Below are 144,179 nucleotides of genomic sequence, written 5' to 3' on the forward strand. Positions count from 1 at the left end.
AGCGCAATTAAAACCCAGAAACTTGCAGTGCCATTTGCATACTTGTACAGTTTCATACAGCATCTGGAAATGCAGATAGAATTAACCAAGAATCAAAGACGAGTTTCAATTTGTGGGTACAGTACAAAAGTAAAGAGGTTTGGGTGATCAATTCTGAGGTCATGAGGTTCACTCTGGATAGATAGCAGAGGCAACTCAAAGGAGAACTAAGATAACAATGGAGAAGGGGAATTTTTGGAGCCAAGTCTGGTAGTTGTGGACTTCTAGAAAAGATTATTTCATTTGTGCCTGGCCTAATATTGAGAAATATGTTTGGCTTACATGATTCTAAGATGATGCATAGCGAAATTATTTTGCACATATTAAATTAGAAATATTCCTAATTTAAATTCTATCAATACAATTTCATAAAAATGATTTAGATAGAAAATTTTATATTGTAAAGTTCTAATCATATAACTAAAATAATTGGATAAAAGGGACATACATGCTTTACTTGAAACTTTATTATATAAATTTTCATTTCTTTTAAAGATTACAAAACCTGTTATGTGACAGGAATACAAGCAATATTGTTCCAGGATTATTCATGGATACATTGGAAAGAGCTTAGATTACACATTAATAGTATGATTTGCAAACTTCCCAGATTAGACTCTTAAGTAAAACAAATTAGTATTCAGTGAAATCTGATCCTCACAAGCACTTCATAACTATGGCCACAATGCCAAGCAACTGATTCGATTTACCCACCAATGAAAGGTACAGCACGTAAGAACCCTTGATATGGTACCTTGCTTGGGCTTCTGGCATGCCTTACAGAGATAAACTAGTATAAAGGAAGATCATATATAATAGTAGAAAAATATTTCTGATTTTTTTCTTTTTTAAAAACTGCTCAAGTAGATACCCACCCCATTCCCACCCATGGCCAAAAATGCAAAATAATTACATCTTTTAGGTGTACATCTTCCCTTTTATTTAGGGCAAAAAGTTAAGATAAACTAATACATGTATATGATTTCGAGTTACACGCTCATCACTCATAATCATTAAGGATGCTAATGAATGGCAATACTTTGAAACCTTTTTTTAAAATTAAGAAACAAAGCTTTCTACGGTAAACTACACTTACAGAAACACAACCCAAAGTCTTTATCCTCATGCCCTTGCTCTGTACTTAAAAGTTCTACTTTAAATACTTGTTTGAAAAACTCAGTATACACTTCATCCAGTACTATAGTAATATAGGAATAAAGATGTTCACTTTCATTGGACATTGAACTAATCTACTTAGAGAGAACTATCATAGTGACTCTCTGCTCAAATACATTTCCATATACTGTACTTAAATGGTATGTGTTTAGAAGACATTTTTTTGAGGTTCACACATCTGGACTTTTAAACCTCTAAATTTTCCTTCCCACTAATCTCTAGCCAAAATTGTCATACACCTTGCTAGTTGCTCTGGGAAAAGTCATGGATATTTCAACAGCTTATCATGCAGTTCAAGGTTATATGGCAAAACAATGAGGAAAGTGCCTTAAGAGGTAGGAAGTAGGCTCTCACTCCAACCTTTGCTATGCCCATTATGAACAATTAAAGACTGGAATAAAAGTGGTACTTGTGAGACCTATAGTGACACCAGATTTTACAAAAGTTTAAGTTGACTTAATTACTAGAATTTTTTTTAAAAGAATTGTCACTTTGGAACCAGTTACAAGTCACTTGGCAACACAAAATACAGCAGTGTCAAAAACACACAAAGCACACTGTAGATACAGATTCTTCTTGGCCATCCATATTTGGGTATTACTGTGTAGATTCTTCACTGGAAAAAGTGGTTAGGTGTGGCTCTGTAGAATACCACAGTCTCAAGAAATTGAATTCACTCCTTCATTAATTGGTTTCCACCAATGATCTCTTGGGGGAAATCAGCAAAATGTAAAGTAACCTGGGGTTGAAAGAGGACTGTTTTCATTAATTGAAGTAAAAACACTGAATTAAGTCAACTTCTCTGTGAATTAAATAAGGCTCAAAGTATACATCCAGGTTAGTCACAGGAGTTGGATCTTGCAGAGGAACAGATATAGAGTTACACTGGACCTTCCTGGTTTGAGCACCAAGATCAGCCATGAAATCCATTGTTTTTGTGAGTCACAGAAAAGAGAGCTGTTTTTGATCCTTTGCATTCTAGAGCTCTCTGTCTGAATATTTTCCCAAGTCTCAAATTTTCAACACCATAGTAAGATAGAACTTATTTTTATAAAATACAGCAAAACAACCTGAAACAGTGTAGGTAATTCATAAAGCCAGGGAATGGAGACTATCAAAGTCATGTTGAAATGTGTGTTACTGGCCCCCACAGTAATTAAGGACATCTTATACCAAGGAACCAAAGTCTAGAAAGCCTTTTGCAACTATCATCCCAGGATTAGCCTACCCTGGTCCTTTCCCTATCAAATACATGCCTTCTTTTGAAGCTTCTGCACCTATTCTCTGTTCAAATCCTTCCTAGGCTGAGGGTATGTGCACAGCTTAGAGAACAACCCCCACTTCTCTTGATGTCTTCTCATCCCAACAAAAGCCGCATCTAAAGAACAGATGGAAGATGGTTGACCCCGCCCCACCCTGTTCTTCGGAGTGCAATGCATGTGAAATGTGGAAACTACTGCATATACCCAACATCCTCACTCTAGACACTCAGAACTGACTCTTCCATATGTCAGCCTCGAAGCATCTTGACTTTGAGTCTTGCTAAAATTATTTTTAGATGTTTGGGGTGGCTTGTGAAAAAAAGATTTACTTCACAACTGTTAAATTTAAGGGAGTAATGCACTTAGAAGATACCTTGTTAAACAGAAGGAGCTGAAATGATTCATAAAACATAAAAAAAAAACTTACCTTAATTTAATATCGTCACTTGAAAGGGAAGATGCAAACCACACAGTATTGTAACTCATAGTTTCCAGTATATGCTCGACTATGATAAAATGCATTTCTATTGTCTGGGATATTATTTTGCATTGTAAACCAAGAGATGTCTGTAAAGAGGCCTATCAGTTTAGTTCCTTTCTTCAGTGAAACATAAAAGCTGGACCAACAACTCTGGGATAAGGCCTAGAAACTGGCAGGGATGGGTGAAAGGCGGAAGACTTCAGAAGCCTTGATAAGGTTAAGTACAGTGGCCTGTGAGAAATGGACTTTGTGAAGGGAATGGAAGGCTAACCCAACACAAGCACGACACTGTCAGCTGCATCTGCCCAAAGACAATGCGAACACTAAAGACACAGATGCAATCATTTATGCTCCTAACCTGCTTTGTCAGTAGGAACCCTTAAGTTTTATGAATCTATTGCTTTTCTTGGCAGTTTGACTAGATAAAGAAGGCAATTCTTCATAAAGGAAAGAAATTTATGCTATAGTAGAGGACTGCCATGAAGAAATATGAGGTCTTTGACTCTAGCTCCTGGTTGGGTGATAATACGAAGGAAAGGCAGCATGGTGTTATGAGGAAAAATTAAATGGGAGATGGGATAAATGGAAGAATTGGACACACTGACGAAAGGAGGGGGGAAGGCTTTCTTGCTAGGCGATGAAAAGCAACTTTGAATAGTTAGCATCCATATACTCAAGAACTTCAAGAGTTGGTATGTACAACTTCTTTTCAGTTAGAAGATAAGCATACATTTGATTTCTATGCAATCATCATTTTGTGTTGCTTGGGCAAAGTGGGTATTAAAGATTTTTCTCTTTCTTTTTAGTAGCAGAGAAAATAAGGAATGATATGTGTTTTTTTATGAACTACAAAAAGCAGTAAGGGACTCACATGTATTGGGGCACATGCCTGATGACGGAAGTTAATCACCTTCTCTTTGCTCATGTTCATCACATCACATATTAACGTACACTGGGTAGTGTGACAAAGATACAGGTAATGATGGATAGGGAAGATTTTGTTGTTGTTAAATGAAATCAGAAACTACCAAGTTAGATGTGAATAACTGAATACTGCACTTGAAGTGCAGCCCAGAGTCGTTTTGAAATCTTGTGACTACTGAAGTCAAAGGAAACATCATACGGCTATAAATCATCAGCAGGGATTCCGAAATCAGTCAGTGCTGATCAGTCATTTAGCCTGCTGCAGCTATGACTTTAGGTTAGAACAGATATTATTTGATGAAGAATATTTTATTCCCTAGAATAAAAAAGTTTAAATCCAATTTTATATGGAGGCCTGTGGCCTTTATTACATTCAAATTAGTGTTTAATATAGAATTACTATTTAAACATGAAATACCCAGTAAGGCTTTAATTACCAATTACTAAATTTCCTTTTCTAATTTCTTTACTATGATTCTTTTAAGGGCCTTTGATGTATACTGGCAAATTTTCAAATGATTTGCCAAATACTAAGTATGAGGGCTATGTAAGGTTAAAAGTGCAAGGAATACTATTTTAATTAAGGGAAAGAACACCTAAGAAATCACAAAGTCTATGGGCTGACTTCATAGGTGTATTCCTGATTCCATGCCACACACACACCAACTTCCTCTCCCATTAACAGCTCTCTAGTTAGTCTGACGGAGCACCTGACTTGAAGAACAAATGAACCAACCTGTGAAACGGATGGGGTGATATGTACAATTTGAAAGAATTACATTCAATAGCTGTTCAATCAATCTGGCCATCTGTAAGGTTTTCCAACAATACTGTTAATCCAGGTGAACTATTTATCCAGATTTAATAGTCAATTGATTAGTAGACTCCAAGTTAAACAAGGCATGTATACATTAAAGAAAGCAGTACAGAAATGTACTGTATATGAACTGTTTACAAAAACATACAAAATGTTGGATGGCACAAGGGATACAGTGCTAATATAAATGAATTGTTTAAGCTAAGTGCTTAACATAAACTGTCCATCCCTATAACTAACAAAGAATATTTAGGGGACATGAAATATTTCCTATAAAAATAATGCTATATGGTGTAGAGTACTTTTATTCAGTGTATTTTAGGTGGTATTCATGTGTTCATTATCTTTATTGATTCAGTGAATAGATCTTCATCATGTTTCCATTTTCATTTCGGAGCTCCAGGAAAATCTAACTTGCTAACAATCAATTAAAGCGAGAAGAGATGAAGCAGGAGCAGCAGGAGCAGCAGCATTATGGGTACCAGCTGGGACAGTGTGTGCTTGCAGGTGTCTCTCAGGTATGTGCTACCTGTTGCCAGAACTTGTGCTATCAGCTTATATCATGGTACCAAACATCTCACTGAAGTCACTTCACAGGGCTGTTGAGGTGATTTTTTTAATACCTCTCCGCTGAGCAAGAGTAGAGCGGCCTACTGGTTCCAAAACTGGTGACTGATTACGGTTTAGAGCAGAGTATGTAGCTGCCATGGCACCCTGAAACAAGTAAAGGAAGGTTACAACAAAACGCCATGTACACAAATATAAAATAAAAGTTTTTCCCTAGGAATTTTTCTTACGTAAATCAATATAGATCTTTAACCAGTCTCACAATGAGAATAACCTCTGGTGAATATTTCAGATTTAACTAAAACTGAGGCCAATGTGAGAGGTTGAAAATTTATGAGAAACAACAGAGAGGAGCTTAAATAGAGCAGTCTTCATTCTTCTTACTGTCATTTAATTTGTCTTTATAACCCTGTAATATGAGAGGCTATAAACCATGATTTTTCAGTTAGAAATATTCATAGATTCTGTCCTTACTGATTGTGAACACCTGTGTATACAGAATGACAGAAATGCAAACATTTCCCTTAAGTTAACTTAATTACTGACATTCTGGTATGCCTTGTGTCCCCACCCCAACATGTTAAGACACTTATGTATGAGGCTCTGAACTGGCTGGTTTTCTGTGTCAACTTGACACTAGCTGGAGTTATCAGAGAGAAATGAGGAAATGCCTCCATGAGATTCAGCTGTAAGGCATTTTATCGATTAGTGATCAAGGGTGGGAGGGTCTTGTCTATTGTGGGTGGTGCCATCCCTGGACTGGTAGTCTTGGGTTCTATAAGAATGTAAGCTGAGCAAGCCAGGGAAGCAAGCCAGTAAGTAACATCCCTCCATGGCCTCTGCATCAGCTCCTGCTTCCTGACCTGCTTGAGTTCCAGTCCTGACTTTCTTTGATGATGAACAGCAATGTGGAAGTGTAAGCAGAATAAACCCTTTCCTCCCCAATTTGTTTCTTGGTCATGATGTTTTTTTTGTGCAGGAATACAAACCCTGACTAAGACAGGCTCCCACACAAAATGAGAGAGAAAGTTGCTGGGGGCTGGAGAAAGGATTCTTGGAGGCTTAGCTGGCCTTGTCCACCCGGAAGTCACCCAGAAAGCAATGACTGGATGTATATAGGGCTGCTCACCTTTACAAGATGCGGTGCATCCTGTCTGTTTAGTTGGTATTGTGGCAGTTGGTCCCAGTGGACAATCCAAGGATGTCTGAGCACAAGAGCAGCAGTCAGTCTCTGATGAGGATCTACATGAAGCATCTTTGACACCAGGTCCTATCATGTGAAGGAGAAGAATAAGACAAGGTTAATTTTTCTTTTCTTCTTCCATATTTCTGACATCAGCACTCTTCTTCAGATTTTATAATGCTGTGTTTCCTGATAGCAGCACTTTGGTCATAAGGCAATTTTTACAATAAGTTTGTGAGAAAAACACTCCAATCTCTCCTCTCTCTTTCCTGAGTACCATGTTATGGTGCAAAGGATCCATTTACTCTGGTTTTTCTTAACTCTGCTTAATTTTAGAGGTTTATAACATTCAGAGAACTCTGGACTGAGGGAGTGTTCAGTGATGGAGAGACAAAGAATCAGTTAGAAAGCAAGGGACAAACAGGTGCCAATCGCAGCTAGAAGAACATAAACTAGGAGATGGCTTCAAAAATGTCTCTTTTGATTGTTACTTTTGTTTGAGATAGTTTTACCATGTACTTTCAAGTGGCCTGGTATTTTTAGCCTAGCCTCAAACTTGTGGCAATCATCCTGCCTCATCCTCCTGAATGCTGGTAAAAGTGACTCTTAAGAGGAAGGTGAAACCCGAAGACGAGGCAGGAGCTCTATTTAAGAAGGTATGAAAGAAGCAGAGCATCTCAGGTAGACAGAAGGCAGTGCATCTAGAAGAAAGCCCTAAGGTGTAAGAGAACATGTCTGTGGTACTTTCAATGAGAACAGCCCACATAAGCTCCTATGTTCAAATACTTGGTCCCCAGCTGGTCGAATGTTTGGGAAGGATTAGGAGGTGTGCTCTTGTTGGAGGAAGTCTGATACTTTGGGAGACAGGCTTTGAGGTTTAAAGTTAGCACCCTCTGCCTCCCCTGCTGCTCCTGCCACCATGCCTTCCCTCCATCATGGACTCTAAACTTCCAAAACTGTAAGCTCAATTAAACACCTTCTAAGTTGTCTTGGTCATAGGGTTTTGTCACAGTTGGGGAGCTGACTAGAGTACAATGTGGCTACAGTATAAATTTGTTTTCAGGAAGAGCATGGCAGTCACTAAAGTGAAAGAGTGAGAAGAGACACATGAGGAAGGTCTTTGCAAGCCATATTAACAAATATGGATTTATTCTAGAGCACAAAAGCACTAACACAAGATGGTAAGGTGGCCAAGTTTATAATTTAGATATTCCTTATGTATGGAGGAAAAATAATTTAACGGGGCAAAAGCCTGGAGATTTTACATTGCTTGTTTTAAAGACAAGATCTCATATACGGCAGGCTTCAAACTCAGTAAGTAGCCACAGATGACCTTGAACACTTAATCTTCCTGCTTCAGCTTTTCAAGTGCTAAGATTTAAAGAATGCACCACCCCTCGTAGGTAGGAAAAATGCCCTGCCAGCACCTGGTGGCTGACTAGCTACAGGGAGTTAGGGAGCTGCAGCTCTGGCCACTCAGCTTTTAGACACTTGCAGTCTCTTTTGTCTATTATTATTATTCTAAGAACAGAAATACCCCCAATGAACAGAATTGGAAATAATGAATGAACCAGGCATGTTAGCACATGTCTGTAGTCCTAGCCACCTGAGAAATTGAAGGAAAATTCATTAAACCCAGTAGTTTGCCTAGTCAACACTTTGTGACACTCTATCAAAAATAAATAAGTATAAATACAAATAGGTAAAAAAAATCAAAATATGAAAAAAGACTTTTTCTATCAAATTCTGAAAATGGGCCAAAGTACTTAAAGTAAATATAAAACTTCCAGGGTCAAAATAAAACTCAATTATAATTTTAATAACATCTCTGTGTTTGACTGGGCCAAATCACTTCAAACTTTTCTTTCATTTACTAATAACCCCTTCAATGGTTACCCACCTTGACTGCCCTCCCTCCCTTCCTTGTGGTTCTGGGAAAGGCCTTATACCTATTAGGCAAGAAGTCAACCACTAAGCTATATATCCCCACCCCAACCCAGTCCCAGCTTTCTATTTAAATGTCAGCATTTTGCTCATTTCCTTTCTTGGTTCTTTTCTCACCATGCTCTGATAATCTCATTCATAATCATTACTTTAGTTACTATATATGATACAACCCCTTTACACTCTAACAAAGACTTCTAAGACCAAGAGCCATATAGCTAGTTGCCTTAATAACCAAACACCTCTTAATTATATAAGTGTTTGTGAGGGTTTGTATATGCTTGGCCCAAGGAGTGGCATTATTTGGAGCTGTGGCCTTGTTAGAGTAGGTGTGTCACTATGGGCATAGGCTTTAAGACCCTCATCCTAGCTGCCTGGAAGCCAGTATTCTGCTAACAGCCTTCAGATGAAGATGTAGAACTCTCAGCTCCTCCTGCACCATGCCTGCCTGGATGCTGCCATGCTCCCACCTTGATGATACTGGACAGAACCTCTGAACCTGTAAGCCAGCCCCAATTAAATATTGTCCTTTATAAGATTTGCCTTGGTCATGGTGTCTGTTCACAGCAGTAAAACCCTAACTAAGAAGTTGGTACCAGGGACTGGGGTATTGCTGTGATAGGCCTGACCATGCTTTTGTTTGGAAGAATGTGGATTTTGGGACATTAGATTTGGAAAGTCATGGGATGTTTTAAGTGGAGTTTAATGAGGCATCCTAGTAAGAATATGAAAGACTTTGTTGCTAAGAGTGATTTAAACTATGAGGACCTGGCCCAAGAGGTTTCAGTGGAGAAGAATTTTAGTATATGGCATAGAAACTGTTTTGTGGTATTTTGGTGAAGAATGTGGCTGCTTTCTGCCCTCGTCTGAAGAGTCTGCCTGAGGCTAAGGTGAAGAAATTTATATTAATTGCTTTGAAAAAGGAAGCCTCAAAACAGCCTGGTATAAATTCTGTTGTGTGGTTACTAAAGTTCACTCTTATGAAGAACATTTTAATGAAAAAGAGCAAGCTGAGAAAGGAAAAATACAAAATATATGGTTCAAGTATTACAGGCACACCAGGAGGTACAATGGAGCTGCATCCTATGTTTTAGGAGTTAACAGATTAAGGGAGTGGGGGGGGGGGGGACTTTGGTGCAAGATCTCACCCAGTTAAATTTTGGTTCAGGCATGGTGTTACACACTTTTAATCCCAGGAGACAAAGCCAAGCATATCTCTTGAGTTCAAGGCCAGCCTGGGACAAAGCAGGTTCTAGGTGAAGAAAAGCTTAAGTCCAGGCATGGTGGTACACACTTTTAATCACAGGAGACAAAGTCGAGCAGATCTCCGAGTTCAAGGATAATCTACAGAGCAAGCTACAGAACAGACAAGCTTTGGCAGTGAGGGAGTTGGAAAACAGAAAGCTGATAATGTAATAGAACAAGGGGGGGGGCGCATGTTAGAACATGGCAAGCAGCAGAACTTGGCTTTGCTTTTGGCCACGTGGCTCTGGCTTTACAGTCAAGAATAGAAGGGACTACTGGGATTATTGGTGCTGGTTAGCTGGAGCTAAGAAATTAGTAGTGATTAAGAAGAAACCAGCATCACTGAGGCGAAATCTTTTGGGAAGTGTTTGTTGAGAGCACAAAGAAGCTGTGTTCCAGAGATAGCCAAGGTTGTACCTGGTGCTGCAGCTGGACTTGGTATTGTGTAAGAGTCACCCAGGTGGTACTGGTTTTGAAGGTATGAAGGGGTCATGGAGAGCAGCTGAGGCTTGGCACTGTGAGAGGAATGGAAGGCCATTGGTGAAGGTGCAGCCTCAGTTGCAGTTGATGGTCCAGGACTGAAGAGGTTATGCAAAGGAGTTGAGGCTTGGCACCATGAAGAGAGCCTATGAGGGGCTATTGGTGAAGCCTAGTTGCAGTGGAAGACACCAGAGTACTGGAGATGCCAGTACCATGGGATGACCACCCAAAACAGCAGCAGTGGAGTGGAGTCACCCAGAGCCTAGAGTGCTACGGTGGGCAGAGTGGGGAAGTGACCCAAGCCCTTTAGAGGAGCCCAGAAGATCATGTGTGGATCCCAGACATTGGAATAAGGAGCTATGAAGCCGAAGTTGACTTGGAGACCCCAAGATGTTACAGATATCAGAGTTGTGGGAAACCTGCTAATAGGGACTGGAAACAGCCCAGGAGAAAGAAGTTTGTTGTAGTCAACAAAGATGAAAAAGGAGTGGAGATCTGAAGACCGCTTTGATATCAGACACGGAGATGCAGAGTTTGGAGTTTTCCTAGCTGGTTTCCTGTCTTGCTTTGGGGATTACAGTTAAGTGAATGAATCTCAGAAGAGAGTTTGAACTTTGGACTTGTTGAGACTGCAATAGACTAGGGGACTTTTATGTTAGACTAAATGTATTTTACATTATGGTATGTTTAGGTATAGCCCCCATAAGCTCATGTGTTTGAAAAGCCTATGGGAGCCAGGGAGTAGAATTTGATGGTTTGTATATGTATATCTATTATAGATACTTACTTACTTACTCTCTCTCTCTCTCTCTCTCTCTCTCTCTCTCTCTCTCTCTCTCTCTCTCTCTCTCTCTCTCTCTCTGCCCAGGGAGTAGCACTATTTGGAGGTGTGACCTTGTTGGAGTGGGTGTGTCACTGTGGGTATAGGATATAAGACCTTCACCCTAGCTGTCTGGAAGTCAGTCTTCCACTAGCTGCCTTCAGATGAAGATGTAGAATTCTGAGCTCCTCCTGCACCATACCTGCCTGGATGCTGCCATGCTCCTGCCTTGAGGCTATTGGACTGAACCTCTGAACCTGTAAGCCAGCCCCAATTAAATGTTGTCCTTATAAGAGTTGCCTTGGTCATGGTATCTGTTTACAGCAGTAAAACCCTAACTAAGGCAGTATTTAAAACTCATTATGTCCAAACAAATATGTAGCTACTGCCAATCTCAAGGCTTCTTACATATCCAAATGCTTGGTGAAAGACACTCTTACATTTTCCGGAGGTAGCATGTGTACTGCATGCTTGATAGGTGCTTCGTACTCATTTATGTTCAATAAACTATAAATTATGTATTATGTTCTGCCTTCTTCTTTTTTTTTTTCCCTTTGGTTTTTCGAGACAGGGTTTTTCTGTATAGCCTTGGCTGTCCTGGAACTCACTCTGTAGACCAGGCTGGCCTCGAACTCAGAAATCCGCCTGCCTCTGCCTCCCAAGCGCTGGGATTAAAGGCTTGCGCCACCACCGCCCGGCTATGTTCTGCCTTCTAATTTCCCCTTTTTTGCCTCAGATTCCATTGCAGTTGCAATTATTTTGGTCTTCACCATTCATAATCTGAAGTGCATAAACCTTAAATAATAACCACAAGCTTTTATGTCAGTGAGCACTGAACAAAACACTGCAAGTTAAACAGGTATCAAAATCTTTTTAGAGGAAATATTCGGCAAAAGGCAGCTGTGGTCCCATTCTCTTCTCAAAGCCATTATGTAACCCAAACTACTGACAATGTCCCTATGGGCAACTTGTTCTTAAAGAGACACACCTGTATTGACATAATCTTTTTCCATTTTGTAGGTAATGATAGTGTTACATGAGTTTACAATCAGTAGTCTTAACTGTACATAGGCACTAAAACTATTGTAACTGCATATAATTTATATGATACACTATGAGTTAGATATAATTTTTGTGCCCTATATTTGTGTCTCCATCCTCATCTCTCACTATAAAAGCATTCTGGAGTGCAAATGAATGTAAAAGCATTGAGGTAACTTTAACTGACTAGAAGAAGCAAGTGATGCGTAAGTTATATATGGTTATAGGTAACTTCTTGACAATTTGTGGTGGACTCTGTGGATGAAAATGACTGTTCCATGGAGTGCAAAATGGAAAATCTGATTACTTCACACACAGCTTATTAATTTTCGATTCTTTCTTTTTTTCTGAGATGGTGTGTCTGTACAATCCTGGCTGGTCTGAAATTCTCTCTGTACACAAGGCTGGCCCCTACCTCAGAGATCTGCCTGTCTCTTTAGTGCTGGGATTAAAGGCAATTGTACCACCATGCTTGGCTAGCTTAACAGTTTTTTTCTCTTTTAAACTTTTCCACAACACCCAACATAAATTAATAATCCTAAGTATGAGCCACAAAGTTATTTACAACTCAGGCTCATCAGCTCTCTTTGCTTGTGAATGCTGTAGAAACTACAGCAAATGACCAGTCTGGGGCACTTTATTGTCCTCATCAGTCTAATCATTGAGCTTCCCTGTCCCTTTCTTATCCAGGTTATTTGTAATCTTTAGCACAAATGTTGTGCTAAGTTACAGTGCAGGTCATCTAATACTGTGCATTTTGGGTTGTCTCTCTGCCATTCTGTGCATTCTCTGAGATCAAGAATTTTATAATTGCCACCAATGTTCTTTTCAAACCTTTTATTTATTAAGCATATTCTAAGCACTCAATAAAGAGAATTAGGAAAAAAATAGGTACCCAGAAAAATAAAGTATCAGCCTTGAGAAATCTTAATATTAGAAAAACATAAAGTCTAGCATTCTTTATTTTTTTGGGAAATCTCACCCAGAGAATCATGTATGCTAAGCACATGCTGTACTGCTGAGCTACACCCTTAGTCTAACATGATGATTTTAAGCACAGTTAAAGACATGTATCTAAACATCAATTCAACTGGGTAACAGAACTTCCTGCTCTACATCAAAAGAACCTATGAACTTCCTGGATGTGTTTTATTTACAACCTCAACTCAAACTTCCATTTCCAAGGGAATTCAGTGAATATTTTTTACCAATGCTTCTTCAGTATTTTCCTTATTGTGATGTGGAAATGTTTACTCCTTTTTTTTTAAAGAAAAGAATTGTTCTATGAATTAAGTAAAAGTAGAAGCGTTGCCAGTGTTAGTCTAAGAATGGCAGCTCTAGAGCCAAGGGTTTCTGAATGATTTCCAGCAACCAGGCTAAAAACCAGGCTATTGTTAATTGTGCTATTTATCCCCGTTCTTCATAAGAAATCAAAATAGGGATATACTGCAATTCTTTTAGGGGCATGTACTCTGCACTGACAGTTTCAAGTGCTCATATGTACTTGGTGACTAACTATGGACAAGTTTATACCAAATCTCAAGTCCTTGCTTTTGTTATATGAAATGAAGATACTACCATGTATTTTACAAGGTTCTTAGGAGGTAAAGTGCACTCTGAGGCATGCAGTAGACAGACAAGTCATACAAATTACCACCATTATTATTCATCATGCTTGTTAGTAATACAGCTTTAGAATGTATACAGATAATAAGGCCAAAGCAAAGTCCTTCAGGAGAGAAACAAAATGGTCCGTTTTGGGGTTCAAGATATTTTGTAATATCACTTCAACATACTACTTTACAAACAAAACTTTCGGTTAATGTTTCTTCTCATCATGAATTATGACAAATAATTTTTCTCAACAGCTTGTAAAAGGGGCTAGGGAGATAGTTCAGTCAGTATAGCACTTGCTGATTAGTATTTGTAAACTTGACACAAACTAAAGTCATCTGGAAAGACAGAATCCTAACTAAGGATTTACTTTCAATAGACTGGCCTGTGGGCATGTCCATGGAACATTTTTTTAAAAATTAATATTTTAGATTTACTTAATTATTGTCTATGAGTGTTTGGCCTACATACATGTATGTATACCACTGTGTGCCTGGTATGCCAGAGCTCAGAATTTAGTTGGGTCCCTTGTAACTGGAGTTACAGATGTTTTTGAACCACCATGTGGTTGTCAGGAACTGAACCCAGGTCCTTAACAAGAACAGCAAAGTACTCTCAAAAGCCCCCACATCTTCTTGCTTAATAATTGGTGTGGGAGGCCCCAGCCTACTGTTGTCAGTGCCATCTATATAAGAAATCAAATTGACTTCTGCTCAGGTGCAGGCCACACCAGCCAGAAGAACAGATCGGTACTTAGCCCAATTGTCATTAGAGAGCTTTCATCTAGCAACTGATGGGACCAGATAAGAGCATTAGGCAGAGTTTGGGGAACCCCACAGAAGTGGGGAAGGAAATAGAAGTACAGAAAAATTCTGTAGAAGCCAGAGGGCTCAAGAATACCAGGAGATTTAACTTAGGTACGTGGCATCTGTCTAAAAAGTTGTCTATTTCATCTATATTTTCCAGTTTTGTTAAGTAAAGGCTTTTGTAGTAGGATCTGATGACTGTTTGATTTTCCTCAGTTTCTGTTGTTATGTCTCCCTTTTCAGTTCTGATTCTGTTAATTTGGATACTGCCTCTGGGCCTATTAGTTAGTCTGGCTAAGGGTTTATCTATCTTGTTGATTTTCTCCAAGAACCAGCTCCTGGTTTTGTTGATTATTTGGATTGTTCTCCTTATTTCTAATTAGTTGATTTCGACTTTGAGTCCTCTTGGGTGTGTCTTTTTGTTCTAGAGCTTTCAGGTGTGCAGTTAAGTTGCTAGTATATGATCTCTCCAGTTACTTTATCAGGGAATTTAGTGCTTTGAATTTTCCTCTTAGCACTGCTTTCATTGTGTCCCATAAGTTTGGATATGCTGTGTCTTCTAAATACTACTCAGCTATTAAAAACAACAACTTCATGAATTTTGCAGGCAAATGGATGGAACTAGAAAATATCATCCTGAGTGAGGTAACCCAGACCCAAAAGGACATACATGGTATGTACTCCCTAATTAAGTGGATATTAGCCAAAAAGTGCAAAATACCTAGGATATAACCCACAGAATTTAAGAAGTTTACCAAGCAGAAAGGCCAAATGAGGATGATTCAATTCTACTTAGAAGGGAGGAGAAAATAATCATGAGAGGAAGAGGGAGGGAGGGACTTGGATGGGTGAAGGGAAATGGGGAACATTTTTTTAAAATTTATTTTATGTAGGTGAGTACACAGTAACTGTCTTCAGACACACCAGAAGAGGGCATCAGACCCCAATATAGATGGTTGTGAGCCACCATGTGGTTTCTGGGAATTGAACTCAGGACCTTTGGAAGAGCAGTCAGTGCTCTTAGCCACTGAGCCATCTCTCCAGCCCCGGAAATGGGGAACATTAAGGGGTGGGTACATGGGGACAGTAGAGAAGCCCAGAGGGCCAGCAGAATGAATGGAAATATACAGCCTCAGAGGTGGGGGGGACCCTCTTCATAGATGATGTCCTGGGTCCAATTCCGACCTCTAATAATAAAACAAAAGGAGATAGCCATGTAATTGGAAGTCACACATACCTTTGCTGTGTCTGAAACAGAATTCCAGTAACCACCACTGAGTGAGAATTTTCCACTACCTATTCGTGCCAATATTTCCTCTGGAGTATCATCAGGACCATTTGCAAATGGAGTGTAACTAGATTATAATAAAGTTAAAATATCAATGAATAAAATTTCTCTTATGGTTGGTAATATTTATATTTTTTATAGTATTTCTGTGTAACTCAGTTAATGTAATACTTTACTGGAGTCTATCAAAATGAATAAAAGACAGTAAAATGAAGTTTCATAGACCAAATAATAGGTTATTTTAATTAGACTTAATATATAATAGTATATATGTTTTTTTTTTTTGTTTTGTTTTTTTTGTTTGTTTGTTTTTTGTTTTTCGAGACAGGGTTTCTCTGTGTAGCCCTGGCTGTCCTGGAACTCACTCTGTAGACCAGGCTGGCCTCGAACTCAGAAATCTGCCTGCTTCTGCCTTCCAAGTGCTGGGATTAAAGGTGTGTGCCACCACCGCCTGGCCAGTATATATGTTTTAAATTAAGACACAGTCTTGGATATTAAAGCAGCATATGCTTATTACATAATCAGAATAAAAGTTTGAAAAATTAATCTAAGACCATATGACATTAAGACACAGCTAAAGCCAACTGTGGTGGTATAACCTATAATCCCCTAGCACTGGGAGGCAGAAGCAAACAGAACTCTGTGGGTCTGAGGCCAACCTGATATACATAAGGAGTTCCAGGCCAGCCAGGACAACACAGTGAGACCTTGTCTCAAAAAAAAAAAAAAAGGCAAAAAAGGAAAGCTAATTTTAAAAAAGGGATACAGCTATAATTATTATAGGGCTATATACTATATATATCACATATATACATAACTTATACCATATACTACATATAACATACATATATAGTTAATAAAATATAGCATATATATTACATATATACATGCAGTATATATAACACACATGTATATATATTATATATACATATTGCATACATATAATATATACTATATATGTACTATATATGGTATATTAATATGAAAAACATGAAAAAATATTCCAATCTAGATATTAAAAAGCCTACATCATTTAAATAAAATACTGATGAATAAATGTTTATGGTACACACTTACCCAGTAAGCATTGTATAAAGGAGGACACCAAGACTCCATATATCACAGGCAGCATCATAGCCTTGTCGTTTTAAAACCTAGAAAAAGTAAAAGATGAGTATTACCATCTTTTTATTTATATATTTGTATATGAATGCCAGTTTGTCTGTATATACACACCACAAAGGCCAGGAGAGGGTAACTGATCCCATGGAATTATAAATTCCAGTTAGCTGCTGGTCCTTTGCAAGAGCAACAAATGCTCTTAACTGAAATCATCTCTCCATCTTCAACACACTGTTTTTTTTTTTGGGGGGGGGAGATGCATTTGGACAGTAAATAGAATTACATTTTCCAAATCAATACACATAAGAAAAACTTCCACAAAATGTGCCCTTCCCCCACGCTGCCAACCTGTCTAGGTTGAGCAGCCCCTAGGTTGAGCAGGCTGGAACATGCTGTTTACCACTAGAGACCCGAATAACAAAGGACCTGGGAAGCTGCCTGCATTGGAGACCTGAAGTGGCCATAGGAGTTGAGTTGAATAGACTGCCTGCTGAGCTCGATTGCTACACCTCTGGCCTGTGATTAAGGATGCACACCCCTCACCCACGCTGCTGAGATGAAGTGCCAGAGAAGACTCTTCTCTGGGGAGTGGGGCTTCCCCTTTATATGTGAAAGCCAATTATTAAATTTCAAGCCTTGATCAGAGAACTTTGTCTTGGCTTTGTCTCTTCTCGCCCTCCGTCCCCTTTCATTCCCAGCCCCCCTTTCAGGTGAACCCAGTTGACTTGTGGCCACAGGCGGCTACAACAAAACATGATTAATAAGACCATATAGTAATCCAATATTAGAACATTCTGCTTCTGTTAAACACACACCATACACACACACACACACACACACACACACACACACACACACACTTAACATTGGTATTTGAATATTTATTGTGTACTACTGTGGGTAGAGAGAGGATACAGAATAAATCAATGATAATTATTTTCATTTATTTCTTTTTGAGACATAGTTTCACTATATAGTTCTGGCTGGCTTGGAACTCACTATGTAGACTAGGCTGGCCTAGAACTCAAAGATTTATCTACCTGCCTCTACCTTAGTGCTGTGATTAAAGGTGCCTCATAATCATTGATTATTATCAGTCATGAGCTATAATAAACTTTGAAAAAAAGATCAATTTCTTTAAAGATTCTGATATTGAGATGAATATTTATTCATTGTTGTGGAGCTAAGGATCAAATTCCGGGTTTCCTATAGGTTAAGAAAGTATTCGCGAATGGACGTATACTTTGAATTCCAATGTATTCTTGCTATGTGGAGAGAGTTAGCTAGCTTGTATTCTAGTAAGATGTATGTAGACAAAGAGAGGAGGCAGAAGACAGTCAAAAGTAGAAGCAAAACATTTGTAATCCCAGCACTTGGGAGGCTAAAGTGGATTACTGCAAATTCAAGTCCAGGCTGGGTACAGAATTAAGATCCTGTCTCAGAACAAAACAGGAGAACAGAACAGTCTTAATGACAGGCAAAGAAGTATGAAGTGACTAGAACTTCAGGTAGAGGTTACTAGAGAAACGGAAGACCTTTTGTAATATCTTATGAAATTTAGATTTTTTCCCTAGGCAATCTGATGTTGTTGAAGCATTAAACAGAAAAACAAAGGGCTAACATTTTATTTCAATGACCAGTTCAGTGATTTGTCAATTAAACAATAATTAACTATTCTATGCTAAAGATAACCAAAGAGTTCTTAAATGTACCCAAACACTGTATAAGCTCACTCTCTCACAATTACCTCTGGTGCAACAAAATTTGCAGTATAACAAGGAGTCATGAGAAGACCATTTTCTGCTCTCAGTTGTTTTGCAAAGCCAAAGTCACAAATCCGAATAGATTCTGGATTACCAGACTCATCCACATAAAGAATGTTGCTAGGTTTCAAGTCTCTGTGAACCACCTAGATGAAATAAAAATTAGAAATTTATGTTAATAATATATTTCCCCAGTGAAATTTCTTTATTCTCATACTGCCAAACAATACACCTAACAAGCTGATAAATACAGACCTTTAAATGATCCCAACATTATGAGATGCTATTAATATAAGCAGATCTTTCTAACACTGATCTGAGAGTATGAAGGTAGAAGAAACAATATTAGTTACGTATCCCCTGTTGCCCAGTTGCATAGCTGGGTAAAGGACAATTACAGGTAGTTCATTCATTTCATAATAGCTATTCAGTCCCTACCATGTGCCAGTGTATTACATAAAGAGCTGCAGAAACTGTGTAAGACCCATAAGATCTTGGCTGTTTTGTGGTAGCTGCTTGCAATGTAGTGGAAAGGATTATGACAGACAGGTTCAGATGATCCATTTTAAAGTATGGGGGGGTTTCAAGAGGAAATCACATCTTCTCTAAGACCTAGACACTTAAAATAAGCCATGAAAGCAGTAAGATAAAGCAATTCTAAAGTGAGGGAATAGTATTCACACACAGACATACACACAGACACACACACACCCCCCCACACACCAAGGTAGAAACACAATAAATATGTGAACTGGCATGTTGTTTGTAAGAGTAAAAGTAAAGACTCAAGTCCAAACCCAAATAAAATATCTTTTACTTGATATATCAAGATGTTACACACGTAAAAATATTCTTTTAAAAAAGAGTTTAAACTTGATTCCCTTTTCTATTTTAAAGATTTATTATATGTGTATGAGGACACTGTAGCTGTCTTCAGACTCACCAGAAGAGGGCACCAGATCTCCTTACAGATGGTTGTGAGCCACCATGTGCTTGCTGGAAATTGAACTCAGGACCTCTGGAAGAGCAGTCAGTGCTCATAACCTCTAGGCCATCTCCCCAACCTCCTGATTCCCTTTCCAATCACCAAATTTGGAGTCTATATTTTAATCACCTTAGTTTTAGTTCCTAACATCTGGAAAATTAATTATATTTTACGAAGTGATAGGCATGGGGAAAACAACACAAAAGACTTAAGATAACTGCAAAGCTATCAATTGTTCAGTAAATATTGTGTCTTCTACCAGTTTTAAATTACAGTTCTAGGCAAATCTTGACTAGCCTACAACCAGGGAGCTGTAGATCTAATTCATTTCATTTGTTAGGTTTTAAGAACAAAACAAATGAACAAACAAACAAACAACCCCCCCCCCATGAACAACCAAACAAGATGAGACCTCTGTACTGAAATAAACTCCTTAAGAAGTATTTTTTTTTAAATTCACAATAACAAAACCAAAAGGTCCTGGAGACTGGCTTAGTTGGTGAAGTGCTTGCCCTGAAAGCTCAAGGACCTGAGCTCAATTCCCAGAAACCATATAAACATGCCAGACATGGTGTCTGCCATCCTAGGGCTGTGAAGGCAGACAAGGGGGTTCCTGGGGCTCATCAGCAGTGAGTTTTGCATTAATTGGTGAGGTTCAGGCCAATGACAGACCCTGGTCCAAGAGAGATTAATGATAGTGTTCCTGAGGATGACACCAACATCCTCCATGATGCATATGCATGTATACATGCATTCAAGAACAGATATGCAAGTGCTTAAAAACTTTGATATGTACCACAAATGTATTTCCGTAACTAAAAAATAAGCAAAACTACCCCCTGATAGTCTTTCCTCTTACATCCTCCTTATTTTCTACTTTCCCCCTTTCTTCCACAGACCACATTCTTTTGAAAATATTAGTGTTTTTTCCACTTACTAAAATACGTATGCAGGAGGAAATAATGAGACCATTCACTGGTGACTACTTGGTTTTACTTGTGCACAAAGATACAAACCAGCATTCTCCCTTTCTGCTTCTAACTTGAAGTGGGCCTAGTTTCCTAGGATACAGAGAGCTATGTTTTACAGTTCTGAAGATCCCATTAACTTTTTCTTGGAAAGCATAACAGCTGAATATAAGCATGCTAAGATCTCAAAGTACTTCAGACTTAATGAAAAAGATTTGTGTAAAGGAAGAACAGTAGGATAATGAAGCTCATTACAGTTTTTCCATTATATTTTATTTCTAATTTTAGTTTGAGTAGTAATAAAAAGGATGTGCATACAAATGTATGTGCATAATTTATGTTGCAAACACTTACCCCTTGTGCGTGAAGATACTCAACAGTTTTGGTTATAGTAAACAGGACAGCACTGGCCTCTCGCTCTGAGAAAAACTTCTGCCTAAGAATTTTATCCAGCAGCTCACCACCTTTCATAAGTTCTGTTACTACATACACATATTTTCCATCATCATACACCTATAAAATTTAACATCAAAACAAAAAAATGAAGCTTTGTATGTCCCTAAATTACTAAAACATACTAAAGGTAAATGGATATATTAAAGGAAATAAAAATTGCACATTCAAGAAAACTTTACTTGTGAAAAAAACAATGCAGGATGTCTGGATATTGTGTTAAAGAGTCATTTACAACAGTTTCATATTTAATGTGACTAAGTCAGCATTCTTTTTTTGAAATTAATTTTTTATTGGATATTTTATTTACATTTCAGATGCCATCCCCTTTTCTGATTCCCCCCCACATCCAGGAACCCCCCTATCTCATTCCCCCTCCTCCTGCTTCTATAAGTATGTGCCCCCACTCACCCACCCACTCCCACCTCCTGGCCCTCAAATTCCCTCACACTGGGACATCCAGCCTTCATGGGACCAAGGACCTCCTCTCTCACTTATGACCAACAAGGCCATCCTCCCTTTCATATACACCTGAAGCCATGGATCCCTCCCTATGTGCTCCCAGGCTCCAGGTAGTTTAGACCCTGGGAGCTCTGGTTGGTTGGTATTGTTGCTCTCCCTATGGGGCCACAAACCTTTTCAGCTCCTTCAGTCTTCACTCTAACTCCTCCATTGGGAACCCAAAGATCAGTTCAATGGCTAGCTGTGAGCACTTGCCTCTGTATATGTCAGGCTCTGGCAGACCTCTAAAGAGACAGCTATACCAGGCTCCTGTCAGCATGCACTTCCTGACATCCACAACAGTGTCTGCCTTTGGTGACTGCACATGGGATGGATACCCAGGTGGAAAGTCTCCAGATGGCCCCTCCTTCAGTTTCTGTCCTACACTTTGTCTCCATATTTGCTCCCATGAGTATTTTGTTACTCCTTCTAAGAAGGACCGAAGCACCCACACTTTGGTCTTCTTTCTTCATGAGCTTCATGTGGTCTGTGAGTTTTATCTTAGGTATTGAGTGCTTCTGGGCTACTATCCACTTATCAGTGAGTGCATACCATGTGTGTTCTTTTGTGATTGGGTTACTTCACTCAGGATATTTTCTAGTTCCATCCATTTGCTTAAGAACTTCATGAATTCATTGTTTTTAATAGCTGAGTAGTACTCCATTGTGTAAAATGTATCACATTTTCTGTATCCATTCCTCTGTTGAAGGACATCTGGGTTCTTTCCAGCTTCTAGCTATTATAAATAAGGCTGCTATGAACATAGTGGGGCATGTGTCCTTCACAATAGTCTCAAATAATATAAAATACCTTGGTGTGAATCTAAACAAGCAAGTGAAAGATCTATATGACAAGAACTTCAAGTCTCTGAAGAAAGAAATTGAAGATCTCAGAAGATGGAAAGATCTTCCATGCTCGTGGATTGGCAGGACTAATATAGTAAAAATAGCCAACTTGCTGAAAGATCTACAGATTCAATGCAATCCCCAAGTCAATTCTTCATAGAGATAGAAAGAACAATTTGCAAATTCATTTGGAGTAACAAAAACCCAGGATAGCAAAAACTATTCTTAACAATAAAAGAACTTCTGGGGGAAATTACCATTTCTGACCTCAAACTGTACTACAGAGCAGTATTGATAAAAACTGCATGGTATTGGTACAGAGACAGACAGGAAGATCAAAGGAATAGAATTGAAGACTCAGAAATTAATGCATACACCTATGGTCACTTGATCTTTGACAAAGCAGCTAAAACCATCCAGTGGAAAAAGGATAGCATTTTCAACAAATGGTGCTGGTTCAACTGGAGGTCAACATGTAGAAGAATGCAAATTGATTCATTCTTATCCCCTTGTACAAAGCTCAAGTCCAAGTGGATCAAGAACCACCACATAAAACCAGATACACTGAATCTAATAGAAGAGAAGGTGGGGAAGAACCTTGAATACCCAGGCCCAGGGGAAAAGTTCCTGAACAGAACACTTATGCTCTAAGATCAAGAATTGACAAATGGGACCCCATAAAATTGTAAAGCTTCTGTAAAGCAAAGGACACTGTCAATAGGACAAAACGGCAACCAACAGATTGGGAAAAGTTCTTTACCAATCCTACATCTGCTAGAGGGCTAATATCCAATATATATAAAGAACTCAAGAAATTAGACTCCAGACAACTAAATAACCCTATTAAAAATGGGGTACAGAGCTAAACAAAGAATTCTCAACTGAGGAAACTCGAATGGCCGAGAAGCATCTAAAGAAATGCTCAACATCCTTAGTCATCAGGGAAATGCAAATCAAAACAACGCTGAGATTCCACCTCACACCAGTCAGAATGGCTAAGATCAAAAACTCAGGTGATAGTAGATGCTGGTGAGGATGTGGAAAAAGAGGAACACTCCTCCATTGCTGGTGGGATTGTAAGCTGATACAACCACTCAGTCTGGTGGTTCCTCAAAAAACTGGACATAGCATTACCTGAGGACCCAGCTATTCTACTCCTGGGCATATACCCAAAAGATGCTCCAACATATAACTAAGTAAGCATTCTTTATCTAAGACAAATTAGTCTGAGAAAATCATTGTTTTGACCATAGCTAGGTAGATTTTGAGCCTATGTGAGCACCAGCAGCAAGAAAGAGCTGCCTGCTTAGCTGGGAAGTGGGTATTTTTGTCAATACTCAGTTATAACAAAAGCTATGGGAGACAGAGGTATCAGGACAGCCCTGGGGGTGGTAATGGCTAGAAAAGGCTTCCTGGGAAGAAGCAGACCATAGTGAAATCTTAGTTGTGGTAGTTCCCCAGGCCAAGAAGGGAAATGATATTCCCACTTAAGGATCCACACACTCAAAGAGCACTTGGAGAAAATAAGGCATGTGCACTTTAAAAGTCTACATCCCAAATAAAGCATGGCCAGAACATGTGTAATCAAGTATGAAGAACTGCTACAGAAGAAGGCAAGTGGGAAGACAGTCTGGGAGCCTTCAGAGAAAAGAATCAATCTTGAATATTACATTAACATTTTATATGTTCAAATTCACATACTATAAGCAATAATGTTAAAATAGTTTTTAAAGCAAAACCAGAAAATTAACTACATTTTTTTTATTTTATAGGTTTTATTTTTATTAATTTTAAGATTTATTTTTATCTCTGTGTTTATGCACATGCACATGTAAATGTGAGTGTTAGTGTCTGTAGAGACCAGAATCATTACATCCCCTGGAGCTAGAGTCACAGATGATTCATTGTAAGCCACCTGAAGTAGGCGCTAGGAAATGGATTCTGGTCCTGTGGAAGAACAACAAGTGCTCTTAACCACTGAGCTGTCTCCCTAGCCTCTTACATTGTTCTGTATGAATTAGGCCATCAATATTGTTCTCAAATCTACCATATATATATACACACACATACACACACACACACACACACACACACACACACACACACACACACACACACACATATATATTTATGTTAGTATACAAAGTATTTTGTTTCATCATGGGATTTTCATACATACTGTTTTGTTTTTTTTAAATTCAATCCTCTTCTTCCACTACAATCCCCTCTAACTTCCTGTCTCCATTCTGCTGGTTCCCTTCTTCCTACTATAAATCCCTTCTTATGATCTCATGTTCCCTTCTCAAACTTCCCTGAAGATATCTTTGTCGCCTCTCAAGGTCACCTTTCTAGTTTTATGACCTATACCCCTCATCTGTACACACATACACACACACACACACACACACACACACACACACACACACACACACACTAAAATAAATCTAGGATATTCTTATGAGAACCATGCAGTATTTGTCATTCAAAGTCTGGGATACTCTGCTTAAGATATAATTTCCACATTCACCCATTCTAATTTACATTCTAAGCTGATTATTCTGAATATTGAATACTGAATACTTCAGAATATTGAATTGAAAAATATCCCAAATATGAGTTTGTTCAACAATCTACTTACATCCTTTAGGGTAATGATGTTTGGATGCTGTCCATAACGAAGAAGAATTTCAATCTCTTCTGTTGGGTCTCTCTTGCTTTTATCAATAATCTAAAAGGAAGATACTTATCATAAAATTTTATGAACATGAACCTTAAATATTTGTAGTTATAGACCTTAGGTATCATCACATGTAAAGATTGTACATACAAATAATTTATCAGTCAGTTATAGTCAACTGGACAGATTATTTAATTAGAAAACTAGTCTCCATACAGATGGCAAGGCTATATAAGGCTAACCATGTGACAAATTCCTACCAGGTCACTCCAAGGTAAGTTTGTTGTACAATTGTCACTTACGAAAAACTCAAAAGCCTCAGGAAAAGCTATCAAGGACAAAGTTATCTTATCAGTTTTTTCATCTTTGAATTTCTCAAACATTTGAGAATTCAGTTAGTTTCTAATCCCCTATCAATACAGATGACTTTGAGATAAATGTGTCTGAAATACCAGCATTAGCATTTCTTTGAATTGACTTATTTTAATTAAATATTCTAATGGATTATCACATTGGCTGTAAGCTACTTATAAAAATTAAGTAAACAAGCTTATTTTTGAAGCTAAGTAGAAAGTCTATATAAAATCACCCCTAAAATATTTCTTGACTATATTTGGTTATAATATAGCTCTTTAATATACTATTATAGCTGTTAAACTTTTATGTCAGTTACTTAACATTTTTGAACATTTTAATATTTTCAAGTACTATACATACATATATTTTAAATTTAATTTTATGTATATAGGTGTTTTGCCTAGATGACTATATCCCTGTACCATATGCATGTCTTGTGTCCAATGAGGCCAGGAAAAGGTACTAAAGCCCTTAGAATTGGAGTTACAGATGATTGTAGACTCCCATGTGGGTTCTAGGAAAAAACCTGGGTCTGCTGAAGTGCTCTCTTTTTATTAAAGACAAAATTCTGTGTGTATAGCACATGTGTGCAGAAGCCCTCAGAAGTCAGAAGTCGATGTTGGATCCCCTGGAATTGGAGGTAGACTGCTGTGAGCTACCGTAATGTGGGTGCTGGGAAACAAACCTAGATCTTCTGCAAGAGCAGTATGTGCTCTTAACTCCTAAGGACTCTCTCCAGCCCTAAGTAACACATTTTATAAAGACAATTGGGCTTTGTTTTCTGAGACAGGGTCTCATGTGCCACAGACTTCCCTCAAAGTTCCTCTTTAGCTGAGGATTAACTCCCTTTGATTTCTCCTGCCTCCATTCCCAAGTGTGGGGATGCCAGGCATGTACTACCACACTTGCTCAATCCTGGCTTTTGATTCAGTGTAGTCTAAAACAAAGTTTGTGGTCTTTATGTCTAATTTTATTTCATTAGCTTTAGTTTTGAAATGTTTTAAAGACAGATTCTCATTGTGTAGTCCAGATAACCCTCAAAATTATCACCTAGCTCAGGCTGGCCTCACTCTGGCAGCAGGCTTTCTCAAATGGGCCCTCAGGGCATGTTTAATGTGCTTATGGAGGCCAGATACATTCTTAAACTGCCTAGAAGTATACCATTCCCCTTTCTCATTGCATATTACAAATGTGAAATTTCCAGTCACTCCAGATTTCAATAGAACAATGTATGGCAGAAGAGCAAGTTGAATACATATCTGTGGTTCATTTTTGTATCTGACAGAAAGCCTCAGTGACACTGGTGTCTCTTTAAAGCAATTATATTTGGTTTGACACAGTGATAATAATTTGCTACTCTCTTGTTAAGTAAACATAAACTACTATGAAAGTTCTAAGGTTAGGTGGAAGAAAGGGATTACTTCAATTACTTGAAATGTGAAAGGAGAGATTACTATTATAAACAGTGAAAAGGCACATAATTTTAATATAATGCTTGTTCATTCACAGCTAGAGGTTTGAAACTCAAACTTTTTCACAAAACTACATGTCCAGTTTTTGGCTTGAACAGTTTTATCTTAAAATATCTTATAAAATTAAAATTAGTAATGTCTTTTAGTGGTTCAAAGATTCATTTTAGATATAAAGGTGTGGACATTTTCAGCAGAAATAATACAAAATGTATACACAGTTGAGGAAGTCCCTGACACTCTGATCATAAAGTAGGGGCTAGTACAGGGTGTCCTATTAAAAATCATGAAGCATAAACTGGTACTTCCCTGGCTTAACTGACTATATAACTATCTTACTGTTTATTCCATGGGAATCCATTATTCCACATTAAGATCTTTGACAATCACTAACACAGACATTTAAAGTTTACCTTTGATTTAATTTATAACAAAAAGCACTTTTGCCAAAGAGAAGAATGTATTTTGTTTTAGGGAGAGTCCTGCGATACTGGCTAGGTTAACTTCTAACTCATGATTCTCCTGACTCAGCCTTTTGAGTAGCTGGATTGTAGTCATGTGCTACTTACGTGTATCTGGGTTAGAAGTAACTCATAGACATGTATGATTAAGACTGCTAGAGTTGCATTTCAAATCTAAAATATTTACCTTCACGGCAAACTCCATGTTTGTGGCTTTATGTATACATCTCTTACAAACAGAGTATGAGCCAACGCCAATATCCTCTTTTACTTCATATCCATCAGTAAACTGAATGCTGTTCCTGTGTAATTGCTATAAGCAAAAATCACAGGTTAATAAAGAGTTCTGTGTTGTCTCTGATGCATTTTATAATAGGGAAATCTTTTACTGAGCATATGTTGATGATGTTATCTATTAATACAAATATTAATGAGTAAAAATATTATTCATAATATATATTCTTCAAGTATATATTAATAACCAAGAAACAGACCCTTTAAAATTGTTTGATTAATAAGAAAATGCCTTCATTTTGTTTTTCTTTTTTTCTTTAATCTTCTTTTACAGTCCAGTCTTATTCCCTCTCCCAGTCTGCCCTCAGACTGTTCCACATCCCATACCTCCTCTCCACCCTGTCTCCAAGAGGATGTCCCCATCCCCTACCAGACCTCCCTACTCCCTATTTTTGAAAAATTCATACAAAATATTTTGATCATATTCTTTCCTCTCCCTGAACTCCTAGCAGAACCCCCCCACCCGCCCAACTTCACGTTATTTCTCTCTTAAAAAATAAACCAAAAGCAAAAAGAAAATAAGACACCAAAAAATCAGGTACATACACACATACACAATACCCTCTCCATGGACAATTATTCTTGTCCTAGAGTATAGTTAATATACTCAGTGTTACTCTACTAAAAAACCTAACTTCCCCTCACCCAGCAGGGATGAGTTGTAAATAGTTTCTTGGCTAGGGTGGGACTTTATGTCCACTTCCTTTTCTACATGCTAGGATTTTGTTTGGCTTGAATTTATACATATGTATGTATGCATGAATATATATGAATATATATATTTTATGTGTATGTGTCTGTATGTCACATGTGTGGAAGTGCCCATAGAGGCCAGAGGAGGGTACTGGATTCCTTGGAGCTACAGTTACAGATAGATGGTTGTGAGCTGCCATGTGTGGATGAAGGGAATCAAACTCAAATCCTCCTGAAGAGCAGGAAGTTGTTTTTTATATCTCTAGCCTGAGACTCCTTCACTCCCAAAGCACCTCAGGCTTTTAGAAGTACCTCTAAAATGAACAGAAGTGTGACACCTCTAGTACATAAGAAAAGACTTAGGAGAATTCAAAATTAGATAGAAAGCTGGCTTGTTTCTTCAATTTCACCTTGCAGTAGCTATGTCCCCCTTTCTTCACCTTTAAGCCATAGCTTATATATGTTTGGCTAAAGAAGCTATTTCCTGAGTTAGGGACTATGTTGGTGAATGGCAAAAAGCAAATTCTCATTACCTAAGGCAGCAGAGGAACTTGTGCTGCTCTTGACTATGCTGATATGAGACCCTTCAGACTGAAGAGTTTTGTATAGAGTAAATTTTGTAGAATATTTATATTTATAGTCTGTGTGGTAGGGATTTAAGTTAGAGTTTTAAATTGTCACATTCATGGCTTTAGAAAGTAAAAGAGACAGACTACTGCAATGTAAGTTTTATTGAAAACATGGTGTTTTAAACTGGTGTTCTTGAAAATTGAATGATAACGAAAAAAAAAAAAAAAAAAACATTTCAGAGTAGGGCCGAGGAATGTGATTCGGAGATAGACAGATTGCCTATTATTGATTGAGGACTTGGGTTCAATTCCCAGCAGCACACTATACACCACTGTTACACACTATACACTACACAGACACACACACAGACACAGACACACACACATAAACAGACACACACAACATAAAACACAAAACAATTAGAAAAAAGCAACTTATTCATCAAGTAAATTTAACAAAATCAAGTATCAGCAATACCCTAAAAGCAATTTAAGTTTTCCAAACAAACAAACAAAATGTTACTTTTTCAAAAGGCTAATTTAAACCTATGATGTAAAAGATTAATTAAAAAATTTAAATGTATTTTTCTTTTTTTGACAGAGTAATTGCATGTTTATGATGTATAAGTATATCTCAATAAATGTATGCAATGGGCAATGATCACACAAAGTTGAATTACAATTATCTTCCCACAATGCTGTGACAAAAAGAACAAAATTTCATAGTTTATACTTCCCTTTAGCAATACTTATAAGTTTAGTTTTCTACTGCAAACACTCCTATTCTCAGACACATGTACTTAGAAAGCTACCTCTATATCCTTTACCTACTTTTTCTTCAAATGTGATAATCAGATCATATGAAGAAGTAAATGAACTGTGCTAGATAATTTTATTTTTGTCAACTTGATAAAAAAAACTCAACTGAAAAAAAATGCCTCTATCAGATTGGTCTATGGTATGTCTGAGGAACATTTTCTTGATTAATGGTTGATGTGACAGGGCCCATCCCATTTTGGGCAATGCCACTTTTGAGTAGGTGGTCCTGGGTTTTATAAGAAAGCAGTCCAAGCAAGCCAGCTTCTACTTCATTCCTGTCTCCAGGTTTCTGCCTCCAGGTTCAGGCCTTGAATTTGCTACTTGTTTTTATAAATAAAGTTTTATTGGTACCCAACAATATCCATTTGTATGTGGATTATCTATGGCTGTATTTTTTGTGAGTGTTATTTTTTTAACTTGGTTTTGATAAGCAGCCCAGGCTGGCCTCGATCTTACTCTGCAACCCCACTAACGCTGAAATTGATGCTACTGCTGCAGCCTCCACATCATGTATGGCACCATGGATGCTTTTTTGCAACAACGGCAGTGTTGAGTAATTGTGAGAAATTGTCTTCTTACTTTTTATAAAGTCTCCTAAGAAGGTATAATGGAACTTGCAGACCTCAGTCTATCATAGCTAACCTGACAGAGGCAAGCAATTACATATACTAGACCTAAGAAACATTTTGAGGTATAGAAGATGGGGCAACAAAATAGTGATGCTTATCTCAATTCTCTTAGCATTTCACTTTTAAATCACAAATATGATTTTGGTTCATGCAAGCTTTGCTGTTGGGAACCGCACTAGCCCCACGTTCAGGCGGCCAAAAAATGTCTCAGCCCAAGCAAAATGTTGAGGCCCGGGCTGTCCCGCGTTTGGTGGCCACTGTATCCCGGTCCAAGCTGCCGCTCCGGTCGGTCCGCGGGTCGGGGTTCAGCAAGAGAGAGAGGGTGGACTCGAAGAATGGAGACCAGACAGAGTGTGTTTCAATCCCGTTTATTCTTCAGTCTCTCTTCTCTCCAAGTCCCAAGTCCTAAGTTCTTAGTCCCTAGTTCCTAGTCCCTAGTGCCTCCAAGTTCCAAGTTACTTCTTCCAAGTTCTCTTCCAAGTGCCTGCTACCTAATGCCTAATTCCTACTCCAAGTTGTACTCCCTGAAGTGTCTCCTAAAAGTGTCTCCTCTGTCTGATGTGTCTGATTCTCTACTGTCTGCCTCTGCCTTTTATATGTCTCATTTCTAAGCCATGTCTCTAAGTCACACCTATAATCATGCCCTTAGGTCTTGTCTCTAACTCTGATCTCTACACTAAGTCACTCTCTTAAGTCACACACCTTTAATCTCACACACCCAAGGTATCTAAACCAAGATTATCAGAGTGTGCTCAGCTGTTGTAGGTAGGCTATTGTAATCCAAGTCTCATGTCAGGGTATATGGCTCAAGATGGCTGCAAAGCTGATAGCCGCTTTCTGCTAAAAGTCGGCCCCCAACACTTTGCAATGATATATGAAAGAAATTTCTCTGATGTAAATGATCTAAAAATAAATAAATGTTAAGGGCTCACTTAAAGTCAACACATAATCTAATCTTACCATTCACACACTAAAGTATATATTAACATTTCAAATTCTAAGTTATTGATGAGTCACTTACCTGAACAATTGAATGCACACCAACTGTCTGCATAGCTTGGCTCTCGTCATCTGAGGTAATAGCAACAAAACTAAACCCCCGAAAAAGCTGATGTGCGTTAGCACTAGGTGGAATGCCAGGTGAATCTAAAAAGAATGTAGAAATGAAGAGTCCTCAGATGGTATTTAAGGGGAAAACTGTTGCCATTTTGAACTTTCTTACTTATTCTGGAGTTCTCAGTTACTTAGTATGTTTACATGTACATCCCCATACCTGTGTACCTCTTGCTATCCAAGATAACTTGGTGAGCAGTGTATTACGCCTGTCCTGATTACCTATTGTAATCATCAGCCTACTAAGTTAGTCTCACAGCCTAGAAAATGGTTAATGTTTGAAGAGCATAGTAAATCAATGAATTATTGGGTTAATGGCATTTGAAATTAGTATCATACCATTCACCTTCTTAGAATAAGGAAAATTTTCTTGATTTGTGCTGTCCAATATGGTAAGTAACCACATATAGTTACTGAATATTTGAAATTTGCCTACTATGATTAAGAAACTAATTTTAATTAAATTAAATCAGCCATATGTGATTATCATACTGGACATCACAGCCCTACGTGAGGATCTATCAGTGCTACGGCTCCTCATTTTTACTGGGGGTGGGGATGTAAGGTTGATATACAGAAAATTTAGGAGATTCAAGGAAAACACTTTTTGATTAAAACCAGACACAGAGAGCCATTGAAGCAGAGGTAGCCTTTGTCTTATATTTGGTTTTCATGTTTTCTCTTTACCTTTGGGAGTTTTTGCAGTAAACTCAGGATCAAAATAAAATGTATCTTCAGGTCTGCCAGTTGCAGGCTTAAAAGGTGGGTGAATCTCTCTTCTATAGAGTTTCTGGTGGAAACAAGAAAGACTTACACATGGGTTGGATTAACTTTACAAAATAAAGGAGTTCAAACTTTTCTTTTTATTTAAAGTAGTACTGAGAACCCAGAGTCTTGGAAATGCTCCCTCAATCCCCTTAAGTGTGTCTTCAGATTATACTTACATTCCAGTCTATTGTTGAGAAAAATGAATGTCTTTTAATTTCTTCAACTCCATCTGGTCCAGCACCTATGAGAAATTGATTGGTAATAGTTTGATTTCTGAGGACAAATGTGCACATATTGTTCAGTCTTTGCTTTAGATTGATAGTATGAATATACAGTAGCCCCACTTAAAACAATAAATACCCACCTCCTACTGAAAAGGAAACTAATTAATTCAATGTCTTTACCTAATCTGTTTGCAGGATTCCGTTTGAAAAGCATTCGTAAAAGACTCTGGGCTTCAGGACTCAGAAACTGTGGCATCCCGAGTTTGGCTCTAAATATAAATATAAATCCATGTAACAACATTTAACTTTTAGAGGCATTTTCAACTTTAAACATTAAACATTTTATTTTAAAAAATGTATAGATTCATCCTAAGTTATCAGAAATAATAGCGACTTATTTATCATCCTGCAATTCCTACAATGGCACTTTCTTATAGAACTGTAATGCAAAAAAAAAACCCCAAAAAACCAAAAATCAAAAAAAAAAAAAAAAAAAAAGAACTATAATGCAGTATCATAACTGGGATATTGACTCCGAGATAATCTACTGATCTCATTCAAATGGCTCCAGCTTTATTTGCACTTCTGTTTACTTAGTTTTAATTTTATGCAATGCTCTCATACACACAACTAAATAGTATAGATATACTAGTTTATGTATCTATTTACCTTCCAAAGGATACCTGAATTGAGTTCAGTTCGGACGACTATGAATAAAGCTGTTACAACCATCCATGTACAGGTTTTTGAGTAAACATTTTATACAAAATCAATATTATGAGGATAGGGTCATCTGAGACTTGGTTATGGTGATTAATCTTCTGACTGTTAGCACTTCTTCATAAGCAAAGTAACATGGGACATGGTGAAGGACTTGCAAGTAATTTTTTAAAAAATTTAAAAGATGTTATGTGTGTGACTATTTTGCCTGAATTCATGTCAGGTAGTGACCAAGGAAGCAGAATAGGGCATTAGATCCCCTGGAACTAGAGTTACAAGTGGTTGTGCGCTGCCATGTGGATGTCAGGAATCAGATATGGGTCTTCTGCAAGTACAAGTGCTATCAGTCAGGTAAGCCATCTCTCTAGTCAAATTAATTTAAAGGTTGAATTTAGTTTAAAGTTACTCACTAGGCTAGTGCTGCCCAAAATATTACTAAATAATATCTCCCTAGATACTTGGTGACAACATTAAAGAACATTCTATAATCCAGTGAGCTCATGGATTGTGATTTATTATAGAACAGGGAATAAAACAGTCATAGGAGGCAGAGTGAGGGAGGGAACTAGGTGGGAGAGGACATGAGGAGGGGATTGGAGGGGTGGGTCAGGATCAGGTGTGATGAGAAACAAGAGAGATGGTCAGAGGGACAGGAGAATGAATGGAAATCTGTAGCTGTCCAGAGTGGGAGGTGGGGACAAATCTCTAGGAAGTCCCAGAGACCTGGGATGAGGGAGGCTTCCAGGAGTGAAGGTGGCCTTAGCTGAGATGCCCAACAGTAGGGATATGGAATCTGAAGAGGTTAGCTCATGTAGCCAGACAGGACCTTCAGTGGAGGGATAAGGACAGCAACCTACCCACTAAACTTTCAACCCAAAATTTGTCCTAAAAGAAATGCAGGGGAAAAGACAGAGCAGAGACTGAAGGAATGGTCAACTAAGAACAGCCCAACTTGAGACCCATCCCAAAGGCAAGCATCAGTCCCTAAAATTATTAATGATACTGTTATGCTTACAGACAGAAGTGTAACATAACTGTCCTCTGAGAGGCTCCACCTAGCTGCTGACTGAAACAGATGCTGACACCTATAGCCAAACACTGGACAGCAGTCAAGGACCCTTATGGAAGAGTTGTGGGGGCGGGGCAGGATTGAAGGCCCTGAAGGAGACAGGAGCCCAATAGGAAGACCAACAGAGTCAAGTAACTTGGACCCCTGGGAACTATCAACCCCAGGTTGATAGTCTGAGCTATCAACCACAGAGCATACACAGGCTGGGCTGAACCTTCCTAGCACATATGTAGCAGATGTGCAGCTCTGTCTCCATGTGGGTCCCCCAACAACTAGAGCGGGTCTGTCCCTAAAGCTGTTGCCTGTACTTGGGATATGTTCTTTTAGCTATGTTGCCATATCTGGCCTAAAAAGGGAGAGGATGTGCCTTACCCTGCAGAGACTTGATGCACCACGTTGGACAGATACCCAGGGGGCCACACCCTCTCAGAGAAGGGGAGGGGAGATGGGGGAGGAACTTCGTAAGGGGAGAAATGGGGGGGGGCAGGGATATAAAAATATTTTTAAAAGGCTAAGAAATCTAGAATAAATAAATCATTTTCTAAATAGCTATCTCTAGCACCCTCTTTTGAGACGGTAACTATTTGTTAAAGGATCAGGGCTTTTTTGAGAAAAACTGGAAAAGCACTGTTGTATTCAGTAACTAGGGTATAGCAGAAGTCTTGAAAAAGTGGTTCTAGCATCATTAGAGTTAGTTCAAGATGATAATTCAAGGGTGGCAGAGAACAATATGGGATGGAAAGAGGCATTATACTTAGGAATGTAGATCAATAGAGTATGAGATGAGATATTTTCCAATGGCTTGAATATGTGAGCAATGCATTGTAGAACAATGAAATAATTCTAAGATAAAACCAGAATATCTGGATATGAAAGAAGGAAGAAGACATGTTTCTGGCTTGGAAAATTAGATACATGGAAATGTTGATTGGCCATATAAGGATAGGAAAAAAGCAGCAAACAGGGACTTAAAGACATAAAGTCATACATACTATAAAATCATCTGGGGAAGCCAGTTTGAGTACAGGTCTTGTGCTTGGTATACTGATATAAGAACACTTTGAAGGTAATAGTCTGAGAGTAGTTGAAGGAAAGGCTGTAGTCAAGGAACTGAATACAGACAGGGAAGGGAGGGAGAAAACACATCAGAGATGGAACCCTGGTGAAAGAAGATAATTTAAGAAAAAAGAGCATTTTGGACATTAAAAATAATATACATTGGGAGAAGAGTTCAGAGGTAGGGCATGTGTTAGGATGTACAAGGGCCAGGTTCAATTCCAGCATCAAGAACCAACCAACCAACCAACCAACCAACCAACCACAACTGGCTGAATTATGCTGCTTATTTGATGAAGGAAAGTTCATTGCTTCATGAAATACCAGCTAATAAGTTGAGGAAAAAAAGTAATAGAAGAATCACCTGTTAGAATCTTTAAAAGATTTTTAAAGTAATCATTATTAACAAATTAAATCATCAGACAATATTTAAACGATATTTGACAGGAAACTATCATGGTAGGCTCAGCTGGACTCAAAGTGAGAATCAGGTATTGTAAGGCCTCTGATTTAATGAAATAGGGAGTATACATTCTAAGCCATCAAATAGTACCAAGAAGTTTGAACACTTAAGTATGATGGCACATACCTAGTACTTACACAGGCTGAGACAGGAGGATTGAAAGTTTGAGGCTAGTCTAGAACACTAACATTAAGTTTCAGATCAGTCTGGCCTACACAGTGAGACTGTCACAAAACTACAAAACCAAATCAAATACCATCACAAAAAAAAGAATTTAAGCAAAAACCAGAAAAGAGGAATAAATTACTAAGTTATTGGCACAGTTCTCAAAGTAGACTAACTGTTTTGTAACCAAGGTAATTAAGGAATCACAAAACTGGTTTTAAATCCATTCAATTATCAATGACAATTTGCCTGGAAAACTTCCATGCCAACTGATCATTAAGTGTTATCTCTGAAAATTAGCAAATCAGGAACAGCCTCATTCATATAAACACACCTGAAGTGCCAAAAGATTGGCAGTCCTACCAAAGTAATTACAGTCTTATATAGGATGCCAACCCACTTTTGGACATGAAAACTTGCTACTACTTGAATCCTATCATTCCCTAAAAACATGTATAAAAATAGCTGGGTCTGGTGGCACATGCTTATATTCCCAACACTCAGGAGGCTGAAGAAAGAGAATAAAAATTGATCCAGTCTGAGCTACATAATGAGACACAATCTTAAAATCACACACACAGACACACACCACCACCACCACCACCACCACCACCACCACCACCACCACCACCACCACCACCACCAATCCAAAACCAAACTGAAAACAGACCAAAAAAACAATAGAGAGGTAAGACAAACAGATGAAAGTAGTAAATAACTAAGAAGACAGCTTGTCTGTGTGTGTGCGTGCGCGTGCATGTGTACACACGTGTGGACACTAATAATGCCAAACATTCCCTGGAGAAACTTTCCTTAATTCTCTCTTGTAAAATAACTCCTATTTTTCCTTCACACTGGTCACTAACAAAGTAAGTCCACCCTAAGATAATATCCCAGAGCAGCTGATGTTATCTTTATTTAAGCATCACTTTTATACTTCCTCCAGAAGAACAGAAGTCTGTGAGACACTGAAGATCTTTTCAGTATTGTTCATTCTACATTCCCAGTATTGTAGCAAGTACTCTATTACTTGTTGAATTTATATGAGTGAACAAAGGGACTAACTTCTGACAACCTGTCATGACTTAGCCACTAGAAGGGCAATCGCAATCAAATGAAGAACAGTTTTAGTCAAGTGCTAGGTATGAACAAATAGGCTGTGGAGTAAAAGAAGCTGAAGAATGGTAACAAAAATCCCTGACTCCACTAAAAGAGGCTTTGTTGAAAGGGTGAAAGAAGATGAAGCAGTAAGTGGAAAGGGAAGTCAGGTCAAAGAAAGGGCTTGGCTTTTTTTTTTTAAACACTAGAGAGTGCTAGTTGAAACTACAGAATAGGCAATGAAATTTTGATAGTGTGAGTTCAGTGAACACTCATTTATGTAATATGTAGTATGTACTTTTTAACCTTTTTATTGTGCAGAATACCGTGCCAAAAACCTGTGAAGACAAACAAGTGCTCACCCAAAGTACACAGCTCAATAAACAGCTGTCAGGCCAAGAATGATAGCATTGCCAGAAACACCTAGTATATCATCTAGCATAATCACCTTTTTCTTATTTTGTCTCTACTTTTACCATCTGATTATAGATCTTAAAATATGCTTTACTTTTGCAACTTTGTAAGCTTTATAAATATAATCATAGAAGTGATTCTAAGCTTTATTTATTCAACTTTCTTATAATATATCCAAATTCTTGCATGCAATTTTGGCATGTCCATTTTCTTTGCTATATGGCATACTATGTTTATATAAACGCCTGAACCTGCTTTTGGCTGCACAGTGAGACCTTGTCTCAAAATACAAACAAAGACCAATCGTTTTATATTTGTATAATAGTGGATAAAGAAATACAACACAGAGGAATGTGATAAAAACTCAACTGTATGAATATTATCATAATCTGCCCTATTATTACTAGTACAATGTCCATTATTACCAATAACATTGTTCTGACATCTTTACATTTATTTTTTGAGTACACTGTTGCATAAACATTAAGTACAAGCCTAGGAGTAGGGTAAACAGACAAAGGCATACATATATGTAGTTATCTTTAGTTTGATGCATTTAGTTTAAAATCTCACTAAAACACATTCATTTGGGAGTACTTACTTAAGAATCATAGTCATTGTTTCTTTACGATCTTTTCCTTGGAAAGGTAGTGTACCAGTGAGCATTTCAAACTATAGAAAGGTAAAACAGGTATTAGCCAAGAAACATAATGTTTCAAGATCAGAGGTTAAAACTGCTATATAAAGAAAGACATTTTCTCCTTTTTTTGTTAAAAACTGCATAAAATCATTCTATTATAGTGTTACTGAATATGCCAACTGTATCACAATATATTAAGTATCATTTGTAAAATAGACATTATTTGTTTTGAAAATAAACATTAAATTTCTACAGAACTATTTGATAATTCACAAAACATAAATAACTACAATTCTGTAGAAATCAACCATATTTTAAATAACATTTGAAAAATGTAAACTATGTGACTAGTCTAACAGATTGCCAATTTCCTATTAAGTTTTTAGAAAGGTTATTGCTAATAGACTTCTCTAAGAGGCTTTTACAAAGAATAAACATTATTAATGCCTTCAGGTTTGTCTAACCTAATGATACTGTAACACAATGTTGTCATTTATAAAGCTTATGCTTTGAGAACCACAAAATCAAGTCAATAAGTAACACCCCCAAATCCCATTCTCCTAATGTTTTAGGTAAGTTTATGATTTTGTATTGGGCTGTATTCATACATATTCTGGGGTACATGCAGCCCATGGACTACAAGTTGGACACATATATCAAAAAAATCAAAAGAAATCTATTTTGGACTTTTCAAATTAGGATGAGATAGAAGCAACCAATAGGTTCTCTAGTCCTACCCTTCAGGCAATCATTTGATTTGGTTACTTAGTATTTATAATAGAAAATACTGAAAACCAAAGTACTCGTTTTTCACTCATAATATGCCCTGGTAAAACTCATTTTAAAAATGAAATAACAACTTCCACCCCCTAAAAATCAGAAAGTCAAATCTTACCATCAACACACCAAAAGACCACCAGTCAGCACTCTGAGTATGGCCTCTACGATTAACCACTTCTGGAGCCATGTATTCCACAGTGCCACAAAAAGAGTAAGCCTTCTTCTCGTGGTCAATAGATTCCTTACTTAAGCCAAAATCTGCCAAAATTAATTTTGAATTAGTAAGTATTCAAATTATTTTGCATAAAATTTAAACTCTGAGTTCCAATACTTATTTATATTTAGAAATATTAACTTAAAAATTTAATAGTTGCTCCTCAAAACTTGTCATAATCAACCTTAAAAGAAATATAAATAGGAGAATATTTTAATAAAATGAGGATTTTTACCAGTTAACTTGATGTGACCTTCTTCATCAAGAAGTATGCTGCAAGAAAACAAAGTCAGAAAATGTGTTTAAAACACTCTACACGGAGACATACAGAAGCTGAAATGGAAATTACTCAACCATAAGCTGACTATACTCTGCATGGTTGCTTTTGGCCATTGAGTAATGATTAAGAAAACAATTAGACAAGCTATACTTTTTCAAGGAGCTTTAATGCTTTTCTTCTTGTCCATATATACTAGATATGAAGCACATATTCAATCTAAACTCTCTTTTTTTTGAGACAATATCAATATCTCAGTTGTGCTCAAGGCCTTCTTCCTGCTTCAATCTTCCAAGTGCTGGGATTACAGATTTATTTATTTTATTATTTTATGTATATAATTATTTTGCTTGCATCTATGTATGTGCATGCACCATGTACATGCTTGGTGCACATGGAGACCAGAGAAGTCCACTGGATCACCTGGGGTTACAGATGGTTGTGAGCCTCCATGTGGGTACTGGGAATCAAATCCAGGTCCTCTATAAGAGCTACAAATACTTTTAACTGCTGAGCTAATTCTCCAGCCAAAGATGCTTTATTTTTTGAGATGGGTCTTGGCTATGTTATACAGGCAGGTCATGAACATCTGGACTCAAGTGATCTTCTCACCTTATCTTTTGAGTACTAGGTCTACAGGTATGTACTAATGTGCTTGGCTAACTTATACAGTTATAATGGATGAATTAAATGGCATGTGGCTCTCACTTCAATAAAGCTCTTTAAAATTATTCTTTATATATTAGAAAAAGAAAAACAAAACAACTCCTGTATGTATATTATATGAAATATCAGCTTCTTGATGAATGCCACTATAAGGGCTGTGGAAAGTTTGCTAAATTCACATTTTAAAAAATTGAAGGGGCTAGAGAGATGGCTCAGTGGTTAAGAGCACCGACTGCTCTCCAGAGGTCCTGAGTTCAATTCCCAGCAATCACATGGTGGCTCACAACCATCTGTAATGGGATCTGATGCCCTCTTCTGGTGTGTCTGAAGAGAGCAATGGTGTACTCACATACATAAAATAAAAATAAAGAGTTTAAAAAAAATTGAAAACTTAAGACTAGAATTTCTTTTTCTTTTTTCTTTTTATTTGAGACAGAGGCCTCTCTATTTAGTCCTGGTTGTCCAAGAGGTTTCTATGCAGACCAGGCTTCCCCAGAGATCCACCTAGTTCTGTCTCCCAAGTGCTGGGAATAAAGGTATGCATCACCAGGCCTGGCTAACAAGAAATTTTCAATAAACAACATTTTCGAAAAAGGGTTAGCTCTATACCATTCTTCACAGAGCTAAGTAAAAGAAAGAAACAGTACAATTAGAAGCAAAATATCATCATGAGATTGGGAAAACTCTTCTACAAATAAGTCTTGAGAGAGAAACTACAAAAGAGTAGTTGGTCCAATGAGAAAAAATTTGTATAGACTAAAACAATGTAAATACATTTATAATAAAAAATTTGTAATATATGAAATGATTAAAGTTCTTTTTTTCCTTTTTGTGATAAGGATCTCAATACATTTCTAGACTGGCATCAGATCTGTGCTCAAGTAATCCTCCTGCCTCAGTTTTTCCAAGAGATGTGACTATGTGAATGTTCAACTGTTGCTGGATAAATAGCTAGAATTCTTAGTTTGGGGCTGACAATATGACTCAGTGGGTAAAGGTACTTGCAACCAATCTGATTTCAATCCCCAGGACATGCATGGTAGAAGGGGAAAACTGTTGTTGGTTGTCCTCTGATTTCCACATGTATACCACTGTGTATGTGCACGCCCACACAAAATAAAGAATTGAAGGTAATTAAAAAAAAACGTTTTAATTTGTAAAATTCTCTTTTAAGTCAATAGGAAAAATGACATTCAAAAAAAAAAATTGAAGCCATGAATAGAAAACCCATAATTACAAACTGCCAACCAATAGGCTTTAACCTCATTAAAAACCAAAGAATATAAATGAAAATCAGGAAAGCTGGGCAGTGAGAGCGCACTCCTTTAATCCCAACACCCAGGAAGCAGAGACAGGCAGAGCTCTGAGTTTGAGGCCAGCCTGGTCTACACAGTGAGTTCCAGGACAGCTACAGGTACATAGATGGGCCCCATCTCAAATCAATCAATCAATCAATCAATCAATCAATCAAACAAAGAAAGTAAATGAAAATAGGTTAATAGTGTTGCTTAGTAAATAGTTTAAAAGTTTAAGATCATACAGTGTTAGCAGACATGCAAAGCACAGTACTATAATGCATAGCATAGGTATGGAGATCTACGAAGTCACTACATTTTATGACCTCCTTTACAACTGTATCACATTGAATTCAACTTAATGGCATGGCTCCTTACTTTTCTGGTTTTAAGTCTCTATAGATTATTCCCAGGCTGTGCAGATGGTCTAAAGCAAGTGCAAGTTCAGCCAAGTAGAATTTGACATCTTCCTCTGTGAACATCACCTAAAACAAAATAATATTTCTAACTTTATTTTCTTTTTATGTCTATGTTTTTTATGTAAGGTTCTACATGAAACTTTAACTATTCAAACAATTTGTAAATATGTTAATCAGATATAGATTTAGTTACAATTTACTCATGAAATTTGCAAGGTGATTTAATCAGTCAAGTATAGTCATATGCTAAATGTTAACTATGCTCTGTAGCAGACATTTTTTAGCATATTAACATTTTAGAATTAAAAATGAACTTGAGAATAAACGCTGAATTGGCAGTACCAATCATTAAGGACAGTTATTGCTGTATTATCAATTCTGAAAAACATGAAAGCAGCAGAGTTAAGGTAAGTTTTTCATGTAAAGCACTTTTTTCAGCATAAATTCAAAAGATAGGGAAATAATTCTGACTCAGTTTCTTGAAAGAATTTTGTTCTACAAGAGAAATTATAATAACATGCAATATTGAAATAACAAAGTTTTAACTGAAATAGAACAGTAGAAATAAAATAAAAATAGACATTAATTATATACCTCTTTGGATAAGCGTGTAAACAAATCTCCTCCCCTGAGAAAATCCAAAATAAGATACAACTTCCCTTCAGTTTGAAAAGCTGAATGAAGAAACAAAATTTCTGTTTAAACCATTGTAGTTTACTTTTGTGGCTTATATTAAGTCAATTCATTCACAAATAAAAATTTTAAACAAGTAAGTGATACCAGAAATTTAAGCTTATTTCTACCTGCTTAGTTCTACACAGAAGAAAACATTGATTCTCTTAGTTTCAATGAGAAAATGTCAAATACAGTGTCTTAACATGAACCAAAGTTTTCTATAGGCAAGAGTTTCTCAAGAATGCTACCATTTAAAAGACATTATCAGCAAGAAAAACTCACACCAGAAAGATTTGTGTTTCTTTTTGTATTAATTGTTTTATTTATTCAGAAAGATTTCTTTAACCATGAACTAAAATACAAAACTATGCCACAGTGTGGGTTGGTTATATTCAATCATATAGTATGGGGAGTCTATGCTTTTATACACTGAGAAGTAGCACTTGGCTTTCAGAGAAAAAGAAAGGTAGGTGGTAGAAGTTTTAGGATGCTGATATCGGACCTTTTCCTTGTGTTCACTTTGGGCCAACACAAACGAAATATAAAATGCTGTTGCAGTGTTATATATCTATATTTCAGTATATCTGAATACACTCAGAGGGTGAGAGAATCAGGGGAAAGGGATGAGATGAGAGGTGGTTCAGAACTTACCGTAATGCAATTTGACAATGAAAGGATGATTGACCTCTACCAAGATATCACGTTCCATTTTTGTCCGAACACGGTCTCGAACTATAAAAGATTGCACACATGAAACAATATAAGTATTTTTAAAGATAATATTAAAACAAACTATCTTTAGATCTCATTTTAAATTCAAATTTTCTTATGTGCATAAAACATGAATTCTTATTGCTGTTGAATTTTTAAAATCTATAAAAATAACTTTTACTATATTACATAATCAAAAGCAACTGTGTATTTAAAAACTCTATGCTTTAAGTTAAAAATATATAAGATATATTAGGTATTGAGTTTAAAAGCATTTTAGTGGGAGTTGTAAAAAATGGGTAAAAACATAAGAGTTCTTTAAAAATAAGCATTTCATAAAATATTAAAACAAAAACCTGAAATAGGTTTTAATACTTTTACTAACCCTATCACCTCACTAACTGTTCATTAAGTCTCTAGAAAATGTAGCAGACTTTGTAAAGGATTGATAAAATGTGGTAGACAGGGCAAAGGGGATATATATATATATATATATATATATATATATATATATATATATATGTCTATTTTGAGGGAAGAAGAAAAAAGGGAAGAAGGGTAGATTGAAAATGTACAGGCGAAAGACCAACTTTTTTTCTTTTTTTAAAATTAGAAAGATATGGATTCAAATTTGTATAATCATGACTAAAATCATGACTAAGTTACTTATTTAAACTCTCTGGCACATCAGTCACCTTTCAGGTATAAAATTGGGTAATTTGACTGTACTGTTGAGTTTGTGATCACTTGGATAAAGTTAATAACTAAAGCTTAATGTGTAAGAGGTATTTAAGTAATGGATACTATCATTATTATATTAGAAAGCAGTAGTGTGAATATGATTATTTATCACCAGTGGTAAGTATTACAGGAGTTTAGAGAAAGGCAAGATGAGTTTTCACTTCATCACTTCAGCTTCATCACTGGGAACCATACAGCAGATGGAGAGAACCAACTCTAGCAAGTTGTCCTTTGACTTCCACACTTGACCCCTGGGACATTCCCCATCACATATATGAAATAAACATGTAAATAGTAATAATAATAATACCCACTGCTTTCTCTATCCTATCTTCCACCCATCTGAAATTAATGAGTCAGAAATAGGAATCAATTCCTCTTGTTGGCTATGCAGCAGTCTGCCTTTTAATTGAAAAGCTAATGTATCAAATTAATTATCAATCTATGATTTTATTATCTTGTCATCCTTATAGTATATAACAAGCCTTGTTTATTTTTATGTGAATAAACCTTATAATGTCAGGCTGATAATTCTTTCTAGCATGGTCTAAGTTTTTTCCCCTTAACTATGGTTAACTATATCATTTGTGATTAGATCCCATTAAAGTTGAATTCTAAAATTCTAGCTCTTAGAGTACACAAAGTTCACACAGCATTTAAACATCACTCCTTTGCCTAATGAGTAGTAAAAACACACATCAATACATCCATTGTATGTACCCTTTCCATTCTTCCACAATGAAAAGCTTTTTGTTTTTCTTTTTTAGTCAAGGTATCAGTATGTAGCCTGTGGTAGCTTTGAACTAGAGACACTTTCCTCTACCTCCTGAGTTCTGGAATTACAGGAAGGCACCACCATACTCAACAAAAGAAGACTCATTTAGGAATGAAGAACTACAGCTTAGTAGCTTTGAGTTACCTTGGTCATGGAGATAGCTTTCTATATATCATTAACAAATTCCTTTGTTTTGTCAGACAGAACTATAGTAACACTAACCTGGTCCCTTTTCTTTATATAAAAAAATCATCCTATAATCTAGAATTTTGGTTATTCACATTTTGTTTAAAATTAAAAAAAATTATTTATTTACTTATTTGTGGTGTGTGTCTATGTGCATGTGTGTCTTGGAGCTGGAGTTACAAGAGGTTGTGAGCTGCCAGACATGGGTTCTGGGAACCAATCACCAGTCCTCTGGAAGAACATTCAGTACTCTTTATGGCTGCACTATCTAGCCCCATGTTTTAGTTTTTATTATCATATATTCACTGTATAAAATAATGGGTTTCCTTATGACATTTTATATATGCAACATATTTTTATTATATTCATTACTCTATTATCCTCATTTCCCCCTCCTCTCTCAACCTCTTCCCAAACTGTCTCCAGAACACACAGTATTTTTTAATCAGATAACTTCTAAGGTGTTGATGCTTATTCAAGATGGCAAAGTGAGATTTCTCTGACAGTTATTAGATTTAAATCTCTTTGACTTGATTATGAGAGTGAATAAAAATGCTGTTTGTATTTCTAGGACTACATATATAGAAAACTGTTTTAAGTAATGATGCATAAAGTCTTTTAGGCTGACAGACCAATCTAATTCCCCATTAAATTGATATAATGTCATTAACTTCTAGTTAATCCCACTCAGTGTTTTAGTAGAAACTTTGAAATGGAAAGAGACTTTTGGGTAAACATGAGTTAATTATTCCTAGAGCCCCACCAAAAGGACATTAATAGAAAAATAATAGTAGCAAGCACTTAGATATAAGGGCTACATTTTGAAGACTCTTCATGGGTGCCTATAATCACTTAAATACCAACCCTACAGGTAGAAATCTATGAAAAAAATCCAATTTACATATTAGGCACAGTAAAAGATAAAAACAATAAAGTTCTTTGAGTGTGTTCTCATGTCAATTTTTCACTTAAAAGAAGTACTTTATTGATTCTCTTTGGCATGTCTGAATTACCAACTTCATTAATTTTGTGTTTTGAAGCAATTATTAACATAAGCTTTGTTTGAAATTTCCTAGAAAACAAAAGCCAAACTTAAATATTAAAACAAAACAAAAGTCAAAACCCCAGAAAGGATAAAAATAATAAAACTTAGGAAATCATCTAGGAAGCACAACATACACAAAGACTAAGTGTTACAAAATAAAGACTACATAATAAAAAAAGTTTCTCAAAATTGGAATATATGAGTTCCTAGTTTCAAAGGAAATACCCTACATATAGTATGATGAAATTTTACATTACACACCAAAAGATACTACTACATAAATTTCAAGACACAAGGAAAAGATTTTATCTATAGACTTCTGGAGAGGAAAAGTTGCTTACATACAAAGAACTGGCAAACATTTTATGTTTGAGTGGTTTTTCTGTATGCTCATGTTTCACATCCATGCACTTCCTATGGACGCCAGAAGAGGGCAGTCGAATCCCTTGGAACTAGAGTTACAGACAGTAGTTGAAATGTCTTGTGGATACTAGGAAATGAACCTAGCTCCTCTGGAAGAGCAGCAAGTACTCAACATTTATTTTAATCATATCTTCTATTAAGCATGATACGTCAATTTTCCAAACATTTATACATACATAACTATAAATGTGTCTGTGAATATTTTCAAGTACAGGAACTCATTTTGTGATGCTATTTCCTCAGGTTAAGTCAGCAGCATTAATAACTTTGTTCTTACTGCAAAACTACTTTCTAATGATGCTGCTTAAATAACTCATTATTATTTAGTATGCATTTAAATATGCATATTATTTAATATGCATTTCTATTTTAAGCCTTTAAGTCATTTCCTCAAAGATTTAAAAAATATTTTATTGTTTTTTAATGTGTATGGGCCTTTTGCCTGCTTATGTCTCTGCATCACTTGTGTGTGCTTAGTGCCCACAAAGGTCAGAAGAAGGCAGTAAACCCTCCGGGACTGGAGTTAGGGATGGTTGTGAGCCACCATGTTAGGTACTAGGAATTGAACCTGGGTCCTCTGGAAGAGCAGCCAGCATGTTTAACCACTGAACCCTCTCTCCAGCCCCTACTTAAAAGGTTTATCTTCCTTAGTAACTTTTACTTAATGTCCTTTACATAGGTTGTAATAGTATGTCTTATCAACTACGTTTACCATTAGTTTTACATTTACTAACTGCAATTGTACTGTAAGAGATTTTCTTTATTTATTAATTTATAGATTAACTATAGATCATTCTTTAATAAGCTATTACTATTATTAATTATTGTAGTAGTCAAACTATCCCAGATTTAGCAAGTAGGAGCACCTCAGGCAACTCTATTTGTATTTTTTTCTGTGTAAGAGTATGTTTATATACATGTGGTATATGCACATACGTGTGTATGTGTGTGTGCCTATGCATGTTTGTAGGCCAAAGGAGGGTGTCAGCTGTCCTGCTATACCAGTCTCTGCCTTATTATCTTAAAATGGGAACTCTCACTGAACCTATAGCTAGAGAACTCCAGAAGTTCTCCACTCTCTGCCCCAAACTGCTGAGGTTACAGGCATGCATGTGGTCACACTGGGCATTTGTATAGGTGCTGGGATCCCAACTTAGGTCCTTACACTTTTCTAGTAAGTACTTGCAAACTAACCCATTACCCCAGTACCTCAACTTTGTACATTAATACAATATTTGAGGCCTAATTATTTTCTGTTCCCTATTAAAACTATTTTACATTATATGAAAGGTTAACTAAAAATATTTATGTATACAGCAAAATTTTGTATGTATCTCTGGGTACCCCATTTGTACCTGATATCTAAGGAGACTAGAAAGGATATCAGATCTCCTAGGACTAGAGTTACAACTACTTGTGAGCCACAATGTATGTGGGTGGTGGGAATAGAACACAGATCCTCTGCAAGGTCAGCTACTAGTCTTAACCACTGAGTCCTCTCTGCAGTCCCTAAAATTTTTTATTGTCAATTTGCTTGTTGAAATTTGTACATCTCCTTCTGATGTTTTTTTTTTACATTAAATAATTATGAGATTTAGATAGGATAAAGTCTGTTATGGTGTAAGATTTAAAATTTAGACTAATGTTTTTTTCAAATATTTAAAAATAACTTGTGAAACCATTATTTCCATTTCCTACTGTTGCAGTTACTGGTTTTAGCATATAGAATACCAGGTACTCAATATTTGTGACAAATTTAATGAAATTTAATATATATTTTAGTATTTTTATTTGCATTATTTTTCCAAATTATCACTGCTGTAAATAAGCTTTAATATTGGACAGCGCTGTTCCCTTCTCATTTTTCTTTTCCAAAATATTCTTTAAGGTATGTTTTTCAAGCAAAACTTTGCCTCATTTTGTTAACCTTTTAAAATACTTATTTACTTTACATATATAAGTACACTGTAGCTATCTTCAGACACGCCACAAGAGGACATCCGGACATGGTTATGCTCTTAACATTAGGGCAATCACTTATTTCACATTACTTATCTTCCATCCTACTGTCTGCATCTTATATATCTCATTTTAGCTTTGTGATAAATTATTTTCAATATCAAGGGAGGCAAATTTAATAGTTTTGTTTATTCTATTGTTTCTTTTTTTAAAGATTTATTTATTTATTTTAATAATTGAGTACACTGTAGCTGTCTTCAGACACACCAGAAGAGGGCATCAGATCCCATTACAGATGATTGTGAGCCACCATGTGGTTGCTGGAAACTGAACTCAGGACCTTTGGAAGAGCAACCAGTGCTCTTACCCTCTGAGCCATTTCTCCAGTCCTCATTTTGTTAAGTTTTAAGGACAAATCAACTGGAATCTGGATGCTGAGCTAATTAGTTAGAAAGATAAAAGGGTATAGGAACAATAGCTTTCTCTCACAGGACTTGGGTATTTATTTCCTTTTCAAGTATCTTATGTTTTCAGTTTTACAATTTCCTTCAAATATTATATATAACATAAATCTTGTTAACTGTAAGAACAAGAAACTTGCCGGGCAGTGGTGGAGCACACCTTTGATCCCAGCACTTGGGAGGCAGAGGCAAGCAGATTTCTGAGTTCAAGGCCAGCCTGGTCTACAGAGTGAGTTCCAGGACAGCCAGAGCTACACAGAGAAACCCTGTCTTGAAAAACAAAAACAAAAAAATAAAAAAAATAAAAAAAGAAGAACAAGAACCTTCTCTTGTTTTTGTGAACTGACTGTCAGAGTTCTACCTATGTGAATTCATGACAGGAGATTCAGGAGTATAAAGTTTCAAAGGCAGGAATTAAAAGTTAAGATGCTGAAAACTTTAGTTACTTAGTTCTAGCAAGAATCAAGTAAGTGTTAATGCCACAGAAATAAAGTATATATAGGGCAGAAAATTTATTCAGGAAAAAGTACAAGAAAAAAAAGCAAAGGAGGATGATTTTTTTTCTAGAACATGGTGGAATTTCTTGGCATTATATCTATACTGAATGACCGGGAACACCAGAAATAATAAATGATCAATACAGATATTTTCTTGGGTATTTTAATGCTATATGAATTAAATGTATACTTAAGAGACCCCCCCCCCCCCGCATTAGGAATCAATACCTCAACTATTTAGAAACTAGAGATGTGGCAAAGTAAGCAGTGCTAGTAAATAAAAGGAAGGCTGAAGTATTTAAAATCTATGTATATTTCTTCTAAATGTCTGTTTATCTACCAGACTCACGCCATACATTATATTTTTTTTAAAAAAAATTAGAGTCAGAAACTTGTTTGGAGACCACATGTCAGAATGACAAAATACTAAAGCTATTTTGCACCTAGGTAATTAGCACATTTTCCAAAAATATTCAACTAATTATTTGAAAATAAACCAAACAGTATTTTAATCTTTTCAACTTCTACTTGCCTAAAGCCCAAAATGAATTCATAGTCGTTCCTTTCCACCATGGCAAGTCCTGCTCTTAATAGTAATATGACTCTTAGTCCAGTAGAAAAAAGTTACTAAAAGCCAGTCTAAATTAAAGTTGTTAACAAGAGCCAATTCAGAATGTTAGTAAGTAGCCTCAGGGTCATGTGAGTTATATGGAGACCTTTCAGTTTGTTTAGGTTACACGAACATGGCAAATAGCAGCAGTACTCACCTTTCAGTGTGGCCTTCTTTAATACCTTCATGGCATAAAGCTGTCTAGCATCAGAGCCTGAGATTTTTTTAACTAAGAAAACCTATATTTAAACGACAGAAAATAAACATTTCAAAGAATTACAAACCATATTCCTTTATTACAGCAAGACCCCATTTATATATTTACACACATATATACACATATAGATTCTATTATATTATAGATGTATTTTGTCCAAAATATTGAAGTTTCAAACAGTAGTTATAGATTGATATTTCAATGTAAGTGGATAGTTTTTTCTTTTCATTTTGTTGTTTGCCAGCTCCTAAGGAGCATGTAATATACAGGATAAGACAAAAAACTCAATTATAAATATAGCAGCTAGAGATTAACTCCATACATTTAAAATATACCACAGGAAATGTTGGCTCTGCTTTATCAAAACAAAATTCTTCTAAGTCCCTCAATTTTTCTGGGTACTAGGGTTGTAACTTAAGGTCTCATTCAAACTAGGCAAACACTCTCCTACCGAGCTATAGCCCCAGGCTCACATCACAATTTCTTGCTTCTTTAGTTTTTTTTTTTTAAATCATATTCACCTTCTCCATTACCTTCTTGTCATTGTCCTCTTCATGTTTTTTTATGGTGAGCCAATGAGTTCTATTAGGGTTGCCCATGGGAGCACACACGACTTACCAGTGGCTATACTACTCAAAATATTTGCCCCCCTTCCTGAGCAAACATTAACTATGAATCCTCAGGGAGGGGTGAACCCTTTTGAGTTGCCCGTATCAAAATTCTTACACTGGGGCATTTTATGTCAAACCTCTGTTGACACAATTATTCAGAGATGAAAAGTCTTTTCTGTGTATGAAAAGTATACACACATCTATATCACTTCTAGAGAGAGAGAGTAATTTAAAACACTGCTAATGAAGAATATTAGTCAAATATTAAATAAAATACTACCTTTTACCTTTTAACCAGCAAATCATCATATACATCACAATATGAAGAACAAGACCTAGGATCATTATTTAGCATCTTCAATTTCTGTACATTTAAAGATATTTTGAAAAGAGTGTGGGGTTTAGGCAAAATACATAAGATGTACTTTAAACAACTCATTGTTATGCTATAATACGGTTGATACAAACACTATCAACACATCATACTCATTTTGACTATTACATTCTTGACCTTTCCCACTCTACATTAAAGAGACCTGCAAAATAGACCTGAAATTTAGTATGTGTGTGTTTGTGTGTACATGTAATATATGACAGATAAAAATGTTGAGTGTCATTTTCTATCATTCTCTACCTAATTCCTTTGAGACAGAAGACAGCAAGCCCTAGTGACTTTCCTGTCTCTGCCCTTCATAGTGCTGTGGTCTCAGATGCACAGGGCCATATTGGGTTTTTTACATTGGTGCTTTGGATTTGAACTGAGGGCCTCAATGCCTATGCAGTATGTGCTATTATTTACTGAGTCATCTCTCCAGCTTCTGAACTTGAATTTTAACCTATTTCCTCTACCTATTCTTTCAAAATCAAGCAGTGCTCCTTTTTATGTTTTGTTTTGCTTTTTTAGATTGGGTCTTACTCTGTATAACCCTGGCTGGTGTAGAACTCAGAATAATTTACCAGCCTCAGCTTCCCAACTGCTGAGAATTCTAGATGGGAGCCACCACCATGCCTGACTGAAAGCAGTGTTCTTGAGCTGTTATGTGTGGGAAGAAGAGAAGTAATTACAATCACGATTTAAGCTGGGAGTGGTGGCGCACGCCTTTAGTCCCAGTGCTTGGGAGGCAGAGGCAGGTGGATTTCTGAGTTCGAGGCCAGCCTGGTCTACAGAGTGAGTTCCAGGACAGCCAGGACTACACAGAGAAACCCTGTCTCAAAAAACGAGAAAAAAAATAGAAACAAAACAAAACCAATCAAGATTTAAGTTTGGGGTCAGCTTTCAATGATCTGATTTACACTCTGTAATTAACACAAAAATCTCAAAATAGTTTATGTAATTGATTCTCAGGCAAGGTAAAATTTTATTGTTTTGCAAAATAGCACAAGGCAATGAGCGATGAAAAGCACCACATCTGACATCGGACTCCCAGAGGCAGGATGTGCTCTCTTGTACTGTGTTCTCTCTGACAGCACTAAGCCCCCCTAACAACTCTTTTAGTCAATTATGGGGAGACAATTTAGGAGGAGAAAAGCATTTTTTTCTTTAAATAAGGGTGGTTCTAAGATAGACTGCTGCTCAAATGTTAAAGGCAATCAGATATTAGTAATAACTATGAATAAAATATATTCTAATTTGGTAAACTTAATTAGATGATTGCCCTTTCAATGTCTTTATTCCATTCTAAAAGGGAAATTCATACAGCTTTTAAACTTGTTGAAGTTCTTTGAAGCACCTTCTTAATGACTTTTATCACTTCTGAACTTCCACAGGGTCTTCAGAAACATCTGCAGTCTGGGGAAGTAGGCCTACTAAACAATGCCAGTTTATAGCTGCCCAAATCAGGGCTTAGAGAAGTCAAACCATTTGCCTGGTGTCACAGTGGAACGAGAGATCCAGGTCAGATACCCAGTTCTGGGTTCCTGTTCAAGGAATTCTTTAACTGTTTCCTTAAGCAGTGAGCTGCCAAGCTCAGTGAGAGCAGCAGGAGTCCTCACTTGCCCACGCAGCTATTATAGGCTCTGACAGGTCATCCTGTTTCCTTGGTTTACACTGGCCTTTAAGGATGAGTAAGAAAGAAGACACCCTATTTTAACATTTGCTATTTATAGTGAGGCATTTAAAGTACTTTTACAGAAATAAAGGGATAAGCATTCAAATTCCTTGGAACTTAAATATTGTGTTCCCTGAAACCTAATGTATAAAAATAAACTCATCTATTTGGGTTTGTTGAGTAGTATGGCAATACGGTTAATGCCAGATATTATGTGTTTAGTGTTATATTGTTTAATTCTCACCATAATTCTTTGAGGTCAGCACTATGACTCATTTATGTTTTTCAGAATTAGATGTTAGACATCGTGCTACTCATGGAACATCTAGGCTAGTAGGAGAGATACCCAATAAGCAATTTTGCAAATGAGTAAGCACAATTGCCGTCAGTGTAAAAAAGTAGAGGTCTATAATGTTCACGGAGTGTATCACAAGAAAGAATGACAGGTAGGGTGGCAGGAAGGGCTTCTCGAAGATCACAGGCTCAAGAGCCAACCAGGTGAAGAAAGCTTAGGCCCAAACTAAAGGCGATCAGGGTGAGAAGACAGATGAAAAGTATAAAAACTGGTGTTTTAGAGGTGGCTAGGGTTCAGACTGAGGAGCTCCTCTGTAATTTTAAGAATTTATCTTTATCATAAAAACAAAGGAAGGCAGCTGAGAAGTTAAAGAGGGAACAATATTAGTTTATGCTAGTTCTCATGTACATAATTGAGGTTAAGATTTTTTTTGGAAGATATTCTTATAATACTCTATGACTAGACCAGGGAAAGGAAGAGGCAGCATATTCTAGAGAGGTGGCAATGGAGAATAGGATCGTACGATTCCAAAATTCTTTACTAAATCAACAGGATCTGGTGACAGACTGTATTGGCTGGCATGATGTATGACATGGTAGGAATTGGGGAGTGGAGAAGGAAAGGGAGGAAGGAGCAGACTTGAAAGATGTTAAGAATGTCTCTGGTTTCTGACTTGTTTAACTGTATGCCATTCATAGTGACAGAGAAAAACTGAAATAGGATTAGTTTGGGGGTGGAAAAGATTATGAGTTTGTTCTGAGACATGCCAAGCATAAACTAAAATGGCTTTGAGACATAAGTGAGGGTAAGGAGTAGCTATGGAAAGAGTTCAGAGCTTGGAGAAAAAATTTACATTGGAAATATAAATCTGTGATGTCAGCAGCATGTGAGTTACAATTAATACAGGAGAAAACTGATTAGCGAGTAGTACAAAGAGCTGGCTGTTTAGAATCCAGCATCAATGAACGTCCATATTTAACGACATGCTAGAACAGGAAACAGGGCTTCAAGAGATTAAGTAACAGTGATAAGTAGAAGAAAAAATGAGTTCAGTCTGGCTGACCTAGGTTTTAAACTTATAACCATTATAGTCTCCTGGCTACTGAGTCTATATTTAGATTAATCTATATAGCTCTCTGTTTACAAGTGGTTAAACACTCATAACAAATTATCAATGTTAACAAAGAGCTACTAAACAGCTACAATAAAATATGCAAGAGATCTGCTAATGCCATTTTGATGCTTACAGATCATGACATCTTTCAACATTTTGTCTGTCTGTCTATCTATCTATCTATCTATCTATCTATCTATCTATCTATCTATCTATCTATCTTTTTCTAGACAGGGTTTCTCTGTGTAGCCCTAGCTTTTTAGAGTTTTTTTTTTTTTTAGGTTTTCCAACATTTTTTAAGACAGAGGTGTTAAGGTGTGCCCTTCCCCGGCCTTGAGCAGGCCAGAAAGACCTTGTGACCTAGATGGCGTCATCCACCCTGGCCACAATTCCTACTTAGAAGAATAGACTGCCTGATGACCTTGACATAATCCGCAACATAATCTGACTGAAACAAAGGATGGGTTAGGTGGAGCTTTCCCTATATATACAAGAACTGAAAGAGCTGAATATTAAACTTTGAGCCTTGATCAGAGAACTTCCTCTTGGCTCCATGTTTCTCTCTCCTCTCAGTCTTTTTCATTTCCAGCCCTCCTTTCAGGTGAACCCAGTTTGTCTGTGGCCGCTGGGTGGCTACAGTAAGGAAGGACTGCACTGTCAAAGTTGTGTGCAATCTCAGAATATCTTTTCCCCCCACTGAAACTGTCTAGAAAAATCAAATGGTAGCATCTTGGGAAGTGGAGGCAGGAGCACCGTTGGGAATTCAAGGCTAGCTAGTGTGGACTAGAGAGAGACTGTCTTAGAAAAATCATTGCAACAATAAAAACAAAAAGAGGAGACTGTATAAAGGGAATAGCTTGTGATTTTTAATTATTTAAAAACTAAGAGAGCTGGGAATGCAGTTTAGCAATAATGTGCTTGCTCATCATGCCCCGAAGCCCTAAGCTCAACCTCCAATTACAGCAAAACAAAACCCAAACCAGCCTGTCCATACACCTATTCCAGCAGGGTGACAAGAAAGGACAACCTTAAAGATAAAAGGAGTCTGAATATCACCAGTTTACTAAGGTTTCTAATGCAGTTCTGAGTAATTCTATTCATCTTTTCATACTTAGTAAAAATATATAAAAAATGTTGCTGGTAAAAAGACTGGTGGCATTTCATAAAATATTTGTTTTTTCTCCCTTCCTTCCTTCCTTCCTTCCTTCCTTCCTTCCTTCCTCCCTCCCTCCCTCCCTCCCTCCCTCCCTCCCTTCCTTCCTTTTCTTGTTTTTGGTTTTTCGAGACAGGGTTTCTCTGTGTAGCCCTGGCTATCCTGGAACTCACTCTGTAGACCAGGCTGGCCTTGAACTCAGAAATCCGCCTGCCTCTGCCTCCCTCTGCCTCCCAAGTGCTGGGATTAAAGGCGTGTGCCACCACAGCCCGGCAAATATTTGTTTTCTAATGTGATAAAATATCCACAAATTCTAGAAATCTTCTCTTTTTTGAGAAAAGTTCTCATTCTAGTCTAAGTTGGCCTTGGATTCACTATATAACCTAGGCTGGCTTCAAACACATGCCAATCATCCTGTTTCATCCTCCTAGTTGCTAGGATTACAAACCCAAGACATTAACTTCTTTTAAATCTGACACAATGAAAGCAGTACTAAGAGGAAAACTCATAGCTCTAAGTGCCTCCAAAAGAAACTGGAGAGAGCATACACTAGCAGCTTGATAGTACACCAAACAAAAAGAAGCAAATACACCCAAGAGGAGTAGATGGCAGGAAATAACCCTTGTAACTTTTTAATCTAAATCTTCTGAGCTATCTCTTTCTTTAGGACACACACACACACACACACACACACACACACACACACACACACACACTTGTTATTTATAATTTTTTTTTAATTTTTCATTTATATTTATCTACATCTAAAGCTGTCAACATCTCCATAGAGGACAGAAGAGGGAGTCTGAGCACTTGAAGCTAGCTGGAGTTACAGGTAATTATGAGCTGCCCAATGAGTGTGCTGGGAACCCAAACCTGGTCTTCTGAAGGAACAGCAAACATTCTTAATGACTGAATCATCTCTCCAGCCCCATCTTATATATTTTAATGGATACATAACTACTTATAGGGCATAACTAACGTAGCAATTTGATAAATCTATGCAATGTATAATGATCATATCTGAGTCATGGTACATGCCTATAATCCCTAGGACTTGGGAGGCTGAAGCAGGAAGATTGTATGTTCAAGACCTGCCTAGGCTACATAGTAAGATCTTATGCTCTCAAACTGTTAACTTTTTGTGCTGAGAAGCTCCAAACTTCTCTTCTAATAAAAAATATAAAAAAAAATATATATGTAATGAATTGTTGTTAGCTATAGTCATACTGCTGTGTGATAGAACATTAGATCCCATTTCTTCTATGTATGTAATGTTGGTACCCATTATCTAGTCTCCTTATATTTCTAGCCTTGTGTGATTTAGTGTTCTACTTTCTATTTTTATGGAATTTCTATAAACTTTGTTTATAGCACACAACTATGACTTACCTTTCCAAATGATCCCTGCCCTAATACTTTTAAAAGCTCAAACTGGGAAGGATCTGCCTTTTCATGTCCTTCCTTCACATGATGTGTGATTGCAATCTCTTTGATACTGCCTTCTTCCTGTTAAGGTAAATACAGACAACACACTGTTAGCCAGAATGACTCTCATTAGGAACCAAATAATCTTAACTTAATATAGCATATCCGATTCTCTCGAATTAATACACAAAATTATTCTTTGCTGACTTATCAAATAAATAGAAAATATACAAGTAATTATACTTTCAAGTTAAATGTTAGAGAATATTAGGCCATATCAGCTTTTATATGATATTAGCACTAATTATTTGCAAGTCTTCATTCTTTCTATTGGAGATAATTAGGATAGTTTTGAACAAAAGTGTGTGAGAACATTCTGAGAATACCAGATTAGAGTACCATACTGTGTCTGGCGTATGACTGTATCAGGTGGAACAAATGCCATATATTAAAGACACGTTTGTTGGGGAGAAGGACTAAAAACTGTTCTGGGGTAAACATAGTTCTATCCTTCAGACAGCTGTCTAAGAAAGCATACTAAAGAGAAGTGGGAAAGGTAGAGTGAAGTTTTAGGTTTGAAATACCTGTTATTTCCTGTTCTCAAAGGGGAGAAAGGGCTATTAACTATGGTCCGAAAAAGGTTTAACATCTGGATATATGGATTAAACATGGGGGTGGAGATGACTGTTTAAAAAAAAAAAACTGAAAACTCTTTGGGCCTAGGTAGGAAGGATATTTTGAGATAGTATCTTATGTAGATCAGGCTGGCCTCCTATTTGTAGGCAATCCCTTTGCCTTAGGTGTTCCAGTGCTGGAATTACAGGAAGGCAATACCACATTCAGTTTTTTTTTTTAAAAAAGATTTATTTATTTAATGTATATGAGTACACTGTATCTGTCAGACACACCAGAAGAGGGCATCAGATCTCATTACAGATGGTTGTGAGCCACCATGTGGTTGCTGGGAATTGAACTCAGGATCTCTGGCAGAGCAGTCAGTGCTCCCAACCTCTGAGCCATCTCTCCAGTCCACCACATTCAGTTTTAAAAAGGATCTCCAAAGCCCAATGTGGATACTAGAAAATATATAACATGTACATTGAATTTCAATTGCCTATTTGTATAAGATGAACAAATGAATCAAGACAATACTGTGTGTTATAGACAAAAACAGCAACAAAAATTAAGAAAACCAGAAGAACAAGTCTGTTAAATAAATATTGTCATTTCTATTCTATTGACTATAAATACACCTTCTTCTAGATGTATAAGTACTAGCAGAATCTAAAAGCGTTACACAAATTCTTTTGTTTTTGGAGCTAGGGTCCCAATATGTAATCCAGTCTAGACTCAAAATCATGATCCTACTGATCCTCAGGCCCCAGAGCACTAAGATTAGAGGCATGTGCCACTATACCTGGCCTCATTATTTTTAGGATTATAATATTTTAATTCAAACATTTCCATCAGCATTTTCTCATATACCCTTAAAAGGCTGGCAATAAGCTCAGTGGGAAAACACTTGCTTAACATGAGGAAGGCCCCAAGTTCAAGCCCAGTACCATAAAAATCAATCAACCAATAAACTACCAATCAAGAATAATACTGATAATATAAGTAGAGTTTTATTAAAAAAATAACAAAACAACAAACCCACTACATGAAGATACCCTAATGTAGTTTCTGGAAATGTTCAGCAAAAAGAAAAAGAAGCTCCAGGGATAGGCTATAAAGGAATAGACCCTTTTCCATTTTCCTTTCTAAGGCAGAGGCAGTTGATAGGCTGGCCTACTACTTGGCAGCTTACTCATTTTGGACTGTCTTACAATCCTAGCAACAATAACATTTTCCCCAATATTTTCTTGTATTTTGTAATCTCCCAGCATTATTCCCTTTAATTCTCATGACAATGCTCTATGTCAAGTACTTGAGCTGAACCAAGCATTAACTGATTCTTAGGTGTTACCCTCTTTCTGAGCAGTTACAGTCAGAAAAGTAGAAAGAGAATGACCAAAGTAAAAGAAAAAAAAACTTTTCAAAGAAAAACGAGTATGTAGGAGTGATAAATAGATCTAGATGAAAATGCGGAAAATATTTTTATCTTGGATCAAACGGGCATTAGGTGTTTTTTCACCTTATATATTACATTTACGTTTCATGACAAACTTGATTGTTTTCAATTAAAGCTTTTGAGGGCTGATGATAATACAGAGTAAATTCCCAGATTAGGCAAAAGCATTTCAGGATTCATATGCCCCCACCCCCTGACTCCATTAATCATGAGAAATTTAGCCTATCTTTTAAAGGCAAAATGCTTTGAATACGCTGGAGCCTAGTTTAAAGAGATTAAATGAGAGTCAAACAGCACAGCCAGCTGGGATGTTGTAGACTCAGGACTCAAATTCTAGTTTTCTAACTTCCAAATAAGGCCCATACTCTGACACTACCCTAAGGCTGGTGGATGTTCTTGGATGTTTTGTACCCAAGAATAATAAGAATAAGGAACCTACAGACTTATGCCCCTAGGCTTTGTGGTCTTTGCTTTTGAAAAAGAGTACTATCAGTTTAAGCTTGCTTTGAACTTGCCTCAGCCTCCTAAACTCTCCATTTATACGCATGAGACATTATGCTTGGCTTTAACTAGTCATCTATTTCTTGCTTCACTTACTCAATAGCACATCCCTAACAACAAAATGATAATCATCGTACCAGTATTTGTATGCTTAGCAATTCATAAATTGGACATACAAAAAAGAAGTTCTCTTTCTTCTCTATACCCAAAGTGTCATCACATTGCATTTTTAAAGACTAATAATGGAGTGTAAAACTTGACTCATGGAGCCAAGTTCACTGGTTAGATTCTAGGATGTAGTCAGTTAATTTCTATAAATTCTATAGAATCATTTATGTCTTTAAGTCATGGCCATAAAGAACTATATTCTGTAATAGTCTACACTTTTATAATTTCTTTTTCTTGGGTAAGCAAGATGTGATTTAATTCTATTACAATATTTTTGCATCTTTAGGTATTTGTCCACAACAAATACCTACTACAATGCCTTTCACAAGGATGCAACCAAAAAAAAAAAAAAAAAAAAAAAAAAAAAAAAGGAGGAACAGCTCCCAATAAGTATTTAGCAAACTGCAGCAAGCAAACAGGATCTAGGGTAACAGTTATAGTGTAGGCTACAATCAGGGAATGGATCTCAGAATAGACAGCAGTTACTATTCTCATCTTTGATGGTTACCCTTCCTTTCCTCTCAGGTCAATTAAGTCACTAAAAATGCAGATCAATCTTCAGTTAATATATACTGAAATACCAACTACATATCAAGCACAGTTCTTGGAAGACCTTTCAGCATTACTTCTTCCATTGCAAATAGTATCATGCAGAAGTAACCTTTTACTCTTTCATGTAGAAAAATGAAATGAGTATGGTTATGCATAATACCTCGCCTTGCCTGTGTCTAGTTCATCTTTTTCGATACATTTTCTGAAAAGCATTCAGCTCCAGCTATATGACCAGATTGCTCAAACACCTCTCCAAGTTCCCCCAAATTCATGCACTGCTTCACCTTAACATTTGAGGTCCTTTACAATATGACTTCAATCTATTTCTTTATTATACAATAGTCTTTTGTGAGCCTGAAATACTTAATTTTCTATTTTAAAGATTTTTATATGTATGTGTGTGAACCTCTGCATGTGAATGAGCAAAAGAATGTAGGTGCTCCTGGAGTTTCCTCCATCTGGAGTTACAAGCAGTTGAGAGGCACCTGATGTGGGTACTGAGAATCAAAGTCAATCCTCACCAAGAATAGCAAGTGCTCTTAACTCCTGAGCCAATTTCTTTAGACCCAGATCTATTTCTTTATTCCCTAAATTTTCAATTTCTAAATCAAAGTAATACATGCACATGGAGAACAAATCAGATAATGGCAGAACAGCTTAGAGTAAAAAGCAACTTGCTTTTCACTCTTACCTAGGTTTTCATATTTCTTTATATATGAGTCTGAATCCTTTGTAGCCCTGTCTGGCCTGTAACTCACTATATAGATTAGGCTGGTCCAAACTCGAGATCTGCCTGCCTCTGCATTTTTAGTCAGGGTATTAAAGGCATGTGCCCTCCATGCATTGCTTAACACAGATTTTAAAAGCAATTAGTTTTGCATTTCCTTTGATAATTTATTAAGCTTAAGACATCTAATGTCTTAAAAATAAGATAAAAGCTCCCTTACATCTCTTCCTTCTTAACCTTACATCTCTTCCTTCTTAAACACCTTCATTTCTACTGTTTGATAATTATTACTTTTACATAAATCCTTTTATTTTCCTGCTTTTGAATATAATCTTAACTCCTCACTCTGTGAAAGTCAATAGTGCACATACATTTCTTTCTGTGACTTTCCCCCACCTATTGGTAGCTATGTTTTTACACTGTTGAGCCCATTAAGAAAACTTAGTGCTCTGCAGCAGGTATGCTGAGCTTTACAGAGGCTGAGGCATGAGGAGAACTTCAAAGTCATCCTGAGCCAAGGTGTGTGTGTGTGTGTGTGTGTGTGTGTGTATGTGTGTGTGTGTAGAGGAACACACTTGTATATTTGTATGCTGAGAGGAATACGAATGTTCTGTTTTCCGTTTTGCAATTTAACAAGCACTGGCCCTAACCAAGTTAAATCCCTATATGACAGCACTGGCATTGAGAATGCATACTAGGTAGTATAATAGATTTTCCTTCATTATGAGTCCCTAATAATGATTCCAAAGCCAATCCAAGGGAACTTCTTCACTGGCTGAATGTACTATTTTGTGTTTTTTATGTCTCCCTCTTTTAAGATTATCCCCTATAATCTCCTATGAGAGATTATATGAAAGAAAACATTTTTCAGATTCCGAAGACAAGATCTTGTTATGTAACCCAGGTTGGTCTTAAAGTCACAAGTGCTTACAAGTGTATAGATAGGCCCCGCTTAAGGACAATTTTCTGGACTGAATAAAGCTTGTCTTTATGTTGTCTTTGTATTTGTAAAGTTTGGCTTAGTGTCAAATTTCAGGCTGAAAATAATTTTGTCTTAGAAATTTGATGTCATTTGCCCACTGCCTTCTAGCAACTGTGTTGCTTACAATATGGGTAACGTCAGCCTAGTCAAACTTTGCAGATGACCTTTAAAACTCACTTTCTACATGTAATATATTTTGGTTATATTTCCTTTCCCTCAACTCTTTCAGCTCCTCTTCACCTCCCTACTCACCCAACTTCATTTTGTCTCTTGCTCCAAAAAAAAAAAAATTGCAAAACTAAAAATGAAAAACAAACAACCAAAAACCACCAACAAGACAAAAACCAGCAAAATGAAACAAAAAGTACACATTTAAAAAGCATGGAGTTTATTTTGTGTTAGCTAACTATTCCTAGGCATTGGACCTGCCTGGTGACACTCCACTGGAGAAAACTGATTTTCCACTCCTAGCAGGTATCGATTTATGCAAAGATTCTTGGTTAGGGGTGGGACTTTGGTGGGTCTACTTCTCTGTGCTGGTTTTATAAAAATTATTTTATGTGTGTAAGTGTTTTCTTTGCATGTATGTCTGTACCATGGGTACCTGGTACCCATGGAGCCAGAAGAGGATGTGTAATCCCATGGAATAAATGTCTAGACGCTGATGTGTGGGTGCTGGGAATCAAACTTGAGTCCTCTGGAAGAGCAGTCAGTACTCGCAATTACAGAGCCATCTCTCCAGCCTTAGATGGCCTTTAAAAATGTATTTAACATTTATTTGTGGTGTGTGTGTTACAACATGCAGAACAGAGGACAACTTCTACCATGTGGGTCTCTGAGACAGAACTCAGGAAGCCAGTACTGGTAGCCTTTATACACCTTACCTACTGAGACATCTTGCTGGCCTTTATTATTTATTTACCATTTTCGGAGATAGGGTCTCACTATATAAATTTGACTAGCCTGGAACTCAATAAAAAGGCCATTCTGGCTTCAAGCTTACAGAAAACCACTTCTCTCTGCCTCTTGAGTGTCCAACCCCTTTTAAATTTTTTAAAAAAGATTTTCCTTTGTCCTTATTTTTTGAAACTCTACACTAAGTAGTCAGTATCCTATTTTTCTCAGAATACTAGGTACTTAGATAACATTTATCATCCATGAATTCTTTATCTCTGTGGAGAATTCTAATATTTAATAATTTTCTTCCAATCATTTTTCAGGGTCTCTATTTTTGCAACTTCCCTTTGGGAAGGGTTTGGAATTATATATTTTACACTCTTATGTCTCTGCTTTTCTTGACTATCTTCCCACTTTTATATTGAAAAAAAAATTAAGACAAGGTTTAGTCTGGATAGCCTTGGCTAGCCTTGAAATCATAGAGATTATGTGGCTCTGACTTCTGAGTGCTGGGATTAAAGACATATGGTACCTCTGCCCAGCTTGACTTTTTTTCTTGAGAAAAATTCTCATTCTGAAGTCTAGGCGAGTCTTGCTCTTGAACCAATCCTCCTACATGAGCCTACCAGTGCTGGGATTACAGGTGTACACCATCACAGCTAGTCTTATTTGGTAAGTCTACCCTAGTGTGTGATGTTTTAAGTGATACATTAAGTACTTTTGTCACTACAAAAAATCCTTATGTTGTGCACCTAAATTCTAATGCTATTTTTGCTATTTTCCAAATTCTGTCTATTTGTAAGCAAAGATTTTATGATAGCCAAATGAGCTAGCAACGAATCCACATCACAATTCTCTATCATTCTTTTAAACCTCCCTGACTTTTGTCACCCATAGCTTAGGGGCACTGAACACCTTGTACTAGTATTAAAGGCCGTTAGGATCATTCTCAGTCTTTAAAGCTCATCCTTAAAATGGGAAAAAGGTTAATATTTCCTTTTCAAGCCAGGTGTGGTGGTCAAACTTTTAATCTCAGCACTGGGATGCAGAGGCAGGCTTATCTACAAAGCAAGTTCCAGGACTCCAGAGCTACAGAAGGAAACTCTGTTTCAAAAAAAAATCATTTTTAAGCCAGGAGAGGAAAACTTAACCTTGACCCTAAAATGTAAAAAGAATTAAGAAAGAGTACTTAAAGTTAATGCCATCTTCTTGAGTACTTAAAAACCTAATATTGTACCATGCTAGCACTAAATACAAACTGGGTAATATGAACTGATTTTAAAAAATGATTCAATGTTTGGCATTATGCCCTACCTTGTATACATAATTTCCGTTTTCCTCCCCTCCCTTGAGTCAGGAAATGTATTCTTGAGGCATTTGTATTTTCCAAATTGTTTTGAATGCCAGAAAACATTTTTAAAGCTCAAAGAAAAGTATTTAAATGCTCCTTGGTAGAAGAACATATAAAGTGTTTAACTATGGACTTATTTCTTGGTGCAACATAAAAAGACCTTACAAAAGAAATATATACAGCTTATCCCTTAAAGGTACTGTAGAACAATCACTTCCTACAGAGATTCCTATATCGCTATATTTATTTGAAAGGGATTCTTTAACTTTTGTTTTTAATGTGATCTAGACAATGAGGCTGGTTACCCAAGCCATGCTAAGAAACAACAATTTATTTTATTATAGAAAGCATTTGATTAGATTTAATTTATTGCATGTGCTAATGAAATAAATAAGTTCACTATTTTTACTTAACAAAATACTTTAAGAGAATATCATGAGCCAAGTCTTCCATGTTTAAAAGAGCATTGCTAGTTCTCCAGACCATCTTTTTTTAACACTGGGCTTCCCCCACCCCCCGGCTGTCCCCTGCAACTTGGGAATCTCAACCACCAAGATACTTAAATGTAGAGCTGCTTGAAGCTCTCAAGTTTTTATAGGAACCAGTTTCAACAAAAGCCTGACTAACTGTTTGACTACCTAAAACAATACTCTCTTATATAACAAAATACTACTCACAGAATAATAATCTAAGATTAGTTAAGTTTGCAATTCTGTTCGTAACTAGTTTAATTCTGAGAGGTAGTTTGTTTTATTATATAAAATTATAAATTATCACTAACAGGGTAAAATTTCTCTAGCACAAATAATTCAATATAAAAATAACGAAAATGAAGAGCTGTAATGTCTAATACAACCAACTAACTTTAGTAAATAGAAATTTATTTCTTTAAAAGTTCAAACAAAACTTATTCTGAACTTTTAAAAGTTCCTTAAAAGAATCTAGAAAATGGAATGAGTAGCATAATTATAGTTCATTTTGAATAAAACATTTTATTTTTTAAAAAGAAGTTGAACAAAGCTTACCTGTATAGGGCGAACACGGAAAGACAAAAATTTAAACATGGCTACGAAATCATGCTGATGATAAAGAATTCTTGACGGTAAAACTTAAGCCCCTGCAAAGTTTTCTCCTACCAGCTGTTCCGGCAATTAGAAAATTTCCTGTCAGGCGGGTCCTGAAAATGCTAGAAAAGAGGCTGGACAGTTTTCCTGTGGTAAAAGAAAGGAGGAACCTGCCTACAGAGGCTTTTCGTGTAGCTGATAGGTAGGGAGGCTAGAACAGGAAACTGCCACAGATTTGCTGATAACCAAATCCTGTTGAAGTTGTTTTTTTTTTTCCTCCAGATTCCCAGCAGTCCTAACAACTTTTACAACCAGTAAAATGAACGCCATTTTAGAATCCCGAGAAACAGCAGTATTTCTTAACTTTGAGTCTTAAAAGCAAGTGAAACTAGTCACTGCTATTAAAATAAAAGCTGCTGATGCAAATGCGGGGATTTACCCTTTGTAATATTTATACCCATATACAAGATATGGCCTCAAGATGACTTCAAAAGCTATATATAGACATGCCATGGGTGTTCCCTGTCAGTAAGGAAGAGTTTCATAACTATGGTTAGAAAAAAAGGCTACACACAAAAAAGAAAAACCCAAACTTTAAATTGAAGAATGAATTCTTTCCATCTTGACTGTAAACTGAATTTAAATAAATTTACATGGATTGTAATCATCTAATAGCAAACAAGTTATAGACTTCGTGGCTCTAGTAACTAAAATTCAATTCCCAGTTGATAAAAATCTCAATTAAAAGTTCATCCTCTGGGTTTATTAGAGAGCAAAAATGAAGTTCTAATAAACTAAGCTGAAAAGGAAGGTGGAGCCTGGCTTTCATATACGCTCTTCCTCACTTCACTTTACTGGTATTTTACTGCACTTAAAATAACCAAAGGATCAGCAGATATAAGAGCTGTGAGCTAATGTAGATCTAATCTATGTGGCTCTAAGAAAAAGCTCAAGTACTAATCTACATAGCTTATAAGATTAATAAAAGTAATGGAAATTTCAAACCCCAAAAGACTCTGAAAACATCCAGAATGTGAGCTTTAGGGTATAGCTCAGTGATCATTTTGTGTAGCATGTGTGAAAGCCAGGCTTCAATCCTCAATACAGGGAAAGTGGAAGGGAAGTGGGAGGAGAAAGAACAAAAAGAATAAACTAACTTTCTAGTTGAGTTGAAGAAACTGTGGCAGAGGTAGGCACATCTCTTGGTGACAGAGCTATCTATAGTTGGGGCTCAGCTGAGCATTTATTGATTGAACATACATTATAGTGTCCATTATGTGATAAGTAAAAAGCCAGAGCGCTTCTTGCTACATCAAATTTTCATGGTAAGGACTTCACGTAAATGGAGAATAGTTTTTAAAACTGCTACACCACCAAATATATTAGAAATCAACTAAAATAAATGTCTCCACTACATCTTTGAATTATACCCAGATGACTGCACACTTGTCTCAAGTTAAAAATGGATGACTCTGTTTTTCAGTAAAGAAAGCACTTAGAAGCTTTTCATAAGAGCAGAATTCTCCTGGATCTCAAAATGAATCATTTAAGTCTTCTTAAAGAAGCTCCAACAGGACAGCAAAGTTAGGAAGTCCGCCTAATGCAAAATTGCAGTCTGAACGTGAGGTGCCTCATCAAACTACACTAAAGCAAATACCATATTTAATCATGACCAGTTATGGAAAGAGTTCAGAATAGTCCTCTACATTATTCAAGAGATACTTTTCTCAAACAGGCAAACAAAGAATCACTCTTTTTCATTTGAAACAAAGTCTCATATATCTCAGGCTGGCCTTCAACTTCCTATGTAGCCCAGACTGGCCTAGATCTTCTGATCCTACTTCATCCACACCCACCCCCATGTGCTGGGGGGTGAAGGTCGGTGACATGGCATTTTCATAGCCATGTGCAAGGTCTATGGTTCAATCCCTAGAACCAAGAGAAAAATAAACCCATTGGATTGTGGAGATTTTGTTTTCTGTTCTGTACATACACATTACACATTTGGACCACACTACATGTACCCAGTACAAGGCCATGTTTTCAGTAAAAGGCCAGACAACAAACATTTTCAGCTTTGTAGAACAGATGGCTTCTATCCTGCCAACACAATGGAGAATGAATAGGTGAGGCTGTGTTTCAATTAAACTTCGTTTACAAAAAGAGGTAACAGACCCATAGGTACAGTTTGCTGATTCTGTTTCTATTATTAGAAAACTTAAATGCATGACTAATGGATGCTAAAAATTCTACAATACACATCTACTGTGGGGCACTTGATTTTCTGTATCTTTCTAATATCCCCACCTTTCATACACATTCACACTTATCTGGAACTCAGTTCTCAAGATACTGTTTTCCTGCTTCCATTTTTCCCTATGCAGTCCTTTATCTTTACAGCAGGCAGAATAAAGCTTAAGCACAAATCATAGCCAGGTGCAGTGGTACAAGATTCCAATACATGGGGAGAGGAGGCTGGAGGATCTAGAGTCCAAGGCCAGTTTGGATTATACAATGAGAGATACCATATCTCAAAAAAGAAATATGGAACACACAAATAAAAACTGTTTATTTATCCATAGCTTCATACTATATCCTAGCTACATACAAACAAACAACAAACAACTCAGAAACACAAACCAAACAGAAGTTAAAACAGGTTACAGTCCTACCCAAAATTCTTCACTGGCTTTCAATCATATAACAAAATTAAATTTCTCCTTCAATGGAGATTAAAGTCAGCTATATCAAATGCTACTTTGATCTTGACTTTGGGAATATAGTCACTAAAGTCCTCAGACATACACATTTAGTTTTAAACCTCTTTGATATAGTTTTTTAAATGTTCAATTTTATAAAAAGTCTTTATTTTCTATTAATATAATAAACACAGTGTTTCTTTGATTTACTAATTTGATGACTTATATGAATAGATTTTTAACACTGATCTGTACTTGTATTTTGGAAAAAATTGTCTTAATGTAATTCTGAACATAGTATCTGATATGCAGGAGATCTGATATTTGACCTCTGTGAAAGGGCTGTTCAACCCCCAAAGGAGTTGCGACCACAGGTTGAAGACCACTGAACTAGTGGACGATTTAGGTTAAAAAAAAAATAAGGAAGTTGCTAAACTCTCTGACAAAACTCTGAAGGAAGAAAGCTCAGAAGAGGGTCCAAGGAAAAACCAAGAACACAGTCAAACCCAATTATCAACTATCTTCACGATCTTATAGCAGATGAATCCTTTTGGAAAACAAAACAATTTCTGTGACTAAGGATGCTACTCAGTTGGTGGAGTGCTTGTTTAGCACACATGAAGCCCTGTGGTTAATCATCAGCCATGCATAAACTAGTTATTGGAGCACACATCTGTAACTGCAGTACTTATGGAGGTGGAGGCAGGAGGGTCCGATGTTCAAGGAAATTTAAGGCCAGCCTGGGATACATGAAACTCTGTGTTAAAACACACACACACACACACACACACACACACACACACACACACCAAAACAAACAAACAAAAAACACAACCAAATTTGTATGCTAATATTTGAGACAGGGTTTCTCTGTATAGCCAGGCTGTTCTGGAACTCACTGTGTAGGCCAGGCTGGCCTCGAACTCAGAAATCCGCCTGCCTCTGCCTCCCAAGTGCTGGGATTAAAGGTGTGCGCCACCACTGCCCAGCAATTAATTTCTTTAGGATACATTTTTGTAGAGTAATCCAAGTTTTTTTAGACACTGAAGGATTTGGTAGTTAAAGATTTTCCTCAAAGTATAAGAGTTTTAGTGCACATCTATCAATAACTGCTACTATAAGGTGCTACAGGTCTAAGGTGTTAAATGAAAGACAGAATACAAGTCCTACAAAAAGACAGTTGACTTGAACTAAATGGTAGTGACTCTTGGAGTGTTAAGAGTGTGTGCTTTGCAGGCTTTGTCTCAATGGAAAGAAAGCAAAATATGTTATGTTCTGCTTGTCCTTCCCATGGGCCAGATGAGTGAGGAGGCAGCATCAGTGTCCCAGGTCCTTATCACCCCTCTTTGAGTACATAGCTTTTTCTGTATACTTTTAAGGTCCAAGTAACGCCTGTAGGAAATAGCTTAAAGTATTCATTTAAAGGGGCCATAGTTTTTTAGTCAACCATTCATACTTAAGTATCACTAAGTTAAGTCACTCACTTTCCATTCAACCAAAAGGAGTGGATTTTGTGATGAATACACTAGAGCAGAAAGGTCACTCGCTATATGTGGAGCAGAGACTGAAAGAGGGGCTTGTAGAGACTGCCCCACCTGCGGATCCATCCCATGTGCAGTCACCAAACCCAAAGGAAGTTGTGGATGCTAGGAAGTGCATGCTGACAGGAACCTAATAGAGCTGTCTCCTGAGAGGCTCTGCCAGAGCTTGACATATTCAGAGGCGGATGCTCACAGCTAAGCATTGAACTGATCATGGGGTTCCCAATGGAGGAGTTAGAGAGAAGACTGAAGGAGCTGAAGGGGCTTGTGGCCCCATGGGGAGAGCAATAATACCAACCAACCAGAGCTCCCAGGGTCTAAACAGCTAGCCTGAGAACACACATGGAGGGACCCATGGCTCCAGCTGTATATGCAGTGGAGGATAGCCTTGTTGGGCATCAGTGGGAGGAGGTCCTTGGAGGCTGGATGCTCCAGTGTGGGGGAATTCGAGGGCAGGGATGTGGGAGTGGATAGGTGGAGGCACATCCTCATAGAAGCAGAAGGGGGATGGGATAGGTGGTTTCTGGGGGGGGGGCAGGAATGGGGATATCATCTGCAATGTAAATAAATAAAAAATGCAACAAAAAAGAAAGGTCACTTTAAATCAGAGGAGGCAGTATACCAGAGGCAAACCATATCAGTGGCAAGCTGGGATAAAAGGAAAAGGAGTCTGGCTGTGTTTTAAGCTCTGGTGAAAAGGTGTTTTAAGGAGTGTAGAAAAGGGACTCTAGGAAGGTAGAAAGGATCTCTGAAAGCATGTCAAAACCAGCAAAAGGAAGACTGGAAGCTTCAAAGGTTTGCTCAGTGCGCACACATCCTATTTAATGCTACCATGCTGTGCTAACCATAATCCTAGTTATCTCACAAGTATTTTCCCTAAGTGGCATTTGTTTAGATCAATTAGAGTATTTGCCCTCAAGTTTTGAGTGCTGAACTACACTCCTCAGTCAATGAGTTAGGATGACAGACAATAATCGATGGAATTAGTTAATAACAGTTATTGTACCACACCAGGTATTTTCTTGCCAGTGAGCACTGTTTTGAGTAGCTCCCTGCCTATTGTCTACTCTGTTCAAGATTCTTTCTGTAGTTTATTTTGTGCTTTAAGCATGACTGTTAATGGTATGCTGAACTGACGGTTATGAGGTTATGAGTGTTATTTGGGATGGTCCAATTCAAGTTTTAAGGCAGCTTGAGGGAGCCTAAATAAACAACGATCCTTGACAAAGATCATGTTTAGCATTGCAGCCTCCTTTTTTTGTTTTTGTTTTGTTTTTCGAGACAAGGTTTCTCTGTGTAGCCCTGGCTGTCCTAGAACTTACTCTGTAGACCAGGCTGGCCTTGAACTCAGAAATCTGCCTGCCTCTGCCTCCCAAGTGCTGGGATTAAAAGCGTGCGCCACCACTGCCCAGTGCATTGCAGCCTCATTAATTACTGAACAAGCAGGAGCTAAAATAATGGTGAAAGTGGAAGAGAGAAGAAACTGCTGCTAACTGCTAATATCCCAGTGTGACTTCTGGAGATCTGAAAAGAAGACAGTATTATGGCTTATGTCCTCCATAAAGGAACCTGAAATGTGCAAACTCCTGGGTTCAATCATCACCATAGCAAAAAAAAAGGTTTCAGAGTATTTTTAATTGGATATTTTATTTACATTTCAGATGTTATCCCCTTACCCCATTTTCCCCCAACCCCCACCCAGGAACCCCCCTATCCCATCCCCCCTCCTCCTGCTTCTATGAGTATGTGCCCCACCTACCCCCCCACTCCCACCTCCCCACTCTTGAATCCCCCCACCCTCAGCATCCAGCTTTCATGGGACCAAGAATCTCTCCCACCTATACCCCACAAGGCCATCCTCCCCTACATATACAGCTGGAGCCATGGGTCCCTCCATATGTGCTCCCAGGCTGGTGATTTAGACCCTGGGAGCTCTGGTTGGTTGGTATTGTTGCTCTTCTCATGGGGCCACAAACCCTTTCAGCTCCTTCAGTCTTCTCTCTAACTTCTCCATTGGGAACTCCTTGATCAGATCAATGGTTAGCTGTGAGCATCCACCTCTGAATATGTCAGACTCTGGAAGACCTCTGAGGAGACAGCTATATCAGGCTCCTGTCAGCATGCACTTCCTGACATCCACATCAGTGTCTACCTCTGGTGACTGCACATAGGATGGATACCCAGGTGGAATGATCGCCAGATGGCCCCTCCTTCAGTTTCTGTCCTACACATTGTCTCCATATTTGCTCCCATGAGTATTTTGTTACTCCTTCTAATAAGGACCGAAGCACCCACACTTTGGTCTTCTTTCTTCGTGAGCTTCATGTGGTCTGTGAGTTGAATATTGGATATTTCAAGCTTCTGGGCTAATATCCAATTATCAGTGAGTGAATACCATGTGTGTTCTTTTGTGATTGGGTCACCTCACTCAGGATATTTTCTAGTTCCATCCATTTACCTAAGAATTTCTTGAATTCATTATTTTTAATAGCTGAATAATACTCCATTGTGTAAATGTACCACATTTTAGAATCCATTCCTCTGTTGAGGGACATCTGGGTTCTTTCCAGCTTCTGGCTATTATAAATAAGGCTGCTATGAACATAGTGATAGTATACATGATAGTATACTTAAGTGACCCTAAAACTTCCACCAGAGAACTCCTAAATCTGATAAACAACTTCAGCAAAATGGCTGGATATAAAATCAACTCAAACAAATCAGTAGCCTTCCTCTACTCGAAGGATAAAGAGGCTGAGAAAGAAATTAAGGAAATGACACCCTTCACAATAGTCACAGATAATATAAAATACCTTGGTGTGAGTCTAACCAAGCAAGTGAAAGATCTGTATGACAAGAACTTCAAGTCTCTGAATTGAAGAAGACCTCAGAAGATGGAAAGATCTCCCATGCTCATGGATTGGCAGGATTAATATAGTTAAAAATGGCCATCTTGCCAAAAGCAATCTACAGATTCAATGCAAACCCCATCAAAATTCCAACTCAATTCTTCATAGAGATAGAAAGAGCAATTTGCAAATTCATTTGGAGAAACAAAAAACCCAGGATAGCGAGAACTATTCTCAACAATAAAAGAACTTTTGGGGTAATCACCATCCCTGACCTCAACCTGTACTACAGAGCAGTAGTGATAAAAACTGCATGGTATTGGTAAAGAGACAGGCAGGAAGATCAATGGAATAGAACTGAAGATCCAGAAATGAACCCACACACCTATGGTCACTTGATCTTTGACAAAGGAGCTAAAACCATCCAGTGGAGAAAGGACAGCATTTTCAGCAAATAGTGCTGGCTCAACTGGAGGTCAGCATGTAGAAGAATGCACATCAATCCATTCGTATCCCCTTGTACAAAGCTCAAGTCCAAGTGGATAAAAGACCTTCACATAAAACCAGATACACTGAAACTAATAGAAGAGAAAGTGGGGAAGACCCTCGAATACCTAGGCCCAGGGGAAAAGTTCCTGAACAGAACACCAATGGCTTATGCTCTAAGATCAAGAATTGACAAATGGGACCTCATAATATTGCAAAGCTTCTGTAAGGCAAAGGACACTGTCAACAAGACAAAACAGCAAACAACAGATTGGGAAAGATCATTACAAATCCTATATCTGATAGAGGGCTAATATCTAATATATACAAAGAACTCAAGAAATTATACTCCAGACAACCAAATAACTCTATTAAAAATGGGGTACAGAGCTAAACAAAGAATTTTCAACTGAGGGAACTTGAATGTCTGAGAAGCACCTAAAGAAATGTTTAACATCCTTAGTCATCATGGAAATGCAAATCAAAACAACCCTGAGATTCCACCTCACACCAGTCAGAATGGCTAAAATCAAAAACTCAGGCGGTAGTGGCGCATGCCTTTAATCCCAGCACTTGGGAGGCAGAGGCAGGCGGATTTCTGAGTTCGAGGCCAGCCTGGTCTACAGAGTGAGTTCCAGGACAGCCAAGGCTATACAGATAAACCCTGTCTAAAAAAAAAAAAAAGAAAGAAAGAAAGAAAGAAAGAAAGAAAGAAAGAAAAAGAAAAAAAGAAAAACCTCAGGTGATGGTGGAGAGGATGTGGAGAAAGAGGAACACTCCTCCATTGTTGGTGGGATTGTAAGCTGGTACAACAACTCTGGAAATCAGTCTGACAACATTCGCCATTACAAGATGGCGCGGGCATCCTGTGCTCCCACAAGTAAACAACTAACTGCGCAGGTGCAAAAGGCAAAAGCGCGCCAAAGTCACTGCCCATCCCGGGGTTTGATATTGGGTGATGAGTGAACAGCCAATCAGAAGTGAACACGCCACTCTAGGGTACATATAGCAGGCTTGGGGTCTTTCCGCTTCTGCTGATACAAGAATATAAAGCCTCAATGTAGTAACTACCCGAACCCTGCCTCACGTGTCTCTTTCGCAGGCGAAGGGGACTCAGAAGGGGCACGGAACACCTCAGAAAATTGGGACATAGCTATTCCACTCCTGGGCATATACCCAGAAGATGCTCCAACATATAACAAGGACACATGCTCCACTATGTTCATAGCAGCCTTATTTATAATAGTCAGAGCATTTTCAAATGCCTAATAAATGAGGTATTTTGGGGATGGGTATGTTTAAACATAAAATTTGTGTATGTTCCATATCTACCTTATATAAATAGTCAGAAGTTAATTTTATCCAGTATTTTCATAAGTCTTCATTTTTATTACAATCTGTCATATTGGTGCAGGTATGTAATTTTTAATAGAACTATCATATCCATATTTTAAAGAGTTCTAGATTTTGGAACTCCATGAATGGGGTAATTTTTAGTAGTTTTCTTTGGTTTTTAACAATCTTATAAGTAATTATAATATAAAAGCTGACCCAGGAGGTAGTAGCATATGCTTTTAATCCCGGAACTCAGGATGCAGAAGCACATGTATCTCTAAGAGTTCTAGACCTGCCTGGTCTCAGAGTGAGTTCCAGGAAGGCGAAGGCTACACAGAGAAACCTTGTCTCAGGGAAATACAGTGGTGTATAATTTTGGTCCCAGCTAGTCACTTAGAAGGCTGAATCAGGAGAAAGGATTGAGCCCAGAAGTTTGAAGCTGTTAGCAAAATGTATAGTACTGTGTCTTATTTTCTTATTTATAAATGAATGAATGGCAGATCCAACGAAGGGCTAAAGGATCAAATTAAAGGAGAAGTGAACTCATTTCACAGTTTTGCCTAGGGCTAGGCCTACTTTAAGCCAAATAACGAAATAACTAAGGAAACACTGGCTACAGTGCTAGTTCCTTAGGAACACATTTTATCTCTGGCAAACATGGGAAAACAGGAGCAGCCTCTAGAAGGAACAATACAGGAAATAAACTTATAAGGCTCTGATTTTGTGCTAGGCATTTACTTCTCTCCTTCAATTCTCAATCCTCAGAAGGACCTCTGCATAGTATTATAGAGCTGTTAAGAGAATCAATTCCCCACTAAACAAAAAACTGTTTTAATGTTATTCTTTGATAGCTATCTTGAAGTTAAGACTTGCTAATTCTTCAGAATAGATATAAAGACCATGGAATTCTCTGGCCAGCTGAGAAATGTCAGAGAAGCCTGAAGTTTTGGAGGCTGTCTTACTTTGGGGTATACTATAAGGGATGTTTTATCTTCTGCTATTAAGGTAATTTCTCTTCTAAGTCTCATAGGAATGGAAGATAAAAATAACCCACTCACATTAGCAGAGAAGACAAAAGTTACTGGCTGGAGTAAGTTGTGAGATAAATTAATTATGCATAAATATGAAATTGATAAGCCAATATATCTGGGGAAGGAAATGTTGTCAGGCGATCTTCTGGTGTTGAGAAATTTAAATTAGGCAACTTTTCTTAAAGAACTTTAGGTGACTAAAAAGGTAAAAACCAACTCTTTAGGAAGATTATTAGCATTAAAACTTAGAGAAGATAGAAGAGAATCTAAGACATGAGTGGGAGGAATATTATAGGAAAAACACCAAATAGAAGAAAGGAATTAGTGAGAAGTGAAAAGAAGAAAAACCAAGGCAGAAGAAAATGGCTTTATCACAAATAGAATAATGTGTTTAAGATGCATACTGGGAGTAACTCCGCATACTAGGAAGGTCTGAGTGGATATCTATTCTTCATATTCAGGAAAACGTAGGCTTTTCTTTATCACTATCATCTTCAGCGAATAGGTTTGACCATAGCACAGATCATCTTCCCTCCCTTGTCTTCTGTTTATACAATTTTTCCATGAAAAACATTTCATCCCAACATTGATTTTTACTTCTCAAAATTCTGTACCTAGTCTTTAACACTCATTTTATATATTCTACAATTTACAATTGTTAAATCTGATTACATGCTACAGCTACTTAAAAATGTTTGCTTAAATTTTTTATTAAAGGCAAAATGGTCAAAAACTGCTGCCAGGCTTAACCCTTTCAGCTCTTTTCATCATTCCCTCTGATATTGTTGACAGTCTTACTCTCTAGCTCAGGCTGGCCTAGTACTCAATATGTAGCCCACATTTGCCTTGAACTTGTAGCAACCTTCCTGCTTTACTGTTGGGATCAGTGGCGTGAGACATCATGTTTGACTTTCTTGACATGTCAACTAATGCAATTTCTGATATCATTAGACATCCTGTTTTATAACTTAGCAATCATAACATTTAACTATTGTGACTGTGTAGATACCATTAATTTCCTAGCTGCATTTTCTTTCTTAAGCTTACATTATGGTGGCTTTGTTTTAAAACTTGCTTTCCTTGTATCTATTTCAAGCTCTTTCTGCTCTGTAACAGTTTCTCAAGTGAATTTTCAACACTTAGATCTTTTGGAGAATTCACTGCTTTTATAATGTTGGCGGCTTCCCTATCCTTTCTATGGGTGGCATTCCTGGAGCTGTGTGTCTCAGTCTGGATTTGATATTCTTTAAGCTTACTGAATAAACTAGTCTTCTGAAGATTCCTTTATTCATTATGATGAGAAGGGCTTTCTTCAGCAAGATTTTAGTACTGGGTTCTTTGTGTTCCAAGTTCTCTTTCTCTCTCTCTCTCTCTCTCTCTCTCTCTCTCTCTCTCTCTCTCTCTCTCTCTCTCTCTCTCCAACTCTCTAGAAACTTTCTCCAATAGGTAATGTCTGAAAATATATCGGCTGAAGATTATTTTCACTATGCATTTTAAATCATTGTTCTTTCTCTTCCATGATGTAATAGTATTCTTAAATCCAATCCTTTATATTTTTAAAAATCTCTTTTAAAAGTTCTTAAAAATAGTGCATATGGTACATAACTATCATCCCAGTTATTTGTGAGGCTGGCCAAACCAAACCAAACCAAACCACAAAACACCCAACTAAACCAAACCAAACCAAACCAAACCAAACCAAACCAAACCAAACCAAACCACAAAACACCCAACTAAACCAAACCAAACCAAACCAAACCAACAAAAATGAGGACAGAGGCAGCTAACTTTATTCCTGCTGTTTTGTTAATTTATAAAAATGGCCATTTTTAAGACCAGGCCTTTTTGGTCTTTCTCCTACTAATAGTTTTTCTGGTGGGATGTTTTAATCCAGAGACTCATCCTTATTTGGGGGAAAATGGTGGTATCATATTTTACCTAATATAAGAACAAGAGGAACATTATATAAGTATGAAAGATAAATAAGGCAATTAGAAAGTATCATCCCATTGTTATAGATAGCATTCTGATTTCAGAAATTAAAATATGAAAAATTCATTTCTAATGGTATTTCCTTTCTACTTTTCCTTCCTCTCTTTCCTCTGTCTCTCTTATTTTTTTTAGATTTTTTTTTTTGTTACTATAAGGGTAGGGTATTTTGCACCAAGAGTTTCAGCTACTCTGAAACTAAGGCAGGAGAATGAACACGGGAGTTCAAAGTTAGCTTATACATCTCTATATCAAAAAGAGACACTAAATAGCATTGGAATTTTGGACCTTGTCAATTGGCACAGTTTCTCTCAGACTGCCATATTTTTAGCCCTATGTCACAACTCCACTTCCCATAGTACATGGAACATCTCTTTTTGACCTCTTTTGAACTTTTAGGGCTATAAACAAGGCTTGCTTCATGTTGGAATATTCTATAACTTCCTATTGTTAGGCTTCCATCTACCTTTTAATATATGTCTTGTGATTCAAGTTATAGAAGTCTTCTGATTAAAATAAACAAGTTTCAGTTTCTTATTTTCTTAATTGTTTTGGGTGACACTTTCTCCCAGGAGTGGACCAAGGCAGCATTTTTTTTCTTTTAAAACTACATGTTTCTCTTAAACTCTTTTGAATCTTTAACAAGGTAGCAGTGTATTTGGCACCCAACAGACATGAAGACATGAATAACTCAGCTCATCAATGATTCGAGTGGGTTAGATACAGACTATGCTGCTGTAAGTAGAAGACCCAAAAATGCAATGACTCAAGTAAAGGAAGTGCCTATACCATTTCTCAGAGAACAGTTTACAGGTAGAGGGGACAGTTTAGGGTGAAGAGCTATCATTACAATACTATGTCATTAAGAGGCTCAGGTTTCTTCTTTCTCAATTTTCTTCATCATCTATATTGTCCTGGTGAAAGCTGAGGCAGGCTTTCTTACTGTTTCAGCTAGAAAGATGGGCAGCAACCTCCAAACCAATAAGCCAGCTGCCTTTGCAGTCCCCCAGTGCTAATGTTACTGGCTCATGTTACCATGTACCTGGATTTGATGTGAGTCCCAGGGGTCCAAACTCAGGCTTTCATGCTGGCCGAGCAAACATTTTACCCATAGGGCCACTTCATCAGCTGGGTAGGCTTTTGGATTTAATTACATTATAGAAATACTAAGCTTGTACCTGGTAACTGAACCTAATTCCATATTTGCTAGGATGTTCATCTGCACTGCTGGTAATACCATAGTTCTAATTTTTTCCAACCTGTCTCTATAATGCAGTTCCTAGATTGGAGGGGTGTGACAGGTGAAAGTACAAGTTGCATGATATCATATACTTTCACTGTAGACTACAAGTAGAAACTTTGGAGGTTTTCCTTTTAAAAGAATTGTTACACAACACAAAAGTTTCAACATTAATATTTACTGATATTTTTATGTTTATGTGTCAATATATATTATAGATGATGATGTTGAATACCTCAAATGGTTTGAGAAGATTAGGAATCTACACAAAATATAAAGATAGCACTAGGCTTTATGTGTGGTTTCTGCACAGCTAAAACTTAATCCACAAATACAATAAATTAACAAATACTAGACAAAAATTGAGTACTATAAAACAATGAATAAGCCATATTTGGTCACTCTTCATATGGTTTACACTTTAGTAGGGAGTATAGACAAATACATGAATGAAGGAATCCAGTGTTGTGCTTGCATAAAGAGGTGCATAGACAACTATGGCAAGACAAAGGAAAATGTGTACTTAACTCAAGAAGGAAATCAAAGTGCTAGTTATGTTGGGAAGATGTCTCAGCTAAAATGATATCTAAACTTGAACCTTGGAGATGGTTGAAAATTAAATGGAGGCCAAGTAATGGTGGCACATGCCATTAATTCCAGTACTCAGGAGGCAGAGGTAGGCAGATCTTTGAGTTCAAGGCCAGCCTGGTCTACAGAGTGAGTTCCAGGACAGCCAGTGCTACACAGCAACCCTGTCTCAAAAAACAAAAACAAAAAGGAAGAAAAAGAATGAAATGGAGGGGAGGGTGGTTAAGACCAACAGGAGAAGATACCTGTGAAAGTGCTGAAGTAAAAGAGAAACTGACATACTAGACTGAGTGGACTCTGAGTAGAGGACAGAATACTGTGGCCAGAGACAAGGTGGAGGAAGTATGGAAAGACCTTATGGGACACCATAGGTCACACTGCAGAATTTAGCCCTTATTTAAAGGAAACAGAAAAACTATTCTAAAATAAACTCATTCTTCTATAATTCATAATGAGTTGTTTGATTTCTGAAAAATTAACTTTTGTAAAATGTTAAAAAGCCAACAGAAATATGTAACTAGGCAGGCATGATGATGCATCCTCTAATTCCATCACATGGGAGGCATAGGCAAGAGGATCAGGAATTCAAGGGCATTTTTAGCTATACAGAGAGACTGAGGCTAGCCTGGGCTACATTTAACCCTGTCTCAAAACCACTTCTCTATTAAAGTAGGAGAGAAAAACATACATATACATTATCAGTAACTGGATATAAGACAGCGAAAACAAAAGACATTTACAATAACAAAAATTAAAATGAGTTATGGTAGTGTAGTCTTATAATCTTAGTACTTGGCTGAGGCCTTGACAAAAGAATTACCAATTTGAGGCCATCCTAGGCTACATAGGAAGTTCCAGACTAGCCTCAGAGGGGAAAAACTCAAAATAATAAAAAGAACTATAAAATACACATAAATTATCTTACCTTAGTAAAAGTACATAAAAACTGTATGTAAAAAGCCATAAAGCTTGAAAAAATATACATAAGAATATTGGAATAAGTCTAGATGTGAAGACTCAATATTACTAAAATAATTTTATCATGTTAGCCTATAAATTTGGCACAATTATTATTTAAAAGTCATAATACATTCTTCAGGAGTCACCAACAAACTGAATATAATATTATTGGAAACTTAAGTGCATAAGACTAATTTTTAAAAAGAAATACTGAATAAGATGGTTCCTAAACCAATGGTGAGCATTCTGATATGGGAATTTGAGGGAGACACAGACAGCAGGAACACCATGTAGTGGCTGACAATAATATCAGAATGGTGTGTCTACATGACAATGTTTAGGACTCCTGGAATACCAGAAGTTGGAATAGGCAAGGAAGGATCCTACTCTTGAGCAGTCAGGGATTCATAGTCTTGTGGGAACTCTGACATCAGACTTTTGACTTCCCAAAATGAGAGAAAAATTTCTACTGTTTTAAGACTTACCATTTGTACTGGTTTGCTATAGCAACCCTGGAAAACTTGTATGGTGTGTAAAAAGAAAATTAAAATACTCTAAAAGTGGTATTTTAAATGAGTGGGTAAAGAATGAATTTTATTTATTGAATAAATAGGAATTAGGGCAACAGGTTTATCTATTTGGTAAGTAAAGTCAAACACAAACATCATACCACAAATTAAAATACCAAGTGGATGAAATTTAAATGCAGAAACAGGAAAATACAAAACAAACCACCAATACAAGAAAAATCAAACAATTACTAGGTCAAAATATAACCATTTGTTTTAATAACAGGGATAGGTATTCTACCCTGAAATCCAGAAGCCAGGTGTGTTTATTTAAAAATAAAAATGTATGTGTAGATTTAATGCAAAGCATAAAATCAATGTTTAAAAAGCTGTATAAAATATTTAGGAGACTGATAGGAAATGGGAGGTTACTGTCCAGAATATAGTCAGAAAATGTACAAACCAAAAGGAAATGAATCATCCAAAAGATCATGCTAAACATAAAACATGAAGGCCAACAATATATGGATAGTTAATGTAATAATCAAATGAGACGTGAACTAAAGTGAGAAAGTATTAACTATTTAGAGTGGCTCATAAAGACTGTTTTCTGATAACACTCTAGTGTGGGACAGGAAATGGTCAATAGGCACTTTGAAAGGCATTTAGTAATGGCTATTGAAATTTAAGCTGGAGGGGTGGGGCGGGAGAGGGTGGGTGGGTGGTGGAGCACTCTCACAGAGGCAAAGGGGAGAGAGAAGAGGGAGGCTTGTGGAGGAGTAACTAGAAAGTGGGATATCATAAGATGTAAACGAATGAAATGATTAATAAAAAAATAAAATTTAAATGTTCACATTTCCTAGCTCAATGTAACCTTTTATGTAGTTTACTGAAATATAAGTTTATAAAACATTGGTGGAAATTATATTAAATATAAGATACACAAAGAATAGACTAGCATGAAACCATTGTAAAAAGATGCAAACATTTAAAAAGAGATACATTTCTGTATGTTATGAAAAGATGCTCAAGACATGTCAGTGAGAAAAATCATGTTGCACAATTACTGTCATATGTATAGAATAATAAAATTACAGTTGAGTTGCTGATAATGGATAGCTATCCGGGGCAGGAGGCCTGGGAACAACTTACTAATTCATTTATACATATTTAATGAGTACTTAATGTGTGCCAAGTTCTAGGTGCTGGATATTCAATATTGAACAACAACTTAAAAGAGGAGAAAATGGTCACTATCCACTTTGTGTGTTAAACATTTCTTTAAAGTCTGACTTAAAGATGTCCATACATACAAATGAGTACATCTATATACACATACTCACCTCCACAGCCACACCTCCACACACATGCACAGAAGTAGAGTGTATGTAACCCAGGCTGGCCTGGAACGTATTTTAATCCAGGCTGGTGTCAAATATGTGTTTCTATTGTCTCAGTTTCCGGAGGGCTGGGATTACAGGCCCATGTTACCAGAGTCAGCTTTATCATTCTTCTAAAACCAATCTTAAACCGTTTTTAGAAAGGTCCCTAGCATATTTTGGTAAAATTAATGTGAACTCCTTATATTGTAAAATGATTGCTTTGCTTAGTTTACAATTAAGAATGATTTTATAGTATCTGATTTGTCTCTGTCCTTTGTGACACAATAGTTTACTTACAGTTTGTGGATTAATCTCCTCCTCTCCCATAGGTTCATCCATAATTTGCTGTCCATTCTGTGAAAAGCACAGCAAGTAGAAAGTTACCAAAAGAGATTTTACATCAGAATTATACGAAGACAGAGCAAAAGAAAATAACCCAACAAAACTATCCCCCATCATTTAGAATATATCCACCCCTCCAGGGCTTCAGTGAAGTAGAACCACCGGCTAAGAATACAGGTACAACTTTGCAACAAGTTTTGTTTCAAGAGTTCACAGGTGATTTAATTATCTGAAATACCTGAGCATTTTTCCGTGGAACTAATAAATAGTGATTGCCTTTCCAGGTGAGCTCTTATGCTTCATAGGTAAGTGCATTACAAATGGTCTTAGTTAAGCCTCACCAAACATCATTTATAATACTTGGTACAGCAAAACACATTCGAAACTCCAATTCCATTAATAATTAATCAGGGAACTGATTAATTATTGTAGAGAAAGCTAAGCTCAATCTCTACATTAAAATAAGTTCCAGATGGACTAAACATTCAAATGTCAAAAAAGGTAAGCATTAGAATCTGGGTGAGTACTAGCTACGAGCTAAGAGTAGAATCAAAAGAAAAAAGTGACATTTGCATCTATAAGTTATTCTGTCAGACACAAAGGATAACGAAAGACAAACTGATTACAAAAAACTAAAGCAACATGACAAAGAGTTGGTATCCTTGATACATAAAGATCTTTGTTTTACAAACCTGTAAGAAAAAACGATGAACCTCAACAGAAATGAGCAATAAGGGAAAAAAGAATTCAGCCTTAGTGCCACTCATAGAAATGCATTTAACCCAAGACACCTTTGCCTTCCAAATCAGTAATAGCTTACAAAAAGACTGAAAATAACACTCAGTGGGCATAGGGAAAAGCAATCTGGGTTTACTGCTGGAGAAAGTATAAATCAGCATAATCTCTCAGGAAGACAATTTGAGTCTGTATTAAAAACAAACATCACACATAAAATGTTAAAGTTTCCCATCAATTCTACTTCTGTTAAAATAGACAAGTATACAAAGATGTATATACAAGATGCTCACCATAATTTTTTTCCAAAAAGAACTCCAAATTGGAAACCTAAATTCCTAACAATAGAGAACTAGTTAAATATAGTTTGATGCATCCATATAATGGAATACTATGTGGTCATTAACATGATGATAAAGATGTAAATTTATTGACATGGAAAGACAGTCACATATAATAAGTGAAAAAGCAGTTTACAAAACAATATGGATTATAACAAACCCATTTTAAACAAATATATACATCAAAACATGTATATATTTGCATGGGAAAACACTCTGAAAAAATATACATTAAAATGTTAACAGTGGCTATCTCTGAATGGCAGAATTTCAGATGTCTTCAACTTTTGCTAATTTGAACTTTGTAATGTATCTATAGTATTTAAAATAAGTATGTATTATCTGTGTAATTAAAAAAATAAAACCAGTAGGGAGTGATGACCCATGCCTACAGTTCCAGAACCTGGGATCTTGAGGGAGGAGGTCTGTAAATTTGAGGCCAGCCTGAGCTATATAGCAAGCCCATGTCTCAAAGAAAAAAAATAAACTTAAAATGATAGAATCCAGGAATATAAAGGGTCTTCTTTTATTCCCTCAGTGAACAAAGGCCCTCTAACTCATTGTTGATTCAACAAATAAGCCGGGATCTAAGGTAGCAATTTTTAGAGCATTATAAACTGGAAAGCAATAAAAGGCAGTCCCCAATAGCACATAAGGCAGATTCTCTGAATGTGAATTCCTGTCTATCTATGATCTAGGTGCTGACCTGGAGATAAATGTAAACATGTTTTTCATCCTAAAAGGTCTACTAACTAAAACAAAGGGCATTCCTTGGTTACAGGTTGTCTATATAATAACACAAAGAGTAAAGTTGGTGCCAGAATGCAGGAAAATGGAGGGGGTTGCATGTAAATAAAATCTTAATTTCCTGAGTTACTTTCAGAAGCTACAATATCCACAATTCTGTGGTAAGAGCATCTAAACTATCTCCAAGACACACCTTTCTTCTAAAAGGTATAACTTTTATTTAACCGACTACTGATTGTTTTTATTACAATCCAGGGACTCCGAGAAAGTCTTAAACTAGTTCTTAAGAACTCTGAGTTAGAGTCAAGAATATAGATTCAAATTCCTATTCTCATACCACTAATGGTGAAGCCTTGGACAAGTTATTTAAACCATATAAGGTTTATTTTCTGTACATGGAAAGTGACAATTTAGAGAGTATTATTCAAGGTTTGTGAATATGAAAGATAAAGTACATGAAAACCTAAGCTGAGTATTTGGCATTCCATAAACATCCAGCATTTGTTATTTTTATTATGTCTAGATGTAATCATATCGTCTATGGCAGGTCAACCTGCTAAATTTCCTGCATCTGCTCTTAGTGAATGCCATCATCTAGTCACTGTTTTGACCCTTCTCTATTACTTGGATTTTAGGACTCTTGGTCTAATTGGAGGCACACTTACATTTTCCATGAGATAGAATTTCAGACAACCCAGCTCCTTGTAAGCTTTGATGCATGCAAAATCCATCACAACTTTGAAATTACTTCTAAAACAAACTGGTACAACAGGGACGGCACTGAACTTGTAATTTGTAGAGACCTGGCATTTATAAGTCTTATGATTTGGAGAAATTGGACTTATACTGTGCCTATCATTTTCTCTGTTCAAATGGGGATTATTTGTCCTGTCTAATCAAAAGGGTATTATTTCACTCACAATTTAGATCATTCTTAAGAAAGCACTCTGTTAACTAACCATAGAATGTAAAGTACTATCAAGACAAAAAAAGCTTTATAAGGATAAAATGATACAACACAAAGTTCTTTTGATAATCATTAAGAGACCTCAAAAGTCTTTTGCTTCAACTACATTTAATTTACTTAAATTCTTTATACCCTGTTTTTACCCATGTCCAAATTCTTACAGGACAAGGAAGAATATAGGCTCATCAGGTAGCCCACTATTAGACTGTCTTGGAAAAATACTGCTAGACATAATTCATCATTGTACAGTAATTTTTCTTCAGTCCTGAATTTGAATTGAGATGACTAATAAATGAAGATTGATTTGCCTTTAGAATACCTGCAAAGTCATAGGAAATAAATCTATATCCATGTTCATAAAGTGCCCAAGTCTTATCTTTTTCCAGATAACTCAAGTTTCTTCAAATATTTAAGACAGAGGAGACTTGAGATCCCATTTTCTGAGCATATCCTTGATTCATCTTAAAGAGTAGTATATTAAGACATATGCAATATTGTAACTCTGGTTTTTAAAAATGTAGAAATAAGGGCATATCACCTCCCTTGTCCTAGATAATAAACTTTCATTGATGCTGTTCACATTTGCCATATTTTAGGTATGCCTCAACATATTGTTGACACATGATAAGTTTCTGTTTACTCAGTCCTTGTCTTTTTTAAGATTTATTTTATTTTTAGTTATCTGCATGTCTGTGGGTGGGTATGTGAAGGTGTATGCAGGTGCCAATGGAGGCTCTATGTGTTGCATTCCCTGGATTTATAGACAGTTGTGAACCCCCTAACATAGGTGTTGGGAACTGAATGTGGGTCTGCAAGAAAAACTCCTCAAACTATTGATCTAGTTCTCTAGTCTCATCATTTATTTCAATTGGTTTTGGTGGTAGTGGGGGGATTATATATGCCATAGTGTGTGTATGAAGGTCAGAGGCAACCCGAAAGAGTTGGGTTCTCTTCAACCATGTGAGTCCCAGAGATTAACCTAAGGTGATTAAGCTTCCCAGCAGCTACTTTTACTTGAAGAACCATGTAGTGCCCACCCCCAGTTTTTATTTACAGTACAACTTATTATGTGCCAACAGCATACCTTTTCATCTTGAACCTGTTATTACTTACGCCCAAAGAAAAAGCCTTATATTTTGATTAATCCTTTTCCACCTGTAATCCATTGCTACAGTTTCATAAGCTGGAATAAAAAAACCCTGTAAACCACGTCACTATTTTCAACTTCATGTCACTCACAATTTTGATGATGTATTATCTTCTCTGAGCTATTTATCTAATTAACACTGAAAATAAACATTTTAAGAAATGATTGAAGTGAACATGATCTCAATGGTATCCTATTGTTTTGTGTTGGGGAATAATCCACTTCTTTCTGAATTTAGGAAAGATTTAATCTTGAACTTCATTATGAGAGAAGGAAAATATGAAAGACATTATTACCCTATATACTAACTTTACAAACCTGCTTTCTACTAAAAAAGAAAATGTTTGTTTCAATGAACCTTTGGTATTGTTCAACAAAACAAGAATTCAAACATTATTAGAAATGAATGTTACTTTTGCAGTTAAGAAGTTTATTTCCCCTTTGAAAACTGGTCCTTGGTTATCACTTGAGACTACAATAAACAGATGACCAGTGTGACTCAATGCTGTACTTTCTATAGTTCCTAAAGGTAGCAGGGTAGAAATCTACTAAACGAGAAAATATAGTTCTGTAATTTTAAGACAAATACAAAGGTGTGCACTGAAGGTAGTCAATACAACTTTTAAACCCTAGCCACTGCACACACTGGTACAGTTAACTGAGCTTTGGGTACGTTAATTAAAACTTTAAGCTGCACTGTGTCTACTTGTAAGATATATATAATGCCCATCTCACAGGATATTGTAATTAGAAGGCTCCATCACAGGATAGTAAATGTTACATTTTCTTTTTTTGCTTCAAATGATTGGGAAATGTTTCCATTTCTACAGATAACTTCTAAAGATGTTATGCTGTAAAGAATAGGAGAGATGCCTCTCTCCCTACTCACAGCAGTCAATTTCCTGCCAAGCAGGATAGAAGAAATCATTCATATGTGTGCTATTTTTCTGTACAATGTGGCTGAAGAGTAAGTATGGAAAAATAGTTTTAAAGTGAGGCAAATGTATTTATCCTCTCTCATCCTACCAAAATGCCTGCTAGCCAATATATATATATATATATATATATATATATATATATATATATATATATTAAACTATTGAGCTTGGCAGACTGTACATATGTAAATACAGTATGAAATACTAGAAAAGGTTAGGAAATGCTAATTGGGCTTTACCTTTTTACTTTGAAATGTGTAAAAAGTCATAAATTGGAATAACCCATAATACGGGGCTGATCAAACAAATCAGATACTTGCTTCAGTTTCAGCACAAGTTGTTTTCAAAACAACTTTCTATGTTATATCAGGGATCACTAAAGATCACCTTTGAGGTTCGCTGTCAAGCAAGCCAGTCAGTAATTCTAAACTGAGGGTTTCAATACCTCTCCAGTATTCTCAACTATTTTAAAGAAGATGGTGACATGTTAAAAATAAAACTATTTTATTAATGAAAAATGTTTCACTCTTAGCAACCCAGTTACAGAGATTATTTTGCTGCAATGGAATGTTATATCATATATTCCCAGGGTGTTATCTCATATCTCTGGAAAAATATAAGGTAAATTAAAAAAAATTCCTGACTTTCTAACAGGAGATCATCTGGAAGAAGTGTATTAAGACTAAGAAATGATCTGTGACAAATGAAATTATGGCCTTTGTAGGCCATACCAACTACTTACACTCTCTTACCTAGAAATGAAATGCGCATATGAACACTGGGAAAAAAGAATTACTCATAGAGAATAACAGTCTGAAGAAATAGGAAAGGAAGAAGAAAGGGGCCTGAAGCCATAATATATTAATATGGAGAGCCAAGTTGCAGGAAGGAGCAAGGACAACACTTAAAAAACAACCCAAAACCAACCCCACCTCATATTTCCACAACTGCCTTCCAAACTCCCTGATCTCAGCAGTAGTTTTCCTGTTGAGAGTGTATGTAGAAGTTTTGGCATAAAGGTGCTGTGCATGAGGTAGTAGAAACCTCTTTCCAACTTTGGTCAAGATACCATTGTATTGTTCAGAATCCAAAGAAGCTTCTATGCAATCACATTGAAACAATAAGAAACAAGCATTTTATATTCTTAATAAGGAATGTATATAATCCTTACCAATGTGACAGGATTAAGAATCAGCTCCTCATTTATCCTAAGGAAATATCAGAGATGTGCATAAAGACTTATGTACAGTGATATTCATTATACTTTAAAATAGAAAACAATCTAAATGACCAACAGGGGACTGGTTAAATAAATCACAATACATCTACTCATATGTAGGAACACTAAGCAATGGTTAAAATCAGGGCCTAATAAAAGTGATGCAAAATATGCCTGCAATATATTACATTTAAAGGATATAAAACTGTAAGTATGATCCCAATTCTGTACCCTCCCTCCAAACATGGGAGCATGTAACTAGCAAAATATAGAACCTCATCAGCAGTTACCTGGGCCATAGAATTTTCTTCTTGGTACTGTCTTTTCAAAATTATACACATTTATTATGTATTTTTAAAGAAAAAAACAATAAATGTAATTAGAAAAATCGGTTTATCTTCTAGTTACAGTGCTGTTCTGCCTGCTTTATTAGCTATCTTGCTACCAAAAACTTGCTACTACTCAGGACTGTTCTATTTTCTAGAATAGGTAGGTATGGCCTTTGGCTGGATTTACACTTTTAAGTTTATGAGGGCCCTTTCTTAAGTTTTTTATTTAGTTGTTCTTTTTTCCTTGGTCCTGTTGTTGTGGCCTCAGAAAAATAAGTTTAGGCCTAGATCCACCTCATGTTTTTTGAAGTGTACCCCTAAGGGAAATTCTGTTTATGATACAAGTTATGTTGGGAATAAAGAAATGAAAACACAGCAGCCAAAATTAAGTCTGTATTGTGAATAGCAAGTATCAGAACACACACTGCAGAAAACAAAATCCATGCCACAAAGGACAAACTTGAGTAAATGAAAAAAAAGAAAGAAAAAAAGAAAAGATTTAAAAACTATGGAAGACAGACAGAAATAATCTATGAATAACAAATGTTCCTAAGAAAAAACAGAGCAGATTAATTAATCAAAAGTATAAGAAAACTTTCCAGTTCTGAAAAAAATACCTGAGACTGCAGACTGAGAAGGTTCAACAGAGATCATCAACACCAAGACATGTCCTGGCAAATGTTTTTAAATTTCAAGGATAAAGATATAATCCTATAAGCATACAAGCAGAAAAATAGGTTATTTCAAAGGTACTAAAATCAAATTGACCTCAGATTTCTCCTCAAAATAAAATGCCAGAAGATGAAGAAGTAATGACCTCTAGAGAGTTAAAGGAAACAGTTAAGGTCTAAGGCTTTCATACCTCACCCTAGTTCTTCAAGCTCAAAGGTTGTATGAAATTATTCTTACATCTGCAACATCTTATAAAATGTCACCATCTTGGAAGCATCTTTTAAATATAAACTGTTCAAAGGCACACTCTAGAAGATCACCAGGAAAATAAAGAGCTCAAGAATATGAGAAGTAACATCTATAGACACCAAGTTAATATCCAGGAATAATCGACTAATATAATCCCACTAAAGGAGAATGTGGATAAAATAAATATATTATTGCTGAAAATATATGAACAATGTAAAAGAAAAAATATTTTATAGAGTTAAGATCTGCAACCTTGGAATAAGTTAACATGGACTCAAAAAATAGCAGGAGGAAAAATTAATTCTCCATCCTTCCCAAAAGTGTATTTAACAACCATTATGTTTAGTTTGCATCTATTAAGTTTTTGAATTTTCAAAACCACACAATAATAAAATAGGTATTTGTTACAGTCCAAATCACTAAAGAAGGTACTATGTGGCAGATAACACATGATAGTCCTTTATGCTGGCATCATAATTGAAACCTAAGTATATAAGATAAGTATAATAGTATTTCACAGTTGAAGAAAAAAAGTTCGGCAAATAAGTTAGTGAATGGCAGAAACAGGACTAAAACATGGGTCTTTTCAGCTATTTTTTCTACCTTTCACAATTTTCTCAAAAACATTTCATATGGAAGAAGAAAAAATCTCAAGGAAATAACACAAAATGACAACAACCGTTTTAAAGGTGATGTAAAATACTTTGTGTCCAATTAAAACAACATGACTAAGTATTTGATACTATTGGAGTCTTTTTATTTGAACTGCTAGAGGCAAACAAAATCCAGGACCTCACACAGGCTAGACAAATATTCCACCACTAGGCTGTATCTGTAGGCTTCTTACTTTTTATGTGCAGACAGGGTCTCACTAAGTCCAAGCCTGGACTTGCACCCATTCTACAGCTTAGGCAAGCTTTATACTTGCAAGCCTCTTTGGACTCAGCCTCCTATGTGGCTGGGCTTACAGGTTTGAACCATCAGTCCCAGACCCAGAATTATTTTCAAGTGTGATAATGGTATGACAGTAAGTATTTAATTTTTTAAGAAATATGACGCAAATATTTATATTGGAGCTGACTTATCTAGATTAGCTTCCAAATAATCCACTAGAGATGTGATTAGGAAGTATGTAAAGTAGTTTGTGGGTGGGGAATCAAATAATAAAATAGCATGTCTTGAGTTGGTCAGTTTTGAGGCTGTATTCTTAAAAATTGTGCTTGACCATGCTACTTACACTGTACTCTGTATGAAATGCTTTTCACCAAAACTTTTAGTAGCCTTACATTTTGTAAGAAGGAAAAAACATTATTTACTGTCAAAGAAAAGAGGTAAGTATAGAAAACCATATAGAAAAAGAATGCATGCAACTAACTTTTTGCAGTTCCAGGAACTGAATCCAGGCCATCATACATGTTAGGCAAGTGTTCTAATACTGAACTATATCATCTCCAAACTCATCTTTGTACAATTAATACACACTTTTTAAAAAATAAAAATGGAAGCAGGTGTTTGTAACATTAATACTAAACATAAAATCTAAGATGAAGAACTTTGAAGAGGATCACAAAGGTCATTTGGACTAAAGATCCCAGTACTGAATGTATACTAGTAAGGGTTATTATTTACTGAGCTCTTGCCCACTAGGCAAATACTACTAAGTGTTATTATTTCTGATGCTTCGAAAAACTCCTAGAGACATTATCAACAATTTACAAATAGAAAAAAATAAGCCAAGATGAACTTGCCAATATTTTTAAGTATAGTCTCAGCAAAATGCCTGGCACATAGTACATGCTCAATAACAGATGGGAATATCCAATATCATGTCAAAGGATAAAAGTAGGGCCCACATTTAGACTCAAATCTAAACTTAACCCTTCTGTTCTTTAACCACACAAAATATGTTAATAATACCCCATTATTAAATGCAAGAGTGCAGATGTATAATTCCTTCTGTGTATCTTTCTTTATTTTTTAGGTCTTAAATAATTAGCATGTGTTATTTTTAAACACAAAAATAATCAAATAGTATATCTGTAAATGTACTGAACATTCAGTCACAGACTAAACAAACCACAACACAAAAGCAGATGTACTAGGACTATGACATGAAATAAATGGGAACAGGGGAGTTATGAAAACTTTAACATATGAGTATCAACTAACATAAAAATAAAATAAGGACAATATTGTGTTGTAAGTTATACTAGGATAGGTAAATACTACATTTTAGCATAAAATAATGTAAAAAGATTAAGGACTCTTTTAAATATGTATGAAAAAGTTATTAAAACTGTGTTCTAAGCCATAAAGCAAATATACAAATTTTCAATATTTTTATTTGTAATTATGTGTATATAGGTATGTGTATATGAACTGGAGTGTAAGTCGATTGTGAGCATGCTAACAATAGGTTCTGGGAACTGAACTTGGGTCCTCTGGCCATATCTAGCCTCTAAAATTATGTTTGTAAAGATATACTTATTTTGTATGTGTGTATGTGTGTGTGTGTGTGTGTGCACATGCCACAGCATATGTATGGAGGTCAAAGGACAAACCATGGGAATTCAAATTTTCCTTCTACCACATTAGACCCAGAGATCATACTCAGTTTGTTAGGCTTGGCCCATCTCAAGGGCCCTAACCCTAAAATTACCAAAAGCAGGAATCACATATTTTTCCCTGGTTATGATAAATTACACTAGGAAAAACCCTATAGAAATCACCCAGAAACTAATGTTCTTCTAAATAACCATTGGGTTAAGGAAATAAATAGCAGCAACTATCATATATTCCCTAGCTTTTAAATTATAGTGCTAGCCAATGTTACATATTCTCTAATTTATTTCCAAACCACCAGGTATATTATGTATAGTAGAGAGGAAGAAAGGTTGAGAGTGAGAGTATTTTAAGATCATAGCTATATTTGGTAAATAAAGTAACTGAATCAAAGTCAAAATGTAAAGGGGCCACTAAACAAACTTAGGCAGAAATGCTATTGTTATATATTTGTTAGAATTGATACCCGGGTATGCTTATTTATCTCTTTGCATGATATAAAATTTTATAATAAATTTGAGAAAACCAGAGTTTATTAACACAACATGTTCTGAAAATAATCACTTTGTAAGCACATTCTTCTAATAGGGTATGGTTCATTTTTCTAACATTTAATTGGCTGAATATATTTCAAATCATATTATCTCCTAAGAAGTGTTTCTATAATCTATTCTCAATAAGGTCATAAAAAAGATATCGTAAAACCAGACAAAGCAAGGAATCAAAAGTAAACATGATTTGCTGTCAAATTTATTTCTAGAAACTAGTGTGATCTTGGAAAAATCACTTGGTGGAGTACTTATCTACAATCCTCAGAGTTCTATGGAACTTTGGCCAGTTTAGATTTGAGAGTCTGCATGCAGTAGACTGTGGGGAAGCCCCTAAGGCTGAGAGTTCCCTCAGCTTGAAAATGTTATAATCCTTTGAATTTAAAAATTAAGTTTTGGATTAAGATTATTTAAGCCTTTGTAAGTTTTTGTTCTCACTTGAGGGAGTTAGCAATTCTGTGCTTACAGCTATCTTACATTTCTTTTTGTTGTTGTTGTTTTATATTTCTAACTGTGACTCTTTCATCTGTATCCAGAAGAGTTTATCTGTATCCATCAGTGATGCATTTGGTCCCTAGTGTAAAGATAATTCTGAACAATGGATGGAATAGATGTTGTCACCTAAAAGAAAAAATAACAAAAATACAATTTTCTTTATAGATGAAGGACTCTAATTTGATTTTATAATTTGCATAATCCAATCTTACAGTATTTTACTAGTAAAGAAATTGGCATAGTGCTAACTTTTTAATAACTCCTATAAAGATTACTAATTCTATTGCTGTCTCCCAAGGCATATTTAATTTAAGAAACTACCGTTTCCAATGACCACAATTACTTTTCTGTTAACATAAAGTAGGCAGAGTGTTTGCGTAGCACTCGTGAAGCCCTGGATTCAATTTCTACTAACACAAACACAACATAAAATAAAATTATTTGAAATTCCTCCAAACATAATCAAAATCAGATTTTCAGAATCTCCATGGCTTAGTTTTTTTTTTTTTTTTAAATCAAGCACCTTGGATGGCTCCTATGATTGCACAACTCTGGGAAATCAGTGTAGTAAAGGAGTATGGGTTAAGATGTTTCAACACCTGGCTTGCCCTTTATTTCAGGTGTCTTTAGATAACTAATTGATTAATGGGCTTCCCAATCCAGGCTCAAATAATTCAATTCACCAGTAGCTGTCGGTCGTAAACTCAACCATATGGGGTATTCAGTCAATTTCAGCTTCTCTTTTTCCTGTTAGGGGAAATATTGTCATACAAGGAGCATTTAGAAGAATTCCCTGTCCTTAGTCTCCTCCCATTTTCAGAGTTAAAAATCCGAAATTATTGTATGTTTTGTTTGAGTTGACTAATTCAGAGATCTCTAGAGCAAGCATGATGATTTGTTTAGTCAGTTTACAGAGGCTCAAGAAGCCTTCATATCCAAATGAGAAATACCAGCAATCCTTTTTTTTTTTTTTCCGAGACAGGGTTTCTCTGTATAGCCCTGGCTGTCCTGGAACTCACTCTGTAGACCAGGCTGGCCTCGAACTCAGAAATCCGCCTGCCTCTGCCTCCCAAGTGCTGGGATTAAAGGCGTGCACCACCACTGCCAGGCTGAAATACCAGCAATCTTGCTTCAAAGGTCAAACCTTTATTTTGGTGTGATTGTAGTGAAATCACCTGGACCTGTATTTTCACATTTATTTTATAATCATTAGTTTTGTTTGTTCTAAATATTTTCATAGAATCAGTTTATTTTGTAGTTTTATCCAAAAAGTGCTACCCCCCTTTCCAGTTTTTTTCAAACAATGAATTTAAAATGCTTTTTAAAAAGTGACCTGTTTTCCTGTTTAGATTTCAGATAAGATGCTGAAGGCCGGAGGTCTTCCTCAGTATTTGAGGTTTTTAGTACTCTCTTTTCTTTTAAATTGACAGGTGCTGCATCTGTATCTGCTATTTAGAGTTCATACTTGAAAAGTTTTTCTGGATTCTCTGCTTTGTCACAATGATCACTATGTTTATTCCTTTGCAATACCACAGTATTTCATTACTGAAAGTATATAGAAAATCTTAAAAATCAGGTGATTACTTCAACTTTGTTTTCCATCTTTCTTCCTTCCTCCGTTTTTCTTATTTCAGACAGTCTCACTATGTAGACCAAGCTGGCCTTAAACTCAAAGAGGCCCACCTGCCTCTGCCTCTCCAGTGCTGAGATTAAAGGCATCTGCCACCATGCTGGGGCATTCCACTTTTATTTAAATGCTTTAGTTCTCTTAACTATCTACTTCATTTATGAGATAAACTTGTGCTAAGATTTTAGTTGAACTGGGAGAAATTAACATGTCTACTATGTTGTCTTCCCATCTGTGTCCATACCTATTCTCCACTTTCAACACTCTTAGAAACTTTCTATTTTCAGCACAAATACTACATAAGTGATACTATAATTTCTAGTTTCTATGAATTTGTTACACATACACACACTTATATACATAATTCAGTATTGTAGGCTACCTTTGTATTTTACAACCTTGTTGGAATAATTTATTTCAAATGTTTGGTAGATTTCCCAAGAGTTTCACCGGAGAATAATATGTGCCTACAAACAGGGGCAGTCTTATTTCTTCCCATTTTTAAAAAATCTATTATTGTGTGTGTGGGCTAACCATGGACAACATAACAGAGTTCCGAGGACAATTCTGGCAGTAGTTTTCTCCATCTTGTGTTTGAGATAAGGTTTCTTTTCCTGTTTCTGGCATGCTGAGTATGTTAGGCTAGCTGGCCAGTGAGTTTGTCTGTCTCCACCTCCCACCTTGGCATATGAATTCTAGGATTACAGGCATGGGCAGTGAGGCTTTCACAGCGAATGCTTTTTACCTGTAGAGCTAGCTCACCAGCCCTTACTTCTCCCTGTAAAGTTTACATGCCTCTTACCTCCTTTGTCTATTATACTGGCAAGATCTAAGACTACACTAAACAGTAGTTGTGAGAGTGAACATCTCTGCCATATCCCTGGATTGTAAAGACAAAGCACTGACTTTTGTTTATTTTTGTAATTACAACATGTCAATTATGGGGCTTTTTTATTCTTTATCAAGCTGAAAATGTTCCCTTCTCACTTTGCTGAGTTTTCATCCTAAAATGTTTAATTTAGTGTTTGTATTTCTACATCAAAATGTGATTTTTCTTTAGTTTTTAAAATGTTTGGGCTATTGTCAGTTCAAACTTTTCAGTACAGAAACACTTCTATTTCTGGAATCATACCCAGTTGGTTATTGTACTTGAGTATTGTTGGGCTTGAGGCTAATTTTTTATCGAGGATTCTGAATCTATGTTTTTTATGGAACATTGGTCTGGAATTTCTGTATTGCCTTTGAGTCTTAGTATCTAACAAGTCTCATATGAAATGATCTTCTCCCTCTATTTCTTGGGAGAAGTTGTAGAATTTGTTGCTTCTTTATTCTTGATGTTCCAAGATTTCTTCTTTTACCATTTTTTTCCTGTTTTGAAGGAACTCCTTTAGCCAATTCTTTGAGGGTCTGATACTGACAAAACTCTTAAGTTATACTATACCTGAAAATACTATAATTTTACCCACATTCCTAAAAAATACTCTCACTGGGTTTAGAATTCTAGGGTAACAGTTGTTTGGAGTTTAGAAAATGCTGCACTTTCCTAGAGTCTGATGATAAATCACTGGCACGTACATCACTCCTGTAGGTAGTAGCACAGTTCTCAAAAACTGCTTTAAAGATTTTAATTTTCCTCTTGCTTTTGAATTGCTACAAGTTATACATGAGACTTACTTACTGAATCAATTTAAGTGAACGGTTCAGCAGTGCTATGTGGTGTTCATATTGGTGTGCGACCAATTTTGCAAAATTGAAATTCCATACCCATTTACCAGTAATTCCTTGTTTATAAAAGTTTGATTTTGATGACTCAGAGAATGGATTACTTTGGGCTTGTCTTGTGTAAATAAAGACTCTGGAATCTGGAGGACTGTACCTTTTGTCTGACTGGGGTAAATTTCAACCATTAAATTTCTTTAGGTGGCTCTCCTTTCTGGGACTCTGTAAACATGAATTTTAAGTCTTTTTAAATGTCCTGTTCATTTCCCCCAGGTTATATTTTGTTCTTCAGACTGGGTTTTTGTTTGTTTGTTTGTTTGTTTTTTGAGGCAGAATCTTGCAATGTACAGTAGGCTAGCCTAGAACTCACAGCAATCCTTCTGCCTCAGCCTCTCAAGTGCTGAGATTATGGGTGTATGTTATCACACCCAGTTAGATGAGTTATTCCTCTTGTTCTATCTTCAATATTACGATTTTCCATGATCTCTACTCTTTTATTGATTTTATATTCAGTTTATTTCACCTATATTTTTCACTTCTAAAATTTCCATTTGGCTCTCTTTTATGTCTCCTGATCAGAAAATTCTAACATCTAAATCACCATTACTGGTGTCTGCTGACTTTTCACATGTTTTTTTTTTTTAATATTTCATAGTTATTGGTGCAATTTTTAACTGTATGGCAAGCATTTTACATTTTAACTGGTTCCTATTTAATGTACTTAGGCAGGCATTTCCTTGTTGAGGTGTAGTGTGAGGGCAGGATGAGTATGTATGTTCTCTGGACACTACCAAGACTACCGAAGCAATTGTGGAACAATGTCTCAAACGCTTGTTGCAGATATATTCAACTATATGCTTGGTTTCAGAAAGTGAACCACCAACCTGATTGATGCTGGGGGGAAGGTAGAAGTTCAGTATGAAATATCCCTGCCTTATACACTTTAAGTCTTATTTTGGGTTTTTGGTACAGGCTCAACTTACTGCTGACAATACATTGAGAAGAACACAACTTCCTTTTAAGGGTAGAATAGCGAGAATCCAGCTCCTTAACAATCTGCAAGTCACCCAGCAGAGGGAACCAAAGCACTGCCCATTATTTTGTAAGACAAATGGGCAATTAGGAACTAGTTTCCTTTGCCAACATCCTTGGGCTGAAGGGGGCCAACCACTGCCACTTGTTTCTTGAAGGGAGAATAAGATATTCCTATCAGCATTTGGATAGATTAGAACAAGAACTGCCAAGAAGCTTTAACCTTACTGAGCTACCATTTCCCTGTTTAGTTAAAGAGAATTGAGTTTTCTTTGAGCATCTTTTTTTTTGTGTGTAGTGCATCTTGTCTGTGCTATATGGTAATTAGTAAGAAAGGCCACAGACCTCATTACTTGTATTTCTTTTAGATTCCAAGGTCCTCAGGCAATCTGCCTTCCTTTTCCACTGCTCCAGTCTTCCTGGTCTTATTTGTTGAATTATAGTTGGAAGGGAAATCCTGGGAGCTGTAGGGCTCCTCCATCTTGGCATAACCAGAAGTTTCTTCCAAGTGATATTTATATTGAAAATGACATTTGTTTTCTAGTTTGCAAATCATCATTAAAATTGTACTATGGAAAGTTGTTACATTATAACAGATTATAATTTTCCTCTAAATATCCAATTACATCTGTTTCTATTCCTGGCCAAACTTAGCTTGTTTTATGCTATTTTGGCTGTCTGTCCAGACAATTAAGTATTTTCAGACTATAATAATCCAAATGAAAGACTTCTACTTAATTCATTATCACCTAGTACTATATTTCACACTAAAAGGAGCCATGAGGAAAAGAACATTTTAAAACTAATTTACACGGTCTTCTTTTTATTGATCTTATTTTTAACTTGCCTATAATATTTCTCTTTTTAAGCAACTTCCTTTTACTGATACCAACATACACACTGTAATAGTTATTCCTCTTGAACTACATCAATTGCTAGCAAGAACTTGAAGGAAAGAAGCTAGGTGAGGACAAAGGTAACAGAGATGGATTCTTAAAAAGAATTCATTTAATATGCTGATTTAACTTAAGAGATTTTTTAATATTTATTATTCTGATTATCAAGGATACCTATATTTTTGCTTAAGAATCTATTGAGTTTCTAAGACCAAGGGGAGTATTTACCGCCGCCATCCTCAAGAACTGTCTGTAGATTTCTATAACCAATCTATAGCTCCATGCTATAGATTTTTCAAGGAACTCTGCTCCTGCTCAGATAAGGCATACTAGGTAATGAGGCATCCTAAAGCATCTTCATAGGACTTAGGCCTTTATGAATCCAATTGAAAAACCAGTGTTCTAGGGTAATTTTTGTATTTATTATATCTAAAATGAAATTGAGAGCACAAACATATACGGTACTTTCTTTTTCTCTAGGGAAAACAACACCAACATTTAAACTCCCAAATCAGTAACTCTTTTTCTCTAGGGAAAACAACACCAACATTTAAACTCCCAAATCAGTAACAAGCACACAAATTAGGACAAAAAGCAAATGGAGCTATCCCTAATATCATTAGTTACTAGGAAAATGCAAATCATACCAATGAGATACTTTAATAAGTACAGACAGTTTCAGTAAAGAAATGTAACACATGTTGGAGAGAATGTGGAAAAATATTACTAAGGACAATGGAAAATGGTGCAAATGAGTTGGAAAATAGTTTGGTAAGTCCTCAAAAAAGTTGAACAGTTGTAAATCAATAACTCCACAACTTTACTTCTTGATACATAAGATAATCGAAAACAGACATTCACACAAAACCTTTACTCAAACATTCAAAATATCATTATTAATAATAATAAAAAAGTAGACATTTGAACTAAATCAATTTCCATCAGTTGGTGAGTAAAGAAAATGTAGTGTACTCACACAATGTGGGGAAAATGAGCACTGGTGCATTCTACACAACATGGATGAGCCCTGAGAATATCATGGTAAACACATACAAAGACAACACATACAAAGGCCACATATTATAGGATTCCATTAATATGAAATGTCCGGAATAGGTAACTCTAGAAATTAGGCTACTGGTTTGATTGAGTGTGGAGAAAATGTGACAGATAATGAATAGGACATTTCTTTTTGGAGTAAGGGCAATGTTCTGTAATCAGACAGTGATGGATAAGACAATATTGTGACTATAGTAAAAACAAGTCACTGACTGTGTTGGTTAGTTTTTGTCAACTAGATACAAACCGAGTCACCTGGGCAGAAGGGACCTCAATTGAGGAGTTGTTTCTATCAGATTGGTCTGTGGGCATGTCTGTGAGTGTATTTTCTTGATAAATGACTGATGTGGGAGTGTCCAGCCCACTGTAGGTGGGACTGCCCTGTAGGTGGTCCTGGGTTGTATAAGCAAACAAGATGAGCAAACCATGGGGGGCAAGTCAGTAAACAGTGTTCCTCTATGTCTCTGCTTCAGTTCTTACCTGAGTTCCTATCTAGACTTCTCTCAATGACCAGGACTTCCCTCAATTATCAGGATATGTAAGCCAAATAAATCCTTTCTTCCCCAAGGTGGTTTTGGTTAAGGTCTTATGACAGCAACATAAAGCAAACTAAAACACATACTTTATAAAGGTAAATCTTGTAGTCTATAATTTCTATCTCAATTCAAAATTAAGGCCATTTCAGTTGTTTAAAAGTCTAATGAAAGAACTAACTTTAATTTTTTCTTATACTACAGCAACATAACTTTTTTCAATTTTTTAAAATTTTATTTTTAGTTAAAGCAGATACTACTTCCTGGCACTTTAAGAGTATCTAATAAACTCCCCACCTCCCCCCCCCCCCCGAAAGTAGGAGTCAAATATCAACAGGTAATGATTCACTTAAAAACTGCAACTAACAGGCCACATTTACTCAAATAGATACCTACCTAGGGGCTTCTATAAGGAGAGCTGTTAAGGAATGTTTAGATAGCCTCCTTCTTCTCCACTTAAATACAAGACACTTTGTTTCATTGTTAACATAGTTGTTTAGAAATCTCAAAGCATTTTCCCATATACTATGAAATACTTTTACTCTGGACAGTTTAAAAAAGCTGTATATGCAAAGAAGGATTAATTTTTACTGATTTTCCTAAGTACACTATTATTATGTAGTCTCTATTATGAACATTCCTAGTTCACACCAAGGTCACGTCCTCCATTGGGCCCCTCTGTGAGAAGACTTTACATACATGAAAAAGTGCCAGTCTTTCTAGGTCATTAACCTCCTTAGATTCTCACAGATACAGCTACTTATGCAAACCACCTGGATACTTTCTGCAGTGCAGATGATTTCATCTAGATGGAACCACTCATCTGGATTGTTCTCAATTCAAGCAGGCAAACTTAGGGGAAAGTCAACACAATTTGCAATCTGTGAGATTTGGGTTTGAAACAGTGCCCTGGTTTACTAGCTGTGCAATCTCATGGGCAGTTTACTTCCCCTGGGCTTCATTTTGCCCAGCTTTTAAGGGAAGAATAATTATATACCTCATTCTAGTTAATATACACTGAGTACCTAATCAAATGGGCACTGAGTAAATTTGAGTGTTCACATTTACCTAGGAGAGAAAGAGTAATGACCTTGACATATTCCACACTATTTGATTATAGGTAATGTTTTTCCGAAGTTGCTTCTTTATACAAAGGACTGGTTGAATTTTCCAAATTTACGAACTAAAGGCAGGCTGATTTTATTATTCTGACAGAGAACAAAGTTAAAATTAACAAAAAAGAGAAAAATAGTTGAATTTTTACATAGTGGCTCTTTAAATTTCTCCATTTAAGACAGTTTGGAAATAATTATTTTTAAATTATATATATGTTGTGAATATAAAAATGAATTTTAATGAAATGGATGTTCTGAGTGGGTATGTATGTGTGTTTGTATTTGAGGCAGAGTTTCTATGTGTAATCTTGGCTGTCCTGGAACTTACTATGTGCCCAGGCTGTCCTTGAACTCACAGAGATCTTCCTGCCTCCACCTTCCTAGTGTTGGGATTAAAGGTATGGACCACAACACCTGGCTAGGTCTATTTTCTTACATAGAGTATGGCTAAATCGTTCTTAGCTAAGTAATTCAATGCTAAATTAAAATTCACAAGTTTCTAGTTCCACAAACACTTGAGCCCACTTTCAGTTTTAAGTGGCACAACATTTGAAGTTACCACGCAGCATTTTTTCATTCAACAACACAGAATATAATTATGTAGTTTTCTGCCCTATTTCTACTGTTTTGTACTTCTGTCCACAAGCTCAGTCCACAAGAGGAAGCTTATAATTGCAACATTTTGGTAGCTAAATATTCTCATTGCTTCAACAGGAAATGCCACCAGAAGAACTACTGAAGAGTAGAATCATGAGTTGTGAGCATAAATCACTTAAGGAGGCTTAGATAAAAATCATCAATATAGGAAATGGTTAGTTGTGAAAAACATGTATCAAATATATTTTTATTTAGAAAAATACCTTAGCCTCTTCATTTCAAAATACTAATATGTAGAAAAATGGAAAACTGGACACTGAACTAGAAAGAAAAGGGGGTTCTATTTATACAAATCTTAGAACCTATGAGTGTACTGGTTTCTATAGTAGACAATGAACACAGGGGACTATTCCAACTAAAAATTTAGGGCTGAGACATATCTTAGTGATAGGGTAATTTCCTAGCATATGTCCTGTGTTCCATCCCCAGAATGTTCTTCAGTCACAGAAGACTGTATTTCATGTGCATATCAACCCATCATTAGTACTGCATTTAATAGTGCTGAGCTACAAGATTTAACCTTATAAAATAATTTATTTTTATTGAAATGGGGTGGGGCAGGTTACAAGTGTATGTAGATGCTCACAGAAGCCAGAAGAGGGCGACATATCCCCTGGAGTTGGAGTTACAGGTGGTTGTTAAATTTCCCAAGGGACATAGGTGCTAGATACTAAAGTCCAGTCCTCTGGAAGAGCAGCAGGTGCTCTTAACTGCTAAGCCATGTCCCTTTCAGTTTATAAAAAATAATTTATTGGTGTGTGTCTCTTTGTGTACAATGTGAATGTGTGCATGTACAATGTGTAAAGAGTATGTATGGGTCAAGGTGTATACAGGAGATCAGAGGACAATCTCTGAAAGTCCTTCCCTTCTACCTTATTTGAGACTGGCTCTGTGTTGGTTTTCCTCTGCATAAGCCAGACCATCTGGTCCTGGAGTTTCAGAGAATTCTCCCTATCTCTGCCTTCCATCTCCCAGTAGGATTGTTAGAATTATAAATGCTTATGCCACAAATCTGTCTTTTGTATGGGTTCTGCAAATTCAAACTCAGGTCTTCATGTTACATGGCAACTGCTTTTATCTGTTTTGTTTTACAGTTGAGGTGAAGTCTCATATAGCCCAGGCTGATCTCAAACTTGATATATGTAATTCAGGATGACCTTGAACTACTCATGTTCAGGCCTCCATCTGGCATGCACTAGTGTTACATGTATGTACCACTATGCCCAGCTAACTTCTTTTTAAAAGTAAATCTTCATTACTTTACAGTGTTTTTAGTATAAAAAAAAGTCACCTCTGTTAGCAAATGAGTAGAAATATGTAACATTTTAATTGTGAGGATCTTACTGTAAGTTTTATAAGATTTCTAGAACAAAGATTTCTTCCTAATCACTGCATGTAAGATGCAGTTCAATTTATTAGTGCCAAAATGGTCTTTTGCTTTAAGCTATCATTTGATACCTGCTTCTAACACATATCTTATGACTGAACTAAAGTTTCCTATATCAAGCTTTGTGAACCAAAGGATTCAGGGCACAGAAATCTAGATGACCAGGTCAGATTTAAAGATCTTGGCATATAAGATGATACAAAAATCAATTTATATGGTTAACAAAACATAATCAACACTTAAATAAGAGACTGTATTAGCTGAGATGAAGAAATTCTCTTTAAGTTACTTTGGCTATAACACCACTGCTATAGCAGAGAAGGACGAAGAAATCTAAAAGTGCTTTGGATTGACCTCTAAGTATAGAATAACTAATATTCGGAAAGCCAGCAAAATCTCCTGAGAACAAAACTAGACTCATGTGGGGAGATAAGCTAGCTTTCTACTTTACAGCTGCTTAGTCATTCATTCACATTCTACTTCCTAGCTGACATCGTTTAGAGAAGGCAATAAATGATTGAGCCATTTTGTTATGGTATACCAAAACATAAATTATCATTTACTCTTAGGTAGTATGTCCAGTAAATACCCAATCTTCTATGTATGCCTACACCAACCCTCAGCTCATATATGTTCCCAGATAACTATGATTTATCTAAAGATGATGGCAAGTTGCAGTATCAAAAGATGAACATCCCTGGTGGGCAGAGCCTAACAAAAGAGTGAAGATGTCCTTTTACATTATTTGGTGAATTTAAAAAAGAAAGTCAAAATATTCCTATGTTAAAAATGGCTCCATCTAAATATTGTTAACCTTAATTTTCTACCTTCTGGTAGTTAGCTGCAAGCTAGAAGCAGTTAATTGTTAAAAGGAGAATATGAGGTTGCAGGGAGATTGATAGAATAAAATGGCATATGATAAATAAAACACACTTTAGAAAAAAAAGTTGAGCATGGTGGTGTGCATCTATAATCTAAGCACTTGGAAAGCTGCAGCAAGAGAAGCAGCAGTTCTAGGCCAGCCTAGTCATACAGCAAATTTGAGGCCAGCCTGGACTACATTGAGACCTTATTTGAAAAACAAAAATGAAAAAAATTAAAAATTATAATTTTTTAATTATACCTGACAATATAGGGGGTTATTTAGTAAAAGCTTGATATTAAAAAACTATATAACGAATGATTATCAAAAGTTGAATTAATAATTTTAATTTTAAAATATTTTATTAAAAATGATGTTGTTTTAAACATTTATTGATTTGCTGTGGGTGGGGAAGGAAGCACAAGCATGTCATAGTGTATATATGCCATAGCACACACATGTGTGGAGATCAGAGGACAATTTATGTCAGTTGATTGTACCTTTCTGCATGTGGGTCCCAGGATAGAACTTAGGTCATCAGGCTTGGTGAGTAAGCATCTTAACCAACTGAGACACCTTATTGGCCTTAGGTTATATTGAAATTTTATTTCACTATTGAGTTGGAAATTTATTGTACAACTTAGATTTTAATTAAAAACAAAATGAAATTTTTGTTGACAAAGCCAAAAGCTTCAGAACAGTCAATTAAAATTAGGAGTTCTTTTCTGGGCAATACTGAATCAAGTTACAAGCAAGTGTTTGAGATTCCAATAGGTGGTTCATGAAAACAGGGTTCTGACATCAAGTCTCAAATACTGCTTTTGTTCTGTCAAATCCTGTTGTTTGTTTTATAAAGACAGGTCCTCATTATATACCCCTGACTCCTATACTATTTTTGTCTTGTTTTTTTTTGTAGTTTCACTGTGTACATCATCTTACAAGTTCTCATAAATTATGCAATAAAGATATTCCACGTGCTCGCTTCGGCAGCACATATACTAAGATATTCCACATTTTTACAATTACTAATATAATGTGCTCTTTTTTGGGGAGAGGGGTTGATTGCTGGGTCATATATCATTTAATAACAACTCCAGAACTTTTGGACATTTAAAAAATAGTGTCTCTCTAAAGTCTTCTCTGTAAAGTACTCTATTGTATTCAAAGTTTTTAAAATATCAACGCCACACAACAGACAAAATCCAAAGGGTTACATTTCTAGACACAAAATCCCATGTATTCATGGCTGATTCAATAACCAAAATAAATGTACTTACAGTAATGGGGAGGTGTGTTATATTAATTTCCCTAAAAGTAAAATGAACAAGAACTGATTACTCCTAAATTATGAGGAGATATATATACCTTGTGTTGTTATACTTTAAAAAATTAAAATTATATCTGTTGATACTATATATTGACTTTAGCCATTTCTATATAGGCAATCCTGTATTTATTTCACTAATCATAAGACACCATCATGTGTAAAGTGTATTATCATTTTATATATCTCCAAGGAAAAACTAGCATGCTAATTCATGGCATACCTTCTGATTAGAATAATTTTAAGATGTGAACATACTTAAAAAATATCTTTTTCCTAACATGTCCCTCATGATACTCTTTGTTGGTTTTTATCCTTTAAAGATAATATTTGGCAAGAACAATACGAAAAAAACAAGTCTGAAGAAATTTGTTTATCTTACCCTTAAATTCAGATATTACAATGATTTTGTTTTAAAGAAGCAAAAAAAATAATTTTACCTGTTTTACTTAAATCTGGAAAAACATCCAAGACAGTTCTTTGAGTGAGACATTTATGAGTATTATTTAATAAATACAAGTCATAGATTACACAATTATTTTTACATGCATTATAATTTCATTTATTTAATTCTTATCACAACTCTAAAGTCAGTATTTTTATACTTAATTTGAAGATTGAAGAACAGACACAGTAAATAACCTTGATGTGGCTAGAAAGTTAAGAGGCAAGGCCAAGACTCAAAACACAGGTCTTTATAACTCCAAAGTTTTTTGTTTTGTTTTTTTAACGTTTTGTCATGAAGCAAATGATGTGACAAAGTTCCTTTTAAATTTCAAGGTGAGAAAGCTGAAATTCTTAACTGTAAATACTAACTAGTGAATTCATTTACATAAATCAAATACCCTAAATGATCATTACATGTTACACAAGCATATTTTCTTCTAAACTTGTTTTATAATATGTGTATTATGTGTTTTTTGTTGAATGTACTTATTTTGTTGAATTTTGACACATTTTACTTAGCAAGTATTGTTCATATTTTTCCTTTGTGTTTATGCTTTTTGGTATTAAACTGATAAATCAGACTATCTAACAGCTGATCTTTGTTTTAGATTCACGATACAAGTCACTGTATTAAATCTAAACAATACACTGGTGGGAGCAAGAATGTATTAATATTAGGTATTAAAATGTAATCACTTATTTTTCCCATGATTCAGAGAATGGGATTTAAATACACACACACACACACACACACACACACACACACCTCTATTTTAAAGCTTAAAAATTTATTTTTCATTTAAACATATTAACAATTGAACACTATTATCCTAGGCATCATTAGAGACACAAAAATGTTATTACTTTATTACAATCTGCACCACTGGGCCTAAAGCATCCAATCTGCGGTGAGTGAATTAGGCCACTCTGATGATCCTCATCATTTACCTGCCTGCCATTACACATGTTCTCAAACATGAAGGGGAGAGCAAATCTTGTTAATTGTGATGACAGCATGAAGTTTTTACTAGATGATAATTAAGGGACAACTTTACAAACAATTCTACAATTCAGTATTCTAGATAAATACTTTGCTACACTCCTGTTTATTTAACAACTTACCAAGTCAAGTCCTTGGGTTCAGGACTACACATCTAAATGCCATTCTTCTTATGTAAAATCAGGATATATTTACTGTGATTTCCAGAAATGTAATAAAAGACCAAGTGTGCCTAGACTTGCTTCTTTGAATAAACACTTTAACCCCTTTATCTTAAGGATCAAAGTAACATGGGAAGTTTCACATCTTGGATACTCTACAAATACAGGATCTGGCTGCCAAATAAAGCAGGTTTCTAGATTTTAAAAAACTCCTGTCCTATATCAGAATCACTGAAAACGATGAAGTATTCAGTAATGTGTCAGTTACTTGACAGTTAACATGAAATAGTACTTGTCATTGCCTTAGATCTTCACTTGGGTAAAATTAAAAAACAAAACAAAAACCAACAACCCTGCAATGTGGTGAGAATGAAACAGGAAGCAGAAAAGAACCTAATAAAACACGTGTTCAAAGTCAACCATCATAGATGAATAAAACATTTTCCTAACAGATGAAACTTAAGAATCCTATATAATACATATTAAAAACACTGTAGAAACTCTATGCTATATTGGACTAAGGATTACTGTATAATTTTTTGAGGTTAAAATGGCTCCATGTTCACTAAAGATGATCTAACAATACAAAGTTCTTGGTTTTTTGCTATCAAATATAGTACTTTTCAGTGCCTGTTAGGTACTTGTTATTTAAAGGAAGTCAGATGGCTATTTCTATGCAACACACTGAACAAAAACATTGTTTATATTATATACAATGTGACCATTTTATATATTGTTTATATTATATACAATGTGACCATTTTTAAAGAACAAAAATATCCTTCATTTTATGACTTTGTACACTGTTTCTATTTAGATTAGCATTTATCCAAATTCCACTGCAATTAAGGAAAACCACATACTTTAAGTTAGGCTTATCATCTTGTGACGATTGTCACTGGCAGCAGTGGCAATGGATTTGCAGAAGAGCCATAATTCCTTGATATCTACCCCTTAAATAGTCAAATATCAAAAAAAGGTACCTGCAACTTTTAAGTAATCCATTAAAGGTTTCCGAAGTCATTTAATTATATAGGAAGTTATTTTGATTTTTTTTTAAACTTCTAATAACCCTCACTTTGCTTACACAGTACTTCATTATCCTAAAGTTGCCTTAACCATTTGGCCTACTTCTAGCCTATCATGCTATGACCCACGTTTGAGTTCAACCACAAGGGTTTTTTTGTTGTGAACACCATGAGACTTGTGTGAGGTATTAAAGCAGGAAGGCTGGTGTGAAGGAATAAGAAACTGTGTTTTTAGAGGCCCTCAGGTCTTCTAAAAGTGTTCATATTTCAATGAGGAATTAAAATATAAGAACAGAGATAAGAGTCATAAGCACCCTATTTCCTACCTTCACGATTCATTTAGCAGACATTTATTGAGTTCATAATATGTATGTGCCAGGCATTGTGTTAACTGCTGAGGATTCAGAGAAATAAGAGTGTTCATTTTCAAGAGCTCAGTCTAACTAGCAATGAGACCATAAATGCAATCCTATATAGACCAACCCTAAAATCTTTTAGCATGGAGAGAAAATTTCTAATGTATTTGCTCAAGTAAATATTTCTTTAGAAACCCTGATGTTTCTCTGGTAAAATATAATTATTCCCTGATGTGACTCTATTGATGAGAAGATGGCATAATAATGGCTATCAATAATAGCCTTTTCTATGAAAACTCTCAACTCTTCTCTCTTTGGTTTCAGTATTGGAAAATCATATTAGAAGTAATTTATTTGAAATACCTTAACAACAAAAGGAAACAGAGTACCTAAAGGCAATTTGTTGAATTCAACTTTTAATAAATCTAAGCAACTCCTGGCTCTGGCATACCTTATTGCCAGAATAGTAAGAAAACTTTTAGAAGCTAAAATTTGTGGAATCTTATCCATCAGGCTTTGGAAAACATGACACTAATACACACATGTGTGCATGCACACATGTTCTATCTATCTATCTATCTATCTATCTATCTATCATACATCAATATATATTAAGGTTTTGCCAAATCAGATCATATATTTACTTATAAAAATGACATGATCTCTAATTATTAGCATGTCTACGCTTTGACTCTTTCCACAAATGATCTGAATAACCTATCCTAACATAAAGCAAAACATATAATTTGTATCTACCTAGCTTCAAATTATGGCCCTGCCATTTACTATTTATAATCTTTGTGTTCTTTACAACTGAATTTAATTTCCTAATCTGTAACAATGAGGACCACAATCCTCCCTGCTGGGTTACAGGGAGGATCAAATGAAACAGCATCTTTAACATAGGACTATTAGATATAGCAGATGCTAAATAAGTAAGCCTGTACTTTATCTAAATGCATACTATACAGAATAAAGAATAAAGTAGAATTTTAAATGATTTCTTCCTACATATTGACAAATGCCAAGAAAAATATGGATTAACAATTAAACAATCAAAGGAACAAACTATTCAAAGGCAATTTGTTGAGGTATAGCTTTAATAAATCAGTTTCATATATCAGTGGATTCATTTTGAATCATAATTATTATTGTGTATATTTAAAAAGCAGATGCATAGTTAGGCATGAAGGCACATGCCTTTAATGCCAGTTCCTGGGAGGCAGAGGCAGGTGGATTTCTGTGAGACCAAGGCCAGCCTGGTCTACATAGTGAGTTCCAGAAGAACCTGGGCTGTTGCAAAAAACTAAGGGAAAAAAACTAAAATAAAAAGCAGATTATAAACAAATACAATTTCTTCGACAGGTTTAGCAATTTTAACCACCTTTATAGCTGTATTTTCAAATGCATTTTTAAAGGAATAAATGAAGAGGCTTCCTTGCTATACTGTTTTTCCACACTACCCATTCAAATGATGGTTAAGCATTCTAAGTTTAACTTTATTAGTAAAGATTTATCGTATCATATTGGCTCTGAATTCTAATAAAATTCTTATATTCTGCTAGTCTTAAAAACACGATTTCCTTTTTTACACCAGCCTTTCCTTAAAAAAAAAAACATATACCTATGTCTTCGCTATTTTAGAACAGCATTATTCAGTAGTAAATTATTAAGCATGAACTCATAAGCTTTATTACAACTCTTCCTGCATTTAAGAACAAGTAAATATTTTTATATGGTAGTGAGGAGAAAAAAATTGAAAAACGATCTGAATGGATTCCCCCTTCCTCCCCACCTTCCCCCTCCCCCCACCTTCCCCCTCTGGGAGAATGTCAGTGTCCCGCATCTCACACCAAACTGAGCTGAGTTTTACTGACGTAACCAGTAACCCTACCCACCTCTCACACTGCGGAGGCCGATGGGGGCAGTGGCTGCTGCCAAGTACACCACTCATCAGAGCCTGCCCCATTCCACCCCCGCGTTTCAGTCATGCTTTCCAGAAATGGGGTCACTCGCTCAGTAACTATTACACACACCCAGCCTATCATTCTGTAATCCCCTAAAGTCCGCTGCGAGGATAGAAGGCAGCGAAAAGTCAAGAAAGAAGAATCGCAGACGCGCCACCATCAGGAACTGATTTTCCACTCTGGAGACGAGCGCTGATACCCTGGAATGGATCTTGTCTGCATTATTTTCTTAGATCTCCAGTTGATTCTGGGACAGGGGCGGCTGCGAAAAGCTCAGTGCTGGGATGTGTCCTCGGAAATTCTGTTTTGCCTTGTTTGGGTATACTGTTTGGGTTTCTGACACTGGGGTGGGTATCTCAGGGACGATCACCAGATCCCGGGAGAGGAAAAATCAGATAGCCCTTTTACGGCGTCCGCTGATCTCCTTGAATTTCACCCGCTCACATCCATGGACAGGAAGCAAAAGTTATACTGGGGTCTTCCAACTCGGTGACCTCAAAACCTGGGAGTAGGGGACCCAAGGCAGTCCGTTTTTCTTTTGCAGCAGCAGCAGCAGCAGAGAGCGCTGCGGCAGATTGACCTGGGGGGGGGTCCCTCAGTCCTGTACCCCTTACTCAAAACCCTCACGGCTCGCCACCCTGCCCTGTGTGCGCCCATATCCCTGCAGCAACCCCCTCCCGTGGCCAGACTCAAGTCTTTGGCTCCCGGTGAACCGAACCCAAAGTCGCTAAGATTCCAGAGAAGCCCCCTAGAGCCGGCAGGGCCAAACTTCCCAACTCCCCGCCACCGCCGGCTCCTGCTTCGCCTCCTGCTTTCCCCCACGCAAAGTTGATTAAAACAGGCTCTTTGCAAAGCCTCCCAGCGCCCACTCCAAACCTTCCACGCGCCGCCACACCGGCAGCCTCCCCCCACCCCCCGCCCCCAAAGCAGGGAGAGGTGAGGGTGCGGGAAGGGAGGAATAGACGAGATCGGCAAAGCCCAACGACCCAAAGCAGAATCCCGCACTGGGAACAAGATGCAAGCTGGAGAAGGTGGTCTAAGGGGCAGCTCCGGGGAAGAGAGCGAGCACCGGCGGGGGCGTGGGGAAGGGGTGCGCCTGCCCTGCCGCACGGCTGCACTCACCTCAGCGCTGTCGGAAGGGCTCTCCACAGCCATCTTCTGCCACGGGTCCGCCAGCTGCGCCAGCGGCATCTTCCCCCCCTCCCCGGCCCGCCGCCGCCTTCACCGCCTCCTCCCTCCCCACCCGCCCCACAGCCGGCTCGGCTCCTCCGCCACTCGAGCCCAAGGCAGAGTCCAGAAGCAGCAGCAGGGCAGCCGCGCGGCTCCCGAGAGCAAGCTCGACGCCGACACTGACCACCTGAACGCCCAGCGCCTGGCCACAGCAGCCCGCACTCTGAGCGAGAACCTTGCGCCGCCGCCAGGCACCAGGGCTCGCCCCTTTCTTCCTCTCCTCCTTCCGCCGCCCGGACTACGGCTCCGCCCCCCACCTCCCCTCCCCGCCGGTTCCCGCGCCCGATCCCAGCAGAACAGCGACAGCCGCGCGCTCCCCCACTTCCGCTCACAACATGGCGTCTAAGCGATACCTGTCTCTCAGAGCGAGGCTGGGCGGCCGCCACCACCACCGCGCGCACCCAGGGGCGGGGTCAGTGCTGGACACGCCCCTGGCGGCTCCGCCCCTTTCCCACCCCCACCCCTTCCTCCTCCTTCTCCTCCTCCTCCTCGTCCTCCCCAGCCTCAGCTTCTGGGCCTCGCCTACTTTCAGGAAGGGCGAGCCCAAAAGATTTGGGGGCGTTGGCGGGAGATGGGATGGGGGGGGAGAGAAATGGGCTACGAGGGGAGGACAAGAGGCTGGAGTCTTTAACTGCCACGAGTCCTGGCAGCTTGGAGACTAGTTGAGAATAGGAGAGCAGAGGGGTTCGTGCTCAGCTGGAGAAGCTAGGCAGGGCGCTGGGGGCGCAGTCCCGAGTTAGCAGCTCCGGGCGGAGGCAGGAGGTGTCTTTTCGGCCTTTCTCCTCCAGGGGTGCGCGTGGGCGCGCCTAGGCTATGGGCACATCCTTTTCTGGCCCAAGACTCTCCTTCTTCAGGGTCACAAGCTGGGTATTCACCTGACCCCTTTCCTCCTGCTTGGACGGGGACTCCAGAGGCATCATTGCCGGGAGCTAGCCACATGTAGGTTCAGCTCTCAATTTGATTCAGAGCTTTTCAAGTTGACTCTAGTGTTCAATGTTTAGTACTTTGGAAATTTTTCGTCCCCCGCCCTAATAACCCTTCCCAAGTGCATAGAGCCCTGGAGTTTCGGCCCAGACTGTCACACCCCTCCCTTGCTACCTAAATCTTAAGAGAAAACAGAGGTTTCTTAAGGTTGCCCTTCTTGGCAGAGATTAAGGAGTTAGTAAAAATATCTTCTAGGCAGGAGCGCGGGGTTTCTGCTCCTCCGTTGACTTTAAATAAAAGATTAGATTTTTTTTTTAAAATCAAGCTGGTCGTAGGCGGAGGAGAAAGGGAGGGGAGGTTGTGACTCCTCCTCCTGCCCAAGAAGAGGAAGCCCTAGGTTAAGGGGACCCAATCCTCAGTCGGCCACGGAGCCACAGAATTCTAAGAGTTTGAGAATTAATGCCTGGGCGCTCTGAGTGGATTCCGGGAAGGTTCAATCCTGGGTTCTCGAGCCTGCTGCTTAGACGCGCTGAGTATGTCTGGGATGTGTAAAAGTCGCTGGGCTGAGTGGAAAGCTACTGCAGCCCCTGGCTAACCGCCCTGCATCGGAAAGAAACACACACACACACACACACACACACACACACACACACACACACACGCACACACGCGCGCGCGCGGGGAAATCTCCGGCCAGCTCGTCTCCCCAGTCCCCGAGGCCTGGAGGGAGGCATCGCTAGCCTCCCACGCTTGGCTACCACAGCGCGTCCCCCCGCTGCGCTCTCCCCACACGCCTTTTAACAGTTTCCTTTAATCATCCCGGGATCTAGACACCTGGAGTGTCCCCGCCTCCCTCCCTTCGGCAGGTGTGTGAATGACCTTACAAACCCCCACCTAGCTGGCCAGGTCTGTGCGGGCTGTGCAAGGTTTCCTGTCTGGTCCGACAGAGACAGGTGTTGAGCTCTTTTTGCTGCCATCTGCAGTGTGCCCCTCCAGGCCTGGGAGCCTCATCTGATGAAAGCTCCAACTGTTTAGGGAGGGCAGCCGCCGGAAATTCTTGCTGAGAGCCCACTCCCTCAGCCTTGAACTCAGGGACAGATCACGTTAAACAACAACTAGGCAGGCTCAGAATACACTGGAGGAGAGAGGCACCTGGAGACGCTTGTCACCATATTTGATTCGGGTGCTGCAAGTACAACCAGGGCCCTAACTCAGGTTAGTTGGCTATGCTGTCTTGATGTAAAAAAAAATATGTGCTCACAGAAGTTTGACGATATGGAATTATGAATTATTTTGCGTTTATACGCAGAATGCCTAAGTTATGTACCCAAACACTCTCTGGCACTAATTGCCCGATAGAAACCATATAAAATAAGCATTTCGAGTCAGCAAGATGGTTTGTTTAGTGGGTAAAGAAACTTGCTGTTAAGCTTGATGACCTGAGTTTTGATCCCCTGGACAAGAATGGTGGAAGGAGAGAACTGACTTCTAGAAGTTGTCATGTGGTCTCCGAAGCCGGTGCCCATAGGCACACACATATATAACAAATAAATTAATGTCATTAAAAAAATATAAAAGCAAAGCATGCTGTGTGCTGTCTTCAGAACCAACTTTTACTGGTTTCTGATTACCCTGAAAACACACCAGAGTAATTTAATTCAGTTTTATTTTTGTAGTTCTCTGGATTGACCTTGGGGTCTCACCCACAGTATGCAAGCATTCTGCCACTGAGTTATATCCCCACCCCCCCCTTTGTTATGAGTCAAGCTCTCACTAAGTCTCCCAGTTAAGATTAAGTCTTGCAATTTTCCTGCCTAGAACTACCAAGTAGCTGGGGATTCCAGGCCAGTAGCATCAGACCCTGCCTGGAATAGCTTTGAAAGCAAGGTTAACTGAAATTGTGGGATTGTCTAGTAAGAATGGGTTCAAACATCCCTACCACAGATGTCTTCTTGAACATAGGATCAACTTAAACTGGGAACTGATTTAGAAAAATACAATTCTTCTTTTTCTCTCCGAAAGGAAAGAAAATGATGGGGGAGTGTTTCCCCTGTTTATTTAATCAGATCTAAAAGTATTGCGTTTGGATAATCCTCTTTGCTTGGATAATTTAGGAAAAATCGACTAAGAGTACAGTATTTATCCCTGCTCCATCCCCTGTACACTTTTGTTTTTCATTAGTGTAAATCCAGGAGGGGTTCAGCATCACACAGTCTGTGTCTGATAGCAGTCATCAGCAGGAAGGTTGCTTCGAAATTTGGAATTTGGCATGAATCATTGCCACTGTTACCATGGGCCCAGGTTCCCTTTCTCCAGATTGCTCTGTCTTTGTTCAGCTGGCCTCCAGGACTCAATATGTTTGGGTTTTTTTTTTCTTTATATACACAAGTACATCTCTTGCCTGATTACATTTCAGTTTCATCTCAGGCATAAACACCTTCAATTTTAAGAAGAGCCAAAGTGCTCTCAGATTCTGGAGACCTCTTTTACAGCAAGCAAAATGGCATTTCATTGCAGCTTTCAAGACATGTTTGCCTTTTAGAAGTCCTGTTCCCAGCAGGCACCAAGAGAGAGGGAACAGCAAGAGCACAGGATTTCAAAACAGCACTGATGCTGTCCTGAACAAGATTATGTTACTTTTTCCTAACAAAGAACTTTTTCATCTTGCTATTCAAAAAAGAGTTGCCTCCCCTTTCCAAACCTGGTAAGATGACAAACCACTAGCCTTAGGTAGCTACTGAGCTATGCTAGTCCAAATTCAGATGTGTTACAACATCCAGCTTGGTTTACTGAACGAGTTCCAGGACAGAGAAACCCTGCCTCAAATAACCAACCAAGCAAACAAACAAACAAAGCACAACAACAACAAACCAAAGAAGTAAGCAAACAAACAAAACAAGGTGAGCTGGTGCACTGTATCTTAAGAAAAGAATATAAAATATCTCATCAGTAATTTTGTATGGACTGTATATTGAGACAATATTACAACTCTCTTGTGTTAAATGAAATGTCATTATATTAAGTTCACTTTTGATTTTGTTTGTGACAGAATCTCATCACCTACTCCAGGCTGGCCTCAAACGTCTGATCTACCTGCCTTTGTTTGGTGAGTACTGGGATTGCAGGTATGTGGTCACCCCCATGGCTGGCTTCTGATTTTACCTTTAAAATGTATAAACTCATTCTTACATATGTCATTTCTGGCTAAGCTTCACACTATAGTTCTAAAGGACAGCACTGATCTAGAATTATCTTTTAACATTGAGCCTTTTATGAATGCCTCTAGGTCCTATAACTTTGAAGTCATAGCTTCAGATATTCATATTCTCTCTCTCTCTCTCTCTCTCTCTCTCTCTCTCTCTCTCTCTCTCTCTCTCTCTCTCTTTCTCTCTCTTCCCCCAACCAGCTTTGTGTAGAATCAGCAGAAAGGATTGATTCCTTTATCGCCTAATCCCCCTACCCTATGTCTCCAGATCCAAAATACCGAAAAGTTATTACTTGAAGCAAAACAGCTGAGGAATCGGCAAACCTGGGCAGAAAATCTAAACTAGGTTTCCAAGAAATGATTTTTGTTTGAGAAATGATTCTTAATGTATGACAGTACACCTCGCTTTAACCTCCTCTGCCCCCAACAATTTCCTGCTATAACTATAATCATCGTGTACAAGTTTAAATTGGCATTCATTTGACAAAATAACTTTTGTCAAAGGAAAGAGTTACCTCAGTCTGGAAAAGTCACAACATGACTAGCTGTGGCTCATGGTGCAACTGCCACTCAGTCCCAGTTCCATACTCATGGACCTGCCACCAGTATAGAAAACTCACAAAGCATAATCATTGTCACGTCCAGGAAAAGGCTTTTCCTTTTATGTTATTTAAAGTATATGTGTTTTCATAAAAAGAAAAAGGTGAACAAGTACTAGACACTTTCTTTTTACAGAAGGAATGATACAATTCAGGCTCGTATTGTGTATCACATAAGACATGAGTTTACCAAAAAGCATGGTAGTGTATCTTTCATGTTTACAATTTTTCTTTGAAACTTCTGAAACAAACAAACAAACAAAACGTTATCAAGGCCAGGTGTGGTGGTATACACCCCTAGTTTCAGCACTCCAGAAGCAGAGGCTTCTGGGTATTTTATTTTATTTGAGAAAATTCAAATATTCCGAAATGTAAGAATTTTCTCTTACGTTCCTCTACATATAGAAATTCAATAACATGATGAAAAGTATTAATAAATTCTGTAAGGAACAAGGACAAGGCTATTCTACAATACAAATAGATGGAATGTTTCCTTTTAAAAATATTATTTATTGGGGCTAGGGAGATGGCTCTGTGGTGAGGAGCACTGGTCCTGAGTTCAATTCCTAGCAACCACATGGTGGCTTACAACCATCTGTAATGGGATCTGATGTCCTCTTCTGGTGTGTCTGAAGACAGCGAAAGTATACTTACATAAACAAATAAATCTTTAATTTTTTAAATTTGTGTTCACATGTGTGATTGCAGGCATACATGTGTAGATGCCAGAGGACAACCTCAGGTGTCTGTGGCCCTTGCTTTCCACCTTGTTTGAGGCAGAGTCTCTTCTTTGTTCTTTACCACATATGTGTGCCAGGCAAGGTGGCTTTTGAGTTTCCAGGGATTCTTCTGTATCTACCTATGGAATGGTGGCAGCTTTGATATCAGTTCTTAGAATTCAAACTCAGGTTCTCATGCTTGTGCAGTGAGTGCTTTATCTGCTGAGCCATCTCTCTAGCCCAGGGAACAGCTTATTTCGAATTATTTCCAGGATGATAGGAAGGGGTCATGATAAGAGTAGAAACAAACCCATACCTAAATTTCAGATTCGTTTATCTCTCTAAGCTTCAATTTTATTGAAAACATTGGTATATGATAGTTGCTCAATGGGTATTTGCAAAATAAGCTTTGATTTCCTCATCTGGAATGAGAATAATAGTGCTCGCCTCGGGATGGTTGGAAGATTAAGTGGGAATCATGTCTGTTAAGCATGTCATTAGAAAGCCTTCAGTAAATGGAGCTTTTGTTACCCATTTCAGGAAGGTAGCATTCCTGAATACCTAATGGAACTCTTGAAAGTTATCTCTTTCCATTTGTTGAGTGAGCATTTTATTGTAGTACTATCCATTTCTTTAGGGCACTCATACTACTGGAAAAAAAAGGTACTGTGAGTAACTTCCTGTGGGATTCAAATAAAAGAGCATGTAGGGGAACCGGCTCTTCTGTGTTTTAAGCTACATGTGTTGAAATGCAAATGATTACAGGTCAGTTGCTTATAGGCTATGATCAAAATCTGTTTATAGAATGCTCAAAAGAAACTAACAAATGCCTGATTCAAAGTTAACAGTACCTGACTCATCCTTATGGAGGGAACAGGAGCGGGAGCAGGGGAGGGCAGTGGGAGGAGGGCAGGGAAATATGGAGTCTGCGTCAGACATGCTTTAATGTTTTCTTCTTTTATTGGTTTCCAAAATGTTTAATCCTTGGAGGTGTCATTCTGTTTTGGAGTCGTTTGAAGGGAAAGAATTATGAGGCTTTGAGACTTGACAAGGAACTGAGAAGCCATTCTTGGAGCATTAATAAGCTACTGTTCCCCTTCAGTTTTTGACTAGAGCAGAAAAGCCCCTTGAAATGTTCTTGTCTATAAACACTAATTCATAAGAGGGAGATAATACATTCAAACTTCATTTTCAAACCAATATTAAAAACGACTGCTTTAACATTTAGCAAAAAAAAAAAAAAAAAAAAAAACAGTATAATGTGTTCCTTCAGAGGCCAGCATTTCTGTTTTAGAACTATCAATTTACTGTGTTTGGTTAGAACAGTGGTTCTCATTTTTTTTTCCAGTTCACCAGTTTGAAGCAAAACCCCAAGGACCACCGGTTTCTATTCATTGCCATTAATAAAATAAAAGGAAAATTTAAAAAGCAAAGCAAAAGAAACACGTAAACATTGTGAAACTATGGTTTTAGAATGTGGCTGTTATTGTGGTTATTTTAAAGTTTGTGTGTTTTTTTTTTTAATGTAAATTTGAGTTTGCAATTAGGAAGGTAACTTTAGGAAAAACGCTGGGCTTTTCTTTTCTTTTTTTTCTTTTTTTTTCAAAAGAGATTTGGATTTTAAGTCATCCCATAACTAAGTGCTCAATTGAAAGCAATACCATGGAATTAAATGGAATTCTACTCTGTGGTTACTTACCAAATCCCAAATATCTATGCTTCAGAAATCTGGGACTTCAACCACAAAACTGTGTAAGTGAAGCAGTGTTAGATAAGATCTGTTGCTAGAAAAACTGATTGGTTGAATTATGCTATTTGTTAATGGAGTACATTTTTACCAATAAACCACATTGATTATGATTTTGGCAATTTATTTAAGCAGATAACTGGTAATAAAAAACACCTTGGGGGTATAGGTACAAAAAAACCCCATTCTTTTTAAAACCTGAACATAACTTAAAATTGTTTACTAGATAAGGAGTGAATTCTATGAATAGCTTTATTTGAAAATGTAATTAACCCCACCTAATAAAATTGTGTGTATTTAAATTGTTTGTCTTTTGCAAAATTTGTGAAATGCTATCTAGAAGAGCAGAAAATACTTTACTGTTTCCAAAGGGCAATATAATATTTTGTTGATGACTGGTGATATTGGCCAAGGGTAGAGTGTTTTCCTCTTCCCAATAAAATGTTAAAAAGAAAAAAAAAGGTATTTTGAAACCATAGTAATAAAAAACTTTCCTATAGGTCTTTAGACAACTGTTAAGGGTTGAATTTTGCTACCATATAGAATGATACTGAATTCCTAATTCCTACTACTTGAGAATGTGACCATACTTGGGAATGCTATCTTTCACAGGTGTAAAGAATTAGAGGGAGGCCATACTTTAATTGGGTGGGCCTCTAATCCAGTATAACTGGTGTGCTTATAAGAAGATTGCTCTGTGAACAGAGCACCAGGCAAATAATATGTAACAAAGGAAGACTGAAATGGTGTCTCTGCCAGCCAAGGAATGTCAAAGCACCAGCAGCTAAGGAGGGGCTACGAAGAGTTTCCTATAGGTTTCAGAGGAAGTTAGACTCTGTGGGTTACCTTGATCTCACAGCTCTAGCCTCTATATCTGTTAGACAGTCTCTTGTCCTCTCTCTTCTCTCCCTCTCACTTTCCTCCTTCTTCTCTAGCCTCCACCCCATCCCCCACCCCAACACTGCTTCTGAAGGTTAGACCCTTGATAAGTCTGGCCTGCCTTTCAAAGCATTTCTCACTAGCTCTGATCTGTGGCCAAAGGATGCACTCTTAATGAAAAATCTCATCTAATTCCTTAAAATCCACAATGTTTTTCATAAACCAAGATAAAAATCAAATATTTTCACATAGACGGGTCTTAGAAAAAGGAGAAAAGAATATGTATTTGGGTTTGGAAATTCCACCAGATATTGTAAGTGTGGAAAATAGGATAATTGATGTCAACCCTAGCCTGGAAAGATGAAGGCCAGATGAGCTAGCTCTCCTTTTTACTCCTGTAAACAAGGAATACATTTTGGAGCCCTTTATCTGACAGTACCATATAAAGCTAGAGGAGTTAAAACCAATTTCCAACCCCACTTGTTAGATTGGTTTCCATTAGTTTTGGACATAGCAAAAAAAGGTTTCCTTTGGTTTTCCATTTCTTTTCCTACCTCCCAATTATAGGTGATGTATAAAGTCTAGTCTTTCAATATTTTATTTTTGTGACAAAAATATGCCATACAATATTTACCACCTTAATCATTTTTAAGTGCACAGTTCAATAGTCTTAAGTAACTCACACTGCTGCAAAATCTACAGAACATTGTTTTTTGTTTGATATTTGCCTTATGGAGCTTGAAACTATGCCCAGCAAACAACTCCCCATTTCCCCCTCACCTCAGGCCCTGGTTGCTATCGTGGTACTTTCTGTCTCTGGGATTTTGTCTACTTTAGCTACCTATGTAACTGAACAAATTTGCCTTTTCTTTTGTGATTGGTTTATTTCATTTATCATCATACCCTCAAGATTCATCTATGTTGCAGTGTGTGACAGACTTTCCTTTTTTAAGGTTGAATAACATTCCGTTGGCATGTTGTAAGATTTCTCTCTCTCCCACTCCCTCCCTCCCTCCCTTCCTCCCTCTCCTTCTCTCTATTTCTCTCTCTGTCTCTCTGTCTTTCTCTCTCTCTCTCTCTCTCTCTCTCTCTCTCTCTCTCTCTCACACACACACACACTCACACACACACTCACACACTCACGCACAAGATTTCTGCCCCTAATTCTTTACACAGAGCTCTTAAAACTCTTGTAATTTTGTGAGTGGTAATAAGGTGACTCTGGTGGGCTCTGAATATGATTAGAAGCTTGGAGCTTTCATCCTTGCCATGCTCCAGGGAGAAGAGAGGGACTGGAGATTGAGTTAATAACTAATCATGCTTATATGATGAAGCAGCCATTAAATTTTCCTAAGCTGTGGGGTTTGGAGTGTTTCCAGACTGATGAACACATCCATGTGCCAGGAGGGTAGTGCATTCAAACTTTACAGGGCTATAGGCTCTTGCAGTCGAGGCCTCTCTGGATCTTTTCTGGTTCTTTTGAGAATTCCATACATGCATGCAATTTACTTTGATAATATTCACCCCCTACTCCTCCCTCTGACTCCTCCCATATACATCTCTACCTCCTTCTGACTTTGTGTCTCTTTTTAAAACTACCTACTTGTTCCAATTTGTGTGGCCCATATACTCATGGGTCTGGGGCCATCCACTGGAACATGGTCTACCTACCAGGAGCCATAACCTTAAAGAAAATGAACTCTCTTTTTCCCAGAAGCCATCAACTGTCAATAGCTCCCCACTTAGGAGGAAGGGATGTAACAGAAATGTTCCATTTGTGGTTGGACATTCTATAGACGCTTACTCCCTGCCCATTGTCTAGTTGTGATTTGTAATATTGTTTATAATAAACAGACTATTTTATTTATCCATTCATCACTGAAAAAATGGGTTGCTTCTTTTGGTTATCATAAATAATGTTTTATGGACATGAGTATGCAAATCTCAGTTATATCCTTGATTATATGTTAGATTATAAATCACACACTAAACTCTTATCCTTATGTTGTGTAACAGTCTTCTCTGAGATGAAAACATTTCATCCTGCAGGGGAGATCCTTAAGCAAGGAATTAACTGACTATAAAATAGTTTCAAGAACTCCCTGAAACTAGCCAGATTCACTAGGCCCCTCCCTGCTAGAGTAAACAATAAAAAAAAACAAGCTTCAAATAAGACTCTCGAAGGAGGAAAGCTGCAAAGAAATCTCTGAGAATAGCCCAGCTGCCTGGAAGAAGCAAAATCCATTGAAGCTGCCTGAAAGATGTTGGAACCAGAGTCACTTGGAAAGGATACTCTCCAATCTGCAGGTGCTCCAGGTCCCCAGCTTTTCTGAGCCGTCACCCATGCTGGGATGGGCTTTGATGATTCAGCTGTGTTTGAGTCATTTGTTTCTATAAGTAACCATTTACCCATATTCCTGTAAGTGACCCCAATACAACTCATTGGTTTACCAAGTTGGCTGTTTGGTGGTATCTGTACTTTGGTCTGTCGTGGGCCCTCTTTCTTGGGTGAGGAGACAGGTGTGTTTCATCTCCCCAGGAAAAGTTCTGTCACAAGACACCATGCTAGTTTGCAGCATGACTTTTCATTTTCTCCCGTCAAGGTAGAGTTAATTTTCTGCTATTTAAACTGGGGACAACCTGACTGAGTACCTTTGGCCAATAGACTGTGATGGATGGACTGTGGTACTGGTTTCAAGCCTGAGCCGCAGCAATATTACACACCTTTTGATTCCTTTCTTAGAATCCACATGAATACATTTAGGTCAGAAATATTTGGGGGAAGAGCAGAGGAAGTAGATATACGACATCTTAGATGAGGCTCAAAAAAATGCAAGTGCCCAGCCAAGGTCTGGACAGTTAACTGCACACATATGAGTGGACTTGGATCTACAAAAGAGCAGAATGAATGTATATCAAAGAGCTGAATTCAGCTAAATGTCCATTTTTATGAATTTTTAGGCCAAATAAATGGTTTCTCCATTTTTTTTTTTAAAGATAGGATCTCACTACATAGTCCAAGCTAGCCTCAAACTTGAAATCTTCGTGTCACTGCCAGGATTATAGGCATGTGCTGTGTCTTCTAGCTGGTTGTTACTTTAAGCACATGGTAATTGTATTTGTTTCCTGCTAAGATACTCTGGCAAAAGCAGCTTAAGGGAGAAAAGGTTTATCCTGGCTCATAGTTCAAGGGTATGACCTATCAAGACAGGTAAGCAAGACCTTTGAAGAACCTGGTCACAGATAGCAGTAAGTACATACTTCTCTGTTCATTTTCTTCATGTTTGCAGTACAGGATTTCTTTCCCAGTGAATGGTCTCCCAGACAGTTAAGATGGGTCTTTCCATATTAAGTAAATATAATTAAAATAATACCTCACAGGCATGCCCAGAGATTCTAGATCTTGTTAAATTGACAACACTAAGCACTAAGCACCATAGTACTTGCTAACTATTGCCCATAAGTTATCTTTGAAATATCCACATTCTGCTTTGCAAATCTAATCTGATTTCCAAAGGCTTCAGTAATCCATATTGACTGGCTCCAGATTATTTTTCTTAGATTTCACTCTGACATTTCGCACTATTCCATTTTGTATTTGGGACTCTATGTTGGACACTCTATCATACTGTCCATGAACATTATGTTAACTTTGACATTCAATATTTCCCAACCTGAATTTCTCATCCTAAATCCAAGTTATGTTTTCCACAAAGTATATTTTTGCTAATTGATAGCCTCCTTGCTGTTCTCCTACCTCTGTCTTTTGTTTGCTCAAATTCATCTCATCATGACTTAAATGATTCATTCTTCTAAGGTATGAAAGAATGAGTTGTCTCTTTAGCTTTATACACTGTAAGTACATTTCTCTTTTGGATGTTTATTACAACATTTTCTCCATTGTTTATTATTTCTCTTGAGCATGGGTCATGTTTTCCTATTCAACTATCTACTGATAATGGTTTATATCCTACATATTGTAAATGACATGCCTAGGGAGTCTGGATTAAGTTATGATTCTGCAAAGGACTTTTGGTCTCTTTTGTTTGTTTTTACAGGCAATGAACTGGGCTGAACTCAGATTCCAAACTGAGCATCAGCTGACCTTTTAGCCCAAATCTTTAAGCTTGAGCTGGCTTTCTTGTTATGTCATGTACATGTGTTTTCAGGGTCTACCAGAGATTGAGGCACAGTTAAAATACAGAATTTAAAGCACCTGGTATCTTAATATCTTCTTTAAGAAATTTCTACTTTTCTCTCTAAACTGATTTCTGGGTTTTCAGCAAATATTGCTAGTTATATCTACCCTGTTTGGGGAAGACCATAACTTTTCTTTGAGCAAAAAGGTAATAAATTTAGATCTCAGAGAGCTGGTATTCTTCAGACATTTACCCATTCAGCACTCGACAGTTTTTGTTTGTTCTCTGGCAACTTTACTAAGATGATGATGATGTTGATGTTGATGATGATGGTGGTGATGTTGTTGTTGATGATGATGGTTGATGATGATGATGATAATTATTTTGTTTGTTGAAGACAGGGCTTATCTGCATAGCCCTGGCTTTCCTGGAACTGGCTCTTTAGATTGGGCTGGCCTCAAACTCAGAGATCCATTTGCCTCTGCCTCCCTGGCATTAAATGTGTGTGCCACCAAAATTTTGTTTCATGTTTATAGTTATAAAGAAAATGGTGGTCATATGTAAACTCTTCGCAAGTTAAAACCTTCCATGATTCTCCAGTTGAAATCTGAGGCTTCAATCTAGGATTTGTCTCTCCCTAAGAATTACTCATGCTCTCCTATTTATGCTAAGCTTGTCTTTAACTTAGCTTTTGTTCACTGTGTTCTGTATTGTTAGATGGTGTTTATATCACTGTCTAATGAAGTATTATTCATCTTTCAAGTACTCAAGCCTTGGTTCAAGCTTTATTGTACTACTGTAGCAATGTTTTCTCCCTATTTGTCTTATCCAAGTCCATGGCTTTAAATAGTATTTATTATATAACAGTGTTTCATAAATTGGTATTCTCAAAAGCATTCTACTGATTCAATGAAATTTCTTTTTTTTTTTCATTGTGTTGGCCGTTTTGGACGCAATACCATAACTCTTTAATCTGAATAAATGTGACAAGGCCTGGAGGCATAGACCAGGAAACTTAGTTCTTGAGAGGTGGAGGCAGTATTTTTTCCGAGTCTTAAGGTTAGCTTGGCTTTGTCTCTAGAAACAAAACAACTGCAACCACCCCCAAACCAAATTCACAAGCCGTAACAGTTAAACACCTACATCTACATACCTAACTCTTTGCTAAATATTCTGTATGAGCATCTCTCATCCATTCCTCACATCCTTTAAAGTGGGTGCTACTGTCACCCCGAGGTCCAGACTCGGAACTTGTTGCAGGTGGGTCTGCACAGCCCAGCAGCATTAATTCCAGAAAGTGATCTCTGCAGGTGTCTCCCATGGCTGGGACAGGACAACCGTGGCCCTTCGTGCCTGAGATTGGACAGGGAAGAGACTATTTAAATAGACATTCGGCCTGCTGCAGGGTTCTATCTGTACCTGAGATGCCACCATACTTTTACACTCAGCCTGTCAATGAAATTTCATTCAGAATTATTCACAGACCTAGAAAACACAACCCCAATATTTGTATGGAATCACAAATAATTCTGAGTAGCCAAAACAATTCTAGGGAGAAAGAATAACGCTGGAAGTATCTCAAGACTTGATCTCAAGACTTGAAATTATATTGCAGAGCCATAGTAACAAAACCAGCATGCAACTGGTGCAGGAACAAGCACTTATTAAACGGAATAAAAAGCAAAAATAAACCCACATTGTCACAGCCACAAATTTTTTGACAAAGGTGTTGTCATACAGCAATATCCTAGAAGTTGAAACATTCCATTTGGGCAAGAGGCTCTGTAGGACTCAGAAAATTCTAAAAGGAGACTCATTAAGATTCTAGAAGTAAACAACTCAAAAGTTTCAAGAATTTTCTAAAATTTACCTGAAGCACAGGAAACTTCTCTCCTCCAGTTTAAGTAAATAGTAAAGACCACAAAAGAGGAGCGACTCTTTGACCTATCAAGGTGACCTCAAATAGTGTGGAGAACTCCAGGGTTCCAGTTTTTGTGAACTATCAACCTTGTGGGAGTGAACGTCTGTTGATGTGGTTACATTTGAGTTATCTATGCTGCTATAAGTAACCCCTCACCTTTATATTGTCTAAAATTTCATACAGGCATACAATATGTTTGGATTAAGTCCACCCCACATTCACACCTCTCCAATTCTTTATTCCCTCTATCAATATTCATTCCCAAGTTCAGGGATTCTTTTTTTTTCATCCCACTGAATCTGCTTAGTACTCCCAATGTTTGCATGGTGAAGGGTCATCACAGAGAATGGGTGTCTCTCAGGAGCAGCATTCTTAGAGAAAATCAGCTCTCCCAGTACCAGCAAACCATCAATTTCTATTAGCTCTTTAGCTAAGGGTGGGACTTCATGAACCCCTTCCCAATCCATGCTGGGATTGTGTCTAGCACAATCTTGCATAGCTCTTATGCATGCTGTCATAGCTTCTCTGAGTGCATGTGTGTAATAGCTCTGTCATGTCTGTAAACCATTGTTTCACGGAAGTCACCCACTACTTCTGGCTCTTGTAATCTTCCTGCCCCCTCACTCATGAGGATTCCTGAGCTTTAGGAGGAAGAGCTGTGATCTAGTTGTCCCATTTAATTCTGGCACACTGTAGTCTCTTATTCTCTGCAAATTGGCCAGTTATGGGTCTCTGTGTTTATTGGTATCTACTGCAAAAAGAAGCTTCTCTGGTGAGGGATTAAGGGTGAACTAATCTATTAGTTTGAAGAGACGTAATTAGGGGTCAGTTTAATGCTACATCCATTTAACAGAGTAGTAATAGTAGATTCTTCCCCAGGGTCAATGACTTACCAAAGCATGAATTCTTTGACATTTTAATACATTTTAATGATGTCAGGCATAAATTCTATCTTGTGGAGCAGATCTTAATTTTATGCAGAAAGTGGTTGGTTACTCTCATAACATTTGTATCACTATTGTATATGGGTATATCTTGCAGGGCTACTTATTATCGTAGCTTGCAAGGACCGCAGCTATGTAAGACTATTGTTTATTTTTCTTTCCCAGTAGCATGCATGACTCTTTCCAGGATTATGAAAGCTAGCCAATAGGGGTGAAGTTTCTATGTCAGTACCAACTAGATTTCTCCATGTTCTATAATTTAAGTATGTGGCATTTCGGTAATCGAGTCTTATCCTCAAGTTATGAACAGCAATGGCAATAGTCTGCAATGTTTAGGAGGGGGTCAATGAGGACGCACTTTCTAAAAACTCTAAAAGAAGTAACTTATTCCTGGTTTTTGAGCATGTGCTTGCTGTCTTACAGGGTAGACATGTATAAACTCTTTATCTATGTCTATATTTTAAGAAGCTTCCACACTAGTAAGTTTCCATATGACATTTTCAAAGGTCTTTCATATAGTTATTCCTTCCCATATTCCCTTTTCTACCCCGTCCTCCAATCTAATTCCACTTAACCTCTCTTGCTCCATTATTTCCTCTATCCTCTTCCATACTAACTGTGCTCTCTCTTTCTTCCCCTAAAATCCACCCCTATGTCACCTTACTACTTTCATGATTTTTATGGGTACTCCAGCTTAAACACAAATATCTAAAAGTTCATAGCTAACATCCATATCTAAGGGAGAACTTGTGGTATTTGTTTTTCTGACCCCTGCATATATACACTTTTAAGTAACCCCAAATCCTCACTGGTTTACCATGTTGGACTTGGATATTATTACTTAGGTCTGTTGTTTGTTTCTACCTGGGGAATTGGATGCTTGTTCACATCTCTCTAGAAATAGTGTTACACAGCAGTTGCCAAAAAACATATACTAGAGAAAAGTTTAGCCTCTTCAACAAAGTAGTGCCAGGAAAACTGGGTATCCACATATACAAGAATGATATTAGATCTTTATCTTTTACCCTGCACAAAATCATGTCAAAGTGGATCAGAGACCCTTAATAGTAAGACCTGAAACAATAAAACTGTTGGGAGGGGGAAAATATTTGAAGACACAGACATAGCAGAGATGCACTGAAAATAACTCTAATTGCTCAGGAAATAATCTCAAGAATTGACACATGGGATTGCACGTGATTTTAAAATATGAATAGCAATACAATTATCAGAGTTAAGAGACAACAGAATGAGGGAAAATATTTGACAGTTAGTAGGGAATTCCCTACATCTAGTAGGGAATTGATATCTAGAATGGAAAGGGATATAAAAATTGAACATGAAAAACCTGAGCCATCCATTCAATAAATGCCTAAATGCATTGAACTGATAGTTCTCAAAAGAAGAAACAAACAATGGTATTTATGAAAAATGCTCACCATCCCTAGCCATAGGAGAATTGCAAATTAAAATTGCCTTGAGAGACTCTATCTCACTATTCAGAATGGCTATCCACAAAAAATGATAACAAATGCTGGTAAGAATATGGGAAAAGAGAAACACTATATGGAGGTTAGTCAAGTAAATAAAAATTGTACTTCCATATGACCTGGCTATACAACTCTTGGGAGAGTCCATAATAGTGGAAGGAGGCACAGTAGCAGGCCATCAGGAAACAAAGAGATCACATTTCCAACTATAACACAAAGCAGAGAGTGAACTGGAAGTGAGACAAAGCTCTAAACCCTCAAAGCCTCCTCCTGGGAAGCTCTCCTTGCTAGAAAAAACCCACACTCAACATCAGTATTCATTCTCCACAAAGCCTCTATTGTATCTGCTTCCTACAAATGTACTCTTACTCTTTTTAAACGTCATCTGCATGTTTGTTATGGTTTGAATATAAAATGTCTCCTATGGCCTCATGTAAATTGGGAGCTTGGCTTTTGGGGAAGTGGTTGGATCCTGATAGCTCTGACCTAATTGATGGATTAATGGATTAATTAACAATGGATTCATAATTCTGTGGCATTATTGGAAAATGGTTTTTAAAAAGGAGGCTGGCCACATCCTGTAATCACCTTTCCTCTGCTTGCTGGCCTCTATGACATCAACTGTTCTCTTGTCGCCATTGTGGACTGAGTCCTCTGAAACTATGAACTGAAACAAATACTTTCTCTAAGTTGTTTATGTCATGTACTTGGTCATAGTTATGTGAAAGTAATACCATCGTGTCTCTTGTAGTATTTACCACTTCACCCTCAAGTTATAGTCTTGTGGTTGGAAATCAGAAAGGGCAGAGTTGCTGCCTGATTCATTTGAGTTTTGTCTACCTGATCTACTAGAGAGCTTCACCCGAAATCATGCTGATAATGAATGAGCAAGTAAGTAACCAAGTCAATATTTATTTCCGTTGAAGGGAATTAATACTAACATTAAAACAGTGCCAACAAAGGTCATTTCTAAGTCCCTTTGGAAGGAATGTAACATAATTCATTCACTTAAGTCTATATTATTAAATATTTTAAGTGGTTATTAAATTTTTAGTGCCTAATTACAAATGTTGGAAAGTACTGAAGTACTCCAATTGAGGTGAATTTAAATAACACTTCCTAAAATGTTCATACAACTCATATATCTAAATATTAGAAAAACATGCCAATGAATCCCAACTAATTAATTCAGCAGCATATTCCCATAGGTATCTTGACATAATGGAAAGGTAGCAATTGGGGGGGGGGGCATATTTATAAAGTTTTAATGCCGATCACATAAAAACCTATGTAAATATAATAGAAATTGTTTACATTTTAATTACACAGAGCAGCTCTCAGCCTTAAGTAGGCTGCTTTTTAAGATCTCACCTTCTTTGGCTTCATTTCATTTATTCTTCCCATTTTTCAGCCTTTGCTACTGAACTGTGCTTTTTCCTGGTGCTATTTCAAGCTCATACTCACTACTTACTCCCCAGATCCACTAATGCTACAAGAGCGTTACCTTGGAGAGAAACAACCTTTTAAAATATGTTTCATGTAACAGAACCTTCTCCACATTTTAATGCTGTAATTTGCTGGTCATTTTTGGCTCTTTGAACTTTATTAATTCTTTGTACAGCTAAAAAAACTAGCATGGAGGGTTTCATATATGGAACAATAGCTTACTTATCTAGATATTTTCTGCTTTTGTATTCTGTATGTATCTTGTGATGTTTTAAATTTAATTAATTGAAAAGCCACAATTACCAAGGCAAAATATATGATGAAAAAAAGACCCCATGTGATTCAGGTAAATTAAGCACAAAGCCAAGTTTCTTATTATCTTGATCTGAAAAAGACATTACTCATAAGTGACATTGTGGAAGAAAGTATTAAATAATTCAAGACCATTGATGTCATTGTTATCTGCCCAGATACATTTGACTGAAGAGGAATAACCTTTCTCTCTCCCAGTAATTTTATAGAAAAGATTTTCTCCATTTCATACAAAACCTCAATTCTATTCATCATTTTATCTTGGATGTTAAGCTTTAAGAGGAACGCACAAAAGCTAATGTAAAATCAAGCAAAAGGGTCACTCCTTTGTATTATACTAGGCAAGGTTTCTCAACTGTCCTTCCTTCCTGACTTCCTTCCTTCCTTCCTTCCTTCCTTCCTTCCTTCCTTTTCTTTTCTTTCTTCCTTTCTGAACTGCAGAGAGCTGAATACCCATCTAGAAGTAGCTTAAGAATTAAGGACATTTTTTCGTACAATAAGTGACAAGGGAAGAGGGAGTTCACAAGATTAATAATTGATGACATTGTCACTGAAATTCTACTTTTACATTGGCTTTTTTATTTGCATGTGTGTGCTTGTGGTATAGTCTGCTTGTGAACTCATGCATGTGTGAGCACACACGTATGCACACTCAAACACATACACATACGTGCACACACATGCACATGCATGTGGAGGTCAGAGGACATCTTGTGGGTGTCAGCACACCCCTTCCACAGCACGGGCTGTAGAGAGGATTGAATTCAGGTCAAGTTGTCAGGCTTGGTGGCAAGCCCTTTTCTCCACAGAACCATCTTCCTGACCTTAAAATCCTATAACTTTGACCCACAGATTCTCAGAGAATTGGTTTGGACTTCTGGCTTATGTTATGGTTGCAAGATATTCACAATAATTTCAGCTTTCATATGTAGAAAAAATAGGGGCACAAGTGGGAATTCAGACCTTTCTCCTCATAGAACTCTTCTTTGTCCTTAGGGTGTTTGCACACTTTTTTGCAGTGCTTGGCAGTTTGTCCTTCAGATATGACAGATTCCATTTCCTACAGGTGAGCAAAGGCCACTTTACTAAAAATAACTACCGCCTCTGTTGTACTTTGTCTTTTTGTTTTCTTTTTTGATGAAGGAGCTCATTATGTTCCCTAGGCTTGCTTTGAACTTGTGATCCTCCTGTCTTATCCCCACCCAGAATGCTGGGATAATAGGCATTTGCTATCATAGCTGGCATCATTCATTATTCCATATGCTTCTCCCTTGCTTTAATTTTTAACGACAACACCAGTGTGTGTGTGTGTGTGTGTGTGTGTGTGTGTGTGTGTGTGTGTGCGTGTACATGTGTCACAATAGAATTGAAGACAAGTTGCAGCAGTTGGTTTTCTCCTTCCGTCCTGTGGGTTCTGGGAATTGAATTCAATTTGTTAGGTTTAGCATCAAGAGCCCTTAGCCACTGAGCCATCTCTCTGGCCTTCCAGTACACTTCAAGGTGCTTCTAATAACCATTTATCCCATCTTTAGTTGGAAAATGGCTATCCTAAATTAAGACCACACTTTCTACTTTCAATCGAAATTTCATGTGGTCAGCAGGATATTGGCTGAAATCATGGCTATCAATTTTCAGGATTTTACCATAAGACAATTTATGTGTGCACTTTACTTCTTAAGTTATTTAGCCTTTGCATTTCTTGTTGTCTAAAGCATGTAAGTGACAAGTGGCTCTCTAACCACTATTTTAGACTATGAAGATACAGGCTGCATTGCCCACTTCTCATTTTGTTATGTGAGAAAGAAGTAGGTTTTTTATCTTGTTAAGCTATGGTTATTTGAGTCCATCTTATTTGCTACCAACTCTAATTCTAACTGGTAGACAGAAAGATTTTAGAATGTTACAGATGGAGGATGGCTCAGTTCCAGAGGTCATAAACCAAGGGCACAAAAATAGTGTGGGTAAAGCCAGATCCAAAATACAGTTTGCTTCAGCTCTTTTTCTTACTCTATGCTGCCTATCAAATATATTTGAATATATATTCAAATATGCATTTGCAATATATACATATAAATTTATATATACACACATATCTTGAATATATACATATATAAATATATACATATATAAATACATGCATATAATATATTTTGAATATATACATATGTATATATTAAAATATATGTATATGTAATATATATATGTGTGTATATATTTCAAAATAGTTTGGAAATTGATTCCTGTTTCCACATTGACTTTATTTACAATATTATAGGAAATACAAGTATATAATCTTTTAGTGCATAAACTCAAATACTTTCTGAAAAGAGTTTTTTTAAATCTGTTGATTCTTTAAATTCATGCTTTAAATCCCCTATTTTGAAGTGTAATCAGAAGATTAAGCTGAAGCAATGTAGCTGGAGTGTAAGATAATGCTTCACCAGTTAATATAGGTTTATATGATATGATAGGTTGATGCAAACAAAAGTAGCTCTAGCCTATGTGTGAAGTTTATTAATCCATGTGACCTGCATAATATTGGATGGATAAGGTGGCCATACTGTAGTTTGGGGAAGTTATTACTGCACACAAAGCTCAGGATAGCATATCCGGAAAATCCCAACTAATAAATATATTATTAGTGATATAATCATCAGGCAAGGGAAGGAGTTTCTCTTATGAGCTTTCTTTCTTGAGACAGGGCCTTGTATATGTAGCCCAAGTTAGCATCAAGCTTGCTGCATTGTGTTTCATTTCTTGGTTTCAAGTGGAGCATATCCCAACATTCTGTAGTATAGGGACTGTCCAGGTGTTCAGCGGTCTCTATAAATTGGCTAAGTTTTAGAAGCTATGCTTTGTGCTTCCCATAATTCCAGTTGACTCAGTCATTCTGGATTTCTGACAGGGTTGAAGACCTATAGACTCATAGCCAATCCTGGCTATTTACTTTGAGAGAAAAGATCTGAGAGGATGGTTTTCAGCTGACATTCATTCAAGTGGAGCATATCCAGCTTTAGTAACGAAACTTTTCATACTCCATCAAGGTGTTTAAGGAAGGACATGGGGCAACAATTATTAGTGATATACAAGAACTTCCAAATTCCCTTCTTATATGGCCTACCAGAAAGCCATTATGAAATCCTACTGTGGAGCAAGGGTTGACCTTTCATATAAGGATGTTGTTTAACGACTTTCTACAAACAAGCCCTGACTTTTAGGAAATGGAATAAGAATGGTAGAATTATCAATGTGAAGAGCCAAAGTCTTTTAGAAAAGGACCCACTGCTCTTCTGAGGCACACCATCCTGATGGTGTCACTGCAAGATACAGGATCACTCAACTCAACATACTGGTTAAACCAAGTTTAGGGGATCAGATCCAAACAGGTCTCTGGTTTTAAGAGAGTTAAGTCTAAGTTGGTGATGGAGAGGGAGGGGGATCTAAAAATGAACTTGAGGTCTTCCCATGGCACTAGGTATTTTGTGCCAAGGGAGTCATCTGTGTGAATATCAGGAAACCCTCCTGAAGCAAAGATGAGTCAATCAAGGTTAGTAGGAAAGGTGTTTTCCCAAGAATCCAGCTTGAGAGACACTTGGTTAATGACACGAGCCCTCACCCTTTATACCCTCAAACAGTGAAATATTCTGTGTGCTAACAACACAACTGTTTTTAAAAGTAAAGCAAAATTCTGAATTTTTCTAAAACTTAATAAAATGGTATTTTGAATTGTACAGTCAAAAGAAGTACACATTTATTTAAGCAATGCACAGTCTTGGCATCTGTAGCACCCCCAGCTCTCTCGTTTGCAGAGGCATTGTTTGTTTTAGGCTCTGGCTTTAAGGATTGGGGTGAGTAGAATACCCACCTTGTAGATCTTCTCTATGGCTTGTCTGTCACCTTGCCTTATTTCCTTTAGAATACCCTTCAGCCTTTTTTTTTTTTTTTTTTTTTGGCATGGTGGTAAGGGGGTGGTAGGTCCTTAGTGCAGAGATTCAGCAGTGCACAGCTTTGGTAAGCTGAGGGGTCTTTCTAGTCCCTCCATGCTCCTCAAATCTTGGAAATGTTACGATCAGACATTCATTAAAGATCACCCAGGTAATATGCTGGCTAGTCTTATGTCAATTTGACACAAGCTAGTCTGAAAGGAGAGAACCTCAGTTGAAAAAAAATGCCTCCATAAGATCCGGCTATAGGGCATTTTCTTAATTAGTGATTGATAGGAGGGCCCAGACCATTGTGGGTGGTGCCATCCCTGGGCTGTTAGTCCTGAGTTCTATAAGAAAGCAGGCTGAGCAAGCCAGGGGAAGCAAGCCAGTAAGCAGCACCCATCTGGGGCCTCTGCATTAGCTCCTGCCTCCAGGAAGGTCATAGAGGTAATGATAGTGCTTTTCTAAACAAAAGCATGATTTGATGACTCTCATTATAATAAACAGGATGATAATGTAAAACCAGGAAAACATTTATACCTGTAGGGAGATCATCTATGGTGGTCTCTGCTGTGACAAAGTTCTGGTTTGCATTCAATTATCTTACAGTTTGTGGCAATTTCATTTGTATTTATCTCACAAAATCTTTAAGAAAAGTAAGGTATGAGAAATGAAGCACAGTGACACATGCTTGGAATCCTAGCACTTGAGAAGCTGAAGTAGGAGGATTGTTAGTTTAAAGCTAGCTGTGCTACATACAGATGTCCTGATTCCAAATTGGGGGGGGGGGGGGGAGGAAGTGAATCAGGAAATCTGAAGAGAGTATATCTTATCTTATCTGAGTTGGAAGACTGTTTAAGAACATAAGCTACACTAAGGCAAAAGTTTATAAACACTGAGATTTTTAAAAAGTTTTATGGATTCTGAGAATTCCCAAGAGCATTTGATAGAATTTGTTCACACCCCAAGAAACTGACTATACACACACGACAGCACAAAGACATTGGGTTGTCTGCTTACTGTTTTCTGTCTGATAACTGCCTTTTCAGCCACTCAGTAATCATAAGGATCACAGTGTTTGTACAGCCATTCCTGCTAAGTCAGGTCAGTTAGCTGATAAAAAGCCACTTCACCCAAGTCAAGCCAATTAGAGTCTGGACCTAAGATGTTTTAGAACTGGAAAGAAAAGAGAATCATTTTCTCTTCAGAGGCTTGAAAAGCACAGCATAAAAGCCAAAAGCAGCTGCTAGTGTAGACAATAAAAGCTCTCCTTTTCTTATCTATAATGGGTTCATGGCTGAAGACCCTGAGACAAAAGACAGACTGACTAAAGCACTGTTTCTCAATCTGTGGGTTATAACCCTTTTGGGGGGGGGTTAGGAGGGTTCAAATCAGAAATCCTGTATGTCAGATATTATGATTCATAACAGTAGTGAAACTACAGTTGTAAAGCAGCAATGAAAATAATTTTATGGTTGGGAGTTTATTTTAAGGGGTTACAGCACTAGGAAGGTTGAGAACCCCTGAATAAGATGAAAGCATACAAATTTATTTAATGCAAATTTTATGTGCTACAGGAGCCTTCATAAGAAAATGAAACCCAAAGACGTAGGTTAAACCTGTGTATTTTCATGCTAGGTTTGGTGGAAGAGTGGATTGTCATGAAGGAGCTGATTGGATAACAAGTTATAATAAATGAGGTAGAGGCTTAACAAAGAAGCCTGTTTTCCAAGGGTCTTCTCTTTGTTTTTGTACTTTTTTGTGGGGCAGGGTTTTTCTGTGCAATCCAGACTGGTATGGAGCTCACTATGTAACCCAGGGTGGCCTCTATTCTCTTGCTCCTGCCTCCTGAGTGTTGGGATTACTCGCTCCTTGTTTCTGTACTTATCTTTTTATGGATAAGAGATCCTTAAAGGTACTTGGAGGGCACCTCTTTAATGAGGGTTTATGACCTGCTTTAGAGGAAGGTAAGTGAATACTTCCTAGGCTTTATGACCTGCTTAAGAAAAGAGAGGCATAGTAAGGTCACCAAGTGTCCTTCCTGCTTCTGTGGTTTGCTTGAATGCCAACATGCCTTATTTTGGAGCAGTTGTGTCCTGAACCCTATCATTATTTATATTTTCTGTCACATGGAGGAGGCCAGTTTGCAGTAGAAAGACAAAATGCCAAGGAAGAGGGAGTGTGAGAGACTTAACCTCCTATCCTAGCTCCTATTCTAGTAGCTTGCTTCTTTTTTGAGATGGGGTCTATTTATGTCACCCAGGCTGGTCTTGAACTTATGAGATCAAGTGATCTTCATGCTTCAGCCTTCTGAGTAGGTGGGGATACAGTCATGCATGACAGCTTGCTGGTGTAGTAGTTTTTTTTTTTGTTTTTTTGTTTTTTTTTTTTTTACAAGTAGGGCAGCCATGTATATGAAGGTTTGATTGTTGTTGTTGAAATTTTTATCTTGATCAAGTTAGATCCCATTATTTCTCACAGAAAACAAAGAATACTACTGACGTACAAGATCTGTGTGAGACTGTTTTTTGCGATGTAAGTTGGTTTACCAGGGGAGAAGAACTTCTTGTATTAGTGTAGTGATTCGTGATCAGGATTTGTTGTAGCTCAATGATAGTGTGTCTATCATGTGAGAACCCCTGTGTTCAACCCCCAGCACTAAAAGATAGTTCTCTTAATCAAATGGGTTTAGCTAATTCAATGTGAATTGTCTTCTAATTGAAGCAAGTTTAATATGTCTCCTATTTATGAAAAGTCTGCTATCAGCTTAGATTCTTGTACATAGGCATTAAACTAAACAAACTGTTTTATTAACAGTGTTCTACAATTCAGACTTCCCCATAATATTTGTCAAGATATCTAAAAAGTTTTAAGTGCTCTTAACATTAGTATAATTGATTTTCCTTTTGAATATGTCATGAGAGAGAAAAGAAGCAACAGCAAATTAGTTTATTTCCTTCTGCTCTGGGAAGCAATCAAGTCTCAGAAAACCATAAAATAAAATTTATAGGTGTCCTGCTCATGAAACAGAATGAAACTTTTATTTATTTATAGAGGGGTATAGACTTTTCTAGTGACTTGAGCAGTAAAGTCTTCTCTCCAACGCACTCCCTTCCTGGTCTACCTAGAAACTATTTTGTTTATCAGAAGATCATGCTGATGAAGGTGGAATTACACAGAACAGAAATTGGCTTTCAATCAGTAATACAATATTGAGCTGTCAAAGATCCCAATCAACTACTCTTTCAGAAAACAAAATTATCAGTGGAAAAGTTCTAGGTGTTCTTTTCATTGGGTTGACAGTTGTTTTCTTGATCATCTTTTCTGCTCCCTGGGTTCAGAAGTCTTGGATTTTATTAACCTTTTCTTTAGATAAAGACTACCACTGTGGCAAGAATTAGCTGGCAATTGGACCAGTGGTAGAAAGCAGCATGATCTTATATATAGTTCCTTATTCATCAGTTATTCCTTGCTGCGTAACAAATTACCTCAAAATTAACACATTGTAGCAACAAAATTAAAATGCCTATTAGTTTTGTCTGTGGATAAGCAATTTTCAGTCTGTTAGGAAGGTCTGCCTCTCGATCTCCCGAAGAGGATGTCAAGATATCAGCCAGAAGTGCAGTCATCAGAAGACTGGGCTAGGGTTGAAGGGCCCACTTGTAGGACGGTTTACTTATAAGAACACTGCAATAGATACTTGTGAGTTCACATTTTTGATGCCAGTTTCTAGTTAATGTTTGCAGTAAAAGCTCGAAGTGTGTTCAGAGCCACTTCAAGTGTATTTCCTTCAATGTTATATTAGTTTTGAAAGACATGTTTTGAATTTGAGCCTATATAAATGTCAAACCTTGGGTACAAATATCACACACAGCCCGTGAACATTTCTAAAGCCTTAAAGTGCTCTCTTTGGGGACTCATCTATTTATAAAAGAGGAGGAAACACAACAGTATTTATATGATTAGAAGAGCAGTAAGAGAAGAAGCATGGAGGTTTCAAAAATGAGATCTGACCAAATAGAAAGATACTCTAAATCTTGATGAAAGAGACAATTTAAAAATGTGATTCTTTCTAAATTAATATATTGATTTAATTAGTTCTGCTTAAAATGCCAATAGTCAATATATCCTTTTCTTTTTTTCTTTTTTGTAACACAACAAATTGCCTTTATTTTGGTATGCGTCCACATTTCAGCATCTAGTGGTCCCAGAGTGGGAACCACCAATGAACCAGGAGGCCATGCTCACCAATCTGCAAATGATCTGCAAACATGGTCACATAGAGTTCTTTTGGGTCCTTGCCAAGGGTCTGAGGAGTGACATTGAAACCTGAGTCTGCAGGGTGAGGGCCTAGTGTTCCAGCTGTCAGGGTCCTCATCAGACCCGATGGGTGGCCAGGGTGACATGAGAACCCTGTTCAAACCTCTTCAATGTGTAAAAGCAAAGCAGTTATGGGGAAAGGAACCAACTCAGAACCGTGTGCACTGAGGACTCTCCGCATGGCCTTTCTCTAGGCATATATCCACCAAGGACCCTAAGCGCTGGCCGGTCTGAGTTGCCTTGTGACTGCTCTGTTCACCTCTAGCCCTGAGCTCAAAGCGAGGGCTAATGGTGGCAGCAGGATCAAGGACCCTGTGCTCTCTTCCCAGGCTGGTGGCAGGTGAATGTCTGAAGCTAAGTGAGGGAGGCCAGGCTCTACGAACCTCATCTGATGGCTTCTGGCCACAGCAAGTGTTGGTGGTTATGGGCATCAAGGGAGTTGAGGAGGGGAAAGCAGCATCCCTTGATAAAGGTGGGGAGATGGGAAGTCCTGAATTCCTCACCCGCAGCCAATTTCAGAGGGAGGGGAGGGTTACAGTCTAAGTTTTGGCCAAGGGTGGGAGTGGAGGAGTGGGGACCATGGCTTGGGTGGGGCATCACTTAAGACTTAAGAAAGCAGGAGTGCCGCAAGCCCAGCAGTCCCTCGGCTGCTGCCTGAAGCCTTCCCATATTCTAAGGGCCACCACATAGCTGTGGTGGAGGGCGGGGTGGGCAAAGGCAGACCCAGGCCAAGTGCCAGCAACAAGGAATTGTGTGACGAGTCTGTTCGCAGTTGCGTTAGCTGTGCCCACCGCTCCCCAACGAAAACGATTTCAACACACCTTCTTGATCCCAGAAGTTCAACCAGGCAGACGGTGGTTACAGTCGACAGATGATGCTACACAGCACAACTTAGGTATTTCAAGTGGACAAGAAGTTAGTATCAGAACAATGTCTCAGGATGAAGTCTGAGTGGGGCTTCCTCTCCAGTACTTTGAGGTCTACGGGTGTATCTAGAAAATTCACTACTGTGGAAGATGAAGACTTGGGTTGGATGGGGATGGGAGGCCAGGACCTTGGTGACTAATTGCTGTAACACTGTCTTTCTGGTGACTGTGGCAGCTTCATGTTTTCTTTTGACATCATCAAGCACTGCAGTTCCTGCAGGATGATTTGATGCTGTGAGAGTTCTGCCACTTTGCCAGCGCTGCTGTGGCTCTGGGATTCACCACTCCATTCCAACTGCCCTCACCACTCATACTGACTCTGGTTACAAATCTTACAGACTCGGGTGCTTCTGTGTACTTAGGCCCACATTCTATTTTAAGGCTGTATATTCGGTTTTCATAAATTGTTCGTGGAGGCCCACTTATCATGCTTGTCTATCTTGTAAGTGCCATGTCCTCATCGTCCTCCAGACCCCAGCTAACTGTGCAGTCGCCAACTCCTTTCAGGCCTTCTTCCAGCTCTTTCAAGAGTTGGGAATTTCGAGGGACTTTTACTCCCGAGCCTGTGATGGCTGCCATCTTTCGTCGTGTCACTCCTATATATCCCTTTCTAAATGAATGAAAGATCTAGTTTTTCTTCAGTGGCAAACTCTCTGAGAAGAGTCAAATTAAAGAAATGAACAAGTGCTGGAGAGATGGCTCGGTGGTTAAGAGCACTGTCTGTTCTTCCAGAGGTTCTGAGTTCAATTCCCAGCAACCATATGGTGACTCACAACCATCTGTAATGAAATCTGATGCCCTCTTCCGGTGTGTCTGAGGACAGCTACATTGTACTCACATACATATAAATAAATAAACAAATAAGTAAATAAATAAATAAATAGAAAGAAAGAAAGAGAGAGAGTAACTTTTGAAAATTAATAAATAAAAAGGGACAGTGTCTGTGTTATTTATTTATTGTTTTGGAGGCAGGATCTCCCTATGTAACCCAGGCTGGCCTTGACATTCCTTCTGCCCTAGTCCTCCAAGTGCTGGGATTACGTATCTGTTCTACCACATACACATCAGAAGGAAGATGTGTTTTGTCATATTACTGAACAAATTATAAAGCCCAATCATATGGTAATTTAAAAAATAGGCTAATATTTCAACAGAACAGAAGAGAGAGTCTGGAAAAAGAATGTAATGTCTTGAAGAATTTAATTCCTGACAAGGAATCCTGAGGGAGACATAGAATTTTGAGAACAATATAAGAAAGTAAAAGAAATGAGAATATGTGGGAGAATGACATACTATTAACTATATGGGGCAGACTTCAGTAGCCTGTGCATTTGAAGTTAGATAAAAACCACCTGCATATCAAAGGAAACAATCAACTGAGTAAAGGTAACATTGATGAAATGGGAGAAAATAGTCAGCAAAGGCTAGCTATTTATATATCAGAAGGTTAATGTCCAGAATCTGTAAAAAAAAAAAAAAAAAAAAAAAAAGCCAAGACAGTTTAGCAATAAGGAAAACAAATAATCTAATCAAAAGAGTCAAATGAACTGGATAGTCATTTTTCAAAAGCAGAAATACAACTGCTCGTTAAGCATTTTGAAAACGTGCTCAATATCTTTAGCTATCAGGGACATGCAAATCCAAACCGGAATGAGGTATTCTTTCACCCCAGTTAAAATAGCTATTACGCCAAAACAGCAACAACAAAAGCTGGTGAGCATGTGGTAAATCTATGTAGTTGGTGGGAATGTAAACTGGTGCAACAGTTATGGAAAACATGGCAATTCCTCACAAAAGCTAAAAGTAAAACCAACACAGAATCTAGCTATATGACTCCTGGTGTGTGTGTGTGTGTGTGTGTGTGTGTGTGTGTGTGTGTGTGAAAGAGACAAAGTTAGCATTGAAAAGAGTTCCCTGAAGATCCATGCTATTCACAATAGCTAAGATCAATCTAGATGCTTTTCAGAGGAAGAATAAATAAAGAAATTGTGTGGAACATTATTCAGCCATAAAGTAGAATGAAGTCATGACGTTTACAGGAAAATAAGTGGAAATGGAAGATATCACGTTAAATAAAATAGATCAGACACAGAAAATCTAGTATCACGTGTTGGTCCTCATATGTGTAAATAACCAAAAAGAGTTGATCTGGAAGCACAATACTGATTAACAGACACTGGAAACGGATCTTAGCTTCTTTAATGTTAAGTATTGAACTTGCAGCACCTATAGAAGCCAGGAAACTAGAAAAGGATTAGTGGGGAGTGTTTCAAGGGAAGGAAATTAGTAAAACATAGGTGTTATAAAATAAAGAGGGAGAATCCTGAGATAAAATGAAGGTAGAGAGGAAGAATAATGGTGTGGAAAGGTTTGAATGGGATGGAGAAATGAGGGGGTGGGGAGGAAAGATTAACCAATGTGATTAACCATGGAAACACCATATAAAAGAAAATATACTAAAAATGTTGAAAGGGAGAGATGATATCTCTCTATGTGATACATAGCTGGAAAATGGTGTTCCTAGAAACCATTGTTTACAAAATAAAAGTTTAGTGTTAGGAGTAGGATACCTTGTTATGAGTTGTTGGTAAGGGATCTTCATAGGCCCCTCAAATAATATAAGCTATTATTATTTCTCTTGGTTACCCACCAGAACTAGACCCTATTGCTAATGACTGCATATATCTTGAAATGGTTGGAAGATGTAGATAAAGTAACCTGGAACTCCATTAGAAGCCTTCTCCTTAGTGGGTAGCTTTCATGACGATAAAAGTGCTGTACACACTGCTTGGGGAGATATGGCATCGGTGGTGTTATCCAGCTATGAATTCTGTGATCTATATAATTTGAAATTTCCAAGTAAGATGTGTGTATTGGTGCAGTAGTGGCACCACTGTTCCAAGGATTACTAACTGCTCTCTGACTAGATTTAAGGACTTCATAGTAAGAGTACATGCTTGACATTTTATATCCAGTCAAAATCCAATGGCTGGGAAGAATGTAAGGCCATTGAGGGTACTCATTATAGTTGGTTAGCTAAATTGACTCGGCAACAACTGCACTTTAAATAATAATGTTGATACCCATTAAGGATGCAACCGTCATCCTTATTCAGAGAAGTCTGTTTTTTTTTTTTCCCCCCAGCAAATGACAGTGAATGTAGAAATTCATGGCTACTCAAGATGATTAGAATAAATGTCCTAAACGGGACATTTATATAACATCCTCTAAGGCTCAGGGGACATTGCAGAAGAGGGAATGGAAAGAATGTAAGAGACAGAAGACAGGGAAAGGGTTGGGAAATGCTATATTCAGGATATGACACAGCCATTGCAAACATGATCTCACAGCAACTGCAGTTGCTTGCATTAGGCCTGCACAAGACTGGGCCTGTCAACAGCCATGTCACCCTGGCCCTCCCTGGTGAACCATTGGCAGGCAGGCAGTTTGAGGGAGGGGCAGTCACTGCCTACAGTTGTGTACTAAATTGTGAGCTTATCAGACTCCAGAGGCTATAGTTTCTAAATCTGAGGGTCAGAAACCAAACCAAACCAAACCAAACCAAACCAAACCAAACCAAACCAAATGAGCATGAGTGTGGAAAGAAAGAGTATCTGTGGGGAAGTAGTGGTGATGATGTGTGTGGAAGGAAGTTGAAAGGGAGTGCACTAAATAAATTTGTGAAGCTGTTAAAAGATAAAGTTAATCAATTAGATGCAAAATGTTTTTAAAATCTCCAAAGCTCCCACCTCAAAGAAAATACAAAAGTTACAACCATACTGTTTATTGTAGATAAAATTGGACATATAGAAACCAATTTAAAATCTAGATCAGTTTATGCTTTGTATGTTTCAATGATGTTCTTTGTAGAATAGGTAATTGAAAAATAAGTATAAAAAGCCATTGAAATCACATGCCCTAAGCTTTCTATATTCTTAGTTTATGCATGCAATTTCTGTGCAAACAAACAAACAAACAAGCCAAATACAAAATCAACAACATGGCAAAAGATACTTCTAGCAAAGGAAAATAGAAAATAAAATAAGACATTGCTCACAAAATAGATCTAAAATTTAAAAGGACCTATTACAGTTGTTGCTGATAAGATACAGAGAAAAGGGCACTCTAAATTCATTGCTGGAGGAAATTTGATCTGTTACAGCCTTTTGCAAGACGATTTGGCAACATCTATTAAAACTAAAAATATCCATGCCACTTGACCCAGTCATCCCTTTTAATTAACAATTGTGAATGTGTGTGCAAATGCAGAGAGGGGAGGGGAGGGGTGGGAGGGAGGGAGGGAGGGAGAGATCTTGTATTGGTAGAGCATGGTTGCAAAAGGAAATGCCCAGTAATAGGGGATGGTTGAATAAATTTTGACACACCCAACCATTTTAAATATTGTTTAGTCAGCTAAACAGTGAACGATATGCACACTAGTATACTTGAAACTTCCAAGTGGTGTTTTGGAATAAGAAAAGCAAGATGCGGAAAGGGTGAACAATATAATCTTATCTTTTCAAAAACAATGACCAAAATAACTCTTTTTATGTGTATATACAGATATGTGTATGTGTATAAAATTATATGAACTTGGACCACACAAGTATGGATACAGACTAAATTGCTATCATGATTTATTTGGCAAGAGGATATGAAGGAGAGGGGCAGGAAAGAAATGGGGGAGGGAAGCCAAGCTGAGCAGGAAAAGAAAAAAGACTGCACCAAATATCCAAATGTATAGGACATAAACATATTTATAAAACTGTATTTGTGGGTAAAAATGTAAAAACGAAAATAATAGATGAGAATATTAGATTTTTGTACAAAGAAAGAAAGAAGGAAAGAAATCTAGGTCTCCTAAACTCAGGGCATAATTTGAAAATATTCTTTTTAAAGCAGATTCCTACCATGACATTCTTTTCATTTTTTCTTGCCCTTTTCTCTTTTACTATAAGCCAAAGACCAGAAAAAGTGGTAATGCAGACATTCTGATGGAACTATGGTGATGATAAAGCTTCCAAAGGAAAAAGAATTACATTTTCCAGTGTGTTCTGCAATTTTCCACAGAGATGCTCTTTAGTAGAGAACAGCAAATTCATATTTCCATTGTACTTTTCAACAAACCTATCTTTGTGATAAAATAAATATTTAAATTAATTAGTCAGATTATTTAATGTCCTATTTACTCTCCGTCAGTTAATGTTTTGCCCAGAAACAGAGAATGTACTCAAACTGTGTAACTGAGAGGGTTGGCAGAGGGACTACCTACAAAAACATCAGCAGGGAGGAGGGAAACTGGCAAGGCAAAGTGAACTGTCCTGGAATAGTAATAGAAGGGCTGTCGTCATCCCTGGGTTTGGAGGAACAAAGGAAAGGAGTACTACAGGGTGCTGGTGGGGGACAGCAGCTTGGAGTGCTGTATGACAGCAGCTGTTGCCTTTAAC

General features: G+C 37.3%; 1 protein-coding gene and 1 pseudogene across 7 annotated transcripts; both read right to left on the minus strand.

Moving 5' to 3' along the window:
- Window positions 1–484: 484 nt before the first annotated feature.
- On the minus strand, window positions 485–111,224 carry Rps6ka3 (ribosomal protein S6 kinase A3). 7 transcript variants are annotated; one of them, XM_076918374.1, is made up of 25 exons: window positions 111,128–111,211; window positions 88,927–89,020; window positions 87,933–87,969; window positions 82,579–82,599; window positions 81,842–81,898; window positions 56,587–56,703; window positions 49,914–49,995; window positions 43,000–43,080; window positions 42,268–42,347; window positions 41,633–41,739; window positions 39,252–39,289; window positions 38,918–39,060; window positions 37,984–38,054; window positions 32,578–32,666; window positions 32,350–32,414; window positions 32,093–32,195; window positions 31,314–31,438; window positions 27,476–27,601; window positions 24,963–25,052; window positions 20,880–21,038; window positions 18,557–18,718; window positions 16,765–16,841; window positions 15,637–15,754; window positions 6,396–6,536; window positions 485–5,413 (listed from the first exon to the last, which is right to left on the minus strand). In XM_076918374.1, the coding sequence occupies exons 5-25, from the start codon at window positions 81,881–81,883 to the stop codon at window positions 5,291–5,293; spliced, it is 2,139 nt and encodes a 712-aa protein (XP_076774489.1). In that variant the 5' UTR covers window positions 81,884–81,898; window positions 82,579–82,599; window positions 87,933–87,969; window positions 88,927–89,020; window positions 111,128–111,211; the 3' UTR covers window positions 485–5,290. The 7 variants fall into 7 exon arrangements, with proteins under 7 accessions (XP_076774489.1, XP_034340866.1, XP_076774490.1 ...); XM_034484975.2 differs by lacking the exon at window positions 82,579–82,599; XM_076918375.1 differs by lacking the exons at window positions 82,579–82,599; window positions 87,933–87,969.
- Window positions 111,225–138,868: 27,644 nt separating this feature from the next.
- Window positions 138,869–139,311, minus strand: LOC117694750 (ubiquitin-conjugating enzyme E2 variant 1 pseudogene; annotated as a pseudogene).
- Between the last annotated feature and the right edge of the window lie 4,868 nt (window positions 139,312–144,179).

Source organism: Arvicanthis niloticus, chromosome X (assembly GCF_011762505.2).
Source record: "Arvicanthis niloticus isolate mArvNil1 chromosome X, mArvNil1.pat.X, whole genome shotgun sequence".
Taxonomy (NCBI): Eukaryota; Metazoa; Chordata; class Mammalia; order Rodentia; family Muridae; genus Arvicanthis; species Arvicanthis niloticus.

Bases quoted from the DNA above. Each gene is read 5' to 3' on its own strand.
- Rps6ka3 (XM_034484973.3), bottom strand. From the start codon at position 111,196: ATGCCGCTGGCGCAGCTGGCGGACCCGTGGCAGAAGATGGCTGTGGAG. The intron at 38,055-38,917 runs GTAAGATTTGAC...ACCTTTCTATAG, and splicing joins GGTCTTTTGGTGTGTTGATG to TTTGAAATGCTCACTGGTAC. The intron at 32,196-32,349 runs GTAAGTATAATC...TGTTTCCACCAG, and splicing joins TCTCAACAATAGACTGGAAT to AAACTCTATAGAAGAGAGAT.